The sequence below is a fragment of the Artemia sp. Qi Xiang Cuo genome, chromosome 15 (assembly GCF_049724085.1).
Source record: "Artemia sp. Qi Xiang Cuo chromosome 15, ASM4972408v1, whole genome shotgun sequence".
In the NCBI taxonomy this organism is placed as follows: domain Eukaryota; kingdom Metazoa; phylum Arthropoda; class Branchiopoda; order Anostraca; family Artemiidae; genus Artemia; species Artemia sp. Qi Xiang Cuo.
Window position 1 is genome coordinate 50688458 of NC_142808.1, and position 144179 is coordinate 50832636.

At 34.8% G+C, this 144179-nt stretch overlaps 1 protein-coding gene and 1 long non-coding RNA gene across 2 annotated transcripts; both read right to left on the bottom strand.

Annotated features, from left to right (window-relative positions):
- Positions 1-4024: 4024 nt before the first annotated feature.
- Positions 4025-19574, bottom strand: LOC148943814 (uncharacterized). The gene is made up of 3 exons (XM_089101247.1): positions 19523-19574; positions 9205-9369; positions 4025-4548 (listed from the first exon to the last, which is right to left on the bottom strand). The coding sequence occupies exons 1-3, from the start codon at positions 19572-19574 to the stop codon at positions 4256-4258; spliced, it is 510 nt and encodes a 169-aa protein (XP_088957373.1). The 3' UTR covers positions 4025-4255.
- A 4134-nt stretch (positions 19575-23708) lies between these two features.
- Positions 23709-53377, bottom strand: LOC148943815 (uncharacterized). Its single transcript, XR_016143000.1, has 3 exons — positions 53232-53377; positions 27494-27654; positions 23709-23923 (listed from the first exon to the last, which is right to left on the bottom strand). It is a non-coding gene; the product is annotated as an uncharacterized LOC148943815 (long non-coding RNA).
- Between the last annotated feature and the right edge of the window lie 90802 nt (positions 53378-144179).

Sequence of the window (144179 nt, forward strand, 5' to 3'; positions counted from 1 at the left end):
TAATCTTAAAAATATAAATGAAAACATTAAATATTACCAGTTTAAAATGGAAAGTGTTCATTGTGTGGTTCTTTTAATGACAAAAAATTGTTATATGGACTCCATTGACTTCGTCGATTTTTATTATTCATGCCCTGTTGACTTTGATGATCAAATGTGGCTTTGTTTTGAAGTAGACGTTTGTTATGCGTTCACTTCAATGCCAAAAGGCTTATCATCTGCTCCAAGGGTTCTTACGAAACTTATGAAGCCTGTTATCTCCCTGCTTCGAAGAAAAGGGTATTTGTCAGTTGTGTATTTAGATGATTCTCTCCTTCTGGGAAGGTCATATTTAGAATGTTAAAAGACTGTCTATGAAACAGCGAAATTACTGTCAGAGCTGGGGTTTGTGATTTACCCGGGAGAGTCAGTTCTTATTCCAAGCCAACAAATAGAATTTCTGGGTTTTTTGTTAGATTCGCGATCAATGCGTATTTTCCTGCCGGAACGAAAAATTAAAAAATTTTATAGATTTGGTCTCAAAAATTCTTAGTCAAGACTCTAGGCATTCTTGTTTCAACATTTCCAGCAGTGGAATTTGGGCCTTTATATTACCTGAAAGCAGAATCGTTGAAAACTCAAGTATTAAGGTACGCCAAGGGTGATTTTGCGGCAAGGATAACTTTAACATCCGATTTTAAATTTCGGAGCTACAATGGTGGTTGGATATTGCCAATCATGCTTCTAAATCAATTGAGTCTAGATCAATTGACAAATATTTGTGTAGTGATGCGTCAAAGCTAGGTTGGGCACTCGTGGATGAATATTTCATGAAAACGGCCACAGGTGATTGGTCCTCAGAAGAGAAGAGATTTGATATCAATGTCTTAGAAACGAAGGCCGTTTATCTGGGATTAAAGTGCTTTGCCCAGGATATTAAAAGCATACACTTCCGGTTGCGTTCTGACAATATAACCACAATAGCTTATATAAATAAAACGGGAATATCAAAATCTAAAATTTGTAATTATTTCACAAATAAGGTCTGGCAGGTAGTATTGCAGGGCAAAGGGTGGATATCTGCAGAACATGTGCCTGGGGTTGCTAATATCGCGGATAAAGCATCACGAACATTTGATAATGAGAAAGAATGGAAATTGGATTCTGAAAATTATTATTTTGAACTTTTTGGTATGTCAGTCGAGAGATATTGATTTGTTTGCAACTAGATTAAATTTTCAGATTAAACCATTTGTTTCTTGGTAACCAGATCCAGAATGTTTCTTCGTAGATGCATATGCAATGAAATGGAAGCCTTGTTTCTTTTATGCATTCCCCTCATTCAGTTTACTTCCGAGGACCCTTCAGAAAGTGGAAACAGATCAGGCCACTGGTATTTTGATCTTTTCAAATTGGACCACAAAAGCATGGTATCTTTTACTATTAAAACTTTTAATAGGAAGTCCAATATTTCTACCAAATGATGTCTTTACTTTGTCTCTCCCACTGAAACCGACCTTGCACCATCCATTGTCCAAGATGTTATGCCTAGCGGCTTGTGTCGTCTCCGGCAAGGGCTTCACCACCAAGGATATTCTCCCTCTACCGTCGAAATTAACATAGATGGATGGCGGGATTCGACTAAGCGCCAGTACAAAGTTTACATTCAAAAATGGATCGACTTTTGTGGAAGAAACACAATCCAGGCCTTGGAGGCAACTCTACCGGAGACTTTGACCTTTCTTACGGAACTTTTTCACTCAGGTGTTGGTTACAGTGCTATTAATACTGCGAGGAGTGCTTTATCGGCCATTTTACCAAGCCTTCAGCTAGGCAGTAATCACATCACTAAGAAGTTTATGAGAGGTATCTTTAATAGGAGGCCAAGATTTCAAGTAATTGGGATGTAAAATATGTATTCGATCTCTTTAGACTGCCAGCTTGGGATATCGAAAATCTTCAATTAAAGACACTAACACAAAATTTAGCAGTTTTATTGATTTTATCAGCTTGTGAAAGAGTTCAATTTTGGGCCAGCTTATCACTTAGTAATATGATACATAATGACGATGGAAGTTTTGATTTTCAAATGAATGTGTTGTTAAAAACAACGAAACCGGGCAACCACAAATCAGTAGTTAAATTTCAGGCCTTTTCAAGATTCGTCCCCGTGTCCGGTGACGCACCTAGCTAGGTATATTAGAATGACGTCAGATCCGAATAGAAACGACGAACTTTTTCTTACATATCGTAAGCCTCATACTGCTGCGTCCAAGTCATCTATTTCTAGATGGATAAAAGAAGTTTTATTTCTTACAGGTATAGATATCAGTGTTTATGGTCCTTATAGCACACGGTCTACCTCAACGTCCCACCTTAAAGCAAGAGGAATTGATGTAGATCAAATCGTAAAATATGTAGGCTGGACAAATGCAAAAACGTTTGCAAGGTTTTATAATAAACCAATTGAAAGTGTTCAGCAGTTATCTGTCTTTTGAATTTATTCACTGTAATGTGGTATATTTGAAATATCTTACTATAATTGAATTTTTGTACGACAGCCTCTTTTGATGAATAGGGCTATTATTGATCCTTAGTGTTGGTATAGCTCATGCTGAACTTTAAAATCTCAGTTGAACTCGAACGCGGAGCTAAGGCGCTCCTTTTGGAGTAGAATTGATAAATTAGATGAAAACTTCCCGAGTTTGAAGTTTGGTTGTAATTCTACTCCAAAGAAGGAGCGCCAGCGTAGCTGAGAGTTCAACTGCCCTCCCAATTTCCCTTCCCGTTGAACTCTCCGCGTTTCATCATGAGCTTAACCACTGCATATTATAATGACTTTAAAATACTGGTGTTTCTTTGGTCAATCGAGGCGATTGCACGCGTCTATCTCAGTTGAACTCTCAGCTACGCTGGCGCTCCTTCTTTGGAATAGAATTACAACCAAACTTCAAACTCGGGAAGTTTTCATCTAATTTATCAATTAAACTGACAAACGGTTAAACTGATTAAACTGACAAACGGTTAAACTGATTAAACTGACAAACGGTTAAACTGATTAAACTGACAAACGGTTAAACTGATTAAACTGACAATTGGTCCTTTGTTTTTTGCTCCTGTTTTTTTATTTTATTTGAAGGTTACAACAATTTTCTTAAACTCCGTATGCACTTTTTGATGTTTTGAAAATTGATAAAAACAGAAAAGTTTTTCTAAAGACATAATATATGAAAAGTTTCTCAGTCTTACAAAAGTTTTAAAAAAGTTGTAAAAGTTTTACAGTCTTTAATGTGTATTCAAACAGTAAGCTTGCAAAAAACACTTCTCACAAACATTAAATTTAATTGGCTACTCTTCCTTATGCACTCTCTGGTGCCTGTACAAGCTGCCCAGATGAGAAAAGCATATTTTACATATATCGCATTTAAACGGTTTCTCACCTGTATGCACTCTTTGATGCTGGTTCAAATTTGAAGATTGAGAGAAGGTTTTATCACAAACATTACACTTAAACGGTTTCTCACCTGTATGCAGTCTTTGATGTGCATTCAAACTGAAAACTTGCGAAAAACCCTTCTCACAAACATTACACATAAACAGTTGCTCACCTGTATGCATTCTTTGATGTGTGCTCAAAGAATCAGCGCGAGAAAAGGTCTTATCACATACATTGCACTTAAACGGTTTCTCACCGCCATGCACTCTTTGATGTGTGTTCAATTGATCAGGTTGGGAAAAGGTCTTGTCCCAAACATCGCATTTAGACAGCTTCTCACCTTCATGCACTCTTTGGTGCCGGTTCAAATATGAAGAATGAGAAAAGATTCTGCCACAAACATTACATTTAAACGGTTTTTCCCCATGATGCATTCTTTGATGTGTTTTCAAATTTTCAGGTCAAGAAAAGGTCTTATCTCAAATATCGCACTTAAATGGGTTTTCATACGTATGCATTTTTTGTTGCCTTTTCAAATTTTAAGGTTGATAAAATATCTTATCTCAAACATCACATTTAAACGCTTTCTCACGTGTATGCATTCTTTGATGCTGGTTCAAATGTCCTATTTGTGAAAAGGTTTGGTTACATATATCACACTTAAACGGTTTTTCACCGGTATGTATTCTTTTATGTGTTTTCAAATTTGCAGGCAGAGAAAAGGTCTTGTCACATACATCACATTTAAATGGTTTCTCACCGGTATGAACTCTTAGGTGCCTCTTCAAAGAGCCCCGTTCAGAAAAGCATTTTTTACATACATTGCATTTAAAAGGTTTTTCACCTGTATGCACTCGCTGGTGCTTGTTCGAACTGCATTCGAGGAAATATCTTGTCACATATCTCACATTTATATGTTTTTTTCTCTTTATGAGTTCTTTGATATCTTTCAAATTTTCTATACTTTTTACTTTGCAAGCAACTTTTCAAATCAGTTTTTTGATTTTCTAAGCCTTTTCCTTCAGATTCCGATTCACATGCATTTGAGAAACCACTCGTAGATGGATTCTTTGAAACAACTAGTGTCGTATTTCCCTGTGGGTGTATTCCAGACACGTGTCGTGAAAAGTGACCTAAAGTTGAAAAGTATAAAGTTAAAAAAAAATGAATAAAACAACAAATCAAAACTCAAAAAACCAAAAACTAAAACACATCTTTCAATATGTTTTAAAAAGCCTACGGAGTAAGAAAAAACGAATAAAATAAAATACCAAAGCTCAATAAACCGAAAACAGAAAATAAATCTTTCAATTTGTTCTAAAAGTCTACAAAAAAACAGTATATCTTTTGATATGTTTTGACAACTAATTTTATTTTCGATTCCTCTTCTCTCTCTCGTGGTGATACTAATATGATTTTCTAAAATTAGTTATTTTAATGCAACGAAAGAGTGAAAATGACACCTTAAGCGATCAAAAAGTATACAGAGGGGTAAATCAAACCATAAGTGAAGGAGAGGAGATATTACAACAAATATTAGGAATTATTGTAACTAAAATAGGAAGAGCTAAAAGAATACGTATGAAGCTAAAAGAGCAAAGGAAATAATAAAAGATAAATAAAACCAAAAAAGGGTGAGAAAACGAGGATTTTGTCAGCCAGTGATAAAATATGAAGACGAAAAAACAGCAAATATTTCGACTAGGACCTCCACCAAGTCGTCCTTAGTGCTAAAAAAAAAAAAAAAAACAAAAAAAAAAAAAAAAAAAAAATCTAACCTTTTAGAGTTCACTAGACAAGATCCGAACAAACACTGAATGAAAGACCAAAGCCGAAGCCAATGAAAAAAAAAGAAGAGATTGTGCAAGAATGTTTTGCCTAGCAATACTTGTTGCTCTTCTGCCATTTCGGTTTTCATTAGATATGTTAATAGGTTCTCTTAAATTTGATTGGGTGCACATATCAAAAGAATCTTTTAGTATTAAATTGTTATAAATTGGGCTTAATGAAATGTCTCCAGTGTTCTTATTTATAGCCATATTCCTGTTTATATATATTTTTTATCTCAATTACCTCTTTGAAAGATTGCGGTAGGACATTTACAGTAGATATTAAAGTTACCTCCTCAAAAAGAACAAGATGTGTAGGAGATTCGAATATATGCTGGGCCAAGGCAGAATAAAAGTTGTCCTTTTTATGTTTCAATCTCAGGGACTTATCTATTGAAGTTTTGTGTTCATGCAAACGTTCACTAAATTGTTGATGGGTCCTACCAATGTAAAATTTCCCACATGAACATGGGACTCTGTAGACACCTCAAAGTAGTACATGGCCAGTTTTATCTTTTCCTGAGTTGAAAAAATGTTCAACTTTTTGTTCACTTATGAACGGAAGGCGGGTGATTTGATGAGAAGTGTAGATACCAATCATTATGAGTCGGCTTTCTGTGTATAGAAAATTCAAGGTTGGGAGTATTTTTATAATAGAAACGTCGAAGAAAGGCAGCTTTCCTGAATCTTTTAGTTCCATTGTGAACTGGATGTTTGAATCAAAAGAGTTTAAATGTACCAAAAAGTCTCCAAGAGAGTCCTGTCTGTGTTCCCAAACAGAAAGAATATCATCAACGAAACAAAACCAGAGGGAGTGTTTTAAGCGGAAACTATTCAAAGCAGATTGTTCTATGAAATCCATGTAAAAATTTGCTAAATAAGGAGATAATACAGTGCCCATGAATAGGCCCATAATTTGAAGGAAAATTTTATCTCGGAACTTAAAATATGAAGAAAACTTGTTGCAAAGACGAACAAGCGTCATTATTGTGTCAATTTCCAAAGTTCTGTAATATGACCAGGCAGACTTTTCCTCTAATTTTCTTTGTAAGGCCTGCTCACATTTATGAACATCGCATGAAGTGTAATTGGAAACTACATTAAAACTAGAAAAAGGCGTTTTTTCTTTTGTACTTTGAGATTTTAAATTCTCAACAAGATCTGTAGAATCTTTTATGTAAGATTTCTGTGTGCTTAAAAGAGATTTAAAAATGGTGGCCAAGAACTTTCCTACACCTGTAACTGGAGAACTATAACATGCTATAATAGGACATAACGGAATATCTTTCTTAAGGATTTTAGGCAGACCATAAAACTTTGGGGCTGAACATCCTCTTGGGTAAGATTTTTTGTGCATTTGAGGGGTAGTTAGTCTACTGTCTTTTTAAAATTCCTAATTCTTTTCTCAACTGCTGTGTGTATTTATCGATGGGATTACTTTTTATTTCTTTGTAATTATTTTTTATCCATTAAAAGGGTATTTGCTTTCATTTCATAATCAGCAGAATTCATAATTACTGCTGTTTCCTTTGTCTGCTCTTGTGATTACTGTATTTTTATCTTTTTTAAGTACCGGAGGATTTCAATTTCTTCTTTTGACTTAGTTGAAAGCGACAAAGATGGCCTATAATCAAGAATACTCTTTACAATTTAATGCAACCTATTATATATATTGCACCCTAGTTATACGGAAGGAGGAGTAAAATATGAAAGAACACTTATTTGGCGAAAAAAGCAAGGAAAAATTGTAAAATATTAACAATGAAGAATACGCTTATTTTGAGTTTGAGTTTTTCGATTGTTTATACACTAGATTTATCATTAAGAAAGGGAGGAATTTTTCAACCCAGGTTTGTTCCAAAGCAGTGAGGGTATTATCATGAAACTTAAGTGAGTTCCGAGGTACATTTTCAAATACTTTAAAGGAAACTATGTGCAAATGGCTTATAAAAAAAGGTGTATCTGTAATACTTTACGAATAGCCAAGGGTTTTAACTTGAAACTTTCAGGCCACATACTGAAGCTACTTCAGCAACGGTTACGACCATTCATTAATTTGACTTTAACTACTTACGACTGTGACCATTTCGAATTACAACTGCTTTCATGTAATTTTGAGGGGGCTATTGATCAACATCAGAGCATATTATTTGCACGCATGTTGTTAAAAATTTCTATCTACAAAAGCCTAAGAACAGCCGAGGGTACCGTATTGAGTTGAAACTTTGGGTTGTTTGAATTGAATTAATTTGAATTTAAACGTTTACTAAGTGCTAATACAAGAATTATGTATAAATATTATATTTGTATAAAACTTTAATAGGCAATTTCGTTTAGCAATACATTTCTTTTGTGATTTTTTTTAGCTAAAAAATTTGTGAAACTACTACCCTATTCTTAAAAATACCAATGCTCAACATATGTTACCCTCTGAATTCAATTTTTTTTCTAATTAATAAAGAGAACCCTTATGTGATATTTATTGATAAAAATAACAAGCAATTTTTGTTGAATCTCAAACAATTTTTTTACAGTGTATATATCCTCTTCAACGCCTCGCCCTTTACGCTAAATTTCAGTACTTTAGAAAAAAACTTCTTATTGTTCCAATTAAACGAACAGAGTGTTTCAGAAGCCCTTCTTAAAAAATTGGGACAAAGTTAAAACTTCAGCGTAAAGATCGAAGTGTTGAGGAGGGGGCAACCACCTCCACATACGTAATAATTTCTGATCATTTTAAGTTTTAATGCTGCTCCTTACTTCCAGTTGAAAAAACTTGTTTTTAAAATTCAATTTCAGATCGTTTTTTAAATAGTTCCAGGATATCTGGCACAACCTCCACGAAAAATACCCTCTCAACGAATATATTATCTAGACAAATGAATCCCGGTAGAAATATACCCAGGCAATTACCCTTAACAACTCAACACGTAAAATTGAGACGGAAAAGAGAAAGTAAGAAATATAAAAACCATTTTTATAGGAATTCTGGAAAATTACCCCGTGTATAATTTTCTGTGACATCTTCACCCCTTGGAATTTTCCCTCCCCATGGAGTTCCCCAGTGAAAAAAAAACAGCAGAAAATTCGTCTTCCCTACCTAAAATGTATGCATGCTTCCAAAAAACAAATACTATGCGTAAACGATAGACAACTTTTATAACTTAAAGACCATTCCCCTGGGGCTGGGGGGGGGGTCAGGTTACATCCAAAGGTATAGTTATTGGGCCTTTCAACTATGATGAACAAAATGACTATCTCAAATCTTTTTTAGTACGATTTCCGGGGAAAAAGGGTGGGACAGGGCCTAGTTGCCCTCCAATCTTTTGGTCACTCTAAAAGGGCACTGGAACTTTTAATTTTCGTTTGAATGATACCTCTCACGATACTCTAGGACCACTGAATGAATAAGATCATCCCTGGGAAGGAAAAACAAATGAATAAACATGCATCCGTGATCTTTCTTATGACAAAAAATACAGAATTCCACATTTTTGCAGATAGAAGCTTGAAACCTCAACAATAGGGCTCTCTAATACGCTGAATCGGAATGTGTGGTTTTCATTAAGATCTTCGGGCTTTTAGGGGTGTTTCCCCTTTTATCGAAAATAAGAACAATTTTCTCAGGGTCTTAACCTTTGATGCGTAAGACTAAACTTAATGCATCTATTGGCATCAAAATTCCATTGTTTAGAGTTTCGGCTATTATTGAGCCAGGTTGCTCCTTACTTACAGTTCGTAACCACGAACTGTTTGGTAATAAAACCTATCAAACTACTTTCAAGTGAAAATTTAAAAATTCTCATGAAAGACAACAAAATCGGTTTGGCAAACGCCTGCACATTGAAATAAGATAAAACAAAAGTTTGATCTTAAGATTAAGTGCCTTTGTCCTATTTTTGTCCAATAAAATATTACCCAATACATTTCAATAGACAAAACACAATGTTTCAGATGTACCTTCATTGTTAGAACATTTGGATTCCTGGGTGTCGTCTTCAAATTTACATGGTCCTGAAATACTAGGTAAAATAAGCAAAAAAACATCTTCACGTTTTGGTGACAAAAGATGGTTTGGATAATGAAAGGGCTTCTCGCTGTCACCTAGTAAAGCATCTTCATTTTCTAAAACAATATTTAAATTGAAGAGACAGAAAAACTTAACAGTAAAGCTTACTAAGCAAATCTGACAGTTTTTTTCTTTTCAGTTAAATGTAAAAATGTAAATATACAGATATTATATGTACATAAAATCAGATGTATATTCAGGTTTTTTTCACAAATAGTTTCTAAAAATATAATTTTCACAATGAAAAAAAAAAACCCAGAAACATGCAACGCAAATTCGCAAACATATAACTAATAAAAATTTGAAATCCCTAACATCGGAAGGAGTTGTTGAATTAAATTTATCAAAAATCAAAAAACAAAAATTTCAAGGATCACACAGCCCCCCTCCAGAGTCTGGGGACAAGGGTTCTAAGTTATGCCCCTGGGGCAATAAGATTTTATGGAAGGGATGGTAGCATAAATTTTAGAGGGGGCTCATTCGATTCTAGATCGAAATTTAGAGTTCTCTTATTGAGAGTCAAAACTAATATGACGGAAACTATCCCCCCCCATCCAACTGTTTTTTTCCAAAATGCGTTCGATCAAATTTTTGAGATTTTCATTTTATCTAAAATAGACCAAAGATCATATAGTTACATCTCCAGGGTTTATACAGCCACCCAGAACCCGGAAGCATATAAGGTTTTTATGAAAGGAATGATGGTATAACTTCGTCAGGGGCTCATTCTATTAGGAATTGAAAGTTTTAGTTCCCTTTTTAAGAGTTAAAAGGGAACGGAAGGCAACCAGCCCTTTTTGAGACAGCTAAGGTCATAATGAGTCTAAGCAACCAGGCAACCAGCCCTCCTGCCTTCTTTACTTCAAATCCATCCGATCGAATTTTTGAGATAGTCATTTTTTTAAATAATGGGGACCTAAGCCCCTAAGACCAAACAAACCTATAATGAGTCTAAGGTCTTAGAAAGGTTCATACTACCAAATGATTTAAGTGGTTATCACACATGTTTGATTAATAATTGTTCGTAGCTCTTAACAAAATATGGCACATTAACCATTAAGCTAGAATTTTTAAAAATACTGTATTCTAAATTTGCGACAAGCACTTATAACTTTCAGTCTTGGGAGTTCAGAGTTCTGGTGTGGTTTCTTCTTGAAGAGATATTTTGTTCAAGTCGAATAAAGGTTTTGGTAGTTGTGGTCTTCCAACTTTTTAGTACTTTTGCTTTAGTTTTCCCTGTGCTTCTGCACAGTAAACAAGCCGATGCTTCTTTTATTGCTCTTCTTTACCATCTTTCAAAAAGGAATTTAGTTCATGTGAAAATTATTAAACTTGTGTGTACCGTTTTCTTAGACAAGTTGAAATAAAATTTGCACGAAAAAACCCAATTTAAAAAAGCCAGTAAAAAAAATAACAAACCCAGATTATGTTACTAGATTAGGGGAACAGATAGAAACCAAAATTAGTGCCTTTATGCGTCTGTTGTCGCCAGACAAGCTAAAATTATTTAACATGGAAGAAATAGCCGGGAAGTTTTCTATACCGGCCCCCTTATAAACTGTGAAAAGTAGTGACAATAAAAATTTCGGATACTTCGGTCACACATTCGGAGACACCGTCATCAGCAAATATCCGGTGTTTTTTTCGTCATTGTTTTTCACTCATTTAAAATGATTTATCCCTATTTGAACTATTATTTGAAGGACCAAAGAAACATGACTTTCGTCGTTTTTTTTTTAAATCCAATCGGACTCGCGAAGTTCTTTTAGATATATAGGCAGTTCAGTCTAGCTTCGATGCAGTTCAAATCATAACAGCCAATTTTCTGCGTATTTCAAATTCAACTTGAAATCAACATATTAGACAGATTTATCTCTAAATTTATCAAGAAATATATGTAATATAAATATGAATTGTATAATCTGTGTAGAGATGTCGTTTTAAGGCTTATTATCAAGCTTATTGAAAAATTAAATAAATAAAAAAACAAGTGGTTTCAACTGGAAGTAAGGAGCAACATTGAAACTTAAACGAACAAAACCTCTTGTATATGAAGCGGGTTGCCTCCTCCTCAACACCTCGGTCTTTACGCTAGAAATTTTAGTACTTTTAAAAAAAGAATCTTATTGTTCCAATTAAACGAACATAGTGTTCCAGAAGTCCTTCTTAAGGAATTGGGACAAAATTAGAATTTTAGCGTAAAGAACGAGGTATTGAGGAGGAGGCAACCCTCTTCATATAAGAAATAGTTTCTATTCGTTTTAAGTTTTAATGTTGCTCCTTACTTTCAGTTGAAATAACTTTTTTTTATACCTAATTTCTGATCATTTTTTAAATAGCCCCAGGAAATCTGGCCTCACCTCCAGGGAGAAATACCCTCCCCACGAATATATCCTCTAGACAATTCAATACCAGTGAAAATTTACCCAGGCAATTACCCTTAACAACTCCAAGCGGAAAATTAAGACCGAAAAGAGAAAGCAACAAATAAAAAATGTATAGGAATTCTGGTAAATATACTATGCGTAAACAATGGGCAATTTTTATATCCTAAACCTTTTCCATGGGGCTATGTGGGAGGGGTCATGTTATATAAAAAGGCGTAGTTATTGATTTTATCAACTATGATGAACAAAATTACTCTCTGAAAAAATTCAGACAATTTTGGGGGGAAAAGGGTTGGGAGGAGGCCTAGTTGTCCTCCAATCTTTCTGGTCACGTAAATAGGCCACTAGAACTTTTAATTTCAGTTTTAATGAGTCTTTTCACAATATTCTCAGACTACTGGGTCGATACGATCGCCCTGAAAAAAAAAACAACAGAAAAACAAATAAACACGCATCCGTGATCTTTCTTCTGGCAAAAATTACAAAATTCAACATTTTTGCAGATAGAAGCCTGAAACCTCAACATTAGGGTTCTCTGATACGCTGAATCCAATATTGTGATTTTCATTAAGATTCTATGAATTTTCTGGGATGTTTCATCCTTTTTTTCGAAAATACAAAAATTTTCTCATGCTCGTAACCTTTGATGCGCAAGACTAAAAAAGACTAACCTTAATGAAACTAATTTATTTAAAATCGGCATAAAAATCCGATCCTTTTGCTGTACCTAAGTAGTAGTGATAGTGTAGGCACTTTCAATTGCACATGGAATTACACAAGAATATACAGTGACGTTTGACGAACACATTGCAAAAAGCGACCAGTCCCTTTATATTATGGAGCTTTAAAGTGATCAAACACGTTTTGAAACTAGACGAGGTTGTATAATGCAATCAGACGGGTTTAGATGATATGTGCTTTAGCAACTTCGTTCATCCGTCATCATAACATGTTTTTTTTTCTTTCCTGGTTCAATAATCGGATGCTAAACTCAGAATTAATTGATTGGCATATGGTTTTATATCATTTTATGTAAAAGCTAACTCTATTTGCAAAAAAGGGTAAGGGATTCGCGAATTGGACTATATGAACGATATTAATTGAATAATAGGGAAAAAAACAGAGCTAGATAACATTTGCGAATTGGATCGTATGAAGGTGGAGAAATAGGGTTAAACTAATTAGCAGTTAAGGTAGCCCCGAAGGGCTTGTTAGCTCAGGCAATTTGTTATAAATTTGAAACAACATTAATCTATAAAAACGGTTAACGATGATAGAATGACATTGTGAGCTGACCTAGCTTTACCTCTCCGAAGTGTTCTGTATAATACACAAGTGTTATTTGAACAGTGTTGTCAATTTAAAATAAGGTCTAACGTTATAATATACTAAAAAGTTGATACTAAGAGAGATGTAGATGGCAAGAAAAGAATTTTAATAAAGAAATTCAGAACAAACCTTAGAACTCCTTGCAAATCAAGTAGTAAGGTGTATGTGAGTATGAACCGTCAAGGATCATAAGCACCAACGACCCTAGCCACCAGAGACTTCAACCCCCAAAGGTCCCTTATCCCCAAACTCCAAGGGGGCCCCCTCCCCTCCAACTTTTTGCCCCCTCCCCCATTTTTTAGTTTTTTTTTTAATTTTTTTAAACTATTTTTTTATTATTTTTTAACATCATATATTTTTTCAGCTTTTTTACATCTCTTAGAATGACATGTAACATACTTAAAACATAAAAAATCACGTTTGATGTTTTGCAAATTCAAAATGAGAATGATATAGAAATGTTAGTCGTAATTTTTACTGTTATAAAAATAGTGTCTGTAGTACCACTTTTTTTTATTGGACTAAATTTTTTTTTTGGACTTCAATATTATTCAACTTTTTTTTCACGTATCTTAAAATTACATGGAATATGCGTATGGCTCTTACAATTTTACTCTATGCTTGCTCAGAGACGCGATCCGGCTTTCCCAATGGTACTCTATGGTGGGTTATTGACACTACCTAGTTTACTGGATGTATTAAATCAGTATTTTTTACGCAGTGGAACGATAAACACATAAGTCATATCTTTAAAAAAGTGAAGATGGAGCCTTTTAAGAAAGTATGTTCACATGATAGTGTTATTGTAGCATTGAATGCCGACAAGGAGAAGTATTTGAACTATGAAACAAGTACAAGTGCTAGCACTATTGGAAATGTATGCGTACATTGTCACGACAGTAAGGAACTAAATTTCTTGGGAGTACCAAAAAGATTCTGTTGTACAAATGGTGGATATGCAAGAGTGAGATATCCAGAGATGATTGCACTCAAAGAGAATACTTCTCCAGAAGTACTCAAAGAGAGTGCTTCTGGTAACATGCTACCTGTTGATAGAACCTACCGTCATCTTTTAGGTATTAGTATTGAAATGAAAGCAAAGGGGAAAAGAAAGGCATACTCTCCTACTAATATCATAAACCATTTCTTGTCTACGTGCCGGAACTGTTACCTGTGTAAAAATAATGTGATGATAGACAGTGAAATTGCCAGAAAAATAAATAGGGCATTGGCAGAAAATATCACTAAGGAATACAAAGATGAATCGATGAAAACGAAACTGTCAGAAAACGTTACTAACATCATTGATCAAACAATCAATGAACCAAATAATACCAAAGACGAAAAGCATATTGATCCTGTCGATGACACACCTGTAAGAATTGTGTATGACTCAAAATGGAATTACGACTAATCTACTGATACAAACTAAGGGAATGAAACAGCTAAAGAACTATTAACAGAGAACATTGTCAGGCATTTTATGGAAAAGATTTACAACGTCGGAAGCTGAACATTGTTATTAATAATTTATAATATTGTATCTACCATATATTTATATTAATATCATATATGTCATTATTTCATTAAAAATATGTTATCTATTACTTTGTTTTATATTCCCCTTATTTCTAGGGTAGGCTAAGACAGGCATTGAGATAGGCAAACACCCGCCCAGACGCATAAACAGAGGAAGTGAGGGGGACAAAAACACATAAATAAATATATGAATTCTGACATACAAACCGACAAAGACAGGCATTGAAATAGGCAAACATCCACCCTGACATATAGGACCAGAGAGTGAGAGACAATAAAATGTAAGGATTCTGACATACAAACCAACAAAGACAGGCATTGAGATAAGCAAACACCCGCCCAGACATATAGGTCGTGAGAGTGAGAGAGTCAAAAACACATAAATATATAGATTCTGACAACAAACCGACAAAGACGGCACTGGAAGAAGCAAATTTCCACCCAGACACGTAAGCTCAGAGAGTGGGAGAGATAAAAACACATACAAATATAAAGATTCTGACATACAAAACAACAATGACAGGCGTTGAGATAGGCAAACACCCACCCAGACACATAAGCAAAGAGAGTGAGAGTGACAAAAACATATATAAATATATAGATTCTGACATACAAACTGACAAAGACAAGCACTGGGAGAAGAAAACATCCGCCCAGACACATAGGCAGGGAGAGTGGGAGAGACAAAAACTCATGCAAATACATTGATTCAGGCAAACAAACCGGCTGAGACAGGCACTGAGATAAGCAAACACCCGCCCAAACACATAAGCAAAAAGAGTGATAGAGACAAAACACATGTAAATATATAGATCCAGACATACAAAGCAACAAGCACAGGCATTGAGATTGGCAAACACCCGCCCAGACACATAAGCAGAGGAAGTGAAAGAGACAAAAACACTTATAAATACATAGATTATGACGTACAAACGGATAAAGACAGTCACTGAGATAAGCAAACACCCACCCAGACACATAGGCCCAGAAAGTGAGAGAGACAAAAACATATTGAAATATATAGATTCACACATACAAACCAACAATGACAGACATTGAGAATAAGCAAACATCCGCCCAGACACATAAGCAGAGGAAGTGAGGGAGACAAAAACACATATAAATATATGAATTCTGACATACAAACCAACAACGACAGGCATTGAGATAGGCAAACATTCGCCCGGACACATAAGCAGAGGAAGTGAGAGAGACAAAAACACATATAAATGTAAGGATTCTGACATACAAACTGACAAAGACATGCCCTGGGAGAAGAAAACATCCGCCCTGACATATAGGCAAGGAGAGGGTGAGGTATAAGAAAATATGAGAATATGTTGATTAGGGCATTAAAACTGACAGAGACAGATTCTGAAATAAGTAATCACCCGCCCAAACACAAACAAGAAAAACGAGAGAGATAAGAGCAAACTTAAATATATAGATTCAGACATACAAACCGACAGAGACAGGCACTGATATAAGCAAACACCCGCCCAAGACACAAAGACCCAGAGAGTGAGAGAGACAAAAACACATGCAAATATATAGATTCAGACATACAAAGCAACAATCTCAGCCAATGAGATAGGCAAACACCCGCCTAGATACATAAGCAGAGGAAGTGAGAGTGACAAAAAACACATATAAATATATGGATTCAGACATACAAAGCAACAATCACAGGCATTGAGATAGGCAAACATCCGCCCAGACACATAGGCAAGGAGAGTGAGAGTGACAAAAACACATGTAAATATATAGATCAAGACATACAAAGGAACACGCACAGGCATTGATATTGGCAAACACCCGCCCACACATATAAGCAGAGTAAGTGAAAGAGAAAAAAACACATATAAATACATAGATTCTGACATATAAACTGACAAAGACAGGCACTGAGATAAGCAAACACCCACCCAGACAAAAAGGCCCAGATAGTGAGAGAGACAAAAACCAATGCAAATAAACAGATTCACACATACAAACCAACAATGACAGGCATTGAGATAGGCAAACACCCACCCACACATAAGCAAAGAGAGTGAGAGTGACAAAAACACATATAAATATATAGATTATGACATACAAACTGACAAAGAAAGGCACTGGGAGAAATAAACATCCGCCCAGACAAATAGGCAAGGAGAGAGGGAGAGATAAAAATACATGCAAATATATTGATTCAGACATACAAACCGACAAAGACAGGCACTGAGATAAGCAAACACCCGCCCAGACACATAAGCAGAGGAAGTGAGGGAGACAAAAACACATATAAATATAAGGATTCTGACATACAAACTGACAAAGACAGGCATTGAGATAGGCAAACACCCGCCCAGACACATAAGCAGAGGAAATGAGAGAGACAAAAACACATATAAATATATGGATTCTGACATACAAAACAACAATGACAGGCATTGAGATAGGCAAACACCCGCCCAGACACATAAGCAGAGGAAGTGAGAGAGACAAAAACACATATAAATATATGGATTCTGACATACAAAGCAACAATGACAGGCATTGAGATAGTCAAACAACCGCCCAGGCATATAAGCAGAGTAAGTAAGTGACACAAAAACACATATAAACATACTGATTCAGAAATAGAAACGAACAAACACAGACATTGAGATAGGAAATCATCCGCCCAGACACATAAGCAGAGGAAATGAGAGAGAAAAAAACACATATAAATCTATGAATTCTGACATACAAACCATCAATGACAGGCATTGAAATAGCGTGGCGCACCACTCTAAGTGAACCTAGATCAACCCAACTTTTTGGATAGCTCTCTCACTATGACTGTGTGTCTGAGCGGGTGTGCTGCCATCTATTATTGATCTAACCTAAATTCAACAAAATAATGCATAGTCATATCTCAATGCCTGTCATTGTTGGTTTGTATGGCGGGATCAATATATTTGAGTTTTTTTTATATCTCACACTCTCCTTGCCTATATGTCAGGGTGGATGTTTGCTTCTCCCAGTGCCAGTCTTTGTCGGTTTGTATTTCAGAATCTATATAATTATGTGTTTTTGACTCTCTCACTCTCTTTGCTTATATGTCTGGGCGGGTGTTTGCCTATCTCAATGCCTGTCATTGTTGGTTTGTATGTCTGAATCTATATATTTGCATGTGTTTTGTGTCTCTCACTCTCTTGACCTATGTGTCTGGGCGGGTGTTTGCTTATCTCAGTGCCTGTCTTTGTTGGTTTGTATGTCAGATTCCTTACATTTATATGTGTTTTTGTCTCTCTCACTTCCTCTACTTATGTGCCCGGGCGGGTGTTTGCCTATCTCAATGCCTGTCATTGTTGGTTTGTATGTCAGAATCCATATATTTATATGTGTTTTTTGTCCCCCTCACTTCCTCTGCTTATGTGTCTGGGCGGGTGTTTGCCTATCTCAATGCCTGTCTTTGTTGGTTTGTATGTCAGAATCCTTACATTTATATGTGTTTTGTCTCTCTCACTTTCTCTGCTTATGTGCCTGGGCGGGTGTTTGCCTATCTCAATGCATGTCATTGCTGCTTTGTACGTCAGAATATATATATTTATATGTGTTTTTGTGTCCCTAACTTCCCCTGCTTATGTATGTGGGTGATTGTTGGCCTATCTCAACGCGTGTCATTCTTGTTTGTGTGTGTGAATATATATATATATGCATTTGTTTGTATCTCTTCCACTCTCTTTGCCTATGTGTCTGGGCGGATGTTTGCCTATCTCAATGCCTGTCTCTGTCGGTTTGTATGTCAGAATCTATATATTTATGTGTTTTTTGACTCTCTCACTTCCTCTGCTTATGTGTCTGGGCGGGTTTTTGCCTATCTCAGTGCCTGTCTTTGTCGGTTTGTATGTCAGAATCCATATATTTATATGTGTTTTTATCTCTCCCACTCTCTTTGCCTATGTGTATGGGCGGATGTTTGCTTCTCCCAATGCCTGTCATTTTTGGTTTGTATGCCCGAATCGTTTTATTTATATGTGTTTTTGTCTCTATCATTTTCTCCACTTATGTGTCTGGGCAGGTGTTTTCCTATCTCAATGTCTCTCTTTTTTGCTTTGTATATCAGAATCCATATACTTATATATGTTTTTGTCTCTCTCACTTCCTCTGCTTATGTGTCTGGCCGGTTGTTTACCTATCTCAAAGCCTGTCATTGTTGGTGTGTATGTCAGAATCAATTTATTTTTATACGTTTTTGTCTCTCTCATTTCCTCTGCCTAAGTGTCTGGGCAGGTGCTTGCCTATCTCAATGCCTGTCTTTGTCGGTTTGCATGTCAAAATACATATATTTATATGTGTGTTTTTGTCTCCCTCAGTTCCTCTGCTTATGTTTTTGGGTGGGTGTTTGCCTATCTCAATGCCTGCGATTGTTGCTTTGCATGTCCGAATCTATATATTTGCATGTGTTTTTGTCTTTCTCACTCTCTGGGCCTATGTGTCTGGGCGGGTGTTTGCTTATCTCAGTGCCTGTCTTTGTCGGTTTGTATGTCTGAATCAGAAATTCTGGTTTTAGAAATTATGTCTGTGAGGAATACACCCCCCCCCACAGGTCTCAGGAAAAGGGTTGTAAGTTATGCCCTTGGGACATATAAGGTTCTTATAAGATGGGTGGTCGTATATGCTTTGGACGGGACTCATTGGATTGGTAATCATAAGTTCTAGTGCCCTTTTTAAGAGTCAATGTCATCAGAGCGCATCCACGTCTAGTGAAAATCCACACTCTAGAATAAGTATGCCAGGTTGATGGGATCAATGTGTTATTGCATGTTTTATTTGTTTCTTAAGTCATCCACTTATTATTTTAAATTTTCTTCTTTTTAATAATTATATTTATTGTTATAATCATTAATCGCATTATCTCAATGCCTGTCATTGTTGCTTTGTATGTCAGAATCCATATACTTATATTTGTTTTTGTCTCTCTCACTTCCTCTGCTTATGTTTCTGGGCGGGAGTTTGTCTATCTCAATGCCTGTCATTGTTGGTTTGTATGTCAGAATCCATATATTTATATGTGTTTATAGTCTGTTCGTTTTATATTGACATAGTCTTTTCAGGGAAAAAGAAAATAATAGTTTAAATCTTTTCGTTTTTTTAAGACTTTATAGTTTGGCCTACTGTTTTTGCGCTGGAGAAAATTTTTCAGCAATTTTTAACAACATACATCCTTTTAAAAATCTGGAGACAAATAGTAGTGTTTAATTTAGTTTCATACCTCCTCTAGTTGACCTGAAATAGAAAACTGAATACCATTCCCCAAAAAATCTGTTTACTTTTTTTGATAGCTTGGATACACTTAAACTATTTTGATTTGGTTAAATTTTAGGAGCAGAAGTAGCCCCGAAAGTTTGACCATAATACCCTCAGTCTTTCTTGGGATACTGCTGAGATGCCTTATTGGGAATTAGCATTACCACAATGCATTTTGATTTAGGGTTAAAGCAACATTTAGTTTTTAAACATAATGGACGAATGGGAGGGTGGGCGTGGGGGGGGGATTAGTTGCCCTCCAATCACTTTCAATTACTAAAAAGGGTATTAGCCCTTTCTATTTTCAATCGAATGAGCCCTTTTCGAAGTTTCTACGAAAACTCCTTCGATACGAAGTGCCCTGGTCTAAACAAAAAAAAAGAAAAAAAACCTAAAAATAATACATTGTACCCACATCGCTCTTTACGATAAAAAGTGTCAAGCTATAAAAAGTGTGATTTTGTCTATGTGTTTTTGTCTCCCTCACTTCCTCTGTTTATGTGTCTGGTCAGGTGTTTGCCTATCTCAGTGACTGTCTTTGTCGTTTTGCATGTCAGAATCTATATATTTATATGGCTTTTTGTCTCTTTCACTTCCTCTGCTTATGTGTCTGGGCGGGTGTTTGCCAATCTCAATGCCTGTGATTGTTGCTTTGTATGTCTGAATCCATATATTTACATGTGTTCTTGTCTCTCTCGTTCTTTTTGCTTATGTGTTTGGGCGGGTGTTTGCTTATCTCAGTGCCTGTCTCAGTTGGTTCGTAAGCCTGAATCCATGTATGTGCTTGATTTTTTATCTCTCCAACTCTCCGTTCCTCTGTGACTGGGTGGATGTTTGCATATCCAATTGCATGTGTTTGTCGGTCTGTGTATTAGAGTCTATGTGTTCATTTGTGTTTTTGAGTCACTCAATCTCTTTTATTATGTGTTTGGGCGGGTGTTTGCCTATCTCAATGCCTGTCATTGTGGTTTTGTATGTCAGAATCTTTATATTTGCATCTGTTTTTGTCTCTCTCACTCTCTGGGCCTGTGTCTGGGTGGGTGTTTGCTTATCTCAGTGACTGTCTCTGTCGGTTTGTATGTCTGAATCCATATATTTACATGTGTTTTTGTCTCTCTCACTCTTTTTGCTTGTGTTTGGGCGGGTGTTTGCTTATTTCAGTGACTGTCTTTGTCGGTTTGTATGCCTGAATGAATATATTTGCATGTGTTTTTATCTTTCCCATTCTCCTTGCCTATGTGTCTGGGCGAATGTTTTCTTCTCCCAGTGCCTGTCTTTGTCAGTTTGTATGTCAGAATCCTTACATTTATATTTGTTTTTGTCTCTCTCACTTCCTCTGCTTATGTGTCTGTGCAAATGTTTGCCTATCTCAATGCCTGTCGTTGTTGGTTTGTATGTCAGAATTCATATATTTATATGTGTTTTTGTCTCCCTCACTTCCTCTGCTTATGTGTCTGGGCGGATGTTTGCCTATCTCAATGCCTGTCATTGTTGGTTTGTCACAGGTAACAGTTCCGGCACGTAGACAAGATATCATATCATGGTTTATGATATTAGTAGAAGAGTATGCTTTTCTTTTTCCCTTTGCTTCCATTTGAATACTAATACCTAAAAGATGACAATAGGTTCTATCAACAGGTAGCATGTTACCAAAAGCACTAGCACGAAGATACCCCTCTTCATCAATTATTATTTTTATGTTGGCATTCTCTTTGAGTGCAATCATCTCTGGATATCTTACCCTTACATATCCACCATTTGTACAATGGAATTTTTTTGGTACTCCAAAGAAATTTAATTCCTTACTGTCATGACAATGTACTCATACATTTCCAATAGTGCTACCACTTGAACTTGTTTCATAGTTGAAATACTTCTCCTTGTCGGCATTCAATGTTACAATAACACTATCATGTGAACCTACTTTCTTAAAATGCTCCATCTTCACTTTTTTAAAGATATGAATTACGTGTTTATCGTTCCACTGCGTAAAAATACTGATTTAATACATCCAGTAAACTAGGTAGTGTCAATAAACCACCATAGAGTACCACTGGGAAAGCCACATCGTGTCTCTGAACAAGCATAGAGTACAGTTGTTAGAGCCACAAGCATATTTCATGTCATTTTAAGATACGTGAAAAAAAAGTTGAATAATTTCGAAGTCCAAAAAAAAAATTTAGTCCAATAAAAAAAAGTGCTACTACAAACAATATTTTTCTTATAGTAAAAGTTGCGACTAACATTTCTATATCATTCTCATTTTGAATTTGGAAAATATTAAATATGATTTTTTTATGTTTTAAGTATGTTACACTGTCATTCTAAGAGAAGTAAAAAAAGTTGAAAAAATATATCATGTTAAAAAAAAATAATAAAAAAAAACGGTTAGTACTCACATACACCTTATGGGAAAGCCGCATCGTGTCTCTGAGCAAGCATAGAGTACAATTGTTAGAGCCATAAGCATATTACTGTCATTTTAAGATACGTGAAAAAAAAAGTTGAATAATTTCGAAGTCCAAAAAAAATTTAGTCCAATAAAAAAAAAAGTGCTACTACAAACTAAATTTTTCTAATAGTAAAAGTTGCGACAAACATTTCTATAGCATTCTCATTTTGAATTTGGAAAATATTAAATGTGATTTTTTTATGTTTTAAGTATGTTACATGTCATTCTAAGAGATATAAAAAAAAGTTGAAAAAATTTATCATGTTAAAAAAAAATAATAAAAAAAAGTTAAAAAAACAAACAAAAAAAGCTATAAAAATGGGAGGAGGGAGGGGGCAAAAATTTGGAGGGGAGGTGGCCCCCTTGGTTTTTGGGGATAGGAGACCTTTGGGGGTTGAGGTCTCTGGTGGTTAGGGTCGTTGCTGCTTATAATCCTTTACGGTTCATACTCAAATACACCATACTACTTAATTTGCAAGGATTTCTAAGGTTTGCTCTGAATTTCATTTTTAAAATTCTTTTCTTGCCATCTGCATCTCTCTTAGTATCAACTTTTTAGTCTACTATAACGGTAGACCCTATTTTAAATTGACAACACTGTTCAAACAACACTTGTGTATTATACAGAACACATCAGAGAGGTAAAGCTAGGTCAACTCACGATGTCATTCTATCATCGTTAACCATTTCCATAGATTGATGTTCTTTCAAATTTATAACAAATTCCTGAGTTAACAAGCCCTTCGGGGTTACCTTAACTGCTAATCAGTTTAACCCTTTTTCTCCACCTTCATACGATTAATATCGTTCATACAGTCCAATTCGCGAATCCCTTGCCCTTTTTTTCAAATAGAGTTAGCTTTTACATAAAATGATATAAAACCATATGCCAATCAATTAATTCTGAGTTTAGCGTCAGATTATTGAACCAGGAAAGAAAAAAAACATGTTATGATGACGGATGAACGAAGTTGCTAAAGCACATATCATCTAAACCCGTCTGATTGCATTATACAATCTCGTCCATAGTTTCAAAACGTGTTTGATCACTTTATAGCTCCATAATATAAAGAGACTGGTCGCTTTTCGCAATGTGTTCGTCAAACTGCAATGTATATTCTTGTGTAATTACATGTGCAATTGAAAGTGCCTACACTATCACTACTTACCAATTGGTATCAAAATTCCTTTTTTTAGAGTTTCGGTTACTTTTGAGTCGGGTCTCTCCTTACTTACAGTTCGTTACCACGAATTGTTTGGTAATAAAACCTACCAAACCATTTTTAAGTAAAAATTTTAAAATTTTCATTAAAGACTAAAAAATGGTTTGGCAAACAATTGAACATTGTATGAGATAAAACAAAAGTTGCATCTTATGATTAAGTCCCTTTGTCCTATTTTTGCCCTTTAAAATATTACCCAATACATCTCAATCGACAAAACACAATGTTTCAGATGTACCTTCATTGTTAGAATATTTTGATTCCTGGGTGTCGTATTCAAATTTACATGGTCCTGATATGGTAGGTAAATTGACTAAAGGAAGATCTTCACGTTTTGGTGACAAAAGATGGTTTGGAAAATGGAAGGGCTTCTCAGTGTCACCAAGTAAAGCATCTTCAACTTCTAAAACAAAATTTAAATTAAACAGACGAAGAAAAATATAACAGTAAAGCTTACTAAGCAAATCTGACAGCCTTTTCTTTTTAGTTGCGCGTAAGAATGTAAATATACAGATATTATATGAATACATAAAATTAGATGTATATGCAGGCTTTTTTCAAAAATCGTTTTGAAAAATCTACTTTTTATAAAGCAAAAGAAAACCAGAAATATTCCACGCAATTCAAAAATATAAACGAATTAAAACCTGAAATTCAAACCATAGAGCAAGTTACTGGATTAAATTGACCAGAAATCAAATAACAAAAACTCCGGGGATAACACAGCCCCCCCCTCAGAACCTCGGGACAAGTGTTGTAGGTTATGACCCCAGCTCACATAAGGTTTTATGGAAGGGATGGTAGCATAAAGTTCAGAGGGGGCTCATTTGAATGTAAACCGGAATTTCTAGTTCCCTTTTTGAGAGTCAAAAGTAATCTGATGGCAACTAGCCCCCCTCTACCCTAACCAACCGTCTTTTCCCCAAATGCTTCCGATCAAATATTTGAGATATCCATTTTGTCCTAAATAAACTAAAGAAAAAAAGGCTAGAGAAAAGAAAAATAGACAAAATATAGTAAAAACTCCGGTGTTTACACAGCCCCCCGGAACCCAGGGGTAAATAAGGTTTTATGGAAGGAATGATTGTATAACCTCGTCGGGGACTCATTCTATTGGAAATTAATAGTTCTAGTTCCCATTTTAAGAATCAAAAGGGACCGGACGGGCAACTAGCGCTCCTACCTTCTTTACCTCAAATCAATCCGATCGACTTTTTGAGATACCTATTAAAAAAAAAGTCAAAAGATCGGCTAACAAACACTCCAGGGGCAACACAAACCCCCAGTACCCTGGGGAAAGTGTTGTATGTTATGTTCAAGGGGCATATATGGTTCTTATGCGAGGGTTTTGAAAATATTTCAAAGATCAGATAAGCTAAACCTCCACCCATGATAAGCCAAAACTTACCAGATAAGTCAAAACTTATGAACGATATTTTATTCCAAAACTCAAGCGAGCTGACCCCTGGCCTTCCCTGCATGGCTCGATTCAACCCCCCCCCCTCTCCCTCCCCAAAAAAATATTAACGACATTTTACTCCACAAATAATGGCAACTCACCATTGGCCCCTATGGCCCGAACCCCCCCAAACCAAAAAAAAAGAATTATTAACAATATTTCATTCCAAGACTTATGGGATCTAACCTCTGGTCCTCCATGGCCCGATACCCCTCCCTCCCCCCAAAATTATTAATAATAAATTATGGGAACTGACCCCTAGCCCTCCCTCGCCCTGGTCAATTTATTCAACTGAAAAAAATAGTCAACTGAAAAAAAAAATTACAGAGAGAAAGAGAGAGAGAGAGAGAGAGAGAGAGAGAGAGAGAGAGAGAGAGAGAGAGAGAGAGAGAGAGAGAGAGAGAGAGAGAGAGAGAGAGAGAGAGAGAGACAGACAGAAGAGAGAGAGAGAGAGAGAGAGAGAGAGAGAGAGAGAGAGAGAGAGAGAGAGAGAGAGAGAGAGAGAGAGAGAGAGAGAGAGAGAGAGAGAGAGAGAGAGAGAGAGAGAGAGAGAGAATTTAATAACAAAAATAATGCTTACGTCATCTTTCAATAATCATCGGGGAGACCTATTGGGTTGTATATGATGGTTGTTCCCATCCTTAAAATCTACTAATAAATATATATATATATATATATATATATATATATATATATATATATATATATATTCACACTTCACTCATAAATCAAAAATCGGAAAAAAAAAAAAAAAAAAAAAAAAAAAATCATTACCAACTTCCCAGAAGCTAGCGTTTCAACCTACTATTGAATTGGCTAAACTTATCTGGCACCTTCATACCCTCCGGGAGAGAATTCCACAGTTGTGGTCCTGCAATATTCGGTACTCCGAGTCTCAGACACTATCCCTGAAGAACATCTAGTTCCATAACAATGATAAGACAAGTTAGACTTAAAAATTTCCCAAAAGTACTTCGGCAAATAACAATTCAAACATTGATAAACAAAAACAGCTACTTGATAATCTCTTAACTTATAAACGTTTAGAATTGTCATTTTAGTGAAGCAACTTAAAGTGCTATTTTCAAAACTCCCACAATCTCTTAAGACACGAAGAACTTTATTTTGTAAAATTTGGACTTTTAAAACTTGACACAAAAGAACTAGTCCGCGGCAAATAACCATAAGACAGATACGGATTGATAAGAGAATGATAGAGGATCATTAAAGTTCTTGGGTGAAGCTCATTGCTTTTCTTATAAATGGTCATTCTTACAAGACCCAATTCTCTTGCCACTTTTGCTGATATTGCGTCACAGTGTAGTTTCCAACTCATAATGCTATCAAGATAGAAACTAAATATTTAACACTAAAAGCTTAATTTAAGAATACGCCATTCAGACAAATTTTATCATTTAAAATAATGGGAGTAGCAATTCTACAAAAAGTCATGAAATTCGTCTTAAAAACATAAACAGATAGACAACTAAATCTCACAAGACTTGCCAGTTCATTTAGGTCCTTATTAGCCTTTTCAATGAAAAACTTTTCGCAAGATGATGTTACTGTAAATAAAGTGTCATCAAAACTTAACGACAGCTCAACAGTCACAAAAAATAGACAATTACAAGTAAAAAAAATACCAATCAATAGAGGTTTTCTACATTAGTTCCCATAAGATAATATAAAAAAATACAGTCTCCCTCAGTTTAGCAGCCGAATTCAACTAACTTTATTCAGCTCTTAAATATATTATAATTAGAAATTCCCATTTAAAACCCCATAAATATACCAGCTTTGATAAAAATATTTTGTTCAAAGCAGTCATCAAAACTGCTTTGAACGAATCTTGTCTGATTATATAAACGACATATTGATCTTGTCTGATTCAGTTCTCTTTTATCTCATTATATTTAATCAATTTTGGATTTTTTTTTTCAATTTTACTGTTCATTCAATGCTCTCAGCCAAATAACATCGTTTCATGCGAGAACGTTAAAATATACGTCACCTGTTGTGACGTATTAAATTAGATGCTGTTAATGTGATTATCTGTGATTATTGGATGATGTTAATTTGGTCTTACAACTTAAATGGAACATATAGTACCATAAAGGCAGAGATATAATAAAGAAAACTGATCAGTCACTTTAGATGCTTGAGTTATGCAGAATTATCTTAGTTTTGGCCAGATTTTGGCCAGATCTGATTCATACCTGGACAGAAAAGATTGGCAGAAAATTCCTCAACCGGATGATTTAATTGTCTCACCAAACTTAAAAATTAAAGGTAATAAATTGAATTTAAATGTGTTTTCCGTCACAAAGAAGTCACTTTATCACCCCTCAGCTCTTAATTATTAGATTCAAGTACATATGAAGTTACATTTTTTTCTTAAGACATTTTTTTTTCTTAAGACCACTTAATGAGCAACAAGGAAAAAAGAAATAATGATTTTCTAGATTAAAGTCGTTTTTTTTAATTCTGACACAAAAAAATAGCTGTACAACTTACCGTTTTTAATAAAAGAATCCTCAGAAACTGTGATGGGATCGGCCATTTTCAGAATTTGTGGAGAGTCCATTAAAGATCTTGGAACAGAGTTAATACAAACTATGATAATTAAATACTATCATTGGAACTTGGATACAACACAGATTTTAGTCCGGAGAGTCCTAAAATACAAAATATATTAGGATTGATGACGAATAATAACTTTCAACCCCTTGAGAGCATATTTTATATTAATACAGTTGAAAGAAAAGGCACTACTCCTTCAGCAGTCAAAGGCATTACAAAATTAATTAATATTAAAATTTGATTATTATTTTTTTTAAAGGGTGCAAAAGTTTAAAAACTGGCTTTTTGATGAAACTAAATTTAAAGTATAGTTGAGGATTTTAAGTTATAATAAAAATTTCACGGTAAAGAGCAAAATAAAGCTGTCAGCTTATTCTGTTAGTAAACTTTCCAATCTGAAAATTTGGTTTAATTCCTGAAATGAAAGCTTTAATCAAGGTTTTAATGCTTCAAACACTGCAAAGTGTAGGCCTATTGTGTACATGTCATTATGTTCTTCGAAGAGGGTAAATCCAGATATTCTTACTTTTAGGACTTGAAGAATGTGAAAATAGATCTAAAATTAGATCAAAAAATATATTATGTAATAGCATTCTATTTATCAATTAAAAAATTAATCAAAAATTAAGTAATTACCTTCTAAAGAAATTTAAAATTTAAATCTGAAGTAAAAGTCAAGTAATTTACGAAACATTTGTAGAATAACAAGTCTTTTGTCTTTAGCATGTAAAAAGAAAACGATCAAAAATGGGGTTTTTAAATGCTAAATGAAAATAATGAAGAAAAATACTGAAAATACTGAATACTGAAGAAACCGAATGTTTCGAGAGAATAGCCACCTCTCTTCTTCGGTTCGAACAAAATAACATAATCGATGAAAATGCTGAAGAAAAAACCAAAAAACAAGCGTGGAAAGAAAACAAAACTAATGAAAAAAAAAAAAATTAAAAGATAAATAAAATTCAATAAAAGCAAAAAATTATTAGAATTAAACCGATGTAAAATATAAAATTTTTGGCTTTTATTGAATTTTATTTATGTTTTAATTTTTGTTTTTTTCATTGGTTTTGTTGGCTTTTCACGCTTGCTTTTTTTTAAGATTACCTACACCCCAAAAATTTTAGAAGGAGCCATTAGAACCTTCAACTGTGCCTCGCACGCTTTCGTCTTCTACTATCATACTATAATCCAGACTAAAGAAATACTGCATAATGCGACTGAAAATAGACAACCCAAAACCACGCCAAAATAAAATTCCAGGGCAGAGTACACAATTCTGCCACCACCGAAAAATTATCGGCGACCCTCAGTCAATTTTTGGCTTTTCCTCTATTTTTATAAATTTTTCGGCTAATTTAAAAAAAAATTTGAAAACCTAATTGGTATCAGTTTTTATCAGAATTCAGTCCAAGATTCATTTTAGCTTCAATACCATGACCGAACTTTGGACAAAATAAGGACGAGATATCAATCCTAACTTTTCACATGCATTCTTTTAACCCATACGATTGATAGCGAGAACTTAAACTACCTGATATTTGAACTAATCTACCAAAATAAGTTATTTAAAATTGAGTTTAAATTTAGCCATAAGGCTTGAATTAAACAAATGTTCTTGCACCTTAATCCAATGGCTGATTTATATTACCTCGATGGACTATGAAGTTTATATCTTACTTCATGGCTGCATTTCTTGGTCTTGCAACCTGCATTCCACTTCTTTGACTAATTTACCCCTTAACCCATCACTCTAAGCTAATGAGCCTATTATTTCTCATTGCCTCAAGATTGAATCCGATCAAAGTTTTGCTTTAGCAACTAGGATTTAATATTTTATTATTTTTTTTGTTACATAGCCAATCATAGGCAGCAAGCTAGCGCTGCCTAAGTAAAGAACGATGTGGGCACAATGTGTTTTTTTTCTCCAACCGGGCACTTCGTATCGAAGGAGTTGTCGTAGAAACTTCGAAAAGGGCCCATTCGATTGAAAATTGGAGTGACTAGTGCCCTTTTTAATAGTCGAAAGTGATTGGAGGGCAACTAGCCCCCCCACGCCCATCATTCCCCTAAACAAATCCAATCAAAATTTTGAGATAGCCATTTTGTTCAGCGTAGTTGATTTCCAGATAGAAAATATGTTTTTTAGGAGGACAATCCCCCTCAACCCTCAGGGCAAGGGTTTTAAGTTATGCCCTGGGGGCATAAAGGTTTTTATAGAAGGCGTTGTTGTAGAAGCTTCAAAACGGGCTCATTCGATTGGAAATTCAAAGGGCTAGTACCCTTTTTAATAGTCGAAAGTGATTGGAGGGCAACTATCCTCCCCCCCACACCCATCAATCCCCCAAACACAGCCAATCAAAATTTTGAGATAGCCATTTTGTTCCGGGTAGTTGATTTAGAGATAGAAAATATGATTTGAGGAGGACATTCCCCCACAACCCTCAGGGCAAGGGTTTTAAGTTATGCCCTGGGGGTATATAAGGTTTTTATAGAAGGCGTTGTCGTAGAAAGTTCAAAACAGGTTCATTCAATTGGAAATTCAAAGGGCTAGTACCCTATTTAATAGTTGAAAGTGATTGTAGGTTACATCGTAAAGAACAATGTAGGCACAATGTGTTTTTGTTTTTTTCTCCATCCCCGGGCACTTTGTATCGAAAGAGTTGTCGTAGAAACTTCGAAAAGAGCTCATTCGATTGGAAATGGGAGTGGCTAGTGCCCTTTTTAATAATCAAAAGGGTTTGGCAACTTGCCCCCCACACCCATCATTCTCCAATACACATCCATTGAAAATTTTGAGATAGCCAATTTGTCGTGGATAGTTTATTTTCAAATAGAAAACATGTTTTTGAGGAGGAGAATCCCCCAAAACCCTCGGGGCAAGGGTTGTAAGTTATGTACTGGGGACATATAAGGTTTTTATAGAAGGCGTTGTTGTAGAAACGTCAAAACAGGCTCATTCAATTGGAAATCCAAAGGGCTAGTGCCGTTTTTCATAGTCGAAAGTGATTGAATGACAACTATTCCCCCCCCCCCCGCCCCTCCTTCCCTACAACAACTCCCAACCAGCTTTTTAGATATCCCTTTTTTTGTGGGTGGTTGTTTTGCCGATATTAAAAATGTTTTTTTGGAGGAGACTCCCTCACAACCCTCAGGGCACGGGTTTTAAGTTATGGCCTCGGGGCATATAAGGTTTTTAAAGAAGGTGTTGTGGTAGAAACTTCAAAGCAGGCTCATTCGATCGGAAATCAAAGGACTAGTACCCTTTTTAATAGTCGAAAGTGATTGGAGGGCAACTAGCCACTCCCATTATTCCTCCGAACACATCCAATCAAAATTTTGAGATAGCCATTTTGTTCAACGTAGTTTTAAGTTCTGGAAATTAGGTCTTTGAGGATGACAACCTCCTCACAGCCCTCAGGACAAAGGTTGTAAGTTATACCCTGGGGGCATGTAAAGTTATTATAGAACGCGTAGTCATAGAAACTTCAAAAAGGGCTCATTTGTTTAGAAATTAAAATGTGCCCTTTTGAATAGACTTGTGCCCTTTTGAATAGTCGGAAGTAATTGGAAGGCAACTAACACCCCTTCCACACCCACCATTTCCCCAAACACATCCAATCAAAATTTTGAGATAGCCATTTTGTTCCACGCTGTTAAAGTCCAGGAAATTATACCTTTGAGCAGGTCTTCAGAGCAAGGGTTATAAGTTATGCCCTGGGGGCATATAAGTTTTATTGAAATCTTTGTCGTAGAAACTTGAAAAAGGGCTCATTCGATTGAAAATTCAAAGGTCTTGTGCCCTTTTTAATAGTCAAAAGTGATTTGAGGGCAACTATTCCCCCTCTCTCGCCCACCTTTCCCCCAAACACATCCAATCAAAATTTTTAGATAGCCATTTTACTCAGTGTTTTGGATTTCCAGATAGAAATTATGTTTTTGAAGAGGTCATTCCCCCACAGCCCTCAGGACAAGGGTTTTAAGTTATGCCCTGGGGGCATATAAAGCTTTTACTGAACGCGTCGTCGTAGAAACTTCAAAAATTACACATTCGATTGGAAAAGTGCTCTTTTTAGTAGTCGAAAGTGATTAGAAGGCAACAAACACCCCTTCCACGCCCACCATTTCCCCAAATATATCCGATCAAAATTTCTTGATAGCCATTTTGTTCCACGAAGTTTAAAGTTCAGGACATTATACCTTTGAGCAGGACACTCTCCCCGTAGTCTTGAGGGCAAGGGTTATAAGTTTTACCCTGGGGGCATATAAGGTTTTTATTGAAATGGGCAACTAACCCCCCTCTCACTCCTACCATTTCCCCAAACATATTCAATCATAATTTTGAGGTATCCATTTCGTTCAACTTACCCGAAAGTTAAGAAAATTGGGTCTTTTAGGATAAAAACCCACCTGTTAGTGCAAGGGATTTGAGTTATGCTCTGGGGGCATATAAGGTTTATATAGAAAGTTGTTGTAGAAATTTCAAAAGGGCCTAATTTGATTGGAAATTTAAATTGCCCTTCTTAATAGTCGAAAGTGAGTGGAGTGTAATTAACCCCCATCTCAAGCCCTCCATTTCCCCAAACACATTCAATCAAAGCTTAGAGATAGCCATTTTGTTAAACGTAGTTGAAAGTTCTGGAAAGTATGTATTTAAGGATGACAAACCCCCGAGTCCCCAGGAAAAAGGTTATAAGTTATGCCCAGGGGGCATATAAGGTTTTTAATTATAGAGTTGTCGTAAAAACTTCAAAAGGGGCTCATTTAATTGGAAATTGAGAGGGATAGTGCCCTTTTTAATAGTTGAAAGTGATTGGATGGTAACTAACCCCTCTCTCACGCCGACCATTCCCCTAAACACATCCAATCAAAATTTTTAGATAGCCATTTTGTTCAACGTAGTAGAAAGTTCTGGAAATTAGGTCTGTGAGGATGACAACCCCCCCCCCCCCACCCAGCCCTCAGGGCGAGAGTTGTAAGTTATCCCCTGGGGGCATACAAGGTTTGTATTGAAACCGTTGTCGTAGAAACTTCAAAAGGGCTCATTTGATTGGAAATTGAAAGGGCTAGTGCCTTTTTTAATAGTTGGAAGTGATTGGAGAAAAACTAACGCCCCTCTTACCACCACCATTTTCTCAGGCACATCCAATCAAAATTTTGAGATAGCCATTTTGTGTAACGTAGTTGAAAATTCTGGAAACTAGGTCTTAGAGGATCACAACTACCCTCACAGCCCTTAGGGTAACAGTTGTAATTTATGCCCTGGGGCCATATAAGGTGTTTATAGAAAGTGTTGTCGTAGAAACTCTAAGAAGGCTCATTTGATTGGAATTCGAAAAACCTAGAGCCCTTTTTCATAGTCTAAAGTAATTGGAAGGCTTAACATTTTTATAGTAAAGATCGATGTGGATATAATGTATTATTTTTTTGTTGTTGTTGTTGTTTAAACTAGGGCGCTTCGTATTGAAAGAGTTGTTGTGGGAACTTCGAAAAGGGCTCATTTGATTGAAAATATAAAGGGCTGATGCCCTTATTAATATTCAAAAGTGATTGGAGTTAAACCAATCTGTTTCCAATGCTCAACCTCCCATTTGCCTTTATGTTTAAAAACTAAATGTTGCTTCAAGATTAAATCTAAATGCTCTGTGTTAATGCTAATTCTAAATAAGGTATCTCTGCAGTATCCTAAGAGGGACTGAGGTTAATACATTCGAATTTTTGGATCTATACCTGTTCTCAAAATTTATCCAAGTCAAGATAGCGCAATTGTGTCCAAATTATCAAAAAATGTTCGTAGATCTTCTTGCGAATATCTTCAAGTATGTTATGTCAGGTCAATTAGTGAAGATAGGAACTTTAATTAAACAGTACTTTTTGTGTCCGTATTTTTAAGAGGGTGTATGTTGTTAAAAATTGCTGAAAATTTTTCTCCAGCATACAAATAGCAGGCCAAACTATAAATTCTTAAAAAAACGAAAAGATTTAAATTATTATTTTCTTTTTCCCTGAAAAGACAATGTCCAATAATAAAACAAACAGAAATTAATAAAAAAAAAATTTTCCACAAAATAAGTTTTTCAAAGAAAAGTAAAGAACTCCATTAAACAAAAAATGAGCAAAAATAAAATAAAATAATCTTCCAAGCGTGGAACTACCACAAATCAGCATCCATAAATAAATGAAACCCAGAACGAGCGGAAATTACAATATATAACCGAGTCAAACTCAAAACGAGCAGAAATTAACATAAGTTGGGCTCAAAACCCCTATGCCTTCCCAAGGCCAGAACATAATTTGCAAAAATACAAATGAATGTGCATTGTCACTTTAATATACATTTACTGATACTTAGTAATCAAAATATTAAAAATATTTGATTTATTAAAGCTATAAAAGTAAAAACTTTTTTTTTCAGTAAAATGCAAATTATGTTCTGGCCTTGGGAAGGCATAGAGGTTTTGAGCCCAACTTATAAGAATTTCTGCTCGTTTTGAGTTTGACTCGGGTATTTATTGTAATTTCTGCTCGTTTTGGGTTCCATTAATTTATCGATGCTGATTTGTGGTAGTTTCACGCTTGGTAGATTATTTATTTTTATCTTTGCTCATTTTTTGTTTAATGGAATTCTTTTTCCTTTGAAAAACTTATTTTGTGGAAAAAGTTTTTTTAATTAATTTTCAGAAAACTTAGTATGTCATTCTTTAAGAACAGTTCGTTCCGAGATGTTAGAAGAAAAGGAGGCAGCATTTTGTAAAGAAAGGCTTTTATATAAAAAGAGGCAAAGTCATACAAAGAGAAGCATCATGTATCATTACAATGTCTATTATAGCTTTAAATTTTAGGCTTGAATTAACTGAGTCCGGGATCCCTCATTTTTTCAATTCTCAGGCAGTTCAAGGAGCCAGAATAAAAAATTTCGAAACACTTAGCTAGAAATAAACTCTATCACTTTCCTTTAAAGCTTTGACAAACTTGTAGTTATCATGTATACTACTACTAACTACTACTAACAACTCACCGCAGCATCAAGCCGCCTGAGGCCAACATAGCTACGCACGCTTCTCCTCCACCCCAATCTATTCAAAGCCTCCCTTTTTACACCCGCCCACAAAGTTCCCATTTCCTTTAGATCTTTTTTTATGAAGTCCTCCCACCCCAAACGGGGACGACCTGCTTTCCGTTTAGCCCTAGATGGTTGGCCGAAAAGAACAATCTTCGGCAATCTGTCATCCTTCTTCCGCACAACGTGCCCTAACCACTTCAAGCTTTCTTTCATTATAGCCGTAGAGAGCGGTACTGAACCACATTTTTCGTAAAGCCTATTGTTTGAAATACAGTCAGTCAGCCGGGTACCCAGAACAATCCTTAAGCAATTTCTCTGGAAAACATCTAGCAAATATCCATCCGCTTTTCGGAGTGTCCGTGCTTCAGAGCCATATTTTACCACTGTCATCACTGTAGCTTATAATATTCTAACCCTTGGTTAGCAGACTTATCTTCGTATTCTTTCAGACATATCTTAACTGTGAAAAAACACCCTGAGCCTTGGCTATTCTATTTTTAACATCTTCACTGCTCCTACCATCTTTACTAATAATACTACCAAGGTAAGTGAAGCTGCCCACCTGATCAATCTTTTCATTACCCAACTACACCTTTTCATCTTCACTTATTCTTAGCCTTAGTGACTTAGTCTTCCTAACATTAATTTTTAAACCAATTCTAGCACCCTGAACTCGCAAAACCTCTAAAGCTTCATTCATTTTGCTCACACTTTCGTCTAGGATGCTTAAATCATCAGCATAATCGAAGTCCAGGAGACATTTTCCTCCCCATTTGATTCCATGGTCTTCCATTGCCTTTCCTCTGCTCCTTAATACAAACTCCATCAAAATAATACACATAAAGTGAGATAGAACACAACCCTGCTTAACTCCTGATTTAATACAAAACCAGCTGCTAACCTCATTTCCTACCTTAACCGCAGCAGTGGTATTCTCGTACATCGCACTATTCACTTTAGTGTATTTGTCTGGTATACCATACAAGGATAAAACCTTTACTAAAACTCTTCTATCAACAGAACTGAACGCTTGCTCATAATCTATAAAAGTGAGGACTATAAGACTGAGGACCAAAGTTGTTTAAAAACTCAGGCACTTCTCAATTATTAGCCTGAGAGTGAAAATTTGCTCGACACATCCTCTACCTTTTCTAAAACCGCCCTGCTCTTCTCTTAAAATTTTGTCTACGACATCTCTCAGTCTAAAAAGTATCATATTAATAAGTAATTTGCTACCTACAGAGACCAGACTAATGCCTAGATAATTACCACACTCACTTTTATCACCTTTATTATAAAGTGGCTTAATTAAGGTTTTCCTAAAATCGTTAGGTACTTCCCCTTTTCCAAAAATCATATTCATAATCTTCAATAACTTATTTCTAACCTCAGAGCCACCATATTTAAGAAACTCATTTACCGCCCTATCAGCACCTGGAGCCTTATTATTCTTTAATCCTTTTAGTACTGTTGCTAATTCCTCCTCAAAAACAAATCTTCCTTCACATCCAAGGTATCACAAACTTTTTCATTTTCCTCTATATTTTTTCCTGCAACTCTATCTCGGTTAAGCAAGTTCTCAAAATGTTTGGCCCATCTCGCTATAGTTTTTCCTTATCGCTAATTGCGACCCCATTCTTAATTTTAACTGGGACAAGTCCGCATTGACTACAAGTCCGCATTGACTCCGCATTGAGTCCCTTTCAATTTGTTAATGTGCCAGTAAAATATTTTACTATTATGCCGTCTAGCGACATTTTTCAGATCCTCGGCAATTTTATTCATGGCCTCTAATCCACACCTTCTTAGTTTGTATTTTAATGATTTCTCCACTTTCTTTACACTTTTTTTGTTTTCTCATGATCTATCACTCAGATAATTCTTGTAGAAGTCCTTTCTCCTTTCTATTAAGCATAAAGATTTTTCACTAATAATCTTAGTTGCAGTTCTAGCTTTCTTCCCTAATACACCATCAGCAACTTCACAAATTACTTTCCTAAAATTATTTCATCCACCTTCCACATTGTCAAATTTTAAAGTCTTGAGTTTAGTATTCAATTGTTCCTGCAAGGTTCTTCGCAAATTATCATTCTGGGGTCTTTCAGCATCATAACTTCCGGTGAGGTAGTTATCTTTCCGAAATTTCAGCTTTAAATCAACCCTAGAGACTACTAGATGGTGATCTTTACTTTTAACATCGATAATAGCACTTCTTTATACCCTAATATCTTGTATTGATCCTGCCAGTCTCATCATGTCATTATCATACATTATCATATACATTATCATGTATAGAAATAAAAAAATTTACATGGTGTGGGACCAACAAAGAACTTAGCAGCAACAATTGGTCCTGCACTCTTGAAAACCTTTTTTGCTACCGTCAACGATAGAGCTTTTCTTGCCAAAGCTGCAATCCATGGCAGCTGATTAAAATATCCTTTCCAGGAGGTAGTGGCTGTATTGATTGCATCAACTTGAGCAGGTTATTTTGATTTCCTGGTATGGGCTGAAAGCCCCGATATAAATCTACTTGACGCCGAACAATATCATCATTTTCATCCTTTTCTGCATCATCGTTCTAACACATTATTTGCTCGAGTAGCCTCGCTTTTATCATATATGATCATGAAAATATTTAGAGTTGCTCATCTTCTGAGAAACCCCACTAGTCACATTCACACAACTGTTTGGGGTAGCTAATCCACTGACAGCACCAGAGATTACAGCCTTCTCTTCAGGCTTTCCGAGGACCTTGTCCTCTTGGTGCAAAAGAATTTTAACTGCACAAAATTGTTCACCACAAACTGAAGTGGAGGGGCGCAATACGGATTGGACAAACAGAATTCGCAGAAGATGAGCTAAAGTACTTTACGTTAACAATCAGCACCAGAGGTTTCATTATTTGAAATGAAAATTCTCTTTTTGTCAGTAAGCCATCAAGAAGGTAAGACGCTCTTCAGTTTCATTTTTCTTGAATGTTTCAAGGACCAAAAATGCAGCTGTCACCATGAGATCATCCCTTGGGAATCGTAAGTCAAGCTTGTTTTTTGCATTTTCTTTCAGAAGCCTAATACAGCTACTATCAATATGCCGCTACTCAAGATGACCTTTTAGGAGGTTTTGCCAGAGAAGAACAACATTTTGGGTGGGAAAGGATTCTCCCTCAATAGCCTCGACAGTAACAGAAAAAATTTGTAGTAGAGAAAAAAGGTCACGCATCAGTGCATATTCCTCATCATCAAGAACATGATCAGTTTCCAATTTTACACAAAAACCTGTTTGAGGGCCTTTGTGTTGAATAATACTTTGCATCATACTATGTTGCATTCCATCTTGTGGGCAAACGCCCTTCCAGGGACCTGCACTGTCCTTATCTTGATAAAAGAGGAGGTAGATCATGAACAATCTGCACAGTGTGCAACTGGGTATCAACATCAATAACCATATCTAAATCGCGAAATGTTTTAAGGAATTCATTACCATTTTAAACTCGAATTTTTTTGAAATGGATGTCAGGAGAATAAAAAAAAATTATATATAACTTTAGTCCTTCCACTTTGTGTATGCTTCAATGTAAGTTACATATGTATGAATACATTTTGGGTGGGGAGTAAGGGGGTTAATTATAATATTTTTCCACCTTGCTTTCAGGCCTTAGTATAATAGCTGTATTTTCGCGAATGGTAAAAATCAATCAGCAAGGTATTTGAGGAATATCAAGGTTAGTCGACAAAAATTTTAGTTAAAAAATGTTCCACTGTAATAGAGCGCAGAAACAAGTGAATAATAACCTAAAGGACATGGTTGACGAGCATCGCCTCATAAATCTTCAGTCTAAGTCGCTCTGTACAATCTTGGGAGTCCGATGGACAAACTTTGTCGGCAACAACCGCCTACGAAGCATGATTTCTCAGCCACCTTTGTCACATCTGGTAGCTAAGCAGACAGTTTGTTGGTTTAGACATCTTTTGCGATTAACTACCGATATTCCAGCTCGGATTCCTTGCGACTTTGAACCAACCAGTAGTGGCTGGAAGCGTCCAAACAGAAGACCCAAGTTCTGGTGAAGTAATAGTCTTGGTATTTTCCTTGATCAAGCTGGAATTTTTTTTGTCTGATGCAGAGGCCTTAGCTGAAGACCCTCCCATGTGGAGAAGGATGAAGATACTATAAACGCCACCCCGGCATTAGGATCAATAACGTAACATAGTCGAAGACAATATCCAAAAACACTTTGAGACGATCCAACATTTTTGCATGTAGGCCTACTGTTAGATAGTAGATTTTGCATTATATTTGCCTCTCAATAACACCAGAAAATAATTCAGCACTAAAACTTTCCTGCGGCACGCCGCCATTGACCGTATCGGCAGCATCAGCGCGGTGAAGTCTTCAGCGGGGGCACGCTATAAGATTTTCGGTGGCGCGCCACCGTTTTTTGGTGGCGCGCCGTCGGTTTTCGGCATGGCTTCGGGGATTAACTGAATATTGGAGGTTTCTACCTAACGGAGATATATTTGCAAACCCAACATAAAATTTAATCAAGAGTATTAAACTGATGGAGTTCTGCTACACTGTATCAACAGATGGGGAGGGGTCGTCCCCAAAATCCCTCACGCCCCCTCGCCCCTCTGATTTAAAAAAAAAATAGCTTTTTTGGTAATTTTAGTGGAAAAAACTTGCATCCTAGATTTTGAAACATGCATTTTGCCCCCCTCCCTCAGTTTTCTTGAATCAATGTCACTGGCTGTGTTTGCATTCCTCCTCTTCTAATATTAAACGCATAGTTTACGATTAATTCTCAATTTGCTGAGAGACACAATTTTCGGATTAAGAACGAGTATGCAAAACAAATAATGAAGACATAAGTAAGGTTATAATTTGTCATAGTAAGTACAAAAGAAATATTAAACTACTTTAACTTATCAGCGTTAACTTAATTGAAATAAATATAGTTTAATCATTTCAACCAAGTTACTTTATAAACATTTACATCAGAAATACAAATTACTTAAATTCACATTTCTCAACAAAAGTATTTGAATTGTTTAGATTGTTAATCCTTATGCGTCAATCTGTTGTAGTTTGAAAAAGAAACTTGTTAAAATTGGAAAAACTCTAAGTAGACTAACTAAAATTAAAACATAGAAAAATTCTTCTGAATACTCTCAAACTTGAGTAACTTTTCATTTTAGTTTCTGTTATGCTAATCTGCTCTTTATTCTTCTATTCCACGCTCATTTTAAATTTTAAACAATGAATGTGAACAATTTTATTTATATCAAAACGTTGTCTATGCTACTGAGAAAACTGTTATCCATTTACCACAAATCCTTTCCACAACAACATTGAAAATCCACTAGCTTGAATTACTCATCCTCTACTCTTTATCACAGCAAGATCAGAACCTTGATTAGATAATGAATAGTCCAGAAAAAAAAAAGAATGACAAAAATCGTATCTACATACCTGATAAGAACGGGGGGGGGATAATTTGCTAAAACATTATTGAGAAAATTTTATTGCTGAATGTGTATTTTCAAATATTGAGCGAACCCCCCTCCACCCTATCCAATAAAATTGCAGTACAGCGTAGGCTGCAAATTTCAAGGCAGATCGAATTCCCAGTCAGTGGCAGGTGTGGGCTACATGGTTGGGCATAAGTGTCCTGTCCTCGTCGCTATCCCCTAAAAATTATGTCCTTCACTACGTCTAAAGGGGATGGAGAGGAGCTTACCCTAGCAACAAAATACCCCAGTTCAAAGAGTGGTAAAGCAGTGGGTAGGCCAAAAACCTGGGTAACGATGGGTTAGCTAGATATAAAACGATACACTTTTGCCAGCAAGCAACACGCCAAGAAAACTAGCTGAAGAAACTAAGCTAGCTGGTCTTACGTCAACGGGCGGTCAAAAAAAGCACAGAAATAGCTACTTGGAAAGCAATGTAGAATGATGAAGAGTTTTATGAAGAGTGATGCAAAACAGGCTCTCCTCACAAGAAAATTTCATCATTGTCCCTTGGATATTTTTATGTCAAGCAGGAATTACAAGGTCAAACAAAATTATTCATGGCTCAGTACCAGACAAGAAATGTTGTCCATACAGCTCTGATTCAAGTGATGAATGAAGCCTACAAGAACATCGATTACTCCAACAGGAAGAGGCTGAATCACCTATGCTGGAATAAGACCCAAAATCAAGCCACATTACCCGGATCAGGATAGAATGATTAGTCGTTCCTTCAATGTAACAATCTTAAACGCTTATGCATCTGTTCATGACTCTCCTGACCAAAAGAAAGATTTTTTTTTATATAATCAGCTACAAAAAACAACTAACAACTACTAAAAAAAAGATATGCAACTGTTCACAGAAAACTTTCAGACAATGACTGATTCTGCATCTGGCCAAGATGGAGGTGGTTCATGATGTTTTAATGGCGTCTGGCTGCATTGTCCTGCAGTGCATAATGGCCCATACACAATAAAAATGTTCTTTCGGTATAAAGTGCTAATACCTTTACATAGGTATCAAGAGACAGTTCTGCCACTGCTCCCGTCGATTTCACTGCTTGACCATTTTGAAATAGAAATCATTGGCATTCAACTGTTGAGGGTTGAGGGGAGCTCACACCAGTTCAAAACGGTCCAGACAATTTTGCACTTGCTGCTACATCACGGCTGTGGCTATTAGACCCCAAGCAGCACAGATTACCTCTTACATAAGATACTGATAAATTTAAAATCCCAAAACTAACGGGCAAAGGACAAGATGTTTAGATCTTGAACAAGCACAACAAGAAAATGAGAGCTCAGAAGAAGAAATCATAGAGAGGACAAGGTCAAAAATCAGGGAAATCACACTAGATGTTGCTGCTCAAGTAATTGGAAATGGATGACATTATAAAAATAGTGCAAGTCTGTAATGCTCACCTCCTTACAAAAGAAGAAAGACACATAAACAAGATCAAATTCAGACAGCTCTGGAAGAAAGTGTGTATAATGGCAAGGAAGAATTAAACTCCTTTCTAGTCAAAGCTGTCCTCAGACTAAGAAGATGCAGTAACTAGAAATGACCTGTAAACAACATAGGATCCTTAGATAACTCATGCTAGAAAAAAAAACACAAAATAGAATTACAAAATTTATGGAAAGATCAGATGGACCTATCACCAAAGGGTATTTAGAAAGAATACACCAATGGAAAGAGCATTTTAATGACTTCTTTAAAAGGATAGACCAGGCTAACCTTCAAACTTCTCCCATCAACTCAACCAAAATATCCAGAAAGTTGCTTCATCACTAAGAGAGCAGTACCTTTAATTGAAGAAGTCAGAAATGACAAAACTCTAAATATAAAACACCCCAAGCGTGGACCCCTTGCCGGCAAAATTACGAGGCAAGCCCACCACCTGTTAAAGTCCTTCAAATCTACATAGCATAGGCTGGGACACTGAATATGTCCTTCAGAATATATTCCCCACATTAAAGATCAAGAAAAAGAAAATTGTAAAAAATTATATTTTTTGTAAAAACGAATTTAGAAACAAACAAGAGCAACAGACAGGAAAGAACCATGCAGTTTTCTGCTTAGGATTGGGACGTACCAACTATGCTTTTATCCTTCATCCTTATCTTTACCAACATTTCATGAATGGATTGGATTCAGTTTTTCTTCATTTCATTACTGCATTTAAATCTAGGCCTACATTATGTCCCTTGCTGCAGTAAACTCGAGCCTAAGAGTGTATCCCAACAAAAATATTTGAGCTATAGAGAGCCTACTATGACAACACCTGGAGTAGCGTAAAAATGCAAGGAAATTTACAGAAGACACTTGAAACAATATAAAGTGTCTGCCAAGTATATCTATAATCACCAATACTTTTCAGCAATGTTACAGATTGGATAATGGAGAAAAAAACATAGAAAGAAGACAATGCTTTTGTCCAAGGGGATGAAGACATGTTTGCAGCTAAAATTACTCACAAGAATATTGAGCAAAATTAAACAAAATGTCTGATACACAAATAAACCGATTTTGAAATCAGAAAAGACATATGATCATTTCGGAATACACCATAAATGATATATGAACAATCACAGGTCAAAAGAAAATATAGCATGCCTAAATATTTTGAAGTTTGGAAGTGGTATGGGACAGAGGCGCCATTTGGGCCATATCTTAAAAAGGGCAAGAATTCCATTTGCTCCCCCTTCTCGCAATTTACTTCGTGTCACGTAAAGAAAAATGCGGGTTTTGGCAGCACGTTGATTGTAAGTAAAAGCGTAATTTTCAGCACCCGTGTGTTGCTTGGAAATGTACAACTGTACTTGGGAAGAAGTTGTTCTGTAGTCTGGTGGTAGCTTGTTTGCAGTGCAGCTTGATCGTATGTCCTCTAGTTCTTATTGACTGGTCAATTTCAAGCATATTTTGTTGCAAGGACAGAGTGTGCAGCATTTTGTATGTCATGGTGATGTCCCCACGCTTCCGTCAATAGGAGAGTGTAGGAATCTGTAACATCTTCAGGCGGGATGGTAGTTTTGGTTTCTACAACCCTCTATTGATTTAATTACTTGAATTTAGACACTCTCTAGTTTTTTCTTGTTGCCTTTATTTAATCAGGTTGCCATACACATATCAACTCCAGTTTTGGTCAAACAAGTCCTTTGTATAGCTTTGGTGACCTCCGCAGTATGCTCCTTTTACAGTTCCCAGGGTCTGAAGCACTTTGGAGGCAACTAACTGAGCATGTTGGTCAAGTTTCAATTCATCATTCACAAGTGTACCAAGGTCCTTCCAACATGGGAGGAACCAATCATTTGCCCAATACCATCTATTCCATGCATGTGATACTGACCTCTCATATTCTTTCTGTCAAAATGAATTGCCCTGCATTTCCTAATGTCGAATTCTAACCGCCAGAGTTTTGCCTCGTCAGAGAGTTTGCAGAGATCATATTGTAGTAAGGCTTGCTCTTTGGTTCTTTTTGCAGGGCTGATGATTTTGTTAATCATTGGCATACAGGTTCATTTTATTTTTAACATGTAGAGTTCTCTATTTGAAGTGCATTCCATACATTGTTTCTTACTTATTCGATTATTTATTATATTTATTTTGTAGGTGCTTGGGTCACAATAGATGCTTAACTGTTTGATGCTTACCTGTTTATGATACCTGCTTACGCTTAACCTACCTGCATACACTTGAACAGAAAACTCTACATGGTGTCAGAAGTGTAAGGAATACATCATGGAATTTGGATCATGCCCATCTATAGACTGGGATGCAACAAACTTGAAAGCTGCCTGGTCCCATTTCAAACAACATGCCGAACTAATGTTTACTGGACCTCTTAGTGGAAAAGAGGATGCAGTGAAATGCTCATACTTACTGATATGGGCAGGTGAAAAAGGCAGAGACATTTTCAATACATGGACATTAACTGCTGCTGAAAGAGACAATGTCACCACATATTTAAGGAAGTTTAGCGAACATGTTGAGCCACTTGCAAATCCGATATTTGCCAGATATCAGTTTCATAAACGTAATCAGAGAGACAGTGAATCAATAGAACAATACCTTACCGAGTTGCGCATCACCGCAAAGGAATGCGAAATTGGAACAACCAGTGATGAGATGATAAGAGATCGTATAGTTTTTGAGTCAAGCAGGACAAAATCCACGAACGACTACTTAGTGAAGGTGCAGGACTAACTCTAGCTCGTGCAGTAGCTACTTGCAGAGCTGCAGAAGCGACCCAAGCACAATTAATGATAATGTCCAATCAGGAACACTCAAAAGTAAATATCAAGCAAGAAGTGGATATAGTAGCAAGACAAGGCAGAAAATGCTACAAATGTGGCGGAAATTTCACACCTGGACATAGTTGTCCTCCAAAGGATTTCGGAGAGTTTCCAAAATGCTCCAATTGTGGTGGGGTATTCAGCAAAAGTCACCAATGCCCTGCCAAAGGAAAAAGCTGCATAAAATGTAAGAAGCTTAATCATTTTGCTAAAATGTGCAGAAGCAGTCAACGAAACGTTCATAGTATTGAAACAGGCGAAAGTAGTACAGAAACACCGTCACAGTACTTCATTGAAAGTATTCAGAGCAAAGAAGAAACTTATAACGAGCCAGTGGCCAAACTGTATCTGACGAAAGAAAGAATGAATGTGGAATTTAAAATAGACACAGGTGCTGAAGCAAACGTCATACCAACCCGGACCATTGACAAGATGGTTCCAAGGCCAAAAATAATACCAACTTCAGACATTCTTACAAGCTATACTGGGGAACCGTTGAAAGTCACTGGTATATGTCATTTAGAGGTTCAGTACAAAGACAGGGAACCCCAAATACACAATTTCTATGTGGTTGACACAGATAAAAAGCCAATACTTAGCAGACAGACCAGTGTCATAATGAATCTAATCAAATTCATATACAATGTAGAGCACATCCCAGTGGCCAATTCTACAGATCAGATTTTGGCAGAATATAAAGACGTGTTTGAAGGCTTTGGAAAAATGCCTGGGAAATGCAAGATACATCTAAAACCAGGGGCAATACCCTCAGTACAACCACCAAGAAGAGTCCCTATGGCAGTTCAAAATAAACTAAAAAACGAGTTAGAGCGACTTGTCAGCACTGGAATAATTGAAAAAGTAACAGAGCCAACAGAGTGGGTTAACTCTATAGTCATTGTGCAGAAGCCCAACAGTGAAATCCGTATTTGTTTTGACCCTGTAGAATTAAATAAATGGACACAAAGACCCAATTATCCAATACCAACGTTTGATGACATTGCCAACAAGTGCCACGGTGCCCAGAACCTATTCAAATTAGATGCCAGACATGGATACTGGTCGATGGTACTGGATGATGCATCATCAGATCTCACAACATTTAATACCATGTTTGGGAGATTTAAGTGGAGAAGATACCCATTCGGAATAATTTCAGCTCAAGATGAGTACCAGCGCCGAATGGAAGAGGCATTCGAAGGATTAGGTCTGGGTCTAATAGTGGATGATATAGCAGGTGTAGGAACAAGTACGGAAAACCATGATGCCCAACTAAAAGCAGTCCTCCAGAGAGCACGAGAAAAAGGAGTTAAATTTAACAGAGACAAGTGCATATTCAATGCAAAAGTCATTCCATATTTTGGCCATTTGCTAACAACTGAGGGTGTCAAACCGGATCCCATCAAAACCAGAGCCATTGCTGAAATGCCTGAACCAAAGAACAAAGAGGAACTGCAGACATTGCTTGGGATGTTTAATTATCTGTCCAGATACATACCAAAATTATCCATTCTAAACCAGCCTTTGCGAGAACTTGGAAAAGCTAAGGAATTCGTATGGAAGAAGGTGCACAGCGATGCTTGCCAGGTCATTCGAAAATCCTTGTGTGAACATCTCTCTTATTTCGACACAAATTGCCAGGAAGTCGAAATAATTGTCGATGCATCTCAGCATGGGTTAGGAGCGCAGTTACTGGTGAAAGATGAAACAGTAGCCTTTGGTTCACGATCCCTTAGTGATACAGAACAAAGATACTCTCAGATTGAGAAAGAACTATTGGGCATAGTATTTGCATGCAAACACTTTCATCAGTATATATTCGGAAGAAAGGTCTCTATCATTACAGATCACAAGCCACTGGAAAATATTTTGAGAAAACCTATCAGTAAGGCAACACCTAGACTACAATGCATGATGCTAGCCATTCAGCCATACGACCTTACATTTACATACAGACCAGGACCAGAAATCCCCGTTGCTGATACCCTGTCACGTCTACATATTGAAGACACAGACCCATAAGAATAACTTCAGGCTTAACTACTTGTGCATAATGTAATAAAAAACATTCCAATTAAAGATGAAATGGTGCAAACAATAGCAATTTGTACAAACGACGACTCGGAAATGCAGATTATAGCCGATACGATCAGAAAAGGATGGCCAGAGCACAGAAAAACAGTACCCACATGAAACACGAGAAGATTGAAAATACAGTAATGAACTGGCAACGCACCAATGTATCCTGTTAAAGAGCAACCGAATCATAATACCGAGACGTATGCATCCAGAAATCATGAACCGTCTACATACAGCCCATCTAGGCGTTGTTAAAACAAAACAACATGCACACACGTGCGTTTTCTGGCCAAACTTCACTGCTGATATCACCAAGTACATTTCCGGTTGTGAAATATGCCAACGGTTCAGTTCTTGCCAGCAACAAGAACCTCTCCTGAACTCAGAAATTCCTGAGTACCCATGGGAACATGTAGGTACTGACTTACTGTTTTGGGAAGGAAGGAATTATTTGGTAACTACCGACTATTACAGTCGATACATCAAGGTGGACAAACTAGACAGTACCAGCTCGGGAAGTGTTATAAACAAGCTAAAAAGCCAATTTGCAAGACACGGGATCCCACGAATACGTACCTCCGACACCGGCCCTCAATATGCAGCAGATGAATTCAGAAACTTCGCAGAACGATGGAGAATCACGCACCGCACGTCCAGCCCTAGATATCCTCAAAGCAACGGCCTCAGCGAAAAAGCGGTCCAGACAGTCAAAAGGCTAATGTCAAAAGCACTGGCTGACAAATCAGACCCATATCTCGTCCTCCTTGAATACCGCAACACCCCCGTAGACAATTTAGCTTCTCCAGCATAGCTCCTGATGAGCCGCCAGCTAAGATCGGTAATGCCGTCAATAGAACACAACTTCATGCCAAACGCTTTACCCAATCAGGAGTACAAGGAGGCCAGAAAAAAGCAACAAGAAGCTAAGAAGGAGGCCTATGACAGACATACACATCCAATCAAACCGTTTGCACCAGGCCAGCCAGTATGGCTCAATAAAACTGGACAAGCACAAGAAAGATGGATCAAGGCCCACGTAACCGGCAGATACGACGAGTCAAGTGACCGTTCACTCACTGTTGAGACAGAAGACGGAACAGTATACCAACGCAACAGGAAATTTATACGCCCCAGATACAGTACTAATGGTTGCACATACCTGCAGAACAACGGAACAACATTAACGAGCATGGAGGTACCCATAGTACCCGAATCATCATATTTATCCCCCACAAAATCGAGTCCATTGAGAGACGCCAGTCGAAAGCTTAGCCCACGTAAAGAATCTTTCGAGACGCCAAGAGCAAATCAACACCCAAGCGTTCAGAAATCGCAGAACTCACCTTCTGGTTCCAAAGATGGAACAACGTCGTTTGCAACGCAGCCAAATGTGAAGACGACAAGATCCGGGAGGATTTTGAAGACGCCGTCTAGATTAAATCTATAGCTACGATGATCTCCTTTGATGACTTGAAGAGCCAGCAAGTCCAAAAGAAGGAAGATGTAGAGTTCTCTATTTGAAGTGCATTCCATACATTGTTTCTTACTTATTCGATTATTTATTATATTTATTTTGTAGGTGCTTGGGTCACAATAGATGCTTAACTGTTTGATGCTTACCTGTTTATGCTACCTGCTTACGCTTAACCTACCTGCATACACTTGAACAGAAAACTCTACATAACAGATTGTGGGGCATTGCTGATATAGATGTTGATTAATATTGGACCAAGGATTGTTCCCTGTGGGACTCAACTTTCCACTTCAGTACTATCTGAGGAAAATACCTGACAGTTTTCTCCATGCACCTTTATGCTCTGCCTTCTATCTTTCAGGAATGCCATCACCCACTCTACTTGGTCAAATGCTTGGGCAAAATCTAGGAGAATGAGGTCTACTGGGATTCCTCTGTCTAGGAGCTCTGTGAGAAAATTGTATGCATATATCAGATTGGTGTCAATGGATCATCTTGATCTTAATCCGCGCTGACTCTGTGTAGTAAGATTGTTGGAGGTGAGGTGTCTGACAATGGCAGTATTCACTATTTCTTTCATAATTTTTCTAATAATGGATGTAATGCTAATAGAGCAGTAATTTGATGGGTCTAATTGGCTGCCACTATTATGGATAGGGGCGATATTAGCATTCAGCCAGTCCTGAGGCACTGTCTTTGTATCAAGGGATTTTTGAAAAGTGCTGCAAGAGGCAAGGCCAATTCTGCATGAAATTCCTTTAATATCCAAGGGTATATTCTGTCAGTCCCTACTGATTTGCTCTGGTGCTGGTTTTTCAGTCTAGCCTCAATGTTGTCCTTACTGACAGTAATTAGCGACATTGGTTTATCAACTGTATACTTAGGTTGGCTGGGAAGTGGATCTCTATCTGGGGTAGTGAAGACTTTTTGGAACTGATTGTTCAGTGTCTCAGCTATTTTTTAGGGCTGGTAATAGATGCTCTTTCAACAGGAAGCTCAGTTACTGAGTCTTCTGGGTTTTTGCAGGGAAACATACCTCCAAAATTTTCTTTGGATTTGATTTGGAAGCATTTGCAATTGTGCTTCTTACTCTCTTGTAAGTTTTTATGAAAGCTGTCAAGCCTTACAACAGAGTTGCTTTAATCTATCATAATTTGCCTGTGTTGGCATATCTTTATATTTCTTCCATTGTTTATTTTTTTCTTTTGGATTGCCAGTTTAATATCATGGGTAAGAAAAGGAAGAGTTCTTAGCTTACAGATCCACATATTTGTTGTATGTTTGTCACAATATGATAGAAGAATCTCTTTCATTTTACTCCAAGAGTTAGGAGCATCTGCATTCTCAATGAATGACCGATCTTTTCTTGATAATTCTTGTCATGCTTGGTTACAATTTGTATACACATGTCTTACTTACTGACTAAGCAGTAGAACAAACATGGTTAACTAGCCAAAGACAAGTTTCAACTTAAAAAGAATCCTAGGCATCCACCTGCTTGTTATTCAGAGACAATTTCCATATATACTGGCATATATATATATATATATATATATATATATATATATATATATATATATATATATATATATATATATATATATATATATATATATATATATATATATATATATATATATATATATATATATATATATATATATCATTTCTAATCCTAGAGTCTGCAGCATCCTCAGGTCCCTAATACATAGCTTGGAGAACAAAATTCATGATAAGTCTTCTTTTCTAGAGCCAGAATACTGAACTCTACTGGGTAAAATGGATAAGAGCTTTGAAAGCCACAGACGTTTCTGGGAAAAGATCTAGGTCTTACAAAGCTCAAGCTAAACCAATTGACCAGGAGTAAGGTTAAAAGGCTATAAAGTCATTGACTGCAACATCTTTAAGACCCTATTCTGTGAAATTTATGTATTTAAATTGATATTAGCAAGTCTTTGACCTGTTTACCAGTAAATTGTGACAGCATTACCAACTTTGGCAAAGGTGAAAAGAAGTTTCAGCAAACTGAAACTGGTCATGACATGTTTATGTACGAAAATAGATGATGAATGTTTTGATCACCTTGTCATGATGTGTTTTAAGAGGGCCAAACCAACATGTTTGACTTTTTAATTGAAGTATTGTAGTAGCAATTTTTCATTCTGTGTTTGATCTGTATATTTTAACTGAAATTTTCAAGTTCTCACTTGTGAGTTCTGTTTGCATACAAATCATATTATCACTTTATTCCTCTTGTCTTACTCCTTTCTCCACTAGACCCAGCTAGTTGTATACATGCTTCTTACATGAAACTGAACTAAGGGGCTAATCTTCTTCAGGTTATACAATTCTTTTGGCTGAATTGTGTTCTCAAGCATCATATTTGAAGTGGACATTATGCTAATTATTAAAAATAATAATAAAAAACAGTATGTAAAAATGACCAGCCAGTCAGTAAATCCCCTCCCCCCCCCAACATCGTGGCTAGTATCACCCCTCCAAGCCTGACAATATTTCATTGATTTTTGAAAGAGGAAAACACCCTCAAAAAGTCAAAAAATCTCAATGAAGATTGCACAATCAGGTTCAGTATATCAGAAAACTTTACTGTAGATGCTTCAAGCTCTTATCTACAAAATGTGGAATTTTGTGCTTATATCCCAGAAGAAAGATCTAGGATGTATGTTTAGTTGTTTTTCTCTCCCAGAGGTGATTATATGAAACCAATAGTTCTAAAAGATTGGAAGAGTACTCATTTGAATCAAAATTAAAAGTTCTAGTGCCATTTTTAAATGACCAAAAAGATTGGAGGTTATCCCATAATTTTCCCCTAATAAAAATCGAATGAAAATTTGAGATTGTTATTTGATTTGCCATAAATGAAAGGTCTAACATAAATGAAAGCTCTCTGCCATTGGCCCCTGTGATCCCCCATGGTCCCTGTGGCAAGACCCAAAATAGACCATGGGGAAATGGCTTTAAGTTATGCAATCTGCCCAAAGTTTACATATAGTACTTATTATATGGAAATATAAAAAAAAATTGGGGGAAATTTTCATGAGGTTGAAAGTTCCCATGGGAAATTTTCCAGGAGAAATTTTATAAATAAAAGGGAGAGGGGGGGCTCTTGTCATGATTTGAAAAATGGTCATAATATATATTCAAAAAAAAAGTTTTTCAACTGAAAGTAAGGGGCATTAATACTTTAACCCAACAAAAGTTATTCCATATATGAGGGGAGCTACCATTTCCTTATCCCTTGCACTTTATGATAAAGTTAGACTTTTTTCTGCCATTCTTTAAGAACATGTCCTGAAGAGCTCTTGAATTTGAATAAAAATTCTGAGAGATCTTAAGACCAAGAAAATGAGAAAGGGTGGAGGAGGGGCAGCCCCACTCATCTACAGAATTAATTATTTTTGTTTTTAATTTTAATGTTATGGCTTAATTTCAGTTGAAAAATATATACTTTTTATTAATATAATAAGTATAAAGCATCCAGCATCAATGTTAACAGCAACAGGATCCTCCATATCAGAGAAGTCAGAGTTTTCTCCATATCAGAGTTTTTTTTTTTTGTGGAGGGGGAGAGGGGGTGTAGAGGGTTTACTTAGATATTTTTTGGGGGGGGGGGTCTACACAAAAAAAGACTCAAAAAACGCATTAAAAAATTTTTATTTCCATTTTTACAATTCAGACAAACATTTTTTGGGGGTCAGAGGTCAACCCCCCCCCCCGGGGTACAGCCTTGATTGAGATCCAACTGATTGGCTCACTTATTTCTAATAGTTTTAAACTTGACTAATAAAGTGCATTTAACTTAAAATTAATTTTAAACAAGTTATATTAAAATATCCAGATATGTAAAACCTAATGTAGGCATAGGCTTATGTGTGTCTTTCTCTCCTATATGCATTGCTAGAGACCTACTGTTCATCTGATTGCACAGAAACGGATGATGTTGAGTGCAATCTTGAAACGGTTTAGAGCATAACTTAGGTACAAGCCTTTACCTTTTTGGTTTTTTATCCTTACAGTTCAGTTAAATTTTACTTCTATTGACAATACCTAAGTATAGCAAACAGTATGGTTTATAAAACTTTTTCATTAGTTTCACAGACTAGAATTTTAATCATTTGTGTTGCTTAACACAAATGATTAAAAAACAAAACAGTAGGCTATCAAATTTAATTTTGGGCATTGATTTTCTTAATTTTTTATCTACAAACGTAAAAATACATCCATTTTTTGCAACACAAGCCCCTAATGGCCTGTGATTGACCTAAAATTAGAAAAGGCCTAGTCTTGCTTACATATAGCGCAGTGATCTTCATACGTATAAAATAGGGCTACACCAAATTCCAAAATTCCAAAATACTTTCCTAGGGGGTCATTGAGGCTCTAGATCTCATAGCCTACAACATATTTATTAGTAAGTGTTTTCTTGTTCATATCATTGAACAGCAGCAACTGGGAGGTGTGAAAGTGAATAAAGGATTGGGTAAAATTCTACTTTAGCTACTTTTGGCTATCTTGGGAAGGGGTTAGGTTAGGACAATGAGACTTTCAGGGATGGGTCTACAGGCTAAAGTATGTCCCGGGAAGGTATTTTGAAGTACCTACCTCCACTCCTTCTCCCTCTAAAGGGTCATGAAATTTGCCTACATGACAGGTCTATACCCATTGAAATTTTGACAAAACAACATTTTACCTTAATTTTCAGTTATCAGTTTCTTTTTCTCTGGTTTTAGCTCTGAAAATGCAATTTCAGTTATTTGAGCAGAATTTTAAGACATATAAATAGTTTATTTTCAAAATTTAGGAAATGTATTTGCATATCTTTAAAACCTTATAAATTGGGATTGAGCAAAGTTGTGAAGCTGAAAACAATTGTGTTGTACTTCATTTAAGCAAAAGATCTATTTTGCAAGGTTTCACTTCTATACCTCACATATTTTTAAAGGTCATCAAAGGTCAGGACCCTCTAGAGGGAGAAGGAGTGGAGTTGAGTACTTCAAAATATCTTCCCAGGACATACTTTAGCCTGTAGACCCATCCCTGAAAGTTTCATTTTCTTAACCTAACCCCTTTCCAAGATAGTCAAAAGTAACTAAAGTAGAATTTTACCAAGGATTGTTGACCAAATTTGTGAGAAAGAACATTTATTTCTATCCATATTTTACCATATCTGCTTATATTTGATATTAAGTTTCTTTTTAAGAGGTTTTCCCTGGTGTTTCACTCTATTTACCTGCATTTTGATGTTAGAAAATTGTTATTTTCTATTCCCAAGGGACTTGTCCTTTGTCTGCTAATAAACAGCTGTTTGTTTATTTGTAAACAAGGCCAGGCTGAGTTTCAGTGTCCTTCTCCTTCTTCCGAATTTGCAGCCAGCAATAGAGCGCTGTTGCCAAACGCTCAATACTAAAAACACCATTGATTACGTGGGCTCGTCCGTTTTCGCGTTTTTTTGGTCGATAATTTGTGCAGAAGGGAGCAATAGCAAACAAACAAGAGGCCAAACGGGTACCAGCGGTATTTTAATCCTTAAACTGCTGGGACTAGGTGATTTGAGTATTGCACTTCCCACATTCTGTCTACCTCGAAAATTGTCAAGGCAATAAATTTAGCTTTCTGAGCATCGACGAAATACACACCTGTGAAGTTTGTTTGTAAACATTGATGTTCCAGAACATTTTTCACGTAATCCCGCTTTTTTAAATTTGGCGCCGATAGAGTAAAACCACAGTGCGCTATTCGTCCTATACTTGTAAAAATGCCGCCAAAACGACCTCGTACGAGTCCTAAAAAAAGACCTGATCACTGTGCAGTTTGTGGTTGTAATTTAGATGAAGAATAAAGTGCGATGAATTGTGATGGTTGCAATCAATGGCTTTGTATAGATTGTCTTAAAATGACTGAGCCGGAGTATGCTCTCTTAAAAAAGATGACAAGGCGTATCGGATGCGAGTGGCATTGTCCTATGTGTAAAGGTGACAAACAAGCAAGACTAAATGCATCGGATATCCAAAATGTTATTACCAAATCCCTTGAAACGCTTCAACCGGCCCTGGTGGTTATTCAGCATCTTGATCTGAAAATTAAAGATGCTATCAAAATTTCTTTTGGTGAGTTTAAGCATAAAGTGATCAAAGATAAGGATAGTACATTGCAAGCCCATGATACGTAGATAAAAACCCTTAAGCAAACGTCTGGTACCACCATCAACCTCGACTTGCTGAATAGTCTTGTAGTCTCGCAGGTACAGGCTTTAAAAAGCGATCTTGATAGCTACTTAGAGAACAAAATGAAGCAGTTATTAGTCGAAGATAGAGACAGACAGAGACGTAAACTGAACCTTGTTGTTTTTGGAGTGCCGGCAAAACCAGAAGACGGGCAGTTTATTCAGCAGTGTTTGTCCCAAGAGTATAGCCTTCCAAATATATCCGTCATAAATCCCCGTCGCTTAGCTAACTCGAAAAACCAAACTAGCCCAAAGTCACCAATCATTTTTTCCGTTGTCAAACTTGAAACAAAGAAAAAAATTATCCAGAAGTCGTATGAAAAGAGAGGAACTGGTAGAATTCAGTTCAGAAACGACGTATCCAAAGCAGACCGGACTAAAAGAGCCAAGCTATATGAAGAGATCCAAGTTCGGCGAGCAAATGGAGAGACGGATATTGTGATTCGGGGTGGCAAAATCGTATAAAAAAACTTGCTACCTCCAGCCCCTCCAACTCATATGGAACTCTAAGTGGGCTGCCAAAACCTGTACATAGATTCTCTTCTAGTGCATTATTAGATGTAAGTGATAATTTTGCTAGTGGGGAGTCGGACGATTGTTTTTATAGTGCTAGAACTGGACAAACCATTGAATCGCTGAGTTCTGAAAGATCATCAACTCCCTCTGATAGTGGAAGCTGTGGGAAGATTAGTGCTCTTAGTGTTATTTTCAGCAATGTTGACTGTCTAACTTCAAAGTTTCAAGAAATTAAGTGTGTTATTACATCAGGCGCTTCAGATATTTATGCCTTCTGTGAAGTGAAACCAAAAAGGACTGCTATCCCTCTGACGGAACAACAGATACAGATACCGGGATACAAAATAATCAGCAACCTATCAAAGCAGGAAGGAAGGGGAATTGTCCTATACATCCGAGATACTTTCCAGGTAAGAAATATTAATATTGAATCTGATTATGAGCCTTACCTAGAACAAGTGTGGATTTCTATAAACCTACCTGGTGAGCCAATACAGATTGGTACGATTTACAGAAGTCCGAGTTCCCTTAATTTAGAAAGGTCCCTTTTTGAAGTAGTAAAATCAATTGATAGAAAAATTGCGCTGACAGCAAACCTTCTCATAGTCGGGGATTCTAACCTACCTTCTGTCCAATGGATAGATGGCTGTGGCTATTCTGGACAGAAATAAGTTGTACCATTTCTTGAGTGTCTAGCTAACTATTCACTTTACCATGCTGTAAATTTTCCGACTAGGCACCGGGATGGCCACCCCCCATCTTTGCTGGACCTTTTAATAGTACACGACCATGAAGTGCTCTTAAACGTGGCCCCACTACCACCCTTCGGTGCAAGCGATCACGCTGCCATACGATGCTCCCTTAGACTGTATCCAGAAAAATCAGTTTTTACCAAACATGTGTATAGAGATTACCGTCTGATGAAGCAAGAGTTAGAGGGGCAGGATTGGTCCTTTATCACTGAGAATGATGTTGATAGATCGTGGAATATGATGAAGAAAATACTGCTAGAGGTCTCAGAGAAAAATACTACAGTAAGATGGGCTCGTAAAACCAAAACGCTACCATTTATGACCAAAGAATTGAAGAGAGCAAGAAATAAGAAGAAAAGGTATTGGAGACTATATAAACAGAATATACACAATGAGAACCACTACACAAAATGTACCAAGACACGAAATCAAGTCAGAAATCTATCCAGAAAGTTATTTGAACAGCATGAGGAGGCTGTAGCAGCAGTAAGCAAGTTAAATCCAAAACGCTTTTGGAATTATGCCTCAGTCCATAAACCTGGTAGACACTCTGTTACGCGACTTAAAGATAATCACCGTATAATAGATGACCCAATAGAAATTGCCAATGCCGTAAATAGGCAGTTTACATCTGTATTTACTCAACCTGATAATGCCCCTCTTCCAGACCCCCCCCCCTATACCAGCATAACCCCTATGCCCCTGATTACAGTCAATAGGGTAGATGTAGGGGCACGCCTAAAAAGTTGAATCCAAATAAGTCGGTGGGACCTGATGGTGTACACCCAAGGCTTCTAAAAGAATTGCATGTTGAACTATCAGGCCCGCTCACTCACCTTTTTCAGAAATCCCTTGATGAAAAGTGTATCTCGCAGGATTGGCGCACAGCCCACATAACCCCCATACATAAGGGTGGCAGCAAAGAGGACGCAAGCAATTACCAGCCAATCAGTGTCACCTCTGCAGTTGGGAAGCTACTAGAAGCGACTGTTAACACTGCAATCCTGAAACACTTGACAACCAATAAACTATTCTCATCATGTCGGCATGGCTTTAGGTCTGGTCGGTCGGTTGAAACAAACTTGATTGATTCTTATAATTATATCACCGATCTTCTAGACCAGGGGTTCCCAGTCGACATCATACTACTCGATTTGGCAAAGGCGTTTGACAAAGTCTGCCATAAAAGACTTCGAATCAAGCTCCAAGCGATTGGGGTGAGTGGCGGTGTGGTTGAGTGGGTGATGCAGTTCTTCACAGATAGGAAACAGACGGTTAAAGTATTTGGCGAGGATGGAAGGACGTTTTTCTCCAAGGTGGCCGCTGTTGGAAGTGGTGTCCCCCAGGGCAGGATTTTGGGTCGGACTTTATTTAATATATATATAAATGACGTGCCAAAAATCCTAAATAACAAAGTAAGCCTCTACGCTGATGACTCGAAACTTATCGGTCGTGCAGACACAGGAGAGAATATTAAGTCGATCTAACTGGACCTCGATACATTCACTCACTGGACAAATATTTGGAGGCTTGAATTCAATACACCGAAATGCAAGACTATCCACCCTGGTTCGAAAAACCCACAAACTCAGTACCGTTTGGGGTGTAAGGATGGGTCGTAATATACCAGTTTCAGTGGCTACACGGAGAAAAATCTTGGTGTCCCGGTCGAGGATGACTTGAAATTTCATATTCATGCACAAGTGACTATTGCAAAGGTTAGTCAGACTCTTGGCTTAATCAAGAGAACGTTCACTAGAAGATCTCCAACTTTTAAGACCATGCTATACAAGAGTCTAGTTTGACCAAGGCTAGAGTTTGGAATGGGCATCACATGCCCAATCAATAAGACAGACCAAGCAGCTCTAGAATCAGTCCAGAGGAGAGCAATGAAATGTGTTAGAGACCTCTATGATGTCCCTTATCCATCCAATCTCCCTAAGCTTAGAATACCATCTCTAACATATCGTCACAAACGAGGTGATGTGATAACAGCATACAAGCTCCTAAATGCTGAGGATACCATTCCTGGCCTTTTTCAACCGGACAATTCAAACAGAACTCGTGGTCATTCTCAAAAGCAATTCCGAAAACGAGCCAACACCAGACTAAGGAACAAGTTCTTCTCAAATAGAGTTGTCAGCTTGTGGAACTCCCTTAGTGAAAAAACAGTAACCTCTACCAGCGTGGATGCGTTTAAGTCATCAGTGGATAGAGAGTGGCTCAACAAACCATGGTGCACCAGTTGGGACGCCACAAATGATGATTAACTATCAACACTGAAGCTGGCGGACACAGGATTCGTCCTATCGCTAGCAAGTGCGATTTAAGGTAATTTAAGGTAATTGACCTACAAATAAAATGAACATACCACCAGATGTCATTTTTATGCTCTTTCTGAATATAATAATTGCTTTTGCTGCAAATCCAATTTTAAGCCCTTTTAGGACCCTTGAAAATATTAATGTCATTCTATATTTATTTTATTTTTTTTATAAAAATGGGTTATATTATTTTTTATATCATCTTTATATTATTTTCTAACTTACTGTTTCTATTTTATTAAAGTTGTACAATTCATAAGAATTGATTTGCCAAGATTAAGTTAATTAAAAAAATCGAAATAAATCTGCTCTATTTTCTTCTTATTCTGTTATGCTGCATAAAACTAACATTTCACATATTTGTTGGAATATATTACAACAAACAAAAGAAACATGCCAGATACAAAAACGGAGAAATCATTTTAAATATTCTATTTAACTTAAACATGATAGATTAAAGCTTTAGAATTATATAACCTTAAAAAATAGACATATAATCAAATAATATGTTTGAAGTCCAAGATATAAGCCTTTGTTATACCCAAAAGTGGAATTTTTTTGTCCAATTTCAAAGATTCAAAAAAAGCTTAAATTTTAATTTGCTAGAGAAGCAATTATCATATTTGTAAAGAGGATAAAAAAAGGCATTGAGTGTTATATTTGCTTTATTCATAAGTCAATAATACAAAAAGCTAAATATTTAAATATTTCTGAACTTCAAAATAACTTCGTAGAGGTCATTGAGGCTCTAGATCAAATCCTGAAATTTCCTCTAGCCTACCTAACACAACTAAGCCTATTTTCTTAGACAGAAAAAAGTCCCTTGGATAGAATTTTACAAGTCAAAGGTCTAGTAATTTAGTCCTAGATTAAATAAGAAATATAAGCCTATTGTTATTTTTAACAGTCTTTATTTGGCAGTAAGAACAAAGTGAAGATGGAAAAAGGTATCAAATATTGTGTAAATTTTTTGCGGTTGATATTATTGACTTAAAATTAAGTGAAAATACCATTCAATGCCTTTTTTATGCTATCAAAAATAGTAAAGCTGGCAGAAGAAGGTTTAGCCACAAAAAAGTGGTACAGCCTTCTTTTCTGTTTTTGTTGCTTTCCTGAAATGGTATTAACAAGGGGGATTAGCCCCTCTTTTTGAAACTCCCTTGTTTTTGTTCTCCCAATTAATTGTGGATTTCTATTTTAGAGGCCCATAATACCTTATATAATAACAATGAGCAGTTAGCCTAACTTATACCCCTTACCCCACAAAGATGGGGGGGGGGGCATTTGCAAACCAGAAATTATAGTTATTTGACCTTCAGTCTATTTTGAACAATTTGGCTATCTAGACAAAAGCATTCTTTTTTTTCCAAGCCAAGAACAGCCACAATTTAAAATCATTAAATGTCCATTATGATTAAGAAAATCTAGGCCAAAAATACCAGTCATAAGATGATTTGTTTGGGGTTTCTTCCTGGAATGAAAAGTTCATGTTTTTATGGTGGAAGAAATCAGAAACAAGGGAGTTTTGAAAAAAGGGCTAATCCCCCATGTTAATGCTATGTCAAGAAAGCAACAAAACAGTGAAGAAGGCTGTACCACTTTTCTGTGGCTAAACCTTTTCCTATTGGCTTTACTATTTTTGATATTTTGTCAAAAACAAATTCTTGAACATTAGGCTTCAAGGGAGAAGAAAACAGCATAATATTGCAAAATTTATTTATTGAACTTTCATTTATCCAACTTAATTGGGTAAATTTTTATCAAATCATATTATTGACTTACAAATAAAGTGAATATTGTACCTTTGTCAAACATCTAACACTTTGAATGTTATACTCGATTCACCAATTAACAATTTAAAGAATGATCTTGACAATGTTAAACTCAACTTAAGCATAACCAAAAGCAGTTTCATGCTATTTTCTTTTTTTAAATATGCATCCTATCAATAATTACCTTTGCATACCAAATTTAAATACTGTTAAACTGCTTGGTGTGCAGTTGGACAACAACCATAAATGGAACTCCTACATTTCCCACTTATTCAAGTCAGGTTGTTTTCTCCTTAAATATTTTTCCCTTCTCAAACAGTTCTCCATATCAATCCAAAACCTTAAAATAATTTATTGTTCTTATATAATACCCTGTCTGGAATATGCTTTTCCTGTCTGGCACCCTGGGTTGACCAAAGATTAATGTTCTAAAATTGAAAGTATTCAAAACAGAGCAGTAAAAATTATTCTGGGGATGGCCTATACTACTTACAATGAAGGTTTGGCTAGACATGAACTTATTACATTGGAATCATGACATCACACCCTTACCATGAACTTTGGTCATAAGTGCCTTAGTTCTGACTATCATTGACATTTTCTCCCTCCCTTTAAAGAGATTCCCCCAACCCTTCCTAGTACAAGACTCAATGCTTGTAGAGCTCCAAATACCCAACTGAACCTGTATCCCCAAATGTTGACCATGAGGTGCTAAAACTCTTTTGTCCCCTATTTTGTTTCCAATTTTAATAGTTGATATAACTTTTGTTTTATGTTTATCCCCTAACATCTGTTTTATTATTGATTCAATTTTTTGTTTTATGTTTATCCCATAACATTTGTTTTGTTATGGTAATTCTGACATGCTTATGCTAGCTTTTGTGCTATTTTAGCCAATAAATCATATTCTATTCTAATATAGCACTCAGTGCCTTTTTGTATAGGCCTACTCTTTACAAATCATTTTTGTCAGAAATCAATTTTAGCCCCCATCCCTATACATACCAATTCAGGGTATAAAATTTGTATTCTAGTGGGGTGGAGGGAAAGTTTAATCTTACCTCCCATTTACATCAGAAATGAAATTTACCCTTACCCCCCTAATGTGCAAATATATACCCTGAAATGGTATAAATAGGGGTTGGGGTAAAATTCATTTCAGACAAAAATGATTATTATATTTGGAAAGAGCATAAAAAAGGCATCAAGTGGTATGTTTACTTGGTATTTGTTTAGCCTTGTGACACATCATAAGGAGACATGATGAAAACAATTCTTAAAGAAAACAATTCTTTTAAAGTAAGAAAACAATTCTTACTTTAAAATATGTATAATGATCCTAGTTCTTATATTATCAAACAGGAAAACCTTTATCATCCAGGTCTTTCATCTAAAAATCCTTCTTTTTCAAGCTTAAAAGAAAATGTTTCCAAAACCCATGCTAAAAGCACCACCTTGCTTAAGTCTTTTGAAAATGCTGCGGTAAACTGCCGCAAAATAAGTTGTTTTATAGATAGCTTTATAAGCTATCTATAAGCTATCTATAAGCTATCTATAAGCTATCAAATAAATTGTTTTATAGGGTTTTTCCGCCGTCCCACTGTTAGCTAACAATGTTAGCTAACATAAATTTGTTTGAACGGCGGAAACAGAATTGTTAACTAACAGAAATAGTTAGCTCACAATTCGCAGAAACACGATATTGGGCAGGAACTTCAAAGAAAAATTCTGACCAAGATAGTGTTACTGTGAGTTTATATCAGCTTGATAAAACCCAACTGAAACCAAAGCTTTGAAATTAAAATAAATAGAATATTTCTAAGTGTTCATATCTTATTGAAAAAAAACATAACTATTAATGCCAGCAAGTGAAACAAAGGCACAAAATATTTTATTAATTGGCAAATTACAACAAATTTAGGCAAAAATTAAAATACCAGTGCTTAAGCTTTCCTAAAGTAACTGTTTAGTGCATTTACATAAATTATCCCATGTATGGAGGAAGAGGACCAACGTAGTAAAAAATATAATTTGATTGCATAAGTGAAATCGTTAGATTTTTGATCATATCAAATTGCTATTACTGCGTGACAATCTCGTTGTTTTCCTATTTTTTCAACGGAAGAATTGATTTTTTTTTCAATAAGACAACCAGAAAAGATATTTCTAATAAACTAACAGGGGAAAGAAAAAAAAGAAATAGCAGCAGTCCTCGATTCCCAATCAATATTGTAAGCATAAAATGTACCCATCTTGCTTATTTTTGAATATTTTGCTTTAAATTCCTCAACAATTTTCTTTAAAAAGCATTCGATTTGTTAGAGAAAACTTCTAACAATGTTAGCTAACAATTTTTAGTTGGACAGCGGAAAAATGATTGTTGGGAAAAATGTTGGCTAACAGTTTTCTGTTGGACGGCGGAAAAACCCCTTAAGTTGTTTTATAGATAGCGTTTAGCACGTGTTTAGCACGTGTGTCAAAAAACGTGTTTAAAGAAAATGTAGTGGTGAAACTGCTAGATCATCCTAGAATCAAAAAAGGTAATTTTTATATTATTTCATTTCTTGTCAATTCCGTGCATATTTTGTAGTTTCGCCACTGCTCATTAAAAAAGCAGTTTTTTCGCCAGTGCTCATTAAAAAAAAACTAATTAAAAAAAAATCTGTGCATCTTTTGTACCTAACCTTACCTGATAACTTCAATTCAAAATCAACGGATTTTTTATATAATTTTTTTTTATATTATTTCATTTCTTTTCAATGCTGTGCATATTTTGTATTTTCGGTTTTTTGCCGAAAATACAACATTTTGATTTTCACCACTGCTTTTAATATTTGTATTTACGCCACTGCTATTCCCCCTTCGCCACTACTCTTTAAAAAAAAAAAATATTAAAAAGACCGGCATGAACGCTATCTATAAAAGAACTTAGGCCTATTAGGCGGCAATTTAAAGCAGCAATTTCAAAAGACTTAAGCATTGAATTTTCAACCTGGTGATATTTGGAAAATTTTTCTCTTTTGAGGATTTTTAGAGGAAAGACTTGATGATAAAGGTTCTCCCGTTGGATAATATAAGAACTAGGATCATTATACATATTTTAAAGTAAGAATTGTTTTCTTAACACGTCTCCTTATGATGTGTCACAAGGCTAAACAAATACCGTTTACTTTATTTGTAAGTTAATAATATGATTTGGTAAAAATTTACCCTTAATCATGGACAATCAGTGCTTGTGGATCATATAACATTAAAAAAAAGATTTATAATGAAACAGTAGGTTTAAACCAGACATTTTAGGCCTTTTTATACTAAAAAACTATAACTATTTTAGTCATTTTCAAGAGCTCAAAAAGGGCTCAAATTTGAATTTCCAATAGAAGCAATTATTAAATTTTTAAAGAGCATTAAAAAGGCATCAAGTGGTAGGCTATGTTCACTTTATTTGTAAGACAATAATATGTACTGCAAAACAGTTACAAAATATCGCAACCCTACAAAGTTGTAGTCACTTATAGTACAGTTTAGTTCAGAGACATCTGACCCTGGTTGGATCGAGGGCTGAGATACAACCACAACTGGTGATTTTTATGTTTAGAAATAGATATCCAATGGTAGACTATTTTTAAGAAAACAATTCTTACTTTAAAATATGTATAATCATCCTACTTCTTATATTATCCAAGGGGAGAACCTTTCTCATCAAGTCTTTCCTTTAAAAATCCTAAAAAGAAAAAAAGTTTTCAAATATTACATCGTTGAAAATTCAATGCTTAATTCTTTTTAAATTTCCGCTTTAAATTTCCGCCTAATAAGTTCTTTTATAGATAGCCTTCATGCCGGTCTTTTTAATATTTTTTTTTTAAGAGCAGTGGCGAAGGGCGAATAGCAGTGACGTAAATACAAATATTAATAGCAGTGGCGAAAATCAAAATGTTGTATTTTCGGCGAAAAACTGAAAATACAAAATATGCACGGCACTGAAAAGAAATGAAATAATATAAAAAAAATTATATAAAAAATCCGTTGATTTTGAGTTGAAGTTATCAGGTTAGGTTACAAAAGATGCACGGAATTTACCACTACTTTTTCTTTAAACACGTTTTTTGACACACGTCCTAAACACGTGCTAAACGCTATCTATAAAACAACTTATTTGGCGGCAGTTTACAGTGGCAATTTCAAAAGACTTGAGCATGGGTTTTGGAAACATTTTCTTTTAAGCTTGAAAAAGAAGGATTTTTAGAGGAAAGACTTGATGATAAAGGTTCTCCCGTTGGATAATATAAGAACTAGGATCATTATACATATTTTAAAGTAAGAATAGTTTTCTTAACATGTCTCCTTATGATGCGTCACAAGGCTAAACAAATACCGACTATGGTCTTTGTTCCTTCCTCGGCTATAATATAAATTCACTTATGGGGCTGTATCATGGCTACTGATAAGAGACCATTGCATCTTTAGATTTTCAATATACTTGAATCAAATAGAGTATACGAAAAACAAACCCAAGACTATTCAAAACAAATCCCGTTCAAAGTATTTTAGCATGTTAAGCTTTTAAATATGCTGCATAGCTGCGGCTGCGTTCAGTTAAGCTTATTTCAATAATTGCAATTATTGCTCAGTCTTGATTGAGACTATTATTAATGAGATAATTCGAATAAATTGACTTGAATTGAATTGAATTGCAATAACTTTTTTCAATTTTTAGCGTTCATTTACTTATTGCAGTTATTGCTATTGCGTTCGTTTGCGCTCATAATAAGCTATTACAATTATTATTTGCTTATTGCACTTAAAACCTCAATAAGTCCTTTCTAGATAGAAAATTGTCGATGCTTTTTTTCTATGAGCATGAATTTAAAATATATATATATTTCTTTTTAAGGAACGGTGGACCTGCAAGATTTTAATTCTAATCAATTTTAGCTATATATTTTGGTATAGGCTTGCAAGATTTTCACTTTAATCAATTTTTTATCCATAAAATCTTGTATAATCAGAATAATTTAAGCATGAATAGGGAGAGATAGCCTAGGCTAGACCACTAGGTTAAAGAGGTGGCAGTTTGGGATAATTATTTAAGTTATGTCCTGCTTTGTGTTTTGAGCCTCAGTTTAGAATAGGCTGTTTATTTTTAGAAATTTATTAATAATAAAAACAGGATAATTGTTTTGTTTTATAAAGCCTATTATAAGTGCTCCAAACTGGTTGAAAAATACAAATTTGGTATTATTGATTAGCCCTAATGTCTATGAGAAGCTTTTACTAAAGATTAAATGGTAGGTAAGTACTTTTGCCCAACCTTTTCCTTTTTTCAAAAATTTAAATAATGTCTGATATTTTGTTGTTGTATATTTTGTATTTTTTTGGCAATTTAATTTATTTATTTTATATACTCAATGATTTTAAGGGATGTAAATAAAACATTGGGATACATCCCGGCAGGGGTGTCCAGGGGGGGGGGGAAACAAAAACAAATTGAATAAAAAGCTATTAAAAATTGAAATATGTCAAGGGCTATTAACCTACCCTTTAGCTTTCCTGTCCTAGGTAGGTCTTTCTGTTTTAAATAATTTATTCTGTTTTAAAGCATGTTAGAGACATACTAAGTCAACCATGGGCATATTGCTGTCACAATATGCCCAAATGAGCTGGTGGAAAACAAATAGAAAATATAAATTTTCTTTTTCTTATTATTTCAAGACTAAAATATCACAAAACTAGGCAATCACAGTGCTTGATTGTATTGTAAGTAATTACAATCCCCAATGGAGTTTTGTTGATACCTGTCTTAAAAATAATTTGTCTAAAAAAAAATTTATTGTTTATGCGTCAGGAGTGAAAATGGTAGCTATTATGACTTGAGTTTTTTTTCAATATTTTCTTTTTCAAATAAATGCTGTTCTCTGGTCACATTTTTTATTAAGTGAGTAGCTGTAGTCAGATAAATGACTAGGCTAGCTCTATAACTGCTTCTAATTTTATTGAAGATAGTATTTCTTATTGGAGTTTCTTGTATTGTTTTTTTTAGGTGACATTACTTGTATCTCAGCTGAGGAGGCCAAAGCCAATTGGGGCTTCTCTAATGCTGAGTTTTCATCAGCAAGACTGGTTGAAATAACTGAAGCACTACTCAATGCAGAAATAATCTTGCACTACTTCAGGTTGGCATTCATCTTGGGTCAATGAGGGTTGGAATGTTTGGGCATTAAAATGCACCCTTTGGTGTATCTCCTCCCCTCTCTATCTTAAAGAAATATTTTTGAGGTGTAAAAAAATTTAATTTTCTTATGTAAATTCCCTGTTGCTTTACAATTACAAGAATGTCTATGAGGAACTTTTTATTTAAGGTCAAATGTTAGGTAAGTTCTTTTGTACAACATTTTCCTTTTTTCAAAAATTTAAATAATGTCTTATGTTTTGCTGTTGTATATTTTGTATTTTTTAGCAATTTAATTTATTTATTTTATATACTCAATGATTTTAAGGGATATAAATAAAAAAATGGGATACATACTGACAGGGATGTCCAAGAGGAGGGGGGGATAAAAAAACAAATTGAATAAAAAGCTATTAAAAATTGAAATATGTCATGGGCTATTAACCCACCCTTTAGCTTTCCTGTCCTAGGTAGGTCTTTCTGTTTTAAATAATTTTTTCTGTTTTAAACCATTTTAGAGACATTCTAAGTCAACCCAAATGAGCTGGTGGAAAACAAATAGAAATTATAAATTTTCTTTTTTTATTATTTCAAGACTAAAATATCACAAAACTAGGCATTCACAGTGCTTGATTGTATTGTAAGTAATTACAATCCCTGATGGAGTTTTGTTGGTACATGTCTTAAAAATAATTTGTCTAGAAAAAAAGTATTGTTTAGGAGGCACTAGTGCAAATGGCAGCAACTATGACTTGAGTTTTTTTCAATTTTTTCTTTTTTCAAATAATTGTAATCATATATAAACAGAAAAAAATGTCATTCCATCCAGATGCAAGGTGTATGTGATTTTAATTTAAGGTAATTATTACCATTTCTTCCTGTCTAATTATGTTATATTTTCACAAAAACTTTAAAACTACTCTGTTGTTGCCTTTGTCTGCATTAGTCTGCTTTGTCTGAGTCATCTGCAGGGTGCCAAAAACAGAGGAGTTACTAATACAACTCATGATCCTATAAGTCAAAATGTTATATTTAAGTAAGAGATCCTTAAACTCACCATCTGAAAAACAGATACATGTTTTCAGATGGTGAATGATTGTAATAATTAGTACTATATGGTGTTATGCAAATTAATCCCTTTAAATTGCAGTTAAGTCACTTCTTGTTAACTCCAAAAGCTGTTTTGCAGCATTGATGAATCTTCCAGATATCAACCCTTCTTTCCTATCAAGATCCTAAGCTTTTATGAAGGGAGAAAACCTGTGCTAACTTGTTTTTGAAATATTGAATAGTATTTAAAATATTAAATAGTATTGTCAGCATTTTTTATACTCTTGGCCTTTACAAGACAGATCCAATCATTAGATATGTGTTTTAAACCAATTTTTGGTTCAAAGCTATGGCCTTTTATTCCAAATTCTTTATAATTTAAAAAGTAGAAAATGAATAGATCTATGAGGTTTAAAACCCCATCCTAAACTTTATGTTCAATCAATCTTGGAGTAATCCGTTTTTTCCCATGTACACAAATCACATCTCATTTTCTTTAAAAATAGTCATTACTGTGAATCTAGTTTTTTTTAGAATGACTGGTAAAATGCACTGGCATAAAATTTGACTAACAGTTGCATTTTCACCACTTTCATGAGTGCAGTTGTAATTGCTCTAAGCTTTAACATTGCTCTTTAGCATCACTTACATTATTTTCAATTAATACCAAATTGTACGAAAGCATTAGTTTCTATGACAAGTACCAATTCATGACAATTCTTATGTTTATGTTGCAACTGAATTGGTCAATCCATTTATTGATTTAACTGTAATATGAAAGAAATATTATTTTATTTTTGTTTATGATTTATCTATTTATTATCAGGAGGAGAAGATTATGTGTGCACCCAATTTTACAAGAAAGGGAAAGGGCTGTGAAAGGTCATCTAACGTTACTCAATGATTTACTCATGAGAGATGACGAGGAGAAATTTCTAAATTTTGTAACATTGACAAAAGCAGAGTGTGTGGAATTACTTAGTTTAATGAGGCCTTTGATAACAAAAAAGAATACAGATTCCAGAAAGGCAATCTCTCCTGAACTGAAGCTTGCTTTGACTTTGACACTGAGATATGTGAGCACTGGCATGTCTATGGCACCTCTCCGTTATGAATTCCGTGTTGGCCACTCAACAGTTTCACAGATATAATCTGATACACTGAAGGCAATATACGAAGTTTTGAGTCCCATGCATCTGCAGGAGCCTCAATCAGATACATTATAAAGTGTCTCTGACACTTTTAAGGCAAAATGTTCTTTGCCAAATTGCATTGGTGCTTTGGATGGCAAGCATGTGTGAATTTAGTGCCCATACATGTCAGGCTCCCAATTATACACTTATAAAAACTATTTTAGTGTTATACTTCTAGCTGCTTGTGATGCTAACTACAAATTTATTTATTTAGATGTTGGAGCCTATGGAAGTGAAAGTGATGGGGGTGTGTTTGCCAGGTCAGATCTTGGGAAAGGCATAGGCAATGGCAACAATAAGCTTCCTGATCCTCTGCCATTGCCTGGAACAATGGAAAATTTTCCATATTTTTTGTTGCTGATGAAGCCTTTCCCTTGTGCAATTACATTATGAGGCCCTTCCTTAGAAACAGACTGTCAGAAGGACAAAAAATTTTCAATTACCAAATATCAACAGCTTGGTGTTTAATTGAAAATACTATTGGTATACGGGTTCAGAGGTTCAGAGTATTTCGAACTGAAATCTTGGCACAGCCAGAAAAAGTAAAGGCAATAATTACTGCTTCCATGTGCCTTCATAATTTTATTATTTCAGTTAGAGGAGCTCCAACTGATATTCAGGAGCAGTAAATGCGAAGTGGGGTTTCTGAGCTTGGGAGGGTTGGGAGCAACAATTCTTCTAGAACAAACCAAGATCTCAGAAATAGATTAATGCAATATTTTTTATCTGTAGAGGGTGCTTTTCCTGGGCAACAAGAAAAAGCCTTGAGAGGCTCATTTTAAATAGTGCATAAATATTGTACATGACAGCCCTATCCAGGATCTGTTTGTGGGGCGGGGGGTTAGAAAAAAAGCATAACAAATTCACTTATATGTATTTTTGTGTATTTGTAAGTTGCTTATATGTATTTGATATATTTTTAATTTTGTTTCTGAATATTTTCTGTGCTTAAATGTCAGAAACAATAAAAAATGTTTATGGTTTTACTAATTTACACAATTTTAAATTAATTAGTTGCACAACTTTTAATTCATCTTCAATTACTAAAAATTGACCATTTATCATGTAAATTTTGGAATTTTATTCTCCAAAAAAATTATACTTACAACTCTAAATAATTGTAGCCCCCAAGCAATGGGGTTTTACAGGCCTTTTAAAAATGAGTCTATATATCGAGACTTTAAGTAAAAATGTATAGATAGCCTGAATATATAGAGAAAACATTTTAGGAAATTATGAAGTGACTGAGATAACAGATTTCCTTATATGTATTTTTAAGTTGCTTATATGTATGTAATATATTTTTAATTTTGCTTTCTGAATATTTTCTGTGCTTAAATGTCAGAAACAATAAAAAAATGTTTATGGTTTTATTTTTTACACAATTTTAAATTAATTAGTTGCACAACTTTTAATTCATCTTCACTTCCTAAAATATACCATTAATTATTTAAATTTTGGAATTTTATTCTGCAAAAATTTAGACTTACAACTCTGCATAATTTTGTGTGGTCACGTGTGCCCAACTGCTTCTTCAGTTCCCTATTTAAAAAACAATCTTTTTCTAAAACATATATTATTCGAGACCAGTGTTTAACATGGGACCTTTGTCTTTTTCCTATGCTTTTTGAAGTACTGTGGCTTTACAGGCCTTTTAAAAATGAGTCCATATATAAAGACTTTAAGAATAAACCTATAGATAGCCTGGACATATAGAGAAAATATTTAGTAAATTATGAAGTGACTAAAGATCAAAATATAATAATAAAATTACATAAAAAGGTAAAGAGGATTTCAATTATGTTTGTGTATGTTCCAATAAAGCATTCATGATTTTTACATGGCACTGCAATTTCTCCTCTGCAGGCATATTTCTCATAAATGATACAAGAGACATAAGAAAATGTTGATCTTCATCAAGAGTTGTTTCTTTATTTTGATTCCTCTTTTGTTTTTCATTTAAGTATGCACATTGATGACAGGCAATGCAGATGCACAGTTACATAAACAAAAATAATGATTAGAAACAAGGCTGCAAATGAATATGAATGGACTATCTTGAAATAAATAAATTAGATTGATATGTTCTCGTGACATCACATTACCATTTTTTATTTGCATTTCGATAGTCCATTTTTACTTTCATAGATACAAACTTATTTTAGTACTCCATTTTTACTTTCATATATGTTATTTCTGTATGTCATTTTCAGCTTTGTGTTCAGAATCCCTAAATTTAAAAATACTTAATTAGCAATTATGATGCCAATAAACAATTATTGTAATAGTGATTTAAAAATAAATTAATCAATAAATTTAAAGCTGTTACTTAAAACATTTTATTTAGGACATGCAAACTGCAAACTTAATAATCTGTATTGGCTAACATTTCATTCTTAGTGACAACTTTCTAAGCAATCCCTGATCGACAATTAGTTCAAAGAAGTAAAATTATTGCATTCCTGCAAAATATGAATAATGAGTCTATTGAGCAAACAACAAACCAACATGGGCCCAACAAACCTCTGCATTTCATATGTTCACACACAAAAATATATATATAAAAAAATATTGTGAGACACAAACAACTATGCCAAAGGTCACTTGAAAATTCAAGAAGGAGAAAATAATATAAATCAACATGCTGCTTCACTAGAACAACAGCCTTGGTAAGAAGAACAATTTTCAATGAGAATCAATATATACAAGCCTGCCACATAGCTATGACAGGGCCCGAGAGCAAAGCTGCCCAACTCCTGCTAATAATCAAAAGGGAAATTATGAATTTTAGGGGGGGGCTTGCTGTTTTTATAAAAAATATGTGAAGCTTAAATTAAAAGTAAAGTCACCATAATTACTCAGTTAATCATTTCAAAAATAGCCAAAATAGCTGACTTTTTTTTATATTTATCTATCTTTCAAAAGTTCAACATACGCTAAGATTTATCAAAATAACAATTTTTTAGGTTGTACCTAAGCTAATCATTTCATTGCAAAACCCCAGGAGGAGGAGCTTCCCTCCAGAGGTATATATATTATATATATATATATATATATATATATATATATATATATATATATATATATATATATATATATATATATATATATATATATACATATATATATGCATTGGATCTCTATTAAAAAATATTGCAAGACACAAACAACTAGGCCAAAGGTCACTTGAAAAATCCAAGAAGCAGAGAATAGCATAAATCAATGTGCTGCTTCACTGTGACAACAGCCTTGGTAAGAAGACAAGCAACAATGAGAATCAATATATACAAGCCTGCCACATGGCTGTGCCAGGACCCAACAGAAAAGCTGCCCAACTCCTGCTAATAATCAAAAGGGAAATTATGAATTTTAGGGGGGGGGGGCTTGCTGTTTTTATAAAAATATGTGAAGCTTAAATTAAAAGTAAAGTCACCATAATTACTCAGTTAATCATTTCAAAAACAGCTAAAATAGCTGACTTTTTTTCTATTTATCTATCTTTCAAAAGTTCAACATAGATTTATCAAAATAACAATTTTTAGGTTGTACTTAAGCTAATCTTTTCATTGCAAAACCTCTGGAGGAGGTCACTTGAAAATTCAAGAACCAGAGAATAGTATAAATCAATATGCTGCTTCACTGTGACAACAGCCTTGGTAAGAAGACAAGCGACAATGAGAATCAATATATACAAGCCTGCCACATGGCTGTGCCAGGGCCCAACAGCAAAGCTGCCCTGCAAATTAAGTAATATATATATTTCTTTATATATACACTTCTATACCAATGGTTTTCCTGTTCCTATCAATGATTATATCTCGTAAAAAATCCATTCTTTGCATCAATTCTTGGTTTTCTGCTTTCATGGGAGAAGCTGCAGAACCACTGGGCAGTCTTGAAATTTTTCTTAGTCATATATATCTCTCTCTCAGACTGACCCATCTTTCTGAAGCTCAGTAACTACAAGAAAGAAGTAAATGAAGACATGATTTCACAAAGAATTATTTCAGGTGTAGTAGATCATTCAATTTAACTTGTTATATCTGATTTCACTTCCAAAATTGATGATTAAATAGCTTTATATGTAAAAAGAAGAAATGGGGGTTCATTTCTTCCTAACATTAGCCCAGCAGCTTTAAAATTTAGTAAAAAAAAGAAAAAAAACAGTTATATTCAAATATTCTTGCTTGAATTCCAGGGCTTTGATAATCAGAATCATGCAGCATTACAAAACATTTTTTAATCATTTTTATTGAAAAATTCTTTATTTGATATTTTCATTAAAGAAAGACACTAAAGCAACAGACTTGCCCCACCCTCTTTATTTTGAAAAACTGCATGTTGTATACTTACTCCTATATCTTTGCACCTCCCCATCCATTTTGAAAGTATTTTTTTTGCAATTTTTTTAAAGACTATTAATGGTATTTTTATTTGTTAACATCAATGAAAGAAATTGCTGCTAAATTTAATAAAATGCATGTTGCCAACATGCACCTACATTTTTGTCAATTGATGCACCTGTTTACAAAAATAGTCAGTAATATTGACCGAAATGTTGCAACTTTCACCCTAACCATTCAAAAAATCCAAACTACTAGTTAATGTTGCAATTTGATAATGTGCTACTCACTGGCAGCAAACAATACAGTTTTTATTATTAAGCAAAGGTAAACTAGTTTTACCAGCAGTGTATTAAAATTCAAGGACCCATATAGAAGGTGAAATTTTTCCTAGGTTTGCTATTTATTCAATCCTGAAACTTGGCAAAACTCCTCATAATTGGCAATCCCTTACAACTAAATGTAGTCCCTATTGTTTTTGAATTGTACATGCCAGTAACCACTAAAGATTGTCTGAAACATCTTTTGTACCTTACTATAGTTTTCTATTAATGATAATAAAACAATACCTCAAGGGCCAGAGAAAAGGAAGCTAGACAGTATAGACCCATTTTCAAAATTTTTTTCCTCTTGAAACTACAGTAAAAATTGAGAAATATAAAAGGTCACAATCCTAGAAGCACATACTAGCCACAGTAAATTCTAGATGGGCTGCCCATCTTGGAAAGTAGCTAAATTAGGTGAATGAAATTATTGGAAATGCATTCAGATCCTTTGGGATCCACAGGATAGCATTTTGAAATGACTATCTCTAGTCTTTAGTTCTTAAAAGGGTGTTGACCTTAAATGAAATTTGACAATATTTCTATTTGAGCCTTACTTGCTCAATCCTGAGCTTTATGGTGTTAACATGTATAAATGATTTCTTAAACTTGTGGGAAAAGTCTTAATACAGCTTTAAATCCTGTTTGTGGGACAGGAACTGATATTACCAAAAGCTACAGCCAATAAAAAGAAAGTGAAAACCAATACTAAGGGGATACATTTGTTCAATAAAATACAGATAACTTTAGTCTTCAATGTCACCTATCTAGTCCCACAAATAGCAAAAGGCTGGAGATGTAGCATTTTAACAACTTCCCAGGGTATATTTTACGCCTACAATTCATTCAAATTAAGTACTTCTCAATATAATAATCATTTTTGTTGGAAATGAATTTTAGCCCCCACCCCTACATATAACAATTCAGGGTATATATTTGCACATTAGGGGGGTGGGGGTAATTTCATTTCTGATGTAAATGAGAGGTAAGTTTAAACTTTCCCCCCATCCCCTAATGTGCAAATACACATTACATTCACATTAGTTGTAACTCAATAATAGGATTTGGTAAATATTTACCATCAAACCTAACTTAACCTAGTTTATCAGTATTTGCCTATTAATATGCTTTGTGAAAAATTATTAGATGGCACTGATTGTGTTTAATCACATATATAGGCCTAGATCATTTAAAAAAGGAAAAATACAGCTGGGTCCATGTTTATTTTTCAGAATTCTGTTTTTTTTATAATAGTAGAATTGTGAAAGAAATGAAGATAAAAGGTTCTCCCCCTGCAAAATATACTAACTAGGATTATTCTGCATATTATGAAGTAAGAATTATTTTCTTGTGTACTAGTACAAATCCAGGCTTATACAAAAAAATAAAACATGGTTGCATCAATAGCTACAACTTAAGCTAGGCCTAGACAAAGATCAAACCACATCTAGGCTAGGGTAAAAGACCTCTTTTTTTTGGGAAAGACCACTTTTCTTTGGCATTCTGGAAAAATAGCAATGGGTTTTTGGACTGCCCTTTTTTTACTACAGTATGACACAGTGCAAGTGTAGACCCAATCATCTCTCACTAGAGCCAGCCCAGTGGGGGTAATTTGTCATCATAAATTCAATGTGTGATCTCTGTTTTGACAAGCAAGTGAAATGAAAAAAATATATATTTAATATTTGCAATTTATAGAATAAAAATCATGAAATAAAAGTTAGATTTTTAGAATCAGAAGACAATCAGCTTTCTGTTAATATGTGAATAATACTGAAACACTAAAAAGATACTTACATCAAAATAGGATAATTGGTATTTCCAAAAAGAGGTCTTTCTATGTTAGTCAATAAACTTATCATTTTCAGTGAATAATCTTAAATAATTTTAATAATAACCATGTTGTTGCATAGCTTGGATTTCTAGCTATTCATTGCCCTATATAAACCTTTTCAACTCTAATTTGATAATAAGATGTGAGGTTTTAAGTTTTACATAATTTTGCTCAATTGAATACTGGTCTTTTACCCTATAATTAACCTTCAGGTTGTAAATACAAACCCTAAACGAAGTACTCTCATGTAATATTGACTCTCGATGAATTTTATTTTCAGAAGATTCCTCACTTCTCATTATATCTTGAAAAACATCTAGGGCAGCCTGAATATCTAGGTGAATTTTGTTCGTTTCCATTTTTTTTTAACTTTTAAAATCCTTGCGCAAATGAAAAAACAGCGTTCATTTTAATACGATAATACAACAAGTTATTGCTAATGCCAATTAGTTAATGCAATAACTACACCAAGCTTAACTGAACGTGCTCTGCGTAGGGCTGCTGCCTGTTCAAATAAAAATTACTTAATTTTAGTGATTTTTTGGTTTATTTAGTCATTTTCTTCCATAATCTAATGATTTATATGCGAATCTAGTAATTTTTTCTTTAGGCAATATAAATAAATCACTGGAACTAGTTGGAAATCACTTATTCCCAAATTTACAGCATTCCCGAATACCTGCTTTCAGATAGACACCAGTTTTAACGCGAAAATGAACCAGGAATATATTTCTAGTGAAAACTTGCTAAGAGATTAATTTAAAAAACACATACGAAACCTTCGCCCCCAAAAGCATTGATTCTTTCAAAAAACCTGAAAAAATTGAATCTTTCTACTCTTCTCTAAAAACTTGGGTAACATAAAACTTTAACCACACCATTCTCAATTTTTCTTATCACTAAATTGTAAAAATGTTCCGATAACCAATTTTAATGATTCTATCTTATGTTTGTCCTCTTTATTCAACTTTGCCTCTAAGTAAAGTGAATCCCTTTACGATTTTCCCTACTAAACATAAAAAGAATGAGAGAGAAAGATAAGTTCTTTGATATAAGACAGTTCCATTTCTAGATTTACCGTCTTTCATAGGCAGCGCTAGCGCTGCCTAAGTAAAGAACGATGTGTGCACAATATGTTGTTGTTTTTTTCTCCATGCCCGGGTACTTTGTATCGAAGGAGTTGTCGTAGAAAGTTGGAAAACGGCTCATTCGATTGCAAATTGGAGTGGCTAGTGCCCTTTTTAATAGTCGAAAGTGATTGAAGGGCAACTAGCCCTTCCCACGCCCATCATTCCCCCAAACACATCCAATCAAAATTTTGAAATAGCCATTTTGTTCAGCGTAGTTGATTTCCAAATAGAAAATATATTTTTGAGGAGGATACTCCACCACAATCCTCGGGGCAAGGGTTTTAAGTTATGCCCTGGGGGCAAATAAGGTTTTTATAGAAGGTGTTGTCGTAGAAACTTCAAAAAAGGCTCATTCGATTTAAAATTCAAAGCGATACTGCCCTTTAATAGTCGAAAGTGATTGGAGGGCAAATAGCACCCCCACGCCCATCATTCCCCCAGACACACCCAATCAAAATTTTGAGATTGCCAGTTTGTTCAACTTAGTTCATTTCCAGTTAGAAATTATGTTTTTGTACAAGTCACTTCCCTAAAACTTTCAAGGCAAGGGTTGTAATCTATATGCCGTTAGGGCAAGTATGGTTTTTACAGAAGGCTTTGTTTTATAAACATAAATAAGTGCTCATTAGACTGGAAATTCAAAGGGATAGTGCCCTGTTTAATACTCGACAGTGATTGGAGGGCAAATAGCCCCATTCCCCCCACGCCCATCATTCCCCCAGACACATCCAATAAAAATTTTGATATTACCACTTTGTTCAGCGTAGTTGATTTTCAAATAGAAAATATATTTTTGAGGAGGACACTCCCCCAAAACCCTCAGGGCAAGGGTTTTAAGTTATGCCCGGGGGGCATATAAGGTTTTTATAGAGGGTGTTGTCGTAGAAACTTCAAAAAAGGCTCATTCGATTGGAAATTCAAACGGCTAGCGCCCGTTTAAATAGTCGACAGTGATTGGAAGGCAACTAGCCCCCCCTTGCACCCATCATTTCCCCAAACACATCCCATCAAAATTTTGAGATAGCTATTTTGTTCAGCGTAGTTGATTTTAAGATTGAAAATATATTTTTGAGTAGTACGCTCCCATACAACCCTCGGGGCAAGGGTTTTAAGTTATGCCCTTGGGGCATATAAGGTTTTTGTAGAAGGTATTGTCGTAGAAACTTCAAAAAAGGCTCATTCGATTGAAAATTCAAAGGGCTAGTGCACTTTTTAATAGTCGACAGTGATTGGAGGGCAACTAGCCCCCCCCACGCCCATCATTCCCCCAAACACATCCAATCAAAATTTTGCGATAGCTATTTTGTTCAGCGTAGTTGTTTTCCATATAGAAAATATGTTTTTGAGGAAGACACTTCCCCTCAACCCTCAGTGCAAGTGTTTTAAGTTATGCCCTGGGGGCATATAAGGTTTTTATAGAAGGCGTTGTCATAGAAACTTCAATAAAGGTTCATTTGATTATAAATTCAAAGGGCTAGTGCTGTTTTTATAGCTGGAAGTGATTGGACGGTAACTACCCCCCCCCCTCTTACGCCCACCTTTTCATATGCAGCGCGCTAGCGCTGCCTAAGTAAAGAACGATGTGGGCACAATGTGTTTTTTTTTCAATACCCAGGCCCTTCGAATCGAAGGTTGTTTTTTTTGGGGGGGGGGCAACCAGCCTCCCCCCACGCCCATCATTCCTCCAAACACATCCAATCAAAATTTTGATATAGCCATTTTGTTTGAGATAGCCAACAAAATTTGCACTTTACTGAAAAAAATATAAATGTTTTTACTTTTATAACTTTAATGAATCAAAGAATTTTAACATTTTGATTACTAAACATCAGTATATGTATATTCAACTGACAATGCACATTCATTTGTATTTTTTCAGTAAAGTGTAAATTTTGTTCTGGCTTTGGGAAGGCATAGGAGTTTTGCACCCAACTTATGTTAATTTCTGCTCGTTTTGTGTTTGACTCGGTTATTTATTTTAATTTCTCTTCGTTTTGGGTTTCATTTATTTATCGATGCTGATTTGTGGTAGTTTCAAGTTTGGTACATTATTTTTTTTTTGCTCATTTTTTGTTTAATGGAGTTCTTTTTCCTTTGAAAAACTTACTTTATGGAAAAAGTTTTTTTAATTACTTTAAGAAAAACCTAACTTATTTAGCTGACAGTCGTTCTAGCCTTAGAACTTCCCCTGCATATTGTCAAAAGACATCTTCATTAGCTAAATTTCATTTAGGCTTTCTCCGCAGCTTTATATTTCTCAAACTGCTTCTAAACATTCCATGTCCATCTTATTTCTTCACTTACCATCATATCAACGTGGCTATTTGTTTTACAATTATGATAGCAACAGTCAGAGTGCCCAAACATATTTCACATATTTTGTAACCATTAGGCCTATAGGATCATTCCTAAACACGGTTTGGCACATTGTTCTCGAAGACAAGACGAGCAAAAGAAAAAGGGGAAAAATGTAATTCAGGAGGATCAAAGTTTAACTAAACTGATGTTTCCCATTTGATCATTTTGTTGAATGCCGTTCAGCAAAGGGTTTTTTGCAATTATTTCATAAGTTTAGAATGTTCACATACGTATATTTGGAGTAACGCCAAGAACATGTCAATATAAAAGAAAAATATTTAATTAAAAAACACTTTCCATGAAAGCAATCATGAAATGACAATAAAGTAGCAGCAAAATCTTAAAGGAGCAAAAATTAGCCAAACTGAAAGGAGTCAAATGTCAGACACCAATTACTGTATTCAAACTTTACCGTTATCATAGGCACCGCGCTAGCGCTGCCTAAGTAAAGAACAATGTGGCCACAATGTTTTGAAAAAAATACAAATGAATGTGCATTGTCAGTTTAATATATATATACTGATATTTAGGAATCAAAATGTTAATATTATTTGATTTATTAAAGTTATAAAAGTAAAAACATTTAGTTCAGTAAAGTGCAAATTATAATTTGGCCTTGGGAAAGCATAGGGGTTTTGAGCCCAACTTATGTTAATTTCTGCTCGTTTTGAGTTTGACTTGGTTATTTATTGTAATTTCTGTTCGTTTTGGGTTTCATTTATTTATCGATGCTGATTTGTAGTAGTTTCACGCTTGGTAGATTATTTGATTTGATTTTTGCACATTTTTGGTTTATTGGAGTTCTTTACTTTTCTTTGAAAAAATTATTTTGTGGAAAAAGTTTTTTGAATTCATGTCTTCAAAAGGCCAAAGCGTTCTTAGCACTAAAAAATATAGTATTTTTGTTACAAAATGATTCTAAAATTTAAAGTTAGATGTTCTTGCATAGGAGAAATTCATTTTTAACTGTAAAAAAAAGGAACAGAAGGATAGCTCTCAAACTTTGTTGCCTGGCTTCAGCTTTTACTGTATTCAACCAAAATTTATACCAAAAATAGCTCCTAAAAAGTGGTAAATCAGTAAACCGGCGGATAAATGCTCTTTTTTTAGACTCAATTTTATTATTTATTATCCCATGAATTTTTCTTTTAATAAGGTTTTTATTATTCTAAGAAGATATTTTGATGTTTTTATATTATTTTGATATTTTGATGTGGTCTTATATTAGAATGGTCACCTGTCTTAAAAATGCACAATACTAATTTAAAAATTAGCCCGGCTCCAAAAAGATACAACTCGGCAAACTAACTTTAGCCAGTCCTTCTGACATGAAGCATTAGCTAAAACTATTTATAACCCACTGCTAGAGCTATACAGCATTTCAATTCATTAAAACAACCTGGCTTCAAACTTTCTTTTGAAGTTAATAGATTTCAGGCCTTTTCCAATACCCAGTAGACTAGATTCTCTATTCAGTAGACTAGAATTCTCTATGTAGACTAGAAATGGACATATACGACAAAAATGATCCAAATCAAACTGTTGCTTTGATACCATGATTAAGCAAAACAATTCGAAACATATTACTTTCTGCTTTCTCCAAGAGTGATTGGTTGAAGCCACTCAGTTGTGATTGGTTGAAGCCAGTTGAAGAGTGATTGGTTGAAGCCACTCAGCTGTTTTTTTTTTCAAAGAAAAGACAAAAAGTTAATATTATTTTTATTTCCTCCAATTTTATTCCTGAAGAGGTTGAAACACTTATATGTATAAAAAAGAAAATATTCATCAATTAACTATATTCACTCATAAATATTGACCTAAAATTATTAGGAAAATACGCACAGCAAATTCAAATCATTTTGGCTTTTATGAAATTATTATTGTTAATCTATTTAATGCTTTTGGATTCACATGCCTAAATATTTGATAAGAAAAGGACACTATAAATAACTACTAGTTGTGGGAAATTTCTAGCACATAAAATATCAATGGTGTCTTTGGCTAAAATGGGGATTTTTCAAGTAGGAAAATCCACAAGTAAGGGGGGGAAATTCAATTTATTGTTTCTAAATCTAAGATCAAAATTCTTTCAGAGTCCTTTCGCTGGAAGTTAGTCACTCTTAGTTATAAACATGTTTAAAAAAGAAAACAGACCGAGGGAAGCAAGGCCAAAGGAGGAAAAGTGACTAAGGAAAAAGGAATTTGTCCAGAGTCTATGGAGGGAATTGTTGAAAAAATGCAAAAAAAATTTTGTTTTCCTTCTTTGAGGATGACGCGATTGACTTTCCCATTAAAAGAGATATAAAGGACTTTATCCTTTATATCTCTAGTTCTCTCTAAGAAAATAGTTCTTAGGCACCTTTTGTGGACTGCCTCTATCCTTTCTGACGATTCATTGGAAATGCCTGGATGCCAAACTGGGAAGTTATCTTCAAGGATTGGGCGTAAAAATGAAAGGTAAACTCTCAGATAATAAAATATAGGATATTTTTTAAAGAGTTTAAGGAGGGAAAATGTGGTGTTTGCGCGTTTTAAGATATGGTTAATATGATTTTCTCATTTTAAATTGCTAGATGTTGCTTTGAAATAAATCAGTTTATTTTTGCCAATAATCGAGCAATATATCGCAATACGCAATATATCGAGAACAACTGGAGGTATTAAGTTGAAACTTTTGGGGATACTGCCATTACTATTTCTGCTCTTACAATTTCAATAAATAAAAAAGCGTAAGTGTAAGTATAATTTCCGTCTTGAGAAGTCTGTCTTGAACTAAGTCTTGAGAAAGCATGAGGGTTATCAGCTCTACTCGTGTTAATTTTTGCTCGTTTTGAGCGTGTTTCGGCTATTTATTGTAATTTCTGTTCCTTTTGAGTTTCATGACAAAATGAAAAAAAACATAAAGAAGAGAGAATGCTAGCCAGTGAAAAACACTGGCTCTTATTATCCTCGTTTCTCTATACTTTACTGTTTCTTTTTCATTTTGTCATGATTAACCAGTGTGGTCTCAGAAATTATTTGAGTTTCATTTATTTATTGATTGTGATTTGTGGTAGTTTTACGCTAGGAAGTGGAAAACTCATTTTGTGGAAATTTTTTTTAATTTAACGTGGAACATTAATTTTTCATCAAGTTTTCTTCTTTAAATCAAAATCACTAATAGTTCAAAATTTCTTGTAGTAGTCTACAAATTGAGAGACTTTTTCTGGAATAGGTTGTTAGAAGCTAATTAATAGCCAACTTAAATGAAAATACACTTTTGCACAAAAAGCATGTAAATGGTGTCTCACCTGTATGCACTATTTTTTCGTGTTCAAATAGTACAATCAAGGGAAGCACTTCTTGGACATCTTTTAAACAGTTTCTCACCAGTATAAGCTCTTTGGAGCTCATTCAAAAATCTTGATGTTAACAAGAATTTCTTATATACATTAAATTTGTTACTATCAAGCCAATATGTATCAGTACTTTTCACAGGCTACTGCTAAATGAATCTTAAAACATGAAAAAAAAATTAAAAAAAAAACTAATTCGATGTATTACTAACTGGTTGTAAGAACAATAGTCACAAACAATGAGGATACATTTTTCTAAACTCTTGTATGCAATTTTTGATGCCAGTGAAAAATGTTAAAATCAGAAAAATTTTTCTATGCACATTACATATAAAAGGTTTCTCACCTTTATAGTCTTTAATGTATATGCAAACTGTAAACTTGCGAAAAAGACTTCTCACATACATAACATTTAATTGGCTTCTCAACTGTATGCACTCTTTGGTGCCTGTTCAAAGAGCCCCGTTCAGAAAAGCCTAATTTACATACATCATATTTAAACGATTTCTCACCTTTATGCACTCTTTGGTGCTGGTTCAAACTGCCTAGTTGAGAAAAGTTTATTTTACCTAAATCGCATTTAAACGGCTTCTCACCAGTATGCACTCTTTGGTGCTTGTTCAAAGAGCCCCGTTCAGAAAAGCCTAATTTACATACATCACACTTAAACGGCTTCTCACCTGTATGCACTCTTTGGTGCTGGTTCAAACTGCCTAGTTGAGAAAAGTTTATTTTACAAAAATCGCATTTAAACGGCTTCTCACCAGTATGCACTCTTTGGTGCTTGTTCAAAGAGCCCGATGAGAACAGCCTAATTTACATACATCACATTTAAACGACTTCTCTCCTGTATGCACTCTTTGGTGCTGGTTCAAACTGCCTAGTTGAGAAAAGTTTTTTTTACATAAATCGCATTTAAACGGCTTCTCACCTGTATGCACTCTTTGGTGCTTGTTCAAAGAGCCCCGTTCAGAAAAGCCTAATTTACATACATCACACTTAAACGGCTTCTCACCTGTATGCTCTCTTTGGCGCCGGTCCAAATCTGATGAATGCAAAAAGGTTTTGTCACAAACATTACACTTAAACAGTTTTTCACCCATATACATTCTTTTATGTGTTTTTAAATTTCAATGTTGAAAAAAGGTCTTGTCACATGCATCACATTTAAACGATTTCTCACCGTTATTAGCTCTTTGGTGCCTGTTCAAAGAAAAAAGGTTTTGTCACAAACATTACACTTAAACGGTTCTTCACCCAAATGCATTCTTATATGTGCTTTCAAAGTTGCAGGTTGAGAAAAGGTCTTGTCACATATTTCACATTTAAACGGTTTTTCACCGGTATGCATTCTTTGATGTGTGTTCAAAGTATCAGTGCAGGAAAAGGTCTTGCCACATACATCAAAAAAGCTTCTTATTGTTCCAATTAATCGAACATAGTGCTTTAGAAGTCCTTCTTAAAGAGTTGGGACAAAATTAAAACTTTTGCCAGCGTTAAGAGCGAGGTTTGGAGGGGGAGAAAACCCCCTTCATGTACATAATCATTTTTGTTTGTTTTAAGTTTTAATGTTGCTCCTTACTTCCGGGTGGAAAAACTTGTTTTTTTATATATTTAATTTGTAATGATTTTGTAAATAATCCTAAGAAATCTGGGCCACCTCTTAATCACAGATATATCCTCTAGACAATTCAATCCCGGTGAAAATTTACCCAGCCAATTACCCTTAACAACTCAGCGGGTACAACTGAAACGGAAAAGAGAAAGCAAGAAATTAAAAAAAAATGCACAGGAATTCTGTATAATTCCCCCAGTGTATAGTTTTAAGGGCAACTAGGGGGGCCAGTTGCCCTCCAGTCTTTTGGGTCCCTTAAAAATGGCCCTAAAACTTCTAATATCCGTTTGAATGAGCCCCCTCACAATACTCTAGGACAAATGGTTCAATACGATCACCCCTAAGAAAAAAACAAAAAAAAAAACACCAAATAAACACGCAACCGAAATTCCGTTTTTTTAAAGTTTCGGTTGCAATTGAGCCATGTAACTCCTTACTTACAGTTTGTTGCCATAAACTGTTTGATAATAAAACCTACCAAACCACTTTCAAGCGAAAATTAAAAATGTTCATAAAACACTACAAAAACGGTTAGGAAAACGCCTGCACATTGGAATACGATATAATAAAAGTTTCATCTTAAGATTCAGTTCCTTTTTCCTATTTTCGTCGAATAAAATATTATTCAATATGGTTAAAATAACAAAAGCACAATGTTTCAGACGTGCCTTCATTTTTAGAACATTTGCAACCCTGGGTGTCGTATTCAAATTTAAATGGTCCTGAAATGCTAGGTAAATTGAGCAAAGTAACATATTCACGAATTGGTGACAAAAGTTGGTTTGGAAAATGAAAGGGCTGGTTGCTGTCACCAAGTAAAGCATCTTCAACTTCTAAAACAAATTTCAATTAAACAGACATAAAAAAATTAAAAGTAAAGCTTTCTAAGCAAATATGACAGCTTTTCTTTTTAGTTAGGCAACATATAAAAATGTAAAAATACAAACATCATATGTATACATAAAATCAGATCTATATACAGTTTTTTGTTTCACAAATCGTTTTTAAAATCTACTTTTTATTAGGCAAAAAAAACCCAGAAACAGTCAAGAAAATTCACTAGCATAGAACGAAAAAACCTGAAATTCATAACATAGAACCAGCTGCTGGATCAGTGTTGTTTTCTTAAATGGACCAAAAGTCATATAACAAAAATCAAAGGAATAACAAAGCCCCCCCCTCCCCCCAGAACCTAGGGACAAGAGTTGTAAGTTATGTTTCCTGGGCATATAAGGTTTTAATGGAATAGATAGTAGTATAAACTTCGGAGGGAGCTCTTTCGATTATAAATCTGAATTTTTGTTACCTTTTTGAGAGTGAAAAGTAATCTGACGGCAAATAGCCCCCCCCCTCCAAGCTAACCGTCTTTTCCCCAAATGCGTCTGATCAACTTTTTGAGATTTTCATTTTGTAAAGAATAGACCAAACATCATATAGTAAAAACTGAGGGGTCTACACAATCCCCCAGAACCCAGGGTATATAAGGTTTTTATGGAAGGAATGATCGTATAACTTTGTCGGTCGCTCTTCCTATTAGAAATTGGAAGTTATAGTTCCCTTTTTAAAAACCAAAAGGGACCAGAGGGCAACTAAACCTCCTGCCTTCTTTACCTCAAATCTATCCAATCAAACGTCAACAAAAACCCATAGAACCCTGGGGCAAGTGTTGTATCGTGGTTCTTATGTGAGGGTTTTGAAAATATTTCACAGATCAGGTAAGTCAAACCCCCTCCCCAACTCAAAAAACTTATAAAAGATATTTACTCCAAAACTCAAGCAAGCTGACCCCTGTCCTTCTCTCCATGGCCCGACCCCCTCTCCCCCCTGACATAAAAAACCCACTTATTGACGATAATTTATTCAAAAAATTATGGAAACCCACCCCTTGCCATCCATGGCATGACCACCCCCCCCCCGAAAAAAAAAACAAAACAACAAAACAAAACAAAAAAACAAAAAGTTATTACTGATATTTTATTCCAAGGGTTATGGGAGCTCACCCCTGATCCTCCATGGCCCGCTACCCCTCCATCCCCCAAAAATTATTAATAATAAATCATGGGAACTGACCCCTGGCCCTCCCTCCCTCTGGTCAATTTATTCAAGTCAACTGAACAAAAAAAAAATCACAGCTTAACACTAAAAAAAAATGGACCATTAAAAGTAAAAAAAAAAAAATACCAATCAATCAGGGTTTTCTGCATTAGTTCCAAAAACATAAAATACAAAATAGAATCTCACAAAGTTTAGTAGCTGATTACTTTATTCATCTCTTACATTTATTATGATTAGATATTCACATCTGAGCTTCCATAACTACCCCTGATTTGCTGAAAAAATTTTGTTCATCATACCTGCATCAAAAAAAGATTGACAGAAAATTTTTCTACCAGACAATTAATTGTCTCACCAAACTTAAAAATTAAAGCTAATAAATTGAATCTGAATGTGTTTTGCATCACAAAGAAGCAACTATTATCATTAATCAGCTCTTAATTGTTAAATCAAAGTACAAATGAAGTCATTTTTTTGTTCTTAGCATCACGTAGTGAGAAGGGAAAAAAGGAATAATTATTTTCTAGATCAAAGTAGGTTTTTTTATATTCTGACATAAAAAATTACCTATACAACCTACCGTTTTTAATGAAACAATCCTCAGAAACTATGATGGGATCGGCCATCTTCAGAGATTGTGGCTAGTCCAGGGAAGATCTTGGAACGGAGCTAATGCAAATTATGAGAGATACAATACTATCATTGAAACTTGGATACAACACAGATTTTAGTCAGGAGAATCCTAAAATACAAAAGATATTAGGGTTGACGACTAAGATTGACTTTTAACCACTGCAGAGCAGATTTTATCTTAATACAGTAGGAAAAAAACTCAACTCCTTCAACAGTCAAAGCCATTAAAAATATCATTATCATTTTTATTCATTTTTATAGAGGGTGCTGAAATTCTAAAACTGTCTTTTTGATGTAGCAAATTTAAAGTGTAGTTGTGGTTTTTAAGTTATAATAAAATTTCCCAGTAAAAAATTAAAGTACAGCTGTCAGTAAATTTTTCAATCCAAAATTCGGAAAATTTGGTCTAATTCCAGAAATGAAAGCTTTATTCAAGGTTTTAATACTTTAATCACAATAAAGTGTAGGGTCCATGTCCATGGATGTTTGTTTTTCCATGTTGTCCATGTTGTATTGTTAATGTTAAGTTGTATGTCCATGTTGTTTTTCCAAGAGGGTAAATCTAGCTGTTATTACTTTTAGGACTTGAAGAATATGAAAATAGATGTAAAATTAAATTTAAAAATATTATGTAATAGTATTCTATTTATCAATTAGAAAATTAATAAAAAATTACGTAATTACCTTCTAAAGCATTTTAAATTCAAATCTGGTGTGAAACTCGAGAAATTTATGAAATGTTTCTAGACAAATAAGTCTTTTGTCTTTTAATATAGGCTATACTAAAATATAACAACATTTGCGTAAAATTTTACTGAGAAATTAATTGATTGTTTCACTAAGGATGACAATCTTCCTGGGACCCACTTATGCCAAGGTCTAAATTTGGCTTAAATTTCGTTTTTATCCAAATATTGTTTCATCTTTACAAATGTTATTATTAAATCAATTTCATCCTTTCACTAAAACTCTTTAATTACCGTGCACTTGAAAGTGATATTTGAATTTAAAACATAACAAAAATATCCCTATTCAACATGTTTTCTATATATCATAGTTACAGTGACAGCTGTAACCTAATAACAATCAAATCCCAACCAAAAGTAAAAAAAAAAATGTTCTTTTTAGTTTAGTCCAAAAGGCAATTTGTTTTATTCAGATAGTTATTCGTAGGGTCAGAAACCTTCTGACATTTATCTTACTGGCCTTATTGTGAAACATATATTTTGATTTTCATTTAAAAAGGCATGGGAATGCTAAATTGCTTCAATTTGCATTCTTTTAGTTTTCGGTTTAGTTTTGGTTTTGGGTTTATTTTTGAGCTGCGCTTATTCAAATAAATCGGAAACTTATTGTAAAAGAAGCTGATGTAAACTTTTTGCTTTTTGAAGATTTATTTATTCATTTATATTATTACTTGTTGTATGTTTTTTGCTATGATTGTTGATTTAATTTCTGTTCGTTTTGGGTTTCATTTATTCTTTAATAGTAATTTATGGTCGTTTTGAGTTTGAATTTTAACAGGTATTTGTATATGCTGAGCTTAAGTTTAAAATGGCCTTTACTTTTCTTTGAAAAACTTATTTTTTGGAAAGTTTTTTTTTTAATTAATAAGAAAAAAGATGGGTTGGACGCATATGTCCCTTTCCCTTTGAACGATAAAACTATACAAGTGCTGTATCAAGTATAACTCGTGAAAATTTTGTTAATTTTTATCAACTTTTCAACCTCTTGGCATCTTTGCTTTAAAAACAAAAACAAAAAAAATCAAGGTACTATTGCTTAAGCTCCCTGTGCCCCCCTCCCCTTCGAGATACCATCTTGAAAGATACCGTCTCTGCTTTAAATAAATAAAAATGGTTAACTTATTAGCATCCCTGCTTTCAAAAAACGAGGTATTATCATTTAAATATGATAGCTCACTACACCCCTTGATAGGATGCCGTCTCTGCTTTAAATTAAAAAGATTAACTTTTTGGTATCCCTGCTTTCAATAAAAAAAAATTGAGATATTATCATTTAAATGTAATACCTCCCTACCCCCCCCCTCTGGATACTACCTTGATAGGATACTGTCTCAGCTTAAAATTAGAAAAATAATTTACTGAATAATTAACAAGGTCACTATATGGTTCAAACAAACACGCAAAATAACGTTAAACAGCTTAGTGTTCCTTGAAAAAAAATTGAGGGTATGAGTAAAGGGGTACAAAGACAACAACAAAATGTCGAAATTATTAAGATATACCTCAAATTATTGGAAAGCTGAGTCGTAGATTTGTCTTGGAATTCAATAAGATCCAAAGAATCTAATTAAAAGGGAGCGAGTAATGCTTGGATTGAATATGAAAATCAAGCTTAAAACGAAAACAAATATTTTGCTATTAAAGTATAAATGAAACTTAAAACAAACAGAAATTAAATAAACAATCAATGCAAACAAACATACAATATATATTAATGTAAATGAATAAATAAATCTTAAAACGAGTGAAACTTAAATTAAATATGCAAATCAAGGTTGAATCGAATAGAAATAACTACAAACAAGAGTTTGGGTATCGTCTCACTGCAGAAGCCTAAAACCTACTGCGTCATTGGCGCTTTACTGAAAACAATTCTTAGAAATATTTTCACTTTTGTAACTTTAAGAAATCAAAAATTAATTAAGATTTTAGGGAATAAATATCAGAATATTTATATTAAATTGACAATGCACATTTTTTTTCAGTAGGATCATTTGATTTTTTTTCAGTAAAGTACAAATTATATTCTGGCTTTTTGAAAGAATAGGGGTTTTGAACCCTATTCATATTAATTTATGCTCGTTTTGAATTTGACTCTAATATTTATTTTAATTTTTGTTCGTTTTGGGTTTCGTTTATTTATTGATAATAATTTGGGGTAGTTGTATGTTTGGTAGATTATATGATAGTCCGGACGCCAGGTGTTGAAAATGTGAGCCATACCAGGACGGAATGGGGCTGCTACGAGAATTAGCCTTCCATCCACCCCCTAAATTGACCATGCAGATTCAAAAATACCAATGGCACTTGCTTGCGAGTGGTAGAACACTCCAAAATTTGACATTTTATTATATTTTGGTGTTTCATGCAAGAAAATGCATGTTCCACAAAGTTTGAGGTGCAGTTTTTCGCTCAAATAGAAATGCCTAGAATCCATAGAATGTTTTCATAACAAACTAACACGATTAGTTACAAAACTAATCAAATACTTGAACAGTCTTGGAAAGTATAAACAAAATCAAAATGAATATTAGATATATAATGATATTAATTGTATAAAGATCCATCAGTTCAAGATTTTTTTTCACTGTAATTTTACTTTCATTTTCAATGCTGTAAGAACTGGAAAAGAATAAATTTGTAATATACGAGTAATTCGTTTTCAGTGAAGCACCAATGACGCAGAAGGCTTTAGGTTTTTAAAGTTAAAGAAGGGGGCAGTATCCAAATTTTGCTTCTAGTGAAACTATATTTGTCTTGATCAATCTTGGAAAGAACTAATAAATTAAACTGAATATTTGATGCATAATGATATTAATTGCTAAAATTTTACTGTAATTTTAATATTTATTTTCAATATTAAGTACAAAAGAAAACATTTGTAATATAATTTGTTTTCAGTAAAGCGCTAATGACGCAGTAGGTTTTAGGCTTCTGCAGTGAGACGATACCCAAACTCTTGTTTGTAGTTATTTTTATTCGATTCAAACTTGATTTGCATATTCAATTTAAGTTTCATTCGTTTTAAGATTTATTTATTCATTTACATTAATATAAATTGTATGTTTGTTCGCATTGATTGTTTATTTAATTTCTGTTCGTTTTAAGTTTCATTTATACTTCAATAGCAAAATATTTGTTTTCGTTTTAAGCTTGATTTTCATATTCAATCTAAGCATTACTCACTTTAAGATCATTTATTCATTTATATTATTAGTTGTTGTATGTTTTTTGCTATGATGTTTTATTTAATTTCTGTTCGTTTTGGGTTTCATTTATTCTTTAATAGTAATTCCTGGTCGTTTTGAGTTTGAATTTTAACAGGTATTTGTATCTCCTAAGCTTAAATTTAAAATGGCCTTTACTTTTCTTTGAAAAACTTATTTTTTGGAAAGTTTTTTTTTTTATTATTTATGTTCGTTTTTGATTGAAAAAAGTTTCAAGTTTTTATGGCATGGGGAGGGGGTGCTTACTTTCCGATTATTCTTGACTTTAAAAAACAGATCTAGAACTTTCAATTTAAATTAAATTAGGCTATTTTCAAAGTCAATACGATTACCTCTTTGATAAATACCTTATATATGAACAATAGACATATTGCATAACTTGTGGACAGCGGTTGACAACAATGAATGGATTGAAAAAATTGCTCCAATAAGGGGGTTTAGACCATTTCACTTGCTGACACAAAAGGATTACGACTGTTTGGAATTGACCTTAATTGGAATTTGTGTGCCAAAACAATTTTGCATCTATCACAGAATATGTATTTTACCCTTATAATTGGATAATTATAATAGATTTCCTTTGTGTTCTTCCCATACAAAACCCCTTCCCATTAGTTATAACCCCCCTTAATAAGTTATGCCACAGGGCATAACTTACAATGCCTACCCCTGCGCCCTGGTGGGGCTGTGTCGACACCGGAGTTTTTTGTTATCAGAACTTTGAACTATTTTAACAAAATGTATATCTAAAAATTTTGATCTGATGTATTTAGGGCGTGGAGGAAGGCGAGGGGCTAGTTGCCCTTCAATCTCTTTTGACTCTTAAAAAGTGAACAAGAACTTTCAATTTTAAATCAAATGAGCCCTCTCTAAAGTTTATACGAGAATCCCTTCCATAAGAAATAATATGAAGGATTTGGAGAATCCTTAAATTACAACCCTTGCCCTGAGGGCTTTGGGGGAGTTGTAATCCTCAAAGACCTAATTTCCAGAACTAAAAACTATGTTTAATAAAATGGCTGTCTTAAAATTTTGATTGGAAGTGTTTGGGGAAAAGGTGGGCGTGAGAGGGGGGTTAGTTGCCCTCAAATCACTTTTGACTATTACAAAGGGCAGTAGCCCTTGGAATTTCCAATCAAATGAGTCTTTTTGAAGTTTCTACGACACCACCTTCTATAAAACATTATATGCCCACAGGGCATAACTTAAGACCCTTGCCCTGAGGGTTGTGGGGGATTGTCCTCCTCAAAAATATATTTACTATCTGGAAATCAACTACGCTGAACAAAATAGCTATCTAAAAATTTTGATTGGATGTATTTGGGCGAATGATGGGCGTGGGGGGGGCCTAGTTGCCCTCCAATCACTGTCGACTATTAAAAAGGGCACTATCCCTTTGAATTTCCAATTGAATGTGCCTGTTTTGAAGTTTTCACGACAAACGCCTTCTATAAAAACCTTATGTGCCCCCAGGGCATAACTTAAAACTCTTGCCCTGAGGGTTGTGGGGGAAGGTCCTCCTCAAAAATAGATTTTCTATCTGGAAATCAACTACACTGAACAAAACGGCTATCTCAAAATTTTGATTGGATGTGTTTGGGGGAATGATGGGCGTGGGGGAGGGGGGGCTAGTTGCCCTCCAATCACTTTCGACTATTAAAAAGGGCACTAGCCCTTTGAATTTCCAATCGAATGTGCCTGTTTTGAAGCTTCTACGACAACGCCTTCTATAAAAACCTTATGTGCCCCCAGGGCATAACTTAAAACTCTTGCCCTGAGGGTTGTGGGGGAATGTCCTCCTCAAAAAATATATTTTCTATCAGGAAATCAACTACACTGAACAAAACGGCTGTCTCAAGAGTTTGATTGGATGTGTTTGGGGAAATGATGGGCGTGGGGGGGGGGCTAGGTGCCCTCCAATCTTTTTCGACTATTAAAAAGTGCACTAGCCCTTTAAAATTTCCAATCGAATGAGCCTGTTTTGAAGTTTCTACGACAACGCCTTCTATAAAAACCTTATATGCCCCCAGGGCATAACTTAAAACCCATGCCCTGACGGTTGTGGGGAGTGTCCTCCTCAAAATATATTTTCAATCTGGAAATCAACTATGCTGAACAAAAATGGGTATCTCAAAATTTTGATTGGATGTGTTTGGGGAAAAGGTGGGCGTGAGAGGGGGGTTAGTTGCCCTCAAATCACTTTCGTCTATTACAATGGGCACTAGCCCTTGGAATTTCCAATCGAATGAGCCTTTTTTGAAGTTTCTACGACACCGCCTTCTATAAAAACCTTATATACCCCCAGGGCATAACTTAAAACCCTTGCCCTGAGGGTTGTGGGTGATTGTCCTCCTAAAAAAAATATTATATATCTGTAAATAAACCACTCTGAAAACAAACGATATCTCAAAATTATGATTTGCTGTGGTTGGGGGAATAATGGGCGTGGGGGGGGGCTAGTTGCCCTCTTATCATTTTTGACTATTAAAAAGGGCACTAGCCCTTTGAATTTCCAATTGAATGTGCCTGTTATGAAGCTTCTACGACAACGCCTTCTATAAAAACCTTATATGCCCCCAGGGCATAGCTTAAAATTCTTGCCCTGAGGGTTGTGGGGGAATGTCCTCCTCAAAAATATATTTTATATCAGGAAATCAACTACACTGAACAAAACGGCTATCTCAAAAATTTGCGGGGATGTGTTTGGGGAAATGTTGGGCGGGGGGGGGGGGCTAGTTGCCCTCCAATCTTTTTCGACAATTAAAAAGGGGGACTAGCCCTTTAATTTCCAATCGAATGAGCCTGTTTTGAAATTTCTACGACAACGCTTTCTATAAAAATCTTATATACCCCCAGGGCATAACTTAAAACCCTTGCCCTGAGGGTTTTGGGGAGTGTCCTCCTCAAAATATATTTTCAATCTGGAAATCAACAATGCTGAACAAAATGGCTATCTGAAAATTTTGATTGGATGTGTTTGGGGAAAAGGTGGGCGTGAGAGGGGGATTAGTTGCCCTCAAATCACTTTCGTCTTTTGCAAAGGGCACTAGCCTTCTGAATTTCCAATCGAATGAGCCTTTTTTGAAGTTTCTACGACACTGCCTTCTATAAAAACCTTATATGCCCCCAGGGCATAACTTAAAACCCTTGCCCTGAGGGTTGTGGGGGATTGTCCTCTTCAAAAACATATTTTATATCTGGAAATCAACTACGCTGAACCAAATGGCTATCTAAAAATTTTTATTGGATGTGTTTGGGGGAATGATGGGCGTGGGAGGGCTAGTTGCCCTCCAATCACTTTCGACTATTAAAAAGGGCACTAGCCCTTTGAATTTCCAATTGAATGTGCCTGTTATGAAGCTTCTACGACAACGCCTTCTATAAAAATCTGATATACCCCCAGGGTATAACTTAAAACTCTTGCCCTGAGGGTTGTGGGGGAATGTCCTCCTCAAAAATATATTTTCTATCTGGAAATCAAATACGTTGAACAAAATGGCTATCTCAAAATTTTGATTGGATGTGTTTGTTGGAATGATGGACGTGGAGGGGGGGGGCTAGTTGCCCTCCAATAACTTTCGGCTATTAAAAAGGGCACTAGCCCTTTGGATTTCCAATTGAATGTGCCTGTTTTGAAGTTTCTACGACAACGCCTTCTATAAAAACCTTATATGCCCCCAGGGCATAACTTAAAACTCTTGCCCTGAGGGTTGTGGGGGAATATCCTCCTAAAAAATATATTTTCTATCTGGGAATCAACTGCACTGAACAAAACGGCTATCTCAAAAGTTTGATTGGATGTGTTTGGCGAAATGATGGGCGTGGGGGGGGGGGGGGGGAATAGTTGCCCTCCAACCTTTTTCGACTATTAAAAAGGGAACTAGCCCTTTAATTTCCAATTGAATGAGCCTGTTTTGAAGTTTCTACGACAACGCCTTCTATAAAAACCTTATATGTCCCCAGGTTATAACTTAAAACCCTTGCCCTGAGGGCTGTGGGGGAGTGTCCTCCTCAAAATATATTTTCAATCTGCAAATCAACTACGCTGAACAAAAATGGCTAGCTGAAAATTTTGATTGGAAGTGTTTGGGGGAATAATGGGCGTAGGGTGGGGGCTAGTAGCCCTCCAATCACTTTTGACTTTTAAAAAGGGCACTATCCCTTTGAATTTCCAATCTAATGAGCCTTTTTGAACTTTCTATGACAACGCCTTCTATGTAAACCTTATATGCCCCCAGGGCATAACTTAAAACCCTTGCCCTGAGGGTCTTGGGGGATTGTCCTCCTCAAAAACATGTTTTCTATCAGAAAATCAACGACGCTCAACAAAATGGCTATCTGAAAATTTTGATTGTATGTATTTGGAGGAATGAACGGCGTGGGGGGTGGGGGGGGGGCCAGTTGCCCTCCAATCACCTTCGACTATTAAAAAGGGCACTATTCCTTTGAATTTCCAATCGAATGAGCCTTTTTGAAGTTTCTACGACAACACCTTCTATAAAAACCTCTTGTGCCCCCAGGGCATATCTTAAAACCCTTGCCCTGAAGTTTGTGGGGGAGTTTCCTCCTCAAAAATATATTTTCTATCTTGAAATCAACTACGTTGAACAAAATGGCTATCTCAAAATTTTGATTGGATGTGTTTTGGGGAAAGGATGGGGGTGGGAGGGGGGGTAGGTGCCTTCCAATCACTTTCGACTATTAAAAAGGGCACTAGCTCTTTAACTTCCAATCGAATGAGTATGTTTTGAAGTTTCAACGACAACGCCTTCTATAAAAACCTTATATGCCCCCAGGGCATAACTTAAAACCCTTGCCCTGAGGGTTTAGGGGGGAGTGTCCTCCTCAAAAATATATTTTTATCTGGAAATTAACCACGCTGAACAAAATGGCTATCTGAAAATTTTGATTGGATGTGTTTGGGGAAATGATGGGCGTGAGGGGGGGGGGAGGGGGCTAGTTACACTCCAATCACGTTCGACTAAACCCTTGCCCTGAGGGTTGTGGGGGAGTATCCTCCTCAAAAATTTATTTTCTTTTTGAAATCAACTACGCTGAAAAAATGGCTATCTCCAAATTCTGATTGGATATGTTTGGGGGAATGATGGGCGTGGGGGGGGGGGCTAGTTGCCGTCCAATCTTTTTCGACTATTAAAAAGTGCACTAGCCCTTTAATTTCCAATTGAATGAGCCTGTTTTGAAGTTTCTACGACAACAGCTTCTATAAAAACCTTATATGCCCCCAGGGCATACCTTAAAACCCTTGTCCTGAGGGTTGTGGGGGAGTGTCCTCCTCAAAAATATATTTTCTATGTGGAAATCAACTACACTGAACAAAATGGCTAACTGAAAATTTTGATTGGATGTGTTTGGGGAAATGATGGGCATGGGGGGAGGGGGGCTAGTGACACTCCAATCACTTTCGAATTTTAAAAAGGGCACTAGCTCTATAATTTCCAATCGAATGAGCCTTTTTTGAAGTTTCTACGACAACGCCTTCTATAAAAACTTTATATGCCCCCAGGGCATAACTTAAACCCTTGCCCTGAAGGTTGTGGGGGAATATCCTCCTCAGAAATGTATTTTCTATCTGGAAATCAACAACGTTGAACATAATGGCTATCTCAAAATTTTGATTGGATGTGTTTGGGGGAATGATGGGCGTGGGGGGGGGCTATTTGCCCTCCAATCATTTTCGACTATTAAAAAGGGCACTAGAACTCTCAATTTCCAATCGAATGAGCCCACTTTGAAGCTTCTACGGCGACCCCTTCCATATGAAGTGCCTCTTGGGGAAAAAAATAATAAATAATAATAAAACATTGGAGCCGTAAGGCCTTTACTATAGGCAACGCTACAGCGTTGCCTCTGATTGATGAAACGGGATTACTTTGAAAACATTCACTCGTAAGTACCAGGCAGATTCACACTAAAACGAATTGGTGTGAAGAAAGCGATATCGATATTCCCACCTAACGTTGCGATCAGGTGTCAATGGCACCCTTGGTCTACTGCCAAATTCAGAGGCAACGCTATAGCGCTGCCTATAGTAAAGGTCATACGGCTCCATTGTTTTATTTTCTTTCCAGAGGCACTTTATATGGAAGGGGTCGTCGTAGAAACTTCAAAAGGGGCTCATTCAATTGAAAATCGAGAGTTTAGTGCCCATTTTAATAGTCAAAAGTGATTGGCTTGCAACTAGCCCCCCCCCACACCCATCATTCTCCCAAACACATCCATTCAAAATTTTGAGATAGTCATTTGGTTCGGCTTAGTCGATTTCCACACACAAAATATATTTTTGAGGAGGACACTCCCCCACAACCCTCAGCGCAAGGGTTTTAAGTTATGCCCTGGGGACATACAAGGTTCTTATAGAAGGCGTTGTCGTAGAAACTTGAAAATAGGCTCATTCAATTGGAAATTTAAAGGAATAGTGTCCTTTTTAATAGTCGAAAGAGATTGGAGGGTAACTATCCCCCCCACGCCCATCATTCCTTAAAACACATCCAATCAAAATTTTGAGATAACTAGTTTGTTCAGTGTAGTTGATTTCCGGATAGCAAATATGTTTTTGAGGAGGACAACCCCCACAGCCCTCAGGGCAAGGATTTTAAGTTGTGCCCTGGGGGTAAATAAGGTATTTATAGAAGGCGTTGCTGTAGAAACTTCAAAAAAGGCTCATTGAATAAAAAATTCAAAGGGCTAGTGCCCTTTTGCATAGTCGAAAGTGATTGGAGGGCAACTAACCACCCTCTCACGCCCACCTTTTCCCCATATATGTGGTAAAGCTTTCTAATTTAGTTAATTATTCATTGAGTAGAAATATATTATGACACAAAAACAAAGTTTAAAAATACCACTTTTTAAGATAAGGATACAAATCGTGGACTGTGTGGGCGTGGAGGGAACTTGCTCAATAACCAAGTTACTTGCTCAATGTGTCAATTTACCGGAAGAACGGGGTTAGTTTTTTCATATATATACCCAGATTTTTGAGACTGAAGGCAGACTTTTTGACTTGCCGGATGAACCTCTGCCCGTTTGTTTTCTCATTAGAAATACCTTGGACTTTGTCGGATCATTGTAAGTGTCTGTATCTTATTTATATATTATTGTTGTTTTTGAGACTTGTGGTCTACTTGGGACAGCCAGTCCCAGTAGACAGAATATATCCGATTATATTATATGTTAAATGAATAAAAGTTTTGTATTTTAGACAACCTTTCTACAATCTACTTTTAGCTGCTCGAATATACTCAGTCGGTACGCCTGATTTGTTCGGTCCTAGCCTAAGGCACGCAACCAAAGTTTAATTACCTCAGGGCCAGAGTTTATCTCCCCTATAAAGGGAGAATAAAGGCATCTACGACTACAACTTCCAAATACCACAAATAACGCTTTATAACAACTGATTACCTCTATATAAACTCGGTCCAGAGAGATAGATAAAAATATTACGTTGATAAGATTTGTATTACAATAAAGCTAGACTATGTATCATTCGATGCTGATGGAAATCGTAACAATTATGTCGATGGACACGTAGCCATTAAACACAGAATAATTTATAAGACCATAATGAATTGTTAACTAACTGGCAGAGTCGTTTGAGCATAAGGGCAATAAGCAATATAATGCAGCCATGCTATAGGGAATTGTCTTCAAAAATTTTGAGGCAATTAAAAAAAAAGATCCAAAGGACATCAGTACTCTAATTGAATCTTTTAAAACAAGATGCATTGAGACAAGTATCTCCGAGAGGCTAATAACAGAGGGAGTGACATTCAATACCTCAACTTGTATCAGGGAATAAGCGGACAATACTTGTATATTAATGTGTATACAATTAGAAAAAAGCTGATATGACGAGACAGTACAAAAAGTGAAACTGAACACTTTTACCCAAAGGTTACCAAAAAAGTTATTAAGACTAATATTATCGCGGAAAACTAAAAATTTAGAGCAGGCTATAATATTAGTCGAAACAGAGGTAAAAATTGACGAGGCTATGAAAAGGTTTGATCAGATGTCAATAAATAACACAGGAGCCCAAGAAAGTAAAAAATATGAAAGGGGACAGAAGAGGATGAACGTTGAGAACCCAAACCGTAAACCAAAAACAAGAGGAAGGCCAATCCTTCCCACCATGGACTGATTTCTCCCCATTTGACGACCAATCCCATGGTATTAGATCCTTAATGACTTGGAATACCAAGTATTATGGACACCCACCTCCTCCTCCTGAGGAAAATTATAGAGCACATGGTGGCAGGTCAAGAATATATAGAAATAGATATAGACCCCACGAGGAAGGGTAAATTACCAAGCAATATAGGAAAAGATTTAATTACTATATATGTAGCAAACCAAATCACTATGTAGTAGATCGATGGCATAAAATATACAAAGAAGGCCAAACATACAAAACAATGCACCAGTACGGAACACAGGAAAACAGAAATTTAAAAAAGATAGGTAATAAAGAATAATTCGCAACCATATAATATTATTCACGAATGCAAGTACAGGTGGCAAATATTTAATAATGCCACGAGTTAAATTAGCAGTGATGAAGAAAACTGGGACATTCCCAGAAATTTTTGGCTAAACAATGGGTATTTAAACGGAAAAATATGCCTGTAAGGGTCGACAGAGCTGTTTCCTTACAAAGACCCCTATATAGTTTAGAATGTTGTGATACAAATGCAAATAATAATAAGCTACCAATTCCGCATTGTTTTAAAATTGAGTGTTTGCAAAATTTACCGTGTTTACTAGATGCAGGTTTATCTAAATAATCAATTCGAGAAGAAGTTTTTAATAGGTTTCCTCCTAGTGTCAAAAATCGAGTAAGCAGATGCCAAAATACCCTAATATCAGTGACAGGGCACAAGCTGACAATTTTGGGAGAATGTCCACTAAAATTTAGTGCAGGGGATAAAGAAATAACACTAACAGTAATAATATGCAAGCAGCTACCATTTCCATGTATTCTTGGAGTAGATGCCATCAGAAAATATGGGATTGTATGGGAACCCATATCCAATACAATCACAATAAACCAGGCAAATGAAAGTAATAGGCAAATTTGCGTAACAACAAATAAAGAAAGTGAAGATTCGAATTATTACCTAAAAATAAGCGGAAAAATCACAATAGAAGGGGGAACGACAGCTCAAGTTCTAGTTACATTAAATGAAAAGATGGAAAGGTTAAAATGATGGATGCCGTGATAGGGGGGTACACCATAAAAGAATACCCAAGGATTTTCGTGGAAAATCAAGTTATAAAAATTGAAAATGGTATAACATACTTAAAACTATCAAATCTAAGTAATGATAAAATAAAACTGAACCAGGTAGAACTTGGATCAGTAGAAAAGATTTCAAATTCAGAAATAAAATCTCTAAACAGTCTAGAATTAAGCGTAAACTTCACTTCTAGCCACGAACATTTATCCTCATTAAAACCACAAGCACAAGAAGAGTATGGAATGACAAAAACGGATTTTTTGCAACAATTTGATTTAAAACATTTACCGGAAAACGTAAAAACTAGGGTGGAAAATATTCTTTGGAATTTTAAATGGAATTTTGTAAGACACAAAGCGGATTACAGACTAACTCACCTAATAACAAACAAAATATACACCACGGGTCTTCCTCCCACCCATTCGACGTAGAAGGACCCTTATCATTTAAAGCCAAGGTGAGATAGACAAATAGAATAAATGAACGAGCAAGGAATAATTGAAAAAGGAATTTTTGACTTGTGTTTTCCAATAGTAACAGTCAGAATAAAAGATGACACCTGGAGACTATGTATAGACTTTAGATCACTAAACGCCGTCACGATTAAAGACGTGATGAAGTTACCAAGAATTGATTCGATTTTAGATTCCTTAGGGGGCTCAAAATATTACACTAGTTTTGATTTAATAGCAGGATATTGGCAAATCGCTTTAGATGCAGAAACTAAGCATAAGGCTACAGTAATCTTAGACGATGGGAGAACGTTCACGTTTGAACGTATGCCATTTGGCTTATCATTTAGTCCAAATTGCTTTAGTCACCTAATGAATTTGGTGTTAAAAGATAACGACCAGGAAGTAAAAAAGATACCTTGGCTTATTTAGATGATGTAATTCTGTTTAATGAAAACTTGGAAGACCACTTGGTCAGACTACTGGAAATACTGGAAAAGTTTGAAAAAGCAGGCTTAAAATTAAAACCAGAAAAGTTAAAAATAGTGGTACCAAAATTAGTATTTCTTGGACACCTGATAAACCAAGGTACTATTTGACCAAATCCAGAAAAATTTACAGTCATAGAAAATTTACAGCCTCCTAAAGATCAAATAAGGTGCAGAACAGTTTGTTTGCTGTTAAGCTATTTCAGGCGATAAATAAAAAAGTATGCCATAATAGCACAACCTTTGACAAGCCTTTTAAAGAAATCAGGTAAATTCGAATGTACAGAAGAAGCAAAACAAGCACTAAATGAAATGCAACGGCAATTATTACTGGCAGCAATACTAAAACTTCCCGATTTGTCACAAGACTTCTGTTTGCAAACAGATGCTTCGGGGTACGGTATAGGGGCCACATTATTAAACATTAATTCTGAAGGAGTAGAATCAATAGTTCAATGCGCCAGTAGGTCACTGACGGAAGCAGAAAAAAATACTCGACAGTTGAAAGGGAGTGTTTATCAGTTGTAGTATTTACAGAATATTTTCGACAATTTTTACTTGGAAAAAAATTTATTTTACGAGTAGACCAAAATCATTAGTTTGGCTACATACGATGCAAAATACTTCAGCCCGGCTGACACGGTGGATACTGCGTCTGCAAGCATATTCATATACCCCAATATATATAAAGGGCCGTACAAATATTTTTCAAGACTATTTATCACGAAATCCAGATAAGGGAGAAAATGTGATAGCAACCATCCAGAACGAACTGGAAGGGGTAGAAATACTGTCTAATGAAAATATTTCCAACATCAAAATAAAGACGAATTTTGTTTAGCAATGAAATCCTTTTTATCAAAAGGAACGGAACTGCCAGAGCACTTTAAACATTTTTTAAAGGACTTAGATCATTTTGATCTGGACGAAAGTAAAAATCTTCTAGTAAGATACCATCGACCATCGCAAGAATATAGAAAAAATTACTTAAAAATTATTCCAGTGATTCCAAAATCTATGGAAGGAGAAGTTTTACAGATGGCACATGCAACGATTGGCTATCACATGGGAGAAGCAAAAACTGAGTGTAGGCTGAATGTAAATTTTAATTTTCAGAATGTACACTCAAAAGTGAAAGTTTTTATGCAAAGCTGCCTCTAATGTACCAAAAAGAAGTCGCCAGAGAAGAATACAATGGCCTACTTAAGTCAATACCCCATCCCTTCAGGGGTAGGAAAAATAATGTCAATAGACATTTGGGGAGCAGGAGGAAGTTTACCAGTTTCCAGGAAAGGAAATAGGTGTGTACTAACCATAGTAGACGATTTTAATTCATATTTATACGCTTTACCAATTAAAGATGAAAAGACAAAAACCATTGAGAAAGTTTTGGCCAATCGCCTATTTCTGGAGCACGGGATTTTCCCTTGTTTTACTTAGCAACAATGGGTCATGTTTTAGAGCCAAATTTTTAGACGAAATTACAGAATATATGGGGGTTAGACGATGAATTACCTCGTCTTACCTTGCAGCAGCTAATGAGAAGGTTGAACGTAAGCATAGGGAATTAGCTTACATGCTGGGAATACATGCAAGAGAGGAAAATGAAAATTGGGATGAACATTTACCATTTGTAGTCTTTGCAATAAATATGGCTTTTTCACGTACCTTAAAAGAAACGCGATTTTTTGCAACACATAAGAGATCCCAGAATTTGTTTAGATGAAATACAAAATGACAGAATATTTTACAACCTAGACCAATATAAGCAAGAGATGGTGATGCGAATGAAAAAAGCTATGGAACAAGTTAAAGACAATCTGGAAAATGTAAAAAAAGAACAAAAAGAAAAATATAACAGAACAAACAAAAATAAAACGAGTTACGGTTTAGAAGATTTTGTTTATGTTTAAAAAAACAATATAAAACACGAATTTAAAACCAAAATGGGACGGACCGTATAGGATAACAAAAATTCTACCAAATAACTTAACATATGTTCTTAAACATCAGCATAAGGAAAAGGAAGAAATAGTGCACCATAATAGAAAGTAAAAGAGATATTTTTCAAAACCGTGGAAAATAGAGCCTATATTTTCAGAAGAAGAAATAGAAGACACGATCTCACCAATATATATCAGAAGACCATATGAATTTTATGACCTTTTTAATAACCACAACAGTTGGGAGAAGTGGAAGTAATATTTGGCCCAGTCTTGGCTGCAAAATTTCAGCAACAATCAAGAGAATAAAAGAAAAATTCTATATTCATCGGATGCTAGCGATGAAAGTGACAGAAATGAGCCTCAAATACAACCTACTGGTTTAAGACATAATAAACTAGAGGTTAAATCCAAAGAGGAAGAAAAATTGGAAGAAACCAAAGAATTATCTGATTTTCATACACTAGACTCACCTACTGTCGTAGCGCAAAAATGGCTTTTGGAACAAACGCCATCTACCAGACGCGAGCTAACAGAATGTGACACCGGAAATTCTTCGACAGAAACCGATATAGCTAGAACTGGGCCATCGTCAAGAAAACCTTCTTTGAGAGAAAAATTATGGAGAACAGTAAAGAAACCAAAGGGGCAGCAAGAAGTTCCTTTGTCAGCAGCACAAGTTGCTAAAACACTTATGAAAAAGCCCAAAAATCAAGAGAAACAAAGATTAAAGATATTTGACGAGGCAACAAAACAGCACTCGGACTCTGAGCCTTGTAAGCCACATTATAGAAACCACGGAAAAACTTGCCAATATTATAAGGAAGAAAAGCAAAAATTTGGAGTCCAGAACTCGGACCAGGAAACGGAGAAAGTCAAAAGAAGACCAGGACCGAGCATATTAATATTTGAATGAAACAATAAGAACAAAAAAAAAATATTAAATAAAAATCAAACGAGAATAAAAGCCACAAAATAAATATCTATATTTTCTTTTTAATCGAAATAAGTAAGGCCACGTAACTTTTAAAAGGATGTAGTGAACCTAATTAAATTATACATAATAGAATCAGCATTAAAAGGCAATTCTTTTGATATGTATATTGAAAAAAATTATTTTTGGGGGGAATAATTTTAAAAAAAATCAGTTTTTTTTTAAGAATTTTGAAAAATAATATTAATAAGAAAAACAGCAAGAGTTTACATTAAGTGCACTACATGTACAAGCTAGCTGTAATCTTATTATAATTAGTTATAGTCTGGGAGAATATTTTTTTCTATTAGTTACAAATGGTAAGTGGAGGAAAAAAAGAAATTTTAAAGAAGCGCTATAAAGGTTTAAGCAAAACTTAGAATAAGCTTATAAAGCAAAAAGAGTGCTAGGTAAAGGAAACGAAAAGCGAAAAAAAATTATAACCTAAAAAAAAAAATTACCAGGAGTTAAAAGCCAACGACAAAAACCATTAAAAATCAGCCAAACAATAACCCCAAGGTCACAAGAATACCACAATAGTTCTAGATAATAATTTTAACTCTAGCGATGTATTGGATCTGAGAAAACGAACTGGCACAGGAGATCCCTAGTTTAAACAAGTGGTTTTCACCTGTGCCAACCCAAACACCCAAATGCCAAGCCGTCGAACCCTAACAGAAACTAAACGTATCTACTTTTTAATTGAACATAAAATATAACCTTTCACAACAGAAAAACTCGCAGTAATGAACATAAATTCATTCTTGTAATTCTCCCAGATACAAGCTTATCAATACACCGCAGATACGGAGCACCGAATTCAAAGTTATTTAGCCTTGCAAGGGAATTATTGCCTCTCTTTCTTTGGCAAATATAGAATAGTATTTAAAGCTAGGATAAAATTGGCAACCAATATATCGTAAAAATTGCATTTTAAGGAAGAAATGAAAACTAGCAAATGCAAGGCAAAACTTAATTAATAGTGTTCAAAAAAAAAATTATCTGAAAAACTTCAGTACTTTTCTAACACAAAAACTTCAGAAGAAAAAATTTGAATAATTTATAAAAAAATACAGGTTGCAAAAATTAGACAACCCCCCCCCACCTCTTAGAAATATGGAGATAATGAATTTGATCATAAAGGGCAATCAGCATAAAAACTTGTTAAGCTCATTGAAAAATAACATGTAATATATAAATATAGGCTTAAAAAAAAAGATATATTTTACTGAAAAAGCAGAAAAGACTTGAAAAAAAACCCATAGGCTCCATTGAAAAATCGAAAAAAAGAAAAAAAAGGGTTCAAGTTAAAAATATAGCCAGACGGAAGTGAAGTAAAAGAAATTGGGTGACAAAAGGACACATGTAGAAGTCGAAATTTAAGGCAAGACAACTTAAAGTTGGCAAATTAAAGCGAAAACAGTTATTTTCGCGTGTATGTCTTAAAAAAACTACCGTACGTAAAAAAAAAAAATATAGAGATAAGGATATATACCTTGGAAAAGAACCACCTTTTTATTAAAGGGAAGAGCCTATGGGAAGATTTTAGCTACAAATAAAAAGTGTAGATATACATAATATATTGGTGTGTCTCGTGTTCTTAATAAACCTATTAGCTTGAACAGAATCACAAGGAAAACTGCTGTTGAACCTACCAGGCGCTTTTTATGGTGATCAAGCACCAAATAGATATTACTGAGGTGAGGGCACAACAAGAAGGTAAAAAGTCAGACAATTCCATCTCAAGCTTTTTCAAACTGATTCTCAAGCTACAAATTTAGATATTGTTGAATATAATTTTGAAAAAAATATTTATATATTCTTTTTGAAAAGGATGAGTCTTGAATATTAAAATTACTACAGTTAAGCATGGCTTTATGCAAACAAAAACTTTTATTGGGTTTTAGAAAACCCTTGATCACATGTAACACGTAGCACATAGACATAGTGCGATTTCTTTGTGAGCATCATAACGCATAGAACTGTAATTATATTTGCAAACTCGTGTTGCTAAGAAATAAACAATAAATCGCTCCCCGGAAAAAAAGACTTACCTAGACGGAAGAGGAAAGAACCACTTATTATAAAGGCTTATTAGCCTGAACTTGGGGATATTTCATAACTGCTTTAATGATTATGGGATTGATTATATATGTTTTTAAATATTGGTATTATAGGAAACATCAAACCCCAGAGGGAAGGATGTAAGAACCCCTGTCTGCACGAAACCATAATCTCTCGCAAAGAAATTAATTAATTTAAAAAAAGAACTTTTATCTGCAACCGCAGACAACGGTTGGCACTACGAGTGCATAAATATGAAAGTAAAAGATGCGATAAATAGTGAAGCGAATTCTTTGCTATGATAGTAGTAATACTTTTGATTGTAATAAAATTGGTATTTTGAGCATTTTGCTAATGGAAAAAAAAGAGTTATAACACATTTTAGTGTTGTTTTTGGGAAATTTACTCTGAAAAAAAATGCTTTGTGTATATTTAAATTACTATATAGTGTTTTAAAATAACTTTTAAAACTTTAACCAAATGTATTTTTAGGTAATGTTGTATCTAAGTTTTGTTACTTAACAATGCTTGTGTAAGTTTATTACACAATGCTTGTGTATATACTATGTTTTTAATTTACTTTAAATTTTAACTAGTGATGTAATGTTATATGTAAATGTTTGACCTCGAGTCAAAGTATTAATAATTTTTTTTTTATTGTAAAATAATCAGTTTAGTATTTAAGTTTGAAAGAATAATCCAGCAAGGAACATAATGTTTCAATTCAAGCGAGATACTATTTTTGGAGTGATTAAAAAAAAGTGGAGAAAGTAATTAAAGTAATTAACTTTCGAATGCATTGATATATACGAAAATTGAGTGTTTCATTCTACTATGTATGTAAAAATATATGCTTTATATGTATACTAATGTGGAAATTTATTTTAGAGACAGCCTTAGCTATTTTTTTTTGGAAATGAAATTTTTCATAAAATCTTTTTGGATCCATTTCTCAATCATTTCTTTGAGGCATTTTTGGAAAGTAGCAAATTTCAAAGCCACTTCAAATATATCCTGATACTATCATCACATACTCAGTAAACTAATATTTTGGGAACTATAGCATTAGTACAAACTTTACAACAAATTCGTCAGAAAGTGAGATATAAACAGAACTTAACTTAGGCCTCGAAAATGTGCTACATAGCCACATAGCTTATGTTATTGAAATATGTGAAAAAAATATATGTGAAAATTTAAAAGTCAATAATATTATATATAATTTAACCAAGGCATTTCTAAACCGAAAAATAAACGGTTTATCAGCCATGTCACACAGATAAATTAAATTATTAAGGGGAATTAAATGTAAACTCAAATGATTCAATAACTTGTATAATATAACTTGAAATCTAATTTTAGAAAAACCATTAATATTATATTTAAGCCGCTTGGCGTCAAGAAAAACAGACGATGCACATGAAGAGGGTACAAGGGTAATCGTCAGTCCTAGAGACAGAGAAAAAGAGAAACAAGGATAAATTTCAAATTGAAATCCTTCGACAAAAAAAAGGAACATGGCCAATATGGGACCAGAAACATAACCCTAAGGAAACCCATTGAGGGTAGATGCACATAATGACCCAAAGATGGCAGCATAATAGCTTTAAACGAAATTAAGTTGTTTTAAAAGTAAAATATTGAAAATTGGGACAATGCTTCTTTAAATGGGGAGTATTGTGGTAAAGCTTTCTAATTTAGTTAATTATTAATTGAGTAAAAATATATTAAGACGCAAAAACAAAGTTTCAAAATACCACTTTTTAAGATAAGGATACAAATCGTGGAATGTGTGGGCTTGGAGGGAACTTGCTCAATAACCAATTTCCTGGCTAAATGCATCAATTTACCGGAAGGACGTGGTTAGGTTTTTCATATATATACCCCGATTTTTGAGACTGAAGGCAGACTTTTTGACTTGCCAGGTGAACCTCTGCCCGTTTGTTTTCTCATTAGAAATACCTCGGACTTTGTCGGATCATTGTAAGTGTCTGTATCTTATTTATATATTATTGTGGTTTTTGAGATTTGTGGTCTACTTGGGAAAGCCAGTCCCAGTAGACAGAATATATCCGATTATATTATATGTTAAATGAATAAAAGTATTGTATTTTAGACAACCTTTCTACGATCTACTTTTAAATTCTCGAACATACCCAGTCGGTACGCCTCATTAGTTCGGTCATAGCCTAAGGCACGCTACCAAACTTTAATTACCTTAGGGCCAGAGTTTATCTCCCCTATAAAGGGAGAATAAAGGCATCTACGACTAAAACCCCCAAATACCACAAATAACACGTCACAACATATACATACAATCGAAATTTTGAGATAGTCATTTTATTAAACGTAGTTTGATAAACTCCCCCATAGCCCTCAGGGTAAAGGTTGCAAGTAATGCCCTGGGGACATATAAGGTTTTGTATAGACAACATTGTCCTAGAAACTTCAGACAGTGCTCATTCGATTTGAAATTTAAATGGCTAGTTATCTTTTTAATAGTCAAAAGTGATTCTGAGGCAACTGACACCCCTTCCACTTCCACCATTTCCCCAAACACATCTAATCAAAATTTTTATATATCCATATTGTTCAACGTAGTTTAAAGTTTTGGAAATTATATGTTTGAGCAGGACACTCCCCTCACACCTTTCAGGGGCAAGGGTTATAAGTTATGCCATGGGGGCATATATGGTTCTTATGGAAAGAATCCTCGTATAAACTTTCGAGAGGGCTCATTTGATTGGAAATTGAAATTTCTTTTTCACTTTTTAAGCGTCTAATGATATTAGAGCGTAACCAGCTCCCCCCCTTCAAACCCTTTTTTCCCAAATGCATCCAATAAAAATTTTAAAATTTTGTTAAAAATAGTTCAAAGATCATATAATAAAAATTCCGGTGTCGACACAACCAATCAGGGCCCAGGAGCAGGCGTTGTAGGTTATGCCCTGGGGGGATATATGGGTCTTGTCCAAGGGATGCTCTTATTAACTTCAAAGAGAGATCAATTAATTGGAAATTGAAAGTTCTAGTTCACTTTTTAAGAGTCAAAAGAGATTGGAGGGCACCTAGCCCCCCCTCCACACCCTTTTTTCTTCCAACACATCCGATAAGAACTTTGAGATAGCTTCTAACGAGAACTCAGGGGTCAACAAAGCCCCCCAGGGCCCGAGGGCAGGTGTTGTAAGTTATGCATTGGGGGAATATTTGGTTCTTATTGAAGAATATGTTTTTGAAGAGGGCCCTCCCCCACAACCCTTATGGCACCCTGGGGGAATATAAGGTTCTTATAGAAAGCGTTAGTAGGAGGGACCCAATTGATACTGATCTTATATCCATATATGGGCATAGAATACACGGAGAAGTTTAAAACATTGCCAGATAAGAATTTGATGGTTATGTGATTTGATGTTTCATAGATATTTCTATGCCTATTGAATACAGACAGAAGTTTACAACATTGCCAGATAAGAGATTGATGGTTATTTGGTTTGATGTTATGTTATATTGATGTTATGTTATGTTACTATGTTATGTTGTTATGTTATGTTGCTAGTTATGTTGTTTCTTGGTTATGTTATGTTTGTTGTTTATGACTGTTATGTTAATGTTGTTTCATGGTTATGTTTTGTTGATGGTTTTGTTGTTTGATGGTTATATTGATGATGATATGGTTTAATGTTATGTTATGTTGATGGTTATGTTATGTTATATTATGTTATGTTGGTGCTGTTTCTTAGTTATGTTGTTTCATGGTTATGTTTTGTCGATGATTATGCTGTTTGATGTTTCTATGCCTATTACTCCAAGGAGAAGTTTACATCATTGCCAGATAAGGGCGAGTCTAACGGGACAGGATCATTGATCCACTAACAGAATTAGAAATGACATCACCTGATTTCTAGGAATTATGCCTGACTCTAAAGAGATAGAAATTCCATTTTTAAATATGGCTTTCTGATGTTTAGGCTTAGCGATAAATTCAGGAATTATTATTTCGAAGCCTCAATAGTGTAACTAGTAACACCTTAGATAATTTTTAGAAATTCAAACGAGATACAAGACAGATTGAATATATTTAACGCGGGAAATGTTTCCTGGGAATTTTAAATGTGAAAGCGCAGGGATGCCAAAACAAAGGAATTTTCAGAAATTTCGTTTAGGGTATTATTTGGGCGAAACAAATTAATCGACCTTTTGGAGGATGATTTCAGGTGAAACTCTCTGGTCGCTATAATAGACATGCACACAATATGGGATGTGGACGATATGAAATATCGTTTTTTAGAAATGGAGTATGCTAAAACTTGAAAGTAATAGAATCATTGACGTTAAGATGACCTTGTGAGTTGACCTAGCCTAACTTCCCAATTGTGTTCGGTATAATGCACAAATACCAATAAAGCTGTGTTGTCATTATAAAATATGTTCTAATATTATAGTATACTAAAAAATTGATACTAATAGAGATGTAGATGGCAAGAAAAGAATTTTAATGAGGAAATTCAGAACAATCCTTATAAATCCTTAGAAATCATATAGTGAGGTGATTAGAAGTTTCAAGTATCAAGGGTCGCAGCCATGAATGACCCTAAGCACCAAGGACCTCAACCTCCAGAGCCCCCCTATCCCCAACCTCCAAGGAGGTTGGGGATAGCGCTTGAGACACAAAGCGCAAAGCGCTTGAGCGCTTTTTGCGCGCTTGAGACACAAAAGGGATCCCCTCCCCCCAACTTTTTGATCCCCTCCCTACATTTTTTTATACTTTTTTTACTGATTTTTTTTATTTTTTAAAATACTGTTTTTTCAACTTTTGTTTACTTCTCTTAGAATAACATGAAACATACTTAAAACATAAAAAAATCACAACTAATTGGAATAAGCAAACACCCGCCCAGACACACAGGCAAAAAGAGTGAGAGAGACAAAAACAAATACAACTACGTAGATTCAGACACACAAACCGAGAAAGACATGCATTGGATTAAGCAAATACCCGCCCAGAAACACAGATAAAAAGAGTGAGAGAGACAAAAAACACATACAAATACGTAGATTCAGATACACAAACCGAGAAAGACATGCATTGGAATAAGGAAACACCCAACCAGACACACAGACAAAAATAGTGAGAGAGACAAAAACACATACTAATACATAGATTAAGACGCCCAAACCGAGAAAGACATGCATTGGAATAAGAAAACACCCACCCAGACACACAGGCAAAGAGAGTGAGTGACAAAAACACATAGAAATACTTAGAATCAGACACACAAACCGAGAAAGACATGCATTGGAAAAAGCATACACCCGCCCAGACACAGAGGCAAAAAGACTGAGAGAGACAAAAACACATACAAATACGCAGATTCAGACACACAAACCGAGAGACATTCATTGAAATAAGCAAACACCCACCCAGACACACAGCCGAAAAGAGTGAGAGAGACAAAAACACATACAAATACGTAGATTCATACACACAAACCGAGAAAGACATGCATTGGAATAGGCAAGAATAAGCTCTCACTCTCTTTGCCTGTGTGTCTGATTGGGTGTTTGCTTATTCCAATGCATGTCTTTCTCGGGTTGTGTGTCTGAATCTACGTATTTGTATGTGTTTTTGTCTCTCTCACTCTTTTTTGCCTGTTTGTCTGGGTGGGTGTTTGCTTATTCCAATGCATGTCTTTCTTGGTTTGTGTGTCTGAATCTATGTATTTGTATGTGTTTTTGTCTCTCTCACTCTTTTATCCTGTGTGTCTGGACGGGTGTTTGCTTATTCCAATGCATGTCTTTCTTGGTCTGTGTGACACAGTATTATAATATTCAGGAACAGTTAGTGAACTTTCTAAGTCATTGGACCGGTAACCTGCTTTGACCTGTAATTTCGAAGAAAATTGTATCACCTTTACTCCATTTAGTATTAAAAATTCAAGAACAGTTAGTGAACTCTTTAAGTCAACGGACCGGTAACTTGCTTTGACTCAGAAGTGTTTATTTTGTTTAGCATAGAAGCAGTTTGTTTTAATTTTGATATATTAGTAACTCTACTGATGATGATGACCGACTGTGTCATCGAAATATCTAGAGTCTTCGTTTTATATTTTCGTTTCACTGTCTAATAAAAGGACCTATCCCTATTTGGAATTCCTACTGATTTCGTCATAGAAAAGGCAGTGTGGTCTTGGAGAAAAATAGTGACGTCGTATATATGGGGATGACAGACAAACTTCAGAATCAGCAAAATTTCATTTACTATTAGAAGAATAAAATGATAAATTTGGCACGTGCAAGTTTAGCATTATTTCATTTTTAATTAGAAGAATATTCAACACAGTATTACAATAGTCGAGAACAGTTAGTGAACTTTCTAAGTCATTGGACCGGTAACCTGCTTTGACCTGCAATTTCGAAGAAAATTGTACCACCTTTACTCAATGCAGTATTAAAAATTCAAGAACAAATAGTGAACTTTTTAAGTCAATGGACCGGTAACTTGTTTTGACTCGGAAGTGTTTATTTGGTTTAATATAAAAGCAGTTTGTTTTAATTTTGATATATTAGTAACTTTACTGATGATGATGACCGACTGTGTCATCGAAATATTTAGAGTCTTTGTTTTATATTGTCGTTTCACTTTCTAATAAAAGGACCTATTCCTATTTGGAATTCTTACTGATTTAGTCATAGAAAAGGCAGTGCGGTCATGGAGAAAAATAGTAACGTCGTATATATGGGGATGACAGACAAACATCAGAATCAGCAACATTTCATTTACTATTAGAAGAATAAAATGATAAGTTTGGCACGTGTAAGTTTAGTATTATTTCATTTTTAATTAGAAGAATATTCAACACAGTATTACAAGATTCGAGAACAGTTAGTGAACTTTCTAAATCATTGGACCGGTAACCTGCTTTGACCTGTAATTTTGAAAAAATTGTATCACCTTTACTCCATTCAGTATTAAAAATTCAAGAACAGTTAGTTAACTTTTTAAGTAAATGGACAGGTAATTTGCTTTGACCCGCAAGTGTTTAGTTTGTTTAGTATAAAAACATTTTGTTTTAATTTTGATATATTAGTAACTCGATTGATGATGATGACCGCCTTTGTCATCAAAATGTTTAGAAGCTTTGTTTTATATTTTCGTTTCATTGTCTAATAAAAGGACCTATGCCTATTTGAAATTCTTATTTATTTCGTCATAGAAAAGGCAGTATGGTCTTGGAGAAAAATAGTAACGTCGTATATATGGGGATGACAGACAAACTTCAGAATCAGCATCATTTCATTTACTATTAGAAGAATAAAATGATAAATTTGGCCCCTGAAAGTTCAGAATTATTTCATTTTTAATTAGAAGAATATTCAACACAGTATTACAAGATTCAAGAACAGTTATTGAACTTTCTATTTCAATAGACCGGCAACCTGCTTATCTTGCAATTTCGAAGAAAATTGTACCACCTTTACTCAATGCAGTATCAAAAATTCAAGAACAAATAGTGAACTTTTTAAGTCAATGGACTGGTAACTTGTTTTGACTCGGAAGTGTTTATTTGGTTTAATATAAAAGCAGTTTGTTTTAATTTTGATATATTAGTAACTCTACTGATGATGATGACCGACTGTGTCATCGAAATATTTAGAGTCTTTGTTTTATATTTTCGTTTCACTTTCTAATAAAAGGACCTATTCCTGTTTGAAATTCTTATTGATTTCGACATAGAAAAGGCAGTGTGGTCTTGGAGAAAAATAGTAACGTCGTATATATGGGGATGACAGACAAACATCAGAATCAGCAACATTTCATTTACTATTTGAAGAATAAAATGATAAATTTGGCACGTGTAAGTTTAGTATTATTTCATTTTTAATTAGAAGAATATTCAAAACAGTATTACAAGATTCAAGAACAGTTAGTGAACTTTCTAAGTCAATGGACTGGTAACCTGCTTTGACCTGCAATTTCGAAGAAAATTATACCACATTTACTCAATGCAATATTAAAAATTCAAGAACAGTTACCTGTTAGCATTCAGAGAATGAAGGTCTCCGGGTGTGAAATGAATTTGGATTAGCTACGTCACTTGCCCAAGGACGCTGCTTGGATGAACAATTTGGATAATAAGTTTTGACTGATTGCGATGGCTAAATGTGGGCCCTAAGTAATATCTGGATATTACAAATTATGGGCCCTTGCGAGTAAGTTTTCTTTCATGACTTTCTAAGGATTTTCGGAATTGTGCGGCATTATTGTTGAAAAAATAAGAGATGGCTACATCACTAACAAAGGAGAATTTTGACAGGTGAATGGATGAGTTAACTGCTACGATTTCGATGCTACAGCGAGAAAACAAGGTGTTGAAGACAGAAAATAAGCTGTTAAAATTGGAACTGATTAAGGTGAAATCGTCTGCACTTCAATTGGATTTACATACACGGAGAAACAATATTCTGCTTCACGGGATCGATACGCCAAATGAATCTGAAAATCTTCGTGATACAGTAAAAAATTTCTTCGGAAAAAAACTCGGGATTGCAGATCCTGATCAAATAGGTATCAGTATTGCGTATAGGGTCAAAAAATTCACCGCATCTGATGATGGTGTTGGCCCTAGTCTGCGGAGTGGTAGCAAAAAAACAGTTAAAGCCTATTTTCGTGCAGCTCAAGAATTATGATCGCTCATTGATTCTTAAAGAATGTGGTAAACTAAAGAAAACGGGCTACAGCGTGTCAACTGACTTACCTGCTGAATTAGGAAAGCAAAGAAAGGAATTATTGGCTCTCGGTTACAAGCTAAAAATGCAAAGGGAGCAGAGAAGGTCAGTGAGACTCGTGTGGTCCAGCGTAAAGTGAAACTCTGGCTGGAGACAAAAAAGTCAAAAAGCTCACAGCAGTGGGTTTAATACGATGACTGTTTCGATCCGCTAAAACTGTTTGCCAAAAATGACCCAGAGGAGGTTGTTTGCGACCAGTAGTTTTGTCATTTTTTTTTTTCTCCGATATTTAATTTTTATGTATGTGATATCGTGAGAAGTTTTTTGAATTATTTTTGAAGCCGCACAGTAATTTTGTTTTAAGTTGTATGACACTGAAGGATGTAAAGGGAAAATTTTGTTTTCTTCTTTTTTTGTTTCATATTTGTTCAATTTTTTTTCTCTTTTTTCATGTTCCCAAAATTCAAAGTATCTAGTATGTTTTTGTTTCCTTTCAGTGTTCCTTAAAGAAGTTCAATCGGGTATGTTCATTATTTTTGACTCCTCGCTCTTCTGGAATTTTCACGACAGACCGCCGATTGCAGTTGGTAAGTGATGACTATTTCTTCAGCTTCATCCCCGAGAGGTATCAGAGATTTTGATATAGATAGATTAAAGAATTTAGAAGGATCTTATTTAAATCTCAAGCTTATTTTTGATCAAGAAATTGGTGAAGAAAATAATTTTCATTTGTTTGATGATAAAAATTTTCCTAAAAGTAAATATGTAATTTCTAATTTAATTACAGGGAGGTCTTCCGATTGTCAACTTTCGGTATTTCATTTGAATTGCCAAGGACTGTATTCCACGTTTTCTGATTTAAAGTCGACATGTCGGGAGCTTAGACCAGTATGTATAGGTCTGTGTGAAATATTTATTACACAACAAACCGAAAGCCTTTTGGATATTCCAGGTTACACTAACCATTTTCTCCAAAGAAAACAGATGAAAAGGGGTGGTATAGCAATTTATATCCGCGACACACACACAGTTCAAATTAGGCAAGACCTTACACGAAATATTGAAGGAGTTTTTGAGTCGTTGTTCCTATAAGTATGGCTGTCCCCAAATAAAAAATTTATTGTCGGTGAAATTTATCGTTCTCCGTCAGGGTCAACGTCTAAGTTTATGGAACATATGGCTCAAGTTCTGGAGCTAGCAGAGTGTCAAAAAATGAGCTTATTCTCATGGGAGATTTTAATATTAACCTCAGTATTCCGCTAACGGCCGAAGCAGCAGATTTGCTAAATAATATGGCAGGTTCATGCCTATACCCTGCTCTTACGATTCCGACACGGGTTACTGAGATTACGCATTCACTTATCGACAACATATTCAGCTCCTTGAACCCAGAGTCGGTGGCAGTCCTCGTCAGCAGCACATCAGACCACTTCCGCATTCATGCAAAACTCGGCCTTTCAAAACCAGCTAAGATAAGGTCCCGAATCCACCCTATGTTACCGATTTTATGTTTAACAGAGGAAAACTTTAAGAATTTAAAACAGAAATTAGAGCAATTAAACTGGGATAACGTAATGGATATTCAAGATGTAAACAAAGCATTTGGGTCATTTCACTCGATGTTCTTGGATGTATACAATAGATGTTGCGTGAGAAACCCGAGAACTAATAAACGAAAAAGATACCAGCCAATTATCCCCTGAATGACGGATGGTCTTCTGGCCTGTGTGAATAAGAAAAACCGCCTTTGGGGAGAGTATAGACGCTTTCCGAGCTTAGCGCGGCAAGAGGAGTATGAGCAATACAGAAAAGTCCTTCGGACTGTGTTACGAAGAGCAAAGCGTGGCTACCTGCAGCAAAAGCTGACGGAAAGTGGGAAGAATGGTCGAAAAGTTTGGCAAATTATCAGCTCGATACTACGGCCAACCACTAAGTTCGGCCAACCACGGCCAACCAGCGAAATTGATCGCGAATGATGAAGAAATTACCGAACCTACACAGGTTGCCGCATCGCTGAGTACATTTTTCGAAAATATCGGTGATACCACAGCCAATTCCGTCGGGATACCATCTAAATCATACAAAGAATACCTTGGCCCGAAGTGTATGAAATCAATAGCAGTGAGTCCTGTAACACCAGGTGAGCTCGAATTACTCGTAAAAAATTTGAAGGGCTCTTCTGCTTCAGGTTTTGACCTGGTCCACACAAAGGCACTGAAAGCAGTAGTGACGAACATTGCTGAGCCGCTAGCTTACCTTGTAAGTCTTTCATTAGATAGAGGGGTCTTTCCTGAAATGTTAAAGAAGGCAAAGATACTACCTCTTCACAAAGGTGGAAGTCATACACACACAGAAAATTATAGACCAATCTCAATCTTATAAGTTTTCTCGAAAGTCTTTGAAAAGCTAATGAAAAACCAGCTTTACCAATATTTAGAGGCCAAAGGCATTTTTAACAGCCGCCAATTCGGGTTTAGGGCTGACCTTTAAACCGAAGACGCCCTTACTTCACTAAGTTTATTCGTAAACAGAATCCTAGATTCGGGTGCTTTACCTGCAGCAGTGCTTCTAGATATTAAGAAAGCGTTTGATAGCATGCACCACGAAATATTACTTGGAAGGCTGGATCATATTGGAGTTCGTGGCAAAGTCCTAGACTCTTTTAAGTCTTACCTAGAAAATCGTCCAATGTACACAGAAAATGACCATGCAAACTAGGTCCTAGTTAACTGAGGGGTGCCAAAGGACTCTAAATTGGGACCGGTATTGTTTCTTATTCACATAAATGATCTTCAGCAAGTACTGACTCCTGCAAGTCGTAGCCCTTATTGCTGCAAACTATGTCACCCACAAACGACGCCGGGGTCTATAGTAGAAGCCGAGGATGAACTAACGGCATTTGCGGATGATTCCCTTATGGCAAGCTCAGAATGGAAAATCAAGTCTCTCAAAACGAAGCTACAAGACATTCTTGAAGAAACGTACTTGTGGATGGACGCAAATCGTCTAGTCATCAACATTGACAAATCGAGTGTTTTATTTTTTTCACGTATAGATTCGCTGGCTGCTGATGTGATTGATATTGAAACCTCTCGTGGACTTATCAAGAGACCAGAAAAAGGACACGTTCGTTACCTAGGGGTTTTAATCGACGAAAACCTCTCGTTCAGACACCAAATAGCAAATGTCAAGACGAAGCTTTCAAGGAAGCTTTGAATCTTGAAAAAACTCAGTCACCATTTCCCTAAAAAAATAAAAACTGATCCTGATTTACAATGTAGTTATCAAGCCTCACATTCAATATTGTTCTACAGTTTGGCAATCTAATTTCAAGTTACATTTACAGCGACTAAACTCAGTTCACAATAAAGCACATCAAATTTTAGGCCCAGCACCGAACAGACTATCTGTCTATACTACACTTTACAGACTATCTTGCACCGTTTTTTGTTTTAAATATTTTTCAGGAACACTCCCATCACCATTTAAAGGCTTATTCACACTAGCATCACAAATCCATAGTTTAAACACTCGATCTTCATCAGACATTTATATACCCTCGACACCGACACCTAGGTCGGAATTTTCTCCTAGAATTGCGTGTGCTAGAGAGTGGAATGCACCTCCGCAAGAGCTGAAGTCATATAGGTCTCTCGGCTCTTTTAAAAAGAATGTGAAAAAATATCTAAGAGATTAAATATGTATTTACTAGATTTACTTTACTATTATAATGTTTAGAATTTTTCAATATTATTATTAATTATCATATTTTAGTTTGATACTTCAAGGGGTGTGAGCGGAGGAGAAGTTGTGTTAAATTTATTGTTATTTGATGGCGGTTCAGGGTGAACATTGGAGAGGACAAGAGGCCACGCTATATTTAGAGTAAATACGGCTCCTGTAAGTTCAGCATTATTTCATTATTAATTAGAAGAATATTCAACACAGTATTACAAAATTCAAGAACAGTTAGTGAACTTTCTAAGTCAATGGACCGGTAACCTACTTTGACCTGCAATTTTCAAGAAAATTTTACCACCTTTACTCAATGCAGTATTAAAAATTCAAGAACAGATAGTGAACTTTTTAAGTCAATGGACCGGTAACTTGCTTTGACTCGGAAGTGTTTATTTTGTTTAGTATAAAAGCAGTTTGTTTTAATTCTGATATATTCGTAACTCTACTGATGATGATGACCGACTGTGTCATCGAAATATTTAGAGTCTTTGTTTTATATTTTCGTTTCACTGTCTAATAATAGTACCTATCCCTATTTGGAATTCTAACTGATTTCGTCATAGAAAAGGCAGTGTGGTCTTGGAGAAAAATAGTAACGTCGTATATGTGGGGATGACAGACAAGCTTCACAATCAGCAACATTTCATTTACTATTAGAAGAATAAAATGATAAATTTAGTAACTGAAAGTTCCGAATTATTTCATTTTTAAGTAGAAGAATATTCAACACAGTCTTACAAAATTCAAGAAGATTTAGTGATCCTTCTAAGTCAATGAGCCAATAACCGTTTTTGACCTGTAATTTTGAAGAAAATTGTATCACCTTTACGCAATGTAGTACTAAAAATTCAAGAACAGTTAGTGAACTTTTTAAGTCAATGGACAGGTAACTTGCTTTGACTTGGAAGTGTTTATTTTGTTTAGTATAAAAGCAGTTTGTTTTAATTTTGATATATTAGTAACTCTACTGATGATGATGACCGACTGTGTCATCGAAATATTTAGAATCTTTGTTTTATATTTTCGTTTCACTGTCTAATAAAACTTATCCCTATTTGGAATTCTTATTGATTTTGTCACAGAAAAGGCTGTGTGGTCTTGGAGAAAAAAAGTAACGTCGAATATATGGGGATGACAGACAAACTTCAGAATCAGCAACATTTCATTTACTATTAGAAGAATAAAATGATAAATTTGGCACCTGTAAGTTCCGCATTATTTCATTCTTAATTAGAAGAATATTCAACACAGTATTACAAGATTCAAGAACAGTTAGTTACCTTTCTAAGTCAATGGACCGGTAACGTGCTTCGACCTGCAATTTCGAAGAAAATTGTACCACCTTTACTCAATACAGTATTAAAAATTCAAGAACAGTTAGTGAACTTTTTAATTCAATGGACCGGTAACTTGCTTTGGCTCGGAAATATTTATTTTGTTTAGTATAAAAACATTTTGTTTTAATTTTGATATATTAGTAACTCTACTGATGATGATGACCGACTGTGTCATCGAAATATTTAGTCTTTGTTTTATATTTTCGTTTCACTGTCTAATAAAAGGACCAATCCTTATTTGGAATTCTTATTGATTTCTTCATAGAAAAGGCAGTGTGGTCTTGGAAAAAAAATAGTAACGTCGCATATATGGGGATGAGAGACAAACTTCAGAATCAGCAACATTTCATTTACTATTAGAAGAATAAAATGACAAATTTGGCACCTGTAAGTTCAGCATTATTTCATTTTTAATTAGAAGAATATTCAACACAGTAATACAAGATTCAAGAACAGTTAGTGAACTTTCTAAGTCAATGGACCGGTAACTTACTTTGACTCGGAAGTTTTTATTTTGTTTAGTATAAAAGTAGTTTGTTTTTATTTTGATGTTTTAGTAACTCTACTGATGATGATGACCGACTGTGTCATCGAAATATTTAGAGTCTTTGTTTTATATTTTCGTTTCACTGTCTAATAAAAGGACCTATCCCTATTTGGAACTCTTATTGATTTCGACATAGAAAAGTCAGTGTTACCTTGGAAAAAAAATAATAATGTCGTATATATGGGGATGATAGACAAACTTCAGAATCATCAACATTTCATTTACTATTCGAAGAATAAAATGATAAATTTGGCACCTGTAAGTTCAGCATTATTTCATTTTTAATTAGAAGAATATTCAACACAGTATTACAATAGTCAAGAACAGTTAGTGAACTTTCTAAGTCATTGGACCGGTAACCTGCTTTGACCTGCAATTTCGAAGAAAATTGTACCACCTTTACTCAATGCAGTATTAAAAATTCAAGAACAGTTAGTGAACTTTTTAAGTCAATAACCGGTAACTTGCTTTGACTCGGAAGCGTTTATTTTGTTTAGTATAAAAGCAGTTTGTTTTAATTTTGTTATATTAGTAACACTACTGATGATGATGACCGACTTTGTCATCGAAATATTTTGAGTCTTTGCTTTATATTTTCGTTTCACTGTCTAATGAAAGGACCTATCCCTATATTGGAATTCTTATTGATTTTCTCATAGAAAAGGCAGTGTGGTCTTGGAGAAAAATAGTAACTTCTATGAGAAATTTGGAACAGTACTTTAAAATTTTTCATCTCTTTGAGAAAAATCTGAACTGAAGTGGTAAATTTTTATTTTCTCTGGAAAAAAAGAATTGCTCTGTAACTTATTATTTCTCATAGATAAAATTAGAATTAAAATGGGACTTTTTATCTTCATGGAAAATATTCACAATCATAGTATAACTTTTTCTATCTTCAACGCTAAAATTTAGAACAGAGCTTTAAATTTTTATGACTTTGGGAAAAATCTGAGAATTAAAGTGGAGGTCCTATCCCTCCTAAATAGGTTTAGGAGGGATATTAAGAAAGGACCTTGTTCTAAAATAATATAATATAGCCTTTTGAAAAGTATTGCTTGGTGTTGGGGTATGTTAAAGGTCGTAAAGTACTGTTGGGAGTGAAAAAGATGAGTATTTCAACTTTTAAAAATGGGTTTGTCGTTGATTTCGACTATGAAATTACTTAATTTGAAAATTAAATATTATTAATATAATCAAATATGTTTTTAACGCGGATGTTCCTATTCCCGAAAACTATTTCTAATATATCCACTATGAGCCTGCCAGTAGTATCTTTATCTCTAAAAATTCCTTTTCTTACATCTCTGACCTTTTTAATAGATATTCTGAACGATTGACGTTCTAGCATACCTTAATGATAATGAACACTTAACAAAGGAATACATAAGATATTTTCAATGAAATAACGACATGTAGAATGTTAATATAAAAATATGTTAAATACATTAACCATCGGTGGATATGCGAGAGTAACATTACCAGAGAAATTAGTGCTCAAAGAGAATGCAAACATAAAAATAATTGTCGATGATCGGGGAAAGCTCCTTGCTACTGTTGCTGGTAACACATTACCTGTTGATACATACTATCGTCATCTTCCCGGTATTAGCATTTTAAAGAAGACAAGAAGAAGACAAGCATACTCCTGCACAAATATAATTAATCATATCTTCTCAATGTGCCAAAACTGTTATCTATGTAAAAATAATGTATCAAAAGACAGTTAAATCACAGCCAGAATAAAAAGGACATTAGCAGACAATTTCGTCAATGAATATAAAGATGAATTGATGGAAAGTGAAGCGCAAGTGTACTAATAATTTATTATAATGTATTTAACATATTTTTATATTAATATTCTACATGTCGTTATTTCATTGAAAATATCTTATGTATAATTATGTATAATATTGTAATACTGTGTTGAATATTCTTCTAATTAAAAATGAAATAATGCTGAACTTACAGGTGCCAAATTTATCATTTTATTCTTCTAATAGTAAATGAAATGTTGATGATTCTGAAGTTTGTCTATCATCCCCATATATACGACATTATTATTTTTTTCCAAGGTAACACTGACTTTTCTATGTCGAAATCAATAAGAATTCCAAATAGGGATAGGTCCTTTTATTAGACAGTGAAACGAAAATATAAAACAAAGACTCTAAATATTTCGATGACACAGTCGGTCATCATCATCAGTAGAGTTACTAATATATCAGAATTAAAACAAACTACTTTTATACTAAACAAAATAAAAACTTCCGATTCAAAGCAAGTTACCTGTCCGTTGACTTAAAAAGTTCACTAACTGTTCTTGAATCTTGTATTACTGTGTTGAATATTCTTTTAATTAAAAATGAAATAATGCTGAACTCACAGTTACCAAATTTATCATTTTATTCTTCTAATAGTAAATGAAATGTTGCTGATTCTGAAGTTTGTCTGTCATCCCCATATATACGACGTTACTATTTTTTTTCCAAGACCACACTGCCTTTTCTATGAAGAAATCAATAAGAATTCCAAATAGGGATTGGTCCTTTTATTAGACAGTGAAACGAAAATATAAAACAAAGACTAAATATTTCGATGACACAGTCGGTCATCATCATCAGTAGAGTTAATAATATATCAAAATTAAAACAAAAAGCTTTTATACTAAACAAAATAAATATTTCCGAGCCAAAGCAAGTTACCGGTCCATTGAATTAAAAAGTTCACTAACTGTTCTTGAAATTTTAATACTGTATTGAGTAAAGGTGGTACAATTTTCTTCGAAATTGCAGGTCGAAGCAGGTTACCGGTCCATTGACTTAGAAAGTTCACTAACTGTTCTTGAATCTTGTAATACTGTGTTGAATATTCTTCTAATTAAAAATGAAATAATGCTGAACTTACAGGTGCCAAATTTATCATTTTATTCATCTAATAGTAAATGAAATGTTGCTGATTCTGAAGTTTGTCTGTCATCCCCATATATACGACGTTACTATTTTTCTCCAAGACCACACTGCCTTTTCTATGACGAAATCAATAAGAATTCCAATTAGGGATAGGTACTTTTATTAGACAGTGAAACGAAAATATAAAACAAAGCCTCTAAATATTTCGATGACACAGTCGGTCATCATCATCAGTAGAGTTACTAATATATCACAATTAAAACAAACTGCTTCTATGCTAAACAAAATAAACACTTCTAAGTCAAAGCAAGTTACCGGTCCGTTGACTTAAAGAGTTCACTAACTGTTCTTGAATTTTTAATACTACTTTGAGTAAAGGTGGTACAATTTTTTCAAAATTACAGGTCAAAGCAGGTTACCGGTCCAATGATTTAGAAAGTTCACTAACTGTTCTTGAATCTTGTAATACTGTGTTGAATATTCTTTTAATTAAAAATAAAATAATGCTGAACTTTCAGGTGCCAAATTTATCATTTTATTCTTCTAATAGTAAATGAAATGTTGCTGATTCTGAAGTTTGTCTGTCATCCCCATATATTCGACGTTACTATTTTTCTCCAAGACCACACTGCCTTTTCTATGACAAAATCAATAAGAATTCCAAATAGGGATAGGTCCTTTTATTAGACAGTGAAGCGAAAATATAAAACAAATACTCTAAATATTTCGATGACACAGTCGGTCTTCATCATCAGTAGAGTTACGAATATATCAAAATTAAAACAAACTGATTTTATGCTAAACAAAATAAACACTTCCAGGTCAAAGCAAGTTACCGTCCATTGACTTAAAAAGTTCACTATCTGTTCTTGAATTTTTAATACTGCATTGAGTAAAGGTGGTAAAAATTTCTTTGTAAATTGCAGGTCAAAGCATGTTACCGGTCCATTGACTTAGAAAGTTCACTAGCTGTTCTTGAATTTTGTAATACTGTGTTGAATATTCTTCTAATTAAAAATGAAATAATGCTGAATTTACAGGAGCCGTATTTACTCTAAATATAGCGTGGCCTCCTGTCCTCTCCAATTTTCACCCTGAACCGCCATCAAATAACAATAAATTTAACACAACTTCTCCTCCGCTCACACCCCTTGAAGTATCAAACTAAAATATGATAATTAATAATAATATTGAAAAATTCTAAACATTATAATAATAAAATAAATCTAGTAAATACATATTTAATCTCTTAGATATTTTTTCATATTCTTTTTAAAAGAGCCGAGAGACCTATATGACTTCAGCTCTTGCGGAAGTGCATTCCACTCTCTAGCACACGCAATTCTAGGAGGAAATTCCGACCTAGCTGTCGGCGTCGGGGGTATGTAAATGTCTAATGAAGATCGTGTGTTTAAACTATGGATTTGTGATGCTACTGTGAATAAGCCTTTAAATGATGATGGGAGTGTTCCTGAAAAATATTTAAAACAAAAAGTGGTGCAAGATAGTCTGTAAAGTGAAGTATAGACAGATAGTCTGTTCGGTGCTGGGCCTAAAATTTGATGTGCTTTATTGTGAACTGAGTTTAGTCTCTGTAAATGTAACTTGAAATTAGATTGCCAAACTGTAGAACAATATTGAATGTGAGGCTTGATAACTACATTGTAAATCAGGATCAGTTTTAATTTTTTTAGGGAAATGGTGACTGAGTTTTTTCAAGATTCAAAGCTTCCTTGAAAGCTTCGTCTTGACATTTGCTATTTGGTGTCTGAAAAAGAGGTTTTCGTCGATAAAAACCCCTAGGTAACGAACGTGTCCTTTTTCTGGTCTCTTGATAAGTCCACGAGAGGTTTCAATATCAATCACATCAGCAGCCAGCGAATCTATACGTGAAAAAAATAAAACACTCGATTTGTCAATGTTGATGACTAGACGATTTGCGTCCATCCACAAGTACGTTTCTTCAAGAATGTCTTGTAGCTTCGTTTTGAGAGACTTGATTTTCCATTCTGAGCTTGCCATAAGTGAATCATCCTCAAATGCCGTTAGTTCATCCTCAGTTTCTACTAAAGACCCTGGCGTTGTTTGCGGGTGACATAGTTCGCCGCAATAGGAGCTACGATTTTCAGGAGTCAGTACTTGCTGAAGATCATTTATGTGAACAAGAACCAATACCGGTCCCAATTTAGAGTCCTTTGGCACCCCGCAGTTAACTACGACCTCGTTTGTATGGTCATTTTCTGTGTACATTCGACGATTTTCCAGGTAAGACTTAAACTAATCTAGGACTTGGCCACGAACTCCAATATGATCCAGCTTTCCTAGCAATATTTCGTGGTGCATGCTATCAAACGCTTTCTTAATATCTAGAAGCACTGCTGCAGGTAAAGCACCCGAATCTAGGATTCTGTTTACGAATAAACTTAGTGAAGTAAGGGCGTCTTCGGTTTAAAGGTCAGCCCTAAACCCGAATTGGCGGCTGTTAAAAATGCCTTTGGCCTCTAAATATTGGTAAAGCTGGTTTTTCATTAGCTTTTCAAAGACTTTCGAGAAAACTTATAAGATTGAGATTGGTCTATAATTTTCTGTGTGTGTATGACTTCCACCTTTGTGAAGAGGTAGTATCTTTGCCTTCTTTAACATTTCAGGAAAGACACCTCTATCTAATGAAAGATTTACAAGGTAAGCTAGCGGCTCAGCAATGTTCGTCACTACTGCTTTCAGTGCCTTTGTGTGGACCAGGTCAAAACCTGAAGCAGAAGAGCCCTTCAAATTTTTTACGAGTAATTCGAGCTCACCTGGTGTTACAGGACTCACTGCTATTGATTTCATACACTTCGGGCCAAGGTATTCTTTGTATGATTTAGATGGTATCCCAACGGAATTGGCTGTGGTATCGCCGATATTTTCGAAAAATGTACTCAGTGATGCGGCAACCTGTGTAGGTTCGGTAATTTCTTCATCATTCACGATCAATTTTGCTGGTTGGCCATGGTTGGCCGAACTTAGTGGTTGGCCGTAGTATCGAGCTGATAATTTGCCAAACTTTTCGGCCATCCTTCCCACTTTCCGTCAGCTTTTGCTGCAGGTAGCCACACTTTGCTCTTCGTAATACAGTCCGAAGGACTTTTCTGTATTTCTCATACTCCTCTTGCCGCGCTAAGCTCGGAAAGCGTCTATACTCTCCCCATAGGTGGTTTTTCTTATTCACACAGACCAGAAGACCATCCGTCATTCAGGGGATAATTGGCTGTTCTCTTTTTCGATTATTAGTTCTCGGGTTTCTCACGCAACATCTATTGTATACATCCAAGAACGTCGAGTGAAATGACCCAAATGCTTTGTTTACATCTTGAATATCCATTATGTTATCCCAGTTTAATTGCTCTAATTTCTGTTTTAAATTCTTAAAGTTTTCCTCTGTTAAACATAAAATCGGTAACATAGGGTTGATTCGGGACCTTATCTTAGCTGGTTCTGAAAGGCCGAGTTTTGCATGAATGCGGAAGTGGTCTGATGTGCTGCTGACGAGGACTGCCACCGACTCTGGGTTCAAGGAGCTGAATATGTTGTCGATAAGTGAATGCGTACTCTCAGTAACCCGTTTCGGAATCGTAACAGCAGGATATAGGCCTGAACCAGCCATATTATTTAGCAAATCTGCTGCTTTGGCCGTTAGCGGAATACTGAGGTTGATATTAAAATCTCCCATGAGAATAAGTTCATTTTTTGACACTGTGCTAGCTCCAGAACTTGAGCCATATGTTCCATAAACTTAGACGTTGACCCTGACGGAGAACGATAAATTTCACCGACAATAATTTTTTTATTTGGGGACAGCCATACTTATAGGAACAACGACTCAAAAACTCCTTCAATATTTCGTGTAAGGTCTTGCCTAATTTGAACTGTGTGTGTGTCGCGGATATAAATTGCTATACCACCCCTTTTCATCTGTTTTCTTTGGAGAAAATTGTTAGTGTAACCTGGAATATCCAAAAGGCTTTCGGTTTGTTGTGTAATAAATATTTCACATAGACCTATACATACTGGTCTAAGCTCCCGACATGTCGACTTTAAATCAGAAAACGTGGAATACAGTCCTTGGCAATTCAAATGAAATACCGAAAGTTGACAATCGGAAGACCTCCCTGTAATTAAATTAGAAACTTCATATTTACTTTTAGGAAAATTTTTATCATCAAACAAATGAAAATTATTTTCTTCACCAATTTCTTGATCAAAAATAAGCTTGAGATTTCAATAAGATTCTTCAAAATTCGTTAATGTGTCTATATCAAAATCTCTGCTGCCTCTCGGGAATGAAGCTGATGAAAGAGTCATCACTTACTAACTGCAATTGGCGATCTGTCGTAAAAATTCCAGAAGATCGAGGAGCCAAAAATAATGAACATACCCGATTGAACTTCTTTAAGGAACACTGAAAGGAAACAAAAACATACTAGATACCTTGAATTTTGGGAACATGAAAAAAGAGAAAAAAAAATTGAACAAATATGAAACAAAAAAAGAAGAAAACAAAAATTTCCCTTTACATCCTTCAGTGTCATACAACTTAAAACAGAATTACTGTGCGGCTTCAACAATAATTCAAAAAACTTCTCACGATATCACATACATAAAAATTAAATATCGGAGAAAAAAAAAATGACAAAACTACTGGTCGGAAACAACCTCCTCTGGGTCATTTTTGGCAAGCAGTTTTAGCGGATCGAAACAGTCATCGTATTAAACCCACTGCTGTGAGCTTTTTGACTTTTTTGTCTCCAGCCAGAGTTTCACTTTACGCTGGACCACACGAGTCTCACTGACCTTCTCTGCTCCCTTTGCATTTTTAGCTTGTAACCGAGAGCCAATAATTCCTTTCTTCGCTTTCCTAATTCAGCAGGTAAGTCAGTTGACACGCTGAATCAATGAGCGATCATAATTCTTGAGCTGCACGAAAATAGGCTTTAACTGTTTTTTTGCTACCACTCCGCAGACTAGGGCCAACACCATCATCAGATGCGGTGAATTTTTTGACCCTATACGCATTACTGATACCTATTTGATCAGGATCTGCAATCCCGAGTTTTTTTCCGAAGAAATTTTTTACTGTATCACGAAGATTTTCAGATTCATTTGGCGTATCGATCCCGTGAAGCAGAATATTGTTTCTCCGTGTATGTAAATCCAATCGAAGTGCAGACGATTTCACCTTAATCAGTTCCAATTTTAACAGCTTATTTTCTGTCTTCAACACCTTGTTTTCTCGCTGTAGCATCGAAATCGTAGCAGTTAACTCATCCATTCACCGGTCAAAATTCTCCTTTGTTAGTGATGTAGCCATCTCTTATTTTTTCAACAATAATGCCGCACAATTCCGAAAATCCTTAAAAAGTCATGAAAGAAAACTTACTCGCAAGGGCCCGTAATTTGTAATATCCAGATATTACTTAGGGCCCACATTTAGCCATCGCAATCAGTCAAAACTTATTATCCAAATTGTTTATCCAAGCAGCGTCCTTGGGCAAGTGACGTAGCTAATCCAAATTCATTTCACACCCGGAGACCTTCATTCTCTGAATGCTAACAGGTAACTGTTCTTGAATTTTTAATATTGCATTGAGTAAAGGTGGTACAATTTTCTTCGAAATTGCAAGTCAAAGCAGGTTACCGGTCCATTGACTTAGAAAGTTCACTAACTGTTCTTGAATCTTGTAATACTGTTTTGAATATTCTTCTGATTAAAAATGAAATAATACTAAACTTACACGTGCCAAATTTATCATTTTATTCTTCAAATAGTAAATGAAATGTTGCTGATTCTGATGTTTGTCTGTCATCCCCATATATACGACGTTACTATTTTTCTCCAAGACCACACTGCCTTTTCTATGACGAAATCAATAAGAATTTCAAATAGGAATAGGTCCTTTTATTAGAAAGTGAAACGACAATATAAAACAAAGACTCTAAATATTTCGATGACACAGTCGGTCATCATCATCAGTAGAGTTACTAATATATCAAAATTTAAACAAACTGCTTTTATATTAAACCAAATAAACACTTCCGAGTCAAAACAAGTTACCGGTCCATTGACTTAAAAAGTTCACTATTTGTTCTTGAATTTTTGATACTGCATTGAGTAAAGGTGGTACAATTTTCTTCGAAATTGCAAGTCAAAGCAGGTTGCCGGTCTATTGACATAGAAAGTTCACTAACTGTTCTTGAATCTTGTAATACTGTGTTGAATATTCTTCTAATTAAAAATGAAATAATTCTGAACTTTCAGGGGCCAAATTTATCATTTTATTCTTCTAATAGTAAATGAAATGATGCTGATTCTGAAGTTTGTCTGTCATCCCCATATATACGACGTTACTATTTTTCTCCAACACCACACTGCCTTTTCTATGACAAAATCAATAAGAATTTCAAATAGGGATAGGTCCTTTTATTAGACAGTGAAGCGAAAATATAAGACAAATACTCTAAATATTTCGATGACACAGTCGGTCATCATCATCAGTAGAGTTACTAATATATCAAAATTAAAACAAACTGCTTCTATGCTAAACAAAATAAACACTTCCGAGTCAAAGCAAGTTACCGGTCCGTTGACTTAAAGAGTTCACTAACTGTTCTTGAATTTTTAATACTACATTGAGTAAAGGTGATAAAATTTTTTCGAAATTGCAGGTCAAAGCAGGTTACCGGTCCAATGATTTAGAAAGTTCACTAACTGTTCTTGAATCTTGTAATACTGTGTTGAATATTCTTCTAATTAAAAATGAAATAATACTAAACTTTACACGTGCCAAATTCATCATTTTATTCTTCAAATAGTAAATGAAATGTTGCTGATTCTGATGTTTGTCTGTCATCCTCATAAATACGACGTTACCATTTTTCTCCAAGACCATACTGCCTTTTCTATGACGAAATAAATAAGAATTTCAAATAGGAATAGGTCCTTTTATTAGACAGTGAAACGACAATATAAAACAAAGACTCTAAATATTTCGATGACACAGTCGGTCATCATCATCAGTAAAGTTACTAATATATCAAAATTAAAACAAACTGCTTTTATATTAAACCAAATAAACACTTCCGAGTCAAAACAAGTTACCGGTCCATTGACTTAAAAAGTTCACTATTTATTCTTGAATTTTTGATACTGCATTGAGTAAAGGTGGTACAATTTTCTTCGAAATTGCAAGTCAAAGTAGGTTACCGGTCCAATGATTTAGAAAGTTCACTAACTGTTCTTGAATCTTGTAATACTGTGTTGAATATTCTTCTAATTAAAAATGAAATAATACTGAACTTGCACGTGCCAAATTTATCATTTTATTCTTCTAATAGGAAATGAAATTTTGCTGATTCTGAAGTTTGTCTGTCATCCCCATATATACGACGCCACTATTTTTCTCCAAGACCACACTGCCTTTTCTATGACGAAATCAGTAGGAATTCCAAATAGGGATAGATCCTTTTATTAGACAGTGAAACGAAAATATAAAACAAAGACTCTAAATATTTTGATGACACAGTCGGTCATCATCATCAGTCGAGTTATTAATATATCAAAATTAAAACAAACTGCTTTTATACTAAACAAAATAAACACTTCCGATTCAAAGCAAGTTACCGGTCCATTGACTTAAAAAGTTCACTAACTGTTCTTGAATCTTTAATACTGCATTGAGTAAAGGTGGTACAATTTTTTTCGAAATTGCAGGTCAAAGCAGGTTACCGGTCCATTGACTTAGAAAGTTCACTAACTGTTCTTGACTCTTGTAATACTGTGTTGAATATTCTTCTAATTAAAAATGAAATAATGCTGAACTTACAGGTGCCAAATTTATCATTTTATTCTTCTAATAGTAAATGAAATGTTGCTGATTCTGAAGTTTGTCTGTCATCCCCATATATTCGACGTTACTATTTTTCTCCAAGACAACACTGCCTTTTCTATGACGAAATCAGTAAGAATTCCAAATAGGGATAGGCATATTTATTGGACAGTGAAACGAAAATATAAAACAAATACTCTAAATATTTCGATGACACAGTCGGTCATCATAATCAGTAGAGTTACTAATATATCAAAATTAAAACAAACTGCTTTTATACTAAAAAAAATAAACACTTATGAGTCAAAGTAAGTTACCAGTCCATTGACTTAGAAAGTTCACTAACTGTTCTTGAATTTTGTAATACTGTGTTGAATATTCTTCTAATTAAAAATGAAATAATGCTGAATTTACAGATGCTAAATTTATCAATTTATTCTTCTAACAGTAAATGAAATGTTGCTGATTCTGAAGTTTGTCTATCATCCCCATATATACGATATTACTATTTTTCTCCAAGACAACTCTGCCTTTTCTATGAAGAAATCAATAAGAATTACAAATAGGGATAGGTCCTTTTATTAGACAGTGAAACGAAAATATAAAACAGACTCTAAATATTTTGATGACACATTCGGTCATCATCATCAGTAAAGTTACTAATATATCAAAATTAAAATAAAATGCTTTTATACTAAACAAAATAAACACTTCCGAGTCAAAGCAAGTTACCGGTCCATTGAATTAAAAGGTTCACTAACTTTTCTTGAATTTTTAATACTGCATTGAGTAAAGGTGGTATAAAACAAAGACTCTAAATATTTCGATGACACAGTCGGTCATCATCATCAGTAGAGTTACTAATATATCAAAATTAAAACAAACTGCTTTTATACTAAACAAAATAAACATTTTCGAGTCAAAGCAAGTTACCGGTCCATTCACTTTAAAAGTTCACTATTTGTTCTTGAATTTTTAATACTGCATTGAGTAAAGGTGGTACTATTTTCTTCGAAATTGCAAGTCAAAGCAGGTTACCGGCCCATTGACTTAGAAAGTTCACTAACTGTTCTTGAATCTTGTAATACTGTGTTGAATATTCTTCTAATTAAAAATGAAATAATGCTGAACTTACAGGTGCCAAATTTATCATTTTATTCTTCTAATAGTAAATGAAATGTTGCTGATTCTGGCGTTTGTCTGTCATCCCCATATAAACGACATTACTATTTTTCTCCAAGACCACACTGCCTTTTCTATGACGAAATCAATAAGAATTCCAAATAGGGATAGGTCCTTTTATTAGACAGTGAAACGAAAATATAAAACAAAGACTGTAAATGTTTCGATGCTACAGTCGGTCATCATCATCAGTAGAGTTACAAATATATCAAAATTAAAACAAACTACTTTTATACTAAACAAAATAAACACTTCTGAGTCAAAGCAAGTTACCGGTCCATTGACTTAAAAAGTTCACTAACTGTTCTTGAATTTTTAATACTGCATTGAGTAAAGGTGGTACAATTTTCTTCGAAATTGCAAGTCAAAGCAGGTTACCGGCCCAATGATTTAGAAAGTTCACTAACTGTTCTTGAATCTTGTAATACTGTGTTGAATATTCTTTTAATTAAAAATGAAATAATTCGGAACTCTCAGTTACTAAATTTATCATTTTATTCTTCTAATAGTAAATGAAATGTTGCTGATTCTGAAGTTTGTCTGTCATCCCCATATATACGACGTTACTTTTTTTCTCCAAGACCACACAGCCTTTTCTGTGACAAAATCAATAAGAATTCCAAATAGGGATAGGTCCTTTTATTAGACAGTGAAGCGAAAATATAAGACAAAGACTCTAAATATTTTGATGACACAGGCGGTCATCATCATCAGTAGAGTTACTAGTAGAGCTACAGTAGAGTTAAATTTTCTCAATGAAGTGAAGAAATATCAAGTTTTCTTCTAATTTTTCCAAGAAAGTAAAAAGATTCCACTTCAGTTCTGGTTTTTCTCAAAGAGATGAAAAATTTAAAGTGCTGTTCTAAATTTTACCGTAGATACTTTGATTCTGAATTTTTCCTCCAAGAAGAGAAAAGGTTTTGCTTTAATTCTACATTTTCTCAAAGAATTGAAAAAAAGTTCAAGTTCTCTTTTATATATTTTCCATGAAGATAAAAAGTTTCACTCTAATTCTAAATTTTTATAATTTCACTTCAGATTTTTCTCAAAGAGATTAAAGTTCGGTTCTAAATTTTACTCTAGATACATTGATTCTGAATTTTTCCTACATGAAGAAAAAAAGTTCAGCTTTAATTAAATATTTTAACAAAGAAGTGAAGAAAACTTCAAGTTCTATTTAAAATTTTTCCTAGAAGATAGAAAAAAGTTATACTTTGATCTTGAATATTCACCATGACGATAAGGAGCGACACTTTAATTCTGAGTTTTTTCGAAGAAGTGCAAAATGTTCAAGTTCTCTTCTGAATTTTCTTAAAGAAGAGAAAAAGTTAGCTCAATTCTGAAATTTACCATAGAAAATGAAAAAAGCTTCCACTTAGGTTCTTCATTTCTCAAAGAAATAAATATTTTTAAGTTCTGTTCTAAATTTTTCATAGAAGATAGCAAAAGTTATACTATGCTTTTGAATTTTTTCCATGAAGATAAAAAGTTTCATTTTAATTCTAAATTTTCTTAATTTCAATTCCGATTTTTCCCAAAGAGATGTAAAATATAAAGTTCTCTTCCAAATTTTTCTTAGAAGATAGAAAAAAGTTATACTTTGATCGCAATGATACGACAGCCATTGAAAATACGTATTCCAACCATCAAGGACCCCTGCCACTAAGGACCTTAACCACCATGGACCCCGGCCACCAAGGATTTCAGCCTCCAAGGGCCCCCTTCCCTAAACTATTTGCCCCCATGTTTTTTAACACTTTTTTAAGTCTAATTTTCTTTACTCTTCTGAATTTTTTTCTATATATTTTTCTTAGCATAGAAATTTTATCAATTTCTTTTACATGTCTTAAAATGAAATGAAACATACTTAAAAGAAAAAAAAATCATTTTTTATATTTTCAAAATACAAAATGAGAATGATATAGATATGTTAGTCGTGATTTTTACTATTAGAAAGATAGTGTTTGTAGTATCACTTTTCTTTTTTTTACTTGGAATTTTTTGGACTTGGAAATTTTTTCAACTGTAGTGTTGTTTCGTGATTTATCATGTCAACGTTACCTCTATTGATGTTTCATAGTTTATTTTGGAATTTTTTCATTTGAAACTTATGACTTAGGAAATTTTTCTAGTGTTGTCTCCTGATTTATCTTGTCAGAATTACATTCTGTTAATGTTTCAAAATTCATTTTAGAATTTGTTTGAAACATACGACTTGGGCTATTTTTTAGTGTTGTGTCGTGGTTTATCTTGTCAGTGTTACATTCTGTTGATGTTTCATGCGTGTTTTTTGGATTTTTTCCCCTTTGAACCGTATTACAGGATATTTCTTGCAATGTTGTTTCATAATTTATCTTGTTAGTTTTACATTCTGTCATTCTTTCAAAGTATATTTTGGAATTTTCTTCGTTTGAAACGTATGTCTCGGGATGTTTTTGTAGTGTTATGTTGTGATTTATCTTGTCAGTGTTACCTCTCTTGATGTTCTAAAGTGGATTTTTGTTGTTGTTTGAAACGTATGACTCGGGATATTTTTGTAGTGTTATATTGTGATTTATCTTGTCAGTTTTACCTCTGCTGATGTTTCAAAGTGGATTTACGATTATTTTTTGTTGTTTGAATTGTATGACTTGTTATATTTTTTAATGTCGTTCTGTGATTTATCTTGTCTGAGTTACATTCTGTTGATGTTGCAAAGTGCCTTTTGGAATCTTTTGGTTTGAACCGTATGACTCGGAATATTTTTGTAGTATTTTGTCATGTTTTATCTTGTCACTTTTACATTCTGCTGATGTTTCAAAGTGTATTTTGGATTTTTTTTTAATTTAAAACGTATAACCTAGGATATTTTTGACGGTTGTTTCGTGATTTATCCTGTCAATGTTACATTCTGTTGAGTTTTCAAAGTATATTTTGAAATTTGTGTGGTTTGAAACGTATGACTCGGGATTTTTTTGTAGTGTTGTGTTGTGATTAATCTGGTCAGTGTTACGCTCTGTTACTACTTCAAAGTGCATTTTGGAATTTTTTCGTTGGAAAATTACGACTAAGGATATTTTTTCTTACGTAGTGTTGTGATTCATCTTGTGCGTGTTATCTCTGTTGATCTTTCAAAGTTCATTTTGGAATTTTTTCGTTTGAAACGTATGAATTAGGATATTTTTTTTATGTTTGGTCGTGATTTATCTTGTTAGCTCTGTATTCTGTTAATGTTTCGAAGTGCATTTTGGAATTTGTATAGTTTGAAACGTGTGACTTGGGAAATTTCTGTAGTGTTATGTTGTGATTTATCTTGTCAGTGTTTCCTCTGTTGATGTTTCAAAGTTGATTTTGGAATATTTTCGTTTGAAACGCATGACTTGGAATATTTTTTATAGGATTGTTTCATGATTTATCTTATCAACAGTACATTCTGTTAATGTTTTGAAGTTCATATTTGAATTTTGTCGTGTGTAACTTACGACTCAGGAATATTTTTGTAATGTTGTTTCGTAATTTATCTTGAAAATGTTACATTCTTTTGATGTTTCGAAGTTCATTTTGGAATTTATTTGTGTGAAACGTGTGACTTGGGATATTTTTCTACTGCTGTTTCGTGATTCATCTTGTCAATTTTAGGTTCTGTTGTTGTTTCAAAGTTCATTTTAGAATTTATTTCGTTTGAAACGTATGACTTGAGATATTTTTTTGCAGTGTTATTTCATGATTTATCTTGTCATTGTGACATTCTGTTAATATTTCAAAGTTCATTTAAAAATTTTTCGTTTGAAACATATGAGCTAGGATGTTTTTTATAGTGTTGTGTCATGGTTTATAATATCAGTATTACATTCTGTTGTTGTTTCAAAGTGCATCTTGGATTTTTTTTCGTTTGAAACGTATGACTTCTCATTCTTTGTTCTCATTCTCGTTATTTGTGCACGAAATGACTATATGACTTGTAAGAGTCATGTGAAGACTTCCTGAAGACTCAATTTGACAATAATACGTAATCTTTCAATTGAATTCTAAGGCTTTTCTCTCTAAAGTAGGTCAAATACCTTGTTTTGGTGTTCGGGATGGTGTCCAATTGTCTCCCAAATATGGACTCCTCCTCGCAACTTTTGATGCTTTACTACTAACTAAAGCTCAAAACGAACAGAAATTACTTGACAAATGAACGAGGGAAGTCATCTTCCAAGCGTAAAACAACCACAAAACACCATCACTAAATAAATGGAACTCAAAAAAAAACAGAAATTACAATAAACAACCGAGTCTAACTAAAAACAAGAAAAAACTAACATGAATGGGGCTGACAACCCCTATGCCTTGTTAATACCAGAACGTAATTTGCACTCTACTGAAAACAAAATACATTTCAAATGTTTTAACTATTTTTACTTGTTTAAAATGTTTTTACTAGATATATTATGGGGGAAGTCTTCCCCCTTATAGTCCAGTTACATCAAAAGTATCATTTACGTCTTATTGAAAGCAATATCTATTTTAAGAAATTTCTATTTTATCATTAATTTTCTACTTTATCTAGTTCCATCAGAATGATATGCGCTTAAATTCCATTAACATTTTTAATTCCAAACACATTCTGGTAAAATAAATAAAAGAGCCAAATAGGTGTGTTATTAATAATCTTCACTTCAAAGAATAAAATGAATTTCGTCAAAAAACTAAAACTTTTCATTGTCAAAAGGTAATTGAGGCACAATTGTTCTGTATGTTACAGGGAAATGAAATTGAAAGAAGAATTGAGACATAAGACTGTTTAATTTCATTGAAATTTTTCTTTGGTGTGATCCTGGTTTTTAATGATATTTTAGTTTTTAATCATTATTGTTTTATTTAATAGTTAATTAAATTGTAATTTAGTTTTTCTCAAGGCCGTATTCCCCACCCCCCTTGAAATGCCTGGGAAACTTGTTTTTTTAACACTTTGACTAATATATGAAACTCGCATATTTTAAGCTTACCAACTCACAAGGTTGACGCTACCAAAGACTCGATTGAAGTTTTCACTTGTCACAGTAAATTGAATCCCCATATAGAAAGGGCTGTTCTTGCAGATGCTTTCTAGGCGTACAGAAAGGCAAGCAAGACAATATTCTCTTCAAGTTAGATGATGCTCGAAAAGCTCAAGGAAACGAAATCGGATCAGACTCAAACCGGTTGTAAAAACTATTGTTTTTTGTGGTCAACAGCAGCTAGCCCTTCGTGGTACGAATGATCACGGTCCTCTACGTCCCGAAGAAAAAGAACCAGTCTGAAATGATGAAAACTTCCATGCTCTTTTGAGACTAAGAATGCGATATGGTGATGACGAGCTGAAAAAGCATATTGAAAAAAGTGTGGAAAACGGGATGTATCTGTCCACAGTTTTGCAAAATGAGCTTATTGGTGTTTGTGGAAAGATGATTCAAGCTGATATGGCTAAAAGGTTCAACGAAAGTTTGTGAAATTCCATTTTAGTGGATGAAACATCTGACATAAAAAAACACAGAGCAGCTGTCCATTTGTGGTTGGTATGTTTCAAACAGACCTTTCCGCGAAGATTTTTGTGGGTTTGCTCCCGTATCAGGTTTAACTGGACAAGGTCTGACCACCAAAATATTAGAAACCTTGAAAAACCAATGTTTTAATTTGAGCAAGCTTGCAGGACAGGGATACGACGGCTTGTTTCAGCTGCTGCACCAGAAAGGACATTCTCTACCTTGTGACGACTTAACCCTGATAAGTAGGGATAACCTTATAACTCGTGACAGCGGTACTCAAGTTCAGTGCAACTTTCGTTTAAGGGGGAGATAAATAAAAAATTATAAATTTTCGGTAATCAGTACACTGCGCCTCCCAAGAAGGTGTTTGTTCAGTTTTTCCAAACCTCTCAGAGACAGAAAAGATTGAAAAAGTGTTAATTAAAGAAAATAAAAAAACTTGAATTAAAAGGAATATTAGACAACATTTTACCTTCCTAAGAAAATTCTTTCTTTCTTCTCTTTTTCTTTCTCTTTGTTTCAAGTTCTATTATCCAAATCGTCAATAATTTGCTCAAATAGGGCCATAGGTTAATCATCTTTAAGTGTGTTTAATCATAATACTAAACTTTAGGGTTAATTTAAATCGAGGTACTGAGCAAATTCTCCTACAATTTATAAATAAACTTATTTTAGCGACTTAAAACAATATAAAGGGTCAAAACGTTTCCTATACTAAGAGTTGAAAAGAATAGACCCATCATGGGTTCAAAGTCTCTGTGGTAAAGTCTCTCCACTTAAAGATTTCTAGTTTCGGGAGGATGGTTTAAGGCGTCTACGAACATCTACTTTGTATCAAGTATTTCAAAAATATCTACGAAATTTTTGAAATACTTCATCTTTTAATAAGCTTCTTTGACATCCACTATCCAGAAAACATTTTACAAAGGTTTGGTCTGGTATTTTAGCAGTCCATATAAACGGAAAGGAACTTGGTTCAGTGTTATTTTCCTGTAACGTAACAAAACAAATATTTTCATCTAGATTCGAAGGAGGTTTTTCGATTTTGTTTTCAGGCTTGGGACTTACCTCCTCGAAGTCCTGCCTGATTAGTTGTTTTTTCAATAGGATTTGGGGTTATACATTTGTCTGCACTATGCTCGAATCTTTGCCAATAATCCCTTCGCTAATGTTTGCATTTCCCACAATTTGTGCGATTTTTGATTTGGCAATCCAATCCTAAGTGCCCGGGCTTCCAACAACGAAAACACTTTCTTCCTTCATAGTTATAATTTCCCTTGTTTTTAAATCCTACTCTGGAGTTAACTCTTTGTTCTCTAGTGGAATTCTTGTCTCTTGAGTCTACTACTGCTGTTCCCAAAGACATCTGAGAAGTCCCTATACATTAAAACAACTGATTTGAATCCTTTTACTAGTGCTAATAGTTCATCCTGGTCGTCTGAGGCCTTAGATTGTTCTATAACTCTTCTTCCAATGGAAGGGAGCATGCCACTTCAAAAAATACTAATTGTTATTTCATATGATCTTATACCAGGAGAATTTTTTACATAGTCTATTGCTTTTCCCCTGATCCGGGAGTAAGATTAGTTTACCAACTCCGATGGTCTTTGTTTCTCGGATAGGAGTTCTTGTAGTTTTTGGGCGGTTGGTTTTTCATTTAAAAAGGCTTCCTTTAGAGGTTTATCTAAATGGTCTAAATCTTTGATTTTAGAAATATATAAGCTCGTTGCGAATCTTTGGAATTCTCCTCATGTATAGCAAATAGCTTGATTAATCATAGCATTGTTATTTTTATCTAGGCTCCTATGTATTTGTTTAAGGGTCGTAATCCACGAATGGATTTCATTTAGATATGTCAGTAAAGATATGGGAGGTGCTTGCTGGGTCGGTCGAAAACAGGATCAGCCGCTTTGTGGCATGTTTGAAACAGGTTTTTGTGTGGCATGGCCGCGTAGAAACAAAAATGAATTCTTGTCGAAAACGGGCATGTTTAAGAGCTGACGTCACAAGACTTGTTTTGTTTCTTAAGCTAATACGAAGGTGATGACATGCCAATTCTAAACCAAAAACGACTCTATCGAAATGTGGCACGTATAGGCATCATGTCGAAAAACTGGTTTTTGTTCTATAAGCTAATATGAAACCAATGGCAAAAGTTCATTTGCATTGAATAATTAAGGGTTTGCTGGAATTCAGTGGTAGAGTAAGTACTTTGAAATAAAGATGGCAGTGAGAGATAAACCCCTTTTTAAAAAATGGATGTCTTTTCAACTTAGGATTTATAAATACCTACTTCTAAGGTGTAGAATGTACAAAAATAAAAGCAGACATTTTATTTGTAAATACATATGTTTCCTTTATGTATAAATTATATTTTTTGGAAGGAGATTGTATAAAACATTTAGTTAAAAATTTTTGATGGTTTTCGTTCAAATAAGAAATTTTGTTTTTCACTGGTTTCATATCAAGTGGGACTCTTGTTAAAACGGATTTAAATGGCCATGTTCACTGGAAAAGGGTGATTCTAACCCTCTAAATAGCTCCCTCTGGAGCTATTGTTTTATCCTTATATCCTTTCACTCTATACCTTCAACTCTGTTTCTACTTAGCGTTTTGTGTCATTCCTATCTAGTATTCATTCATATAGAAAAAAAATTACAAGAAACGTTGAATCGATAAATACTTTATTTTAAATAAGAGATTATTTTATAAAATACATGGTTGTGTCTTCTTCCACTGTCAAATACATAGACACTTTGAGTGTCTGTTTTGTCGTTGCCGGGTAAACTTCGAAAGGTTAAATTTTCGTTTTTTTTTTCTTCTTTCTTTTTTGTTTAGCACTGAGGACAACTTGAGGAAGGTTCTTGTAGAAATATTTGCTTGTTTCTTCGTCATCATGGTTTGCCACTGGCTGACAAAATCCTTGTTTTCTCACCTGTTTTGATTTTATTTTTCATTTTATTATTTTCTGATTAGAGAGCCTAAGTGTTGAAGTTTTAAATCCTATTTTCTATCTAAAATCTTGAATTTTGTACTTTTTCCTTGAAGAGATACGGTTTTATATGTTTCGTTCCCCATGCCCAATTGTAGCAAACCAAACCTAGAAGACTAGAAGAGGGCTTGTTTGATCGTGAATCACAAATATTACTGACCTTTTAGAATAACCAAAAATTGGAGGGTAGCTAGCAATTGTTCCACGCCTCTTTTTACCCATATAATGACATATCAAAATTTGGCATTATTAATTTGATTTAAAAAGTAGAAAGGTCCAATAATTTATCTTTGGGGAGGAAATGATCCCTTATAGTCCAAGAAGAAGGAACTACAAGTTACGCAGTTTGCCAACCGTTCACATATAGTATTTCTAATTGCAGAATAGGAAAAAAATTATAATGGGAAGTGTTATGTTTTGGTGGGAAGGGGGTCCTTGAGTGGTATAAAGCCCTTCCGGGGGAATAATTTTTCATGGTAAGATTCAGAAAAATTTCTGAGCCAAATTTTACACAGAAAGCAGGAAAGGATTTCTTGTCAAAATTTGAAAAACAATCAGAAATTCCATTTATAAAACCAAGTTTTAAGCTTAAGAGAAACAAGAGCCATTTTAAATATGAGTGGAGCGGCTCCTTTCTCAACCCTTGCTCTTTAAGCTAGTCAGTTTTTTTTATCGTTCTATGACTCGTTCCTTTAGGAATGAGTCATAGAACACAAGGGCTGTTGAATTTGAAGTATTTTTAAATAACTGGCTTTTCAAACAGTTTGTGGCAACGAACTGTAAGTAAGGAGCGACCCGGCTCAATGGTAACCGAAACTCTAAAAAACAGAATTTGGTACCAATAGATACATCAAAAGAATCAGATTTTAATTCTGATTTCAAATATATAAGTTTCATCAAGTTTAATATTACTCATCAAAAGTTACGCGCCTGAGAAAATTTGGCTGATTTTCGAAAAAAGGGGGAAAGACCCCCCAAAAGTTATTGAACCTTAATGAAAATCACACCATCATCTTCAGCGTATCAGAGAACCCTACTGTAGAGGTTTCAAGCTCCTATCAACAAAAATGTGGAATTTTGCATTTTTTGCCAGAAGAAAGATCACGGGTGCGTGTTTATTTTTTTTTTTCCCAGGGGTAATCGTATTGACCCAGTGGTCCTAGGATATCGTAAAAGGGTTCATTGGAACGGAAATTAAAAGTTCTAGTGCCCTTTTTAAGTGACCAAAAAAAATGGGAGAGCAGTTATGCCCCCTCCCACGCTCATTTTTTTTCTCACAGACACCCAATTAAAATTTTGAGCTAGCCATTTTGTCCAGCATAGTCGAAAATCAAATAAATAAGTCTTTTAAGATGACTTAATCCTCCACAGTTCCCAGGGGAAGGGCTGCAAGTTATGAACTTTGCCCATTGCTTACATATTGTATTGGTTATTGGGAAGTATACAGACATTTTCAGGAAGAATTTTTTTCTGGTGGGGGTGGGGGCTGGAGGAGGGGCTATCTATTCTAATTAAACGGCCTTTGTGATTCAGGGGTTTGTGAATTAAAAATTTTTTAACTTTTAACGTAAAGAGCGTGGTATTGACTAAGGGGAGAACCCCATCATATACGTAATAAAAAAAGAAAAAACAATAAAAAAAAAACAAGCGATACGGCTCAATAGTAATCGAAACTTTTAAAAACGGAACTTTGATGTCAATAAATGTATCAAAAGAATGGGCTTATAATGCTGATTCTAAATATATGAATTTTATTAAGTTTAGTATTACTCATCAAAGGCTACGAGCCTGAGAAAATTTACCTGATTTTTTACAGAGGGGGGAAATATCTCCTAAAAGTAAAAAAAAATTCATGAGAATCACACCTTCAGATTTAGCGTATCAAAAAAACCTATAACATAGGTTTCAAGCTCATATCTGCAAAAATCCGCAGCTGTGTATTTTCTGCCAGAAGAAAAATATACGAATATAGAAGTTCGTTACGTAAGTTAATTTGTAAATTACGTCAGAACCAAATTTAGAGACCCATTTAGCAAAAGAAAAGTAAATTTTTTATGCAAATTTTGATTACTTATTCAATGCCGGCGAGCCAAAATAAAAGCTGCATTAACTAAAAAACGATCAGAAATTAAATAAAAAAAACAAGTTTTTTAAACTGAAAGTAAGTAGCGACATTAAAAATTAAAAAGAACAGAAATTATTACGTATATGAAAGCGGCTGTCCCCTCCTCAACGCCTCGCTCTTTACGCTAAAGTTTTTATTGTTAAAAAAAAGAGTTGTGAGAAAGTCAAACTTTAGCGTGAAGAGCGAGGCGTTGAGGAGGGCACAGCCCCTTTCATATACGGAATAATTTCTGTTCGTTTTAAGTTTTAATGTCGCTCCTTACTTTCAGTTTAAAAAACTTTGTTTTTTTTATTTAATTAGAGTAAAGAGCGAGGATTGAGAATGTGACTGTAACGGAAAAACTTCTGATCATTTTAAGTTTAAACCTTGCTCTTTACTTTCAGTTGAAAAAAGTTGTCTTTTCATTTGTTGAAAAGACATTTGTTTCATTTGTTGACGAACAAAAATTATTCCGTATATGAAAGGGGCTGTGCCCTCCTCAACGCCTCGCTCTTTACGCTAAAGTTTTTATTGTTAAAAAAAAGAGTTGTGAGAAAGTCAAACTTTAGCGTGAAGAGCGAGGTGTTGAGGAGGGCACAGCCCCTTTCATATACGGAATAATTTCTGTTCGTTTTAAGTTTTAATGTCGCTCCTTACTTTCAGTTTAAAAAACTTTGTTTTTTTTATTTAATTAGAGTAAAGAGCGAGGATTGAGAATGTGACTATAACGGAAAAACTTCTGATCATTTTAAGTTTAAACCTTGCTCTTTACTTTCAGTTGAAAAAAGTTGTCTTTTCATTTGTTGAAAAGACATTTGTTTCATTTGTTGACGAACAGAAATTATTCCGTATATGAAAGGGGCTGTGCCCTCCTCAACGCCTCGCTCTTTACGCTAAAGTTTTTATTGTTTAAAAAAAAGAGTTGTGAGAACGTCAAACCTTAGCGTAAAGAGCGAGGCGTTGAGGAGGGCACAGCCCCTTTCATATACGGAATAATTTCTGTTCGTCTTAAGATTTAATGTCGCTCCTTATTTTCAGTTTAAAAAACTTTTTTTTTATTTAAAGGCTGCGAAAGCGGAGGGTTTGGGGGGCGGCAGCCCCCCAACTGTGCCTCCTAATCCCTGTACGTTTTAAGGTTCAACCTTGTAACTCAGCCTCTTTAACTCATTAGAAAACGTAGTTTTTTTCAAATAATTAAATTATATAAAAGGGGAAAACTGAGTTTTTTAAGTGGAATTAATAAGCTTATTTAAAACCAAAATATTTGTCATCGTAAGTTTGAATAAAGTAAAAAAAAAAACTAAATATAATATAAGGTTAAATTCTAAATATAATATAAAAAAGTTGATTTTTGAATGAAATAAACAACGGTTATCAAAACATAAATGAACCCGAATTGTCATGCACTTGAAAAGGGTCATAGTTACAAATCTCGAAGCTTTTTATACTAGTTTGTTTTTTCAATTAAGACTTTTTTTTATTCGTCTTGCTTTTGAACAATAAAATTATTGATATGTTTTGAGGAAATTAAATTATCAGAACATTTGTAATCGTAATTATTATCAAATTCTCAACGTTACAACTATAATCTCAACACACTTTTGGCATTTAATATCTGAGATGGTTTTCAATTGTTGAAGTTCTTGTACTAGCTTAGTTAAAGAAGTTTTGCTCTGTTATTCTGAGAGTTAATAAAACGGAAAAATCATTTATAAAAATAAAAACGAGTCATTTATAAATTTTAATTGTGAAGCTAAAACCTCACTTATCCTTTGCCACAGCTGTTTTAAAGCTATCTTTAGCAATTTGGTATTTTATAACATAAAAACAGTAGGTTCGAATCATTATACTGTTTTAGCTCATTTATAGCTAATTGTTGCTGTTATCAAATAGTTTCTAAAGTTAATTTCATCCAAAGAGCATGTCCTTGCTTGTTCATTTTCTTCATAAATAATTTATTCATTTAATACAAAAATATAGAAAAATTGTGCGGAGAATATTTGTAAGTCGGAAAATATCGATTGGAGTAGTAATATTACGATACAAGTTGTGTCTGCTTTGCCTAATAAGTCACAACTATGTATTTTTAATTTAAAGGAATAATATTAAGAGAAATTAAGTACGTGACAAAAAAAATATTCAGTTTTTTTTTGGAACACCTATTTTCGAACATTTAATTTGGCATCCAACGTCATTACCTTATACAAAGGCTATTACTAGTGAATGCAACAAATTTTTTGTCAGATGTAAATTTTATTAAATACTGGGGATATACAAAAATATATTTTCTTTTTAATTCCCACAATGTGACAAGAATTAAAACGCAAAAATATGGACTAAATTGCTTTGTTTCAACCTATGATTCCTAATCTTAATGTGTTCCAAAAAAGTATTTATATTTGAAAAATAACCCTTATAGGTGCCATCTTTTACAAAGCATGAAACCAACATATTCCATTGAACGAATTTACTTTTATTATGATGAAAAATATATTTATTTTGAACCTATAATTACC

Bases quoted from the DNA above. Each gene is read 5' to 3' on its own strand.
- LOC148943814 (XM_089101247.1), bottom strand. From the start codon at position 19,574: ATGACAGGCATTGAGATAGACAAACTCCCGCCCAGAAACATAAGCAGA. The intron at 9,370-19,522 runs GTGAGAGAGACA...ATATTGTTTTAG, and splicing joins CAGAAACATAAGCAGAGGAA to AAAATGAAGATGCTTTACTA. The intron at 4,549-9,204 runs GTACATCTGAAA...TTTCAACTTTAG, and splicing joins CAAATGTTCTAACAATGAAG to GTCACTTTTCACGACACGTG.